The 121,896-nt window shown below is 35.4% G+C and overlaps 8 protein-coding genes and 4 pseudogenes across 9 annotated transcripts; 1 reads left to right on the forward strand and 11 right to left on the reverse strand.

Annotated features, from left to right (window-relative positions):
• Nucleotides 1-8,170: 8,170 nt before the first annotated feature.
• LOC123839394 (MICOS complex subunit MIC19-like) lies at nt 8,171-14,510 on the reverse strand (annotated as a pseudogene).
• Nucleotides 14,511-16,126: 1,616 nt separating this feature from the next.
• On the reverse strand, nt 16,127-17,098 carry LOC123839399 (olfactory receptor 6C2-like). The gene has a single exon (XM_045868854.1). The coding sequence runs from the start codon at nt 17,096-17,098 to the stop codon at nt 16,127-16,129; it is 972 nt and encodes a 323-aa protein (XP_045724810.1).
• A 14,268-nt stretch (nt 17,099-31,366) lies between these two features.
• On the reverse strand, nt 31,367-32,305 carry LOC123838651 (olfactory receptor 6C2-like). Its single transcript, XM_045867591.1, has one exon. It carries the CDS (start codon nt 32,303-32,305, stop codon nt 31,367-31,369), a length of 939 nt encoding a protein of 312 aa, XP_045723547.1.
• A 13,302-nt stretch (nt 32,306-45,607) lies between these two features.
• LOC123838655 (olfactory receptor 6C76-like) lies at nt 45,608-46,988 on the reverse strand. 2 transcript variants are annotated; one of them, XM_045867605.2, is made up of 2 exons: nt 46,093-46,988; nt 45,608-45,665 (listed from the first exon to the last, which is right to left on the reverse strand). In XM_045867605.2, exons 1-2 carry the CDS (start codon nt 46,986-46,988, stop codon nt 45,608-45,610), a joined length of 954 nt encoding a protein of 317 aa, XP_045723561.2. The 2 variants fall into 2 exon arrangements, with proteins under 2 accessions (XP_045723561.2, XP_045723569.2); XM_045867613.2 differs by lacking the exon at nt 45,608-45,665 and having other exon boundaries at nt 46,053-46,988.
• Nucleotides 46,989-61,199: 14,211 nt separating this feature from the next.
• Nucleotides 61,200-62,138, reverse strand: LOC123838665 (olfactory receptor 6C75). The gene has a single exon (XM_045867624.1). The coding sequence runs from the start codon at nt 62,136-62,138 to the stop codon at nt 61,200-61,202; it is 939 nt and encodes a 312-aa protein (XP_045723580.1).
• Nucleotides 62,139-72,121: 9,983 nt separating this feature from the next.
• LOC123839404 (large ribosomal subunit protein uL1-like) lies at nt 72,122-75,994 on the forward strand (annotated as a pseudogene).
• Nucleotides 75,995-78,722: 2,728 nt separating this feature from the next.
• Nucleotides 78,723-79,661, reverse strand: LOC123838671 (olfactory receptor 6C3-like). Its single transcript, XM_045867637.1, has one exon. It carries the CDS (start codon nt 79,659-79,661, stop codon nt 78,723-78,725), a length of 939 nt encoding a protein of 312 aa, XP_045723593.1.
• Nucleotides 79,662-85,220: 5,559 nt separating this feature from the next.
• LOC123838678 (olfactory receptor 6C1-like) lies at nt 85,221-86,159 on the reverse strand. Its single transcript, XM_045867650.1, has one exon. The coding sequence runs from the start codon at nt 86,157-86,159 to the stop codon at nt 85,221-85,223; it is 939 nt and encodes a 312-aa protein (XP_045723606.1).
• Nucleotides 86,160-94,461: 8,302 nt separating this feature from the next.
• On the reverse strand, nt 94,462-95,397 carry LOC123838684 (olfactory receptor 6C3). Its single transcript, XM_045867663.1, has one exon. It carries the CDS (start codon nt 95,395-95,397, stop codon nt 94,462-94,464), a length of 936 nt encoding a protein of 311 aa, XP_045723619.1.
• Nucleotides 95,398-105,827: 10,430 nt separating this feature from the next.
• On the reverse strand, nt 105,828-108,064 carry LOC123839408 (olfactory receptor 6C3-like; annotated as a pseudogene).
• Nucleotides 108,065-108,873: 809 nt separating this feature from the next.
• LOC123838691 (olfactory receptor 6C1-like) lies at nt 108,874-109,806 on the reverse strand (annotated as a pseudogene).
• Nucleotides 109,807-113,421: 3,615 nt separating this feature from the next.
• LOC123842887 (olfactory receptor 6C3-like) lies at nt 113,422-114,360 on the reverse strand. The gene has a single exon (XM_045872062.2). It carries the CDS (start codon nt 114,358-114,360, stop codon nt 113,422-113,424), a length of 939 nt encoding a protein of 312 aa, XP_045728018.2.
• Nucleotides 114,361-121,896: the final 7,536 nt, after the last annotated feature.

Here is a 121,896-nt window from a genome sequence, read left to right on the forward strand (position 1 = left end):
ATTTCTGGTTCTCTGTGTGATTAGCAATTTTTTACTGTATTCTTGATATTTTGGATACTTTATTATAATATTCTGAATCTTATGTAATATATATATATATATATATATATATATATATTTTTAGCAGCCGGTCTCTTTGTTGAGGCGAGCACAAGGCCAAGTGAGTGTGTATTTCCAGTCTCTTGCTCAGCCCTGCCAACACCATCCTGGCAAAAGTGGAACAGTCTACCCATGCTGCCCCATTGCAGATGGGTGGGGTGCAAGTGCAGCTTCCTTCTCGGCCCTGATGACACCTTCACACTGAAATTAAGGCACTGATTCACGCTGTCTTTTTGCCTTTTAGTGAGGGTGTACACTCAGCAGGGAAGGGCATGCCGAGATCTGACGCACCCTACTTTGTTGCTGCAGCATCGGGCTTCCCAGTTCTCTGCTAGTCTTTGCTGGCCAGGGGACGTGGGTGAGCAGGGGCCAACTGGCCCACCTCACTCCACATCCTACCACATCATGCTGACAGGTAGAGGTGGAGGGTCAGCTTTCCACTGGGGCCCGCTCACACAGGGAAGGGGGAAATGGAATACAGATTACCTTTACCTCACACGGCATCATTCTGCCTTGTTAATGCCAGATGGGAGTGGAGGGTCGGCTCTCCACTGCCCCACGTATACTGCAGGGGACCAGAGTGTAGACCAGCCCTATTTTTCACTGCCTCATTCAGTCTTGTTGCTTCCAGGTGGGTGTGGAGTTTTAGTTCCCCATTGGACCCCAGGACAGTAAGGATGGAAGAAGGTAGAATGTAGCTCCAAACAACACCACCTCCACGTGGGAGTGGAGGCTGGCTCACCACTGGATCTTGCTGGTCCTACCCTACAGGAGGATTTGAAGCATTGACTGTTTCCACTGGATGAGAATGAAAGATCAGCTCCCCACTCAGCTCACTGATGCTACCCTGGCTGGCAGATCAGAGAATGAGCTGCTTTCATGGAGCAGGGAATGGAAGATCTGCTCCCCTCTTGACCCTGCTGACACCACTCGGTGGGGGAATTAGAGAGCCACCTGCTACAACCAGCTATCTTCTCAGGTCTGGCAACACTGCTTCGTGGGGGGAAATCAGTGCAGTGCACTTACTTATGCAGAGTGGGAAGGTAGAGTCAAAGATAAGCTCCCTGTCTGGTTCCCCTAAGCTGCAGAGGATGGGGTGTGCATTTTTTTTCTGTTGATGTTTGGCTGGAGTAAAGCAGCTATTACCCAAAGGTTCTCCACTGTTAGGCCACCTATTTTCTAGTGCTTTGATTAGGAGATCTTTTTTGGAGTTTATATATTTTTTGTGCCTGTTGGTGGTTCTGGATTGAGAGTTTCTGAATTTCCCTGTCTGGGATACATGGGAGGTAATAGAAAAACCAGGGGTCTCACTGTCATGTTGTTCCTCCATTCTCGAGGTCCCTAGGTAGTCTTCCTTTTCTTTCACCTTTCAGAGTCTTCTTATGCTTGTTTGTTGTGTTATCTCCAGGTATTTTTAGTTGTAAGATCTGCAATGAATCCTTTTCCTTCATCTTTGCTGGAAACAGAAGCAAACTTTAGTTTCTAAGGATACCTTCATTGAGTATAGATTCTAAGGTGGCAGTTTATTTATTTATTCATTTTTGTGTACTTATTTATTTATTTATTTATTTATTTATTTATTTATTTATACTGAGGTATGATGGACATACAAAAATGCCGTATGTATTTAATGTATTCATCTTGATGAATCTGAAGTATACACTCACGAAAATGTCATCAAAAACCATGCCATAAAATTAACTCTCACCTCTAAAAGTATCCTCTTTCCCTCTTTTTCCCCCTTGTGATAAGAATATTTAACATAAGATCTACTGTCTTAACAAATTTTTAAGTATGGTTAACTATAGGTAGTGCACTCTGCAGTAGATCTCTAGGACTTATTCATCTTCCATAACTGAAACCATGTACCGTTTGACAAACACTCCCCCAATTCTCCTTCCTCCCAGCCCCTGGAAAACACCATTCCACTTCCTGTGTCTATGAATTCAGTTTTTTTAGATTCCACATATAAATGAGATCAAACAGTATTTGTCTTTCTCTGTGTGACTTAACATATATTATATATTTATATAAATACATATACCAATACCCAAATCAGTGATCATTTATTATAGCATTACTTCACAGTAATTGCATAAAGACATTACTTTCAGGAGGATTTAGTATTTTCCCACTTAAAGAACTACCCCTTGCCATATCCAATTTATAAAGGTATATATTAACATCTACAAAAGCTCTTGTTGGAAGCTCGTCAAGGCACAGTGCTAGAAAATTCCTAAATTTAATGAATGATGCCAAGCATGCTTAGCCTAGAATAATTTGCCAAAAACATTTTTTGGCTTTTGTTCTACATAAAAATGGTCTCTTATACTCCGCACAAGTTGAACATTTGCCCACAATTTGCTGTATCAAATGTTGTGTTGTTTAATTTTCATCTGAGATTTTTTTTTTTCTGTCAGAAATAAATCCTTTATTAATGCCGGTAATCTGGGCCTTCAGGTTGCAAAGTATTTATTTTTTGTCTGACAAGTCTTTGTTTTGCTTTCATTCCTTTGCTTTTAAAATACACTTTTAAATTTAAATTTATTTTTCTTTTATTATGTTATGTTAATCACCATACATTACATCATTAGTTTTTTTTTATTATGTTATGTTAATCACCATACATTACATCATTAGTTTTAGATGTAGTGTTCCATGATTCAGTGTGTGCGTATAGCACCCAGTGCTCCATGCAGAACGTGCCCTCTTTAATACCCATCACCAGGCTAACCCCATCCTTCCACCCCCCTCCCCTCTAGAACCCTCAGTTTGTTTCTCAGAGTTCATAGTCTCTCGTGGTTCGTCTCCCACTCTGATTTCCGCCCCCTTCATTCTTCCCTTCCTGCTATCTTCTTCTTTTTTTTTTAACTTATAATGTATTATTTGTTTCAGAGGTACAGATCTGTGATTCAACAGTCTTGCACAATTCACAGCACTCACCATAGCACATACCCTCCCCAATGTCTATCACCCAGCCATCCCATCCCTCCCACCCCCCACCACTCCAGCAACCCTCAGTTTGTTTCCTGAGATTAAGAATTCCTCATATCAGTGAGGTCATATGATACATGCCTTTCTCTGATTGACTTATTTTGCTTAGCATAACACCCTCCAGTTCCATCCATGTCATTGCAAATGTCAAGATTTCATTCCTTTTGATGGCTGCATAATATTCCATTGCATATATACACCACATCTTCTTTGGCGGGGGTTCTTTGATTTTGGGCGGGGGTTCTCTGTGCCTCCTGGATTTTGATGCCTGTTTCCTTCCCCAAATTAGGGAAGTTCTCTGTTATAATTTACTCCAATATACCTTCTGCCCCTCTCTCTCTTCTTCTTCTAGGATCCTAATTATTCTAATATTGTTTTGTCTTATGGTATCACTTATCTCTCGATTTCTGCCCTCATGATCCAGTAGTTGTTTATCTCTCTTTTCCTCAGCTTCTTTATTTTCCATCATTTGTTGTTCTATATCACTAATTCTCTCTCTGCCTAATTTATCCTAGCAGTTAGAGCTTCCATTTTTGATTGCACCTCATTAATAGCCTTTTTGATTTCAACTTGGTTAGATTTTAGTTCTTTTATTTCTCCAGAAAGGGTTTCTCTAATATTTTCCATGCTTTTTTCAAGCCCAGCTAGTATCTTTAAAATCATCATTCTGAACTCTAGTTCCAACATCTTACTAATATCCGTATTGATTAGGTCCCTGGCAGTCGGTACTGCCTCTTGTTCTTTTTTTTTGAGGTGATTTTTTCCATCTTGTCATTTTGTTCAGAGGAGAATAGATGAATGAAAGAACAAAATGCTAACAGGTAACAACGACCCCAGAAAATGTACACTAAACAAATCAGAAGGGACCTGAAACTGGGGAAAAAGAAAAGGGAAAGAAAGAAAAAAGAGAAAAAAAAGAAAAAGAAAAAGATAAAAACAAACAAACAAACAAAAACCAGAATATGATCAAATATGATCAGGCTGGTGCATAGATCAGTGCCACACACTAGATTTTGGATGTATTTTGGTCTGTTAGAAGAAAGTGCCTCCCAAAATTTTAAAGAAAGAAAAGCTTATATATGTACAAAAATAAGGGTAAATATGATGAAGGGATGGAATATGACTGTAAAGATGAAAATTAGAAAAGATTTTATAAAAGGAATTGATAAGGGGCGCCTGGGTGGCTCAGTTGGTTAAGCGACTGCCTTCGGCTCAGGTCATGATCCTGGAGTCCCTGGATCGAGTCCCGCATCGGGCTCCCTGCTCGGCAGGGAGCCTGCTTCTCCCTCTGACCCTCCCCCCTCTCATGTGCTCTCTCTCTCTCTCATTCTCTCTGTCTCAAATAAATAAATAAAATCTTTAAAAAAAAAGGAATTGATAAGAAGTTGGTTGAAAAAAGAAAGAAGAGGATTTAAGAAAAAAAAAAAGGGAGAGAATGTGATCAGGCAGGAGACTAGAACAAAGCCATACAGTAGAGATTTAGGGTATATTTTGGTCTGTTAGAAGAAACTGTATCCCAAAATTTTAAAGAGAGAACAACTTATATATATATATACATATATATACACCAAAAATAAGGTTAACTACTATGAAGGGATAGAATATGACTCTAAAAATGAAAAATAAGAAAGATTTTTTTTTTAAAGATTTTATTTATTTATTTGAGAGAGAGAGAATGAGAGACAGAGAGCATGAGAGGGAGGAGGGTCAGAGGGAGAAGCAGACTCCCCGCCGAGCAGGGAGCCCGATGCGGGACTCGATCCCGGGACTCCAGGATCATGACCTGAGCCGAAGGCAGTTGCTTAACCAACTGAGCCACCCAGGCGCCCAGAAAGATTTTTAAAAAAGGGATTGATAAGATGTTGGTTGAAAAAGGGAAAAAGAAAAATTCAAAAAAAAAAAGAAAAAAAATTAAAAAAAATTAACTTGAAAGACTAAAGAATTATGGGAAATAAGCCATGAATTCTATGTGCAGTATTCCCCTAGCGCTGGAGTTCTGCCATTCTCATTGATCGGTAAACTTGGTCTTGGCTGGCTGTTCTTGCTGATCTTCTGGGGGAGGGGCCTGTTGCCGTGGTTCTCAAATGTCTTTGCTGGAGGCGGAATTGCCCCACCCTTGCTGGGGGCAGGCTAAGTAATCTGCTGGGGTTTGCTCTCGGGAGCTTCTGTTCCCTGCAAGTTTTCCGTAGGGCTTTGGAAGACGAGAGTTAAAATGGGGGCCTCCCAATCTTCCCCTGGAGGAGCTGAGAACTTGGGGCCCCACTCTTCAGTGCGCCCCCAGAGAAAAGCAGTCATTCCTGTCTCCCGGGTCTCCGGCCGCACTCCGTGCTCACCTGGCCTGTGACTGAGCTTTTCTATCTCTGGCACACAACCCAGTGTGGAGTCTCCAAACCCAGCAGATCCCTACAGTGTGCTCCCGAGCTGCTCCTCCCAGGGGAGGAAGGGGAATCTCCCTGGATCTGCAGCTTGTTGGGTCCTTTCTGGAAGAGCAATGGCCCGACAGTGCTGTGGATCACAGTTTATGGCAACCCGGAGCTGAGAGCCCACTCCTCGGCTCCGTCTCTGCAGCCGGCTTCCCCGCTCCGAAACCTGGGAACTCTGCCGCACTCAGGCACCCCCGGTCTTTCTGTGACCCTGAGGGTCCTGAGACCACACTGTCCCAGCGAGGGTTCCACCCCCTGCTTAGCCACTGGAGCGACTTCCCTCAGCGGAGCCGACTTCTAAAAGTTCTGATTTTGTGCTCTGCTGCTTTTATCACTTGCCGGTATGGGCTGACGGAGGCCCCCTCCCCCGCCGTCTATCCTCCCAAATATAGCCTCGGATTCACTTCTCCGCACGTCCTACCTTCCAGAAAGTGGTCACTTTTCTGTTCAGAGAGTTGTTGCTATTCTTTTCTTCAATCTCCTGTTGAGTTCATTGGTGTTTAGAATGGTTTGATCCCTATCTAGCTGAATTCCTGGGACCAGATGAAATTTAGGTCTCCTACTCCTCCGCCATCTTGCTCCTCCCCCTAGATTAATATTTCTGATGAACATAGATGCAAAAAACCTTGACAAAATACTAGCATGCCAAATTCAACAATGCGTTAAAGGAAGCATAGCCATGACCAAGTGGGATTTATCCCTGGGATGCAAGAATGGGCTTAACATATGAAAGTCAATATGTGTGATACATCACATTAACAGAATGAAGGATACAAATCACACGATCACCTCATTAGATGCAGAAAATGCATTTGACAAATTCAAACCCTTTTATGATTAAAATCATTCAACAGATTGTCTATAGAAAGAAGTTATCTCGGGGCGCCTGGGTGGCTCAGTGGTTAAGCGTCTGCCTTTGGCTCGGGTCATGGTCCCAGGGTCCTGGGATCGAGCCCCGCATTGGGCTCCCTGCTCGGTGGGAAGCCTGCTTCTCCCTCTCCCACTCCCCCTGCTTGTGTTCCCTCTCTCGCTGTGTCTCTCTCTGTTAAATAAATAAAATCTTTAAAAAAAAAAAGAAGTTATCTCACATAATAAAGGCAATATATGTGAAGCCATATAGTTAATATTATCCTCAGTGGTAAAGAATGGAACAAGACAAAGATTCCTACTCTTGCCATTTCTTTTGTTCTCTTGCCTTAGGAGATATATCTAAATATTGAATGGCTGATATCAGAGATTACTGCCTGTGTTCTGTTCTAGGATTTTCATGGTTTCAGGTCTTACATTTAGGTCTTTAATTCATTTTGAGTTTATTTTTTGTGTATGGTGTAATAAATTGGTCCAGTTTCATTCTTTTGCATGTAGCTGTTTAGTTTTCCCAACACCATTTGTTGAAGACACTGTCTTTTTCCCATTGCATATTCTTGTCTCATTCATTGTGAAGTAATTGAAATGATATAACTGTGGGCTTATTTCTGAACTCTGTAATTTGTTCTATTGACCTATGTGTCTGTTTTTATACCAGTACTATACTGATTTGATTACTACAGCTTTGTAGTGTATTTTGAAATCTGGGATTGTGATGACTCCAATTTTATTCTTTTTCAATATTGCTTTGGATATTCGGGGTTTTGTGGTTCTATACAAATTTTAGGATTATTTGCTCTAGTTCTGTGAAAAATGCTGTTGGTATTTTGGTAGGAATTACAGTAAATCTGTAGATTGCTTTAAGTAGTATGGACACAAACAATATTTATTCTCCCAATCCATGGAAGTGGAATATGTTTCCATTTGTTTGTGTCATCTTTAATTTCTTTCATCAGTGTTTTATAGTTTTCAGAGTACAGGTCTTTCACCTCCTTGGTTAAGTTTATTCCTTTCCTTTTTTCCTTTTTTAAGTTTATTCCTAGGTATTTTATTATTTTGGTGCAATTGTAAATGAAATTGTTTTCCTTTTTCTTTTTTTCTGTCAGAAAATATATTTATTATTGATAGTGAGTGAAGTAAAGATGTAAGTATTCACAATCGAGAAGAGGTTGTAAAGGCCAAGGTTGCCTTTATGTGGATAAAACATGCCTTATTTCACTTATAATCATAAACATTATTCCAGTAAAAGAGGTACATTTCTCTCTCCTTTTTGTCTTACTTGCGTGATCACCATAATAAGTTAAAATAAAATAGCTCTTATATCATCAAGGGAGAAAAGAAAAAGAGTGAAAACCAACATGCCACAGCCTAGACATTCCACCCAGCACTGCTGAGCCAAGATCGAGGTTTGGTGCCCTAGCCTCTCCCCACTCCAATTACTTTAGCTCTCAATTCCAAACCCAGCTTTGGCAGATTGAAGGTTCACCAAATGATGGAGCTTGCTTAGAAGAGAAAGTTGAATAGAAAGTTAAAAAGGTAGAGAGGACTGCTTTTCTCTTTTAATCATCATAAATGGGGTTCACTAATACTGCCATGTGTCCTTGCTGGCTGATACCTGATCTAGGCCTCAGCTTTTCAAATTGTGATCTTCTTTGGTTGAATCTGCCCTCTGGTGCTTTTCTTTAATTGTCTTCTCTTTGAATGGGTTACTTTCTTACCTATGGGGGAAAAAAATGTTCTGCCTCTGGAATTAACATTGAGGAGTTTGATTGTTCTAAAAGTTGACTTTATCCTCCATTTTCAAGAAGGCCCTGTTTAGCCTGATAGACACAGTGCATGTACTGGTTGGCCAGAGGGCAGCAGCTGAGGGTCTGCTGGATGTTCTGGCAGTAACACCGGAGAACTGTGGCCTGCGGATCAGCCCAGACAAGATGAAACTCATATTGCTTGAACTTTGCTTCCCCGTCTTCAGCAGCTTTCTGATAATGTTCAACGGTAACTTTGTAGAATTCTGAGCTCCTCTCCTCTAGCCAGTTACTCTTTATAGAATGCATCCTGCCTCTGTGACTTGATTTTTCTCTTTTCAGTTGCTTAGCCAAGTGCTTTGCCTTGGTTCGTTCTTCTTCACTTGAAATCCTGTCTTGAAGAATTGCTCTGGTTAACTGCTCATTGGCAAAAGTCCTCTCTCAGTTTGGTTCTTTGCCTTGCTTTAGTTGTTTCTGATTTCCAGACTCTTTCTTGGTTTGCTCCAATGCCTGCTCCTCACACTCTTCTTTTCAATTCTTCTTTTCCTCAAAACTGAGGAACCATAAGCACCAGAATACTGCTGAGATTTCGAACCAGATGGGAAAGTTTCCTTCATACAATCAGATTTTCCAAAAGCAGGATGCCCCTCACCATGGTGATGTTCTCATTCTCCTTCATCTGGAAGGTGACCCTGTGGGTGCTGGTGATCTACCCATGGCTCATGCTTCTGCACCTGCAGAGACAGTGTGGACCCAAGAGCACTTAAGGCCCCACCAGCACAAATGTGCATTGACATGTCCAAACTCTTTGCAGGGAGGGAGCAGGACCAAGACCCCAAGAAGAAGCAAGGAGAAGGTGCCTGTCCTTAGGAGTTTTCTTAAATTCTCTTTCTGCTACTTCATTATTGTATAGAAATGCAATGGATTTCTATACATTGATTTTGTAACCCGTGACTACTGAATTCATATATCAGTTCTAGTAGTTTTTTGGTGGAGTCTTTAGGGTTTTCTGTGTATAGTATTATGTCATTTGCAAACAGTTAAAGTTTTACTTCTTCCTTACCAATTTGGATGCCTTTTATTTTTTTCTTGTCTAATTGCTGTGGCTAGAACTTCCAGTATTATGTTGAATAAAAGTTGTGAGAGTGGACATCCTTGTCTTGTTCCTGATATTAGGGGGAAAGTTCTCAGTTTTTCACCACTGAGTATGATTTTAGCTGTGGATTTTTCATATACAGCCTTTATTGTGTTGAGGTATGTTCCCTCTAAACCTACTTTGTTGAGGGTTTTTATCATGAAAGGATATTGTACTTTGTCAAATGCTTTTTCTTGATCTATTGAAATGGTCATATGGTTTTTGTCCTTTCTCTTATTAATGTGATGTATCACATTGATTGATTTGCAAATATTGAACCACCCTTGCATCCTGGGAATAAATCCCACTTGATCATGGTGAATGACTTTTTTAAGTGTATTGTTTGATTCAGTGTGCTAATATTTTGTTGAGGATTTGTGCATCTATGTGCATCAGATATATTGGCCTATAGTTCTTTTTTTCTGTGGCATCTTTATCTGGTTTTGGTATCAGGGTAATTCTGGCCTCATAGAATGAATTTGGAAGCTTTCTTTCATCTTCTATTTTTTGGAGTAGTTTGAGAAGAATAGGTATTTAAATGTTCTTTAAATATTTGTTATTTAAATCTGTTCCTTAAATATTTGGTAGAATTCACCTCTGAAGCCAACTGGCCCTGGACTTTTGTTTGTTGGGAGTTTTTTGATTACTGATTCAATTTCATTGCTGGTAATTGGTCTGTTCAAATTTTCTACTTCTTCTTGATACAGTTTTGGGAGGTTATGTTTCTAGGAATTTATGCCCTTCTTCTAGGTTGTCCAATTTGTTGGCATATAATTTTTCTACTATTCTCTTAAAATTATTTGCATTTCTGTGGTGTTGGTTGTTGTTTCTCCTTTTTCATTTTTTTTTAAAAGATTTTATTTATTTATTTGAGAGAGAGAGAGAGAGAACACATGAGTGGAATGAGGGGCAGAGAGAGAAGTCTCAAGCAGACTCTGAGCTGAGCATGGAGCCCAACACAGGGGTTGATCCCATGACCCTGAGATCATGACCTGAGCTGAAATCAAGAGTCAGATACTTAACGGACTGGGTCACCCAGGCACCCCTGCTTCTTACTTTTTAAAAATTCCTGCTTATTATCTTTCCTTTTCATTTAAAGAATCCCCTTTCACATTTCTTGTAAGGCTGGTTTCATTGTGATGAATTCCTTTAAGTTTTGTTTGTTGGGAAACTCTATCTCTTCTTGTATTCTGAAAGATAGCCTTGTTGGATAGAGTATTCTTGGTTGCAGGGTTTTTTTCTTTTCCCTTACAGCACTTTGACTATATCATGTCACTCCCTTCTAATCTGCAAAGTTTCAGCTGATAGCCTTATGAGATTTCCCTTGTAAGTAACTGTTTTCTCTTGTTGCTTTTAAAATTCTTTCTTTATTGCTACTTTTTGCAATAATTTTACTTAGTACTTGTCTTTGTGTGAACTTTTTGTTGATTTTACTGGGGGCTCTCTCTGTCTCCTGGATCTGGATTTCTGTTTCCTTTCCCAGATATGGGAAGTTTTCATCTTTTATTCTTCAAAGAATTTTTTGCCCCCTTTTATCTCCCTTTTCCTTCTGGGATCCTTATAATGAGAATGTTGTTATGCTTGATGGTGTTACTGAGTTCCCTTAATCTATTCTCATTTTTTATTATTCTTATTTCTTTCACTTGTTCAAGTTGATTATTTTCCATTCCTTGGTCTTCTAGGTTGCTGATTCATTCTTCCGCTTCCTCTAGTTTACTATTTATTCCTCTAGTGTATTTTTTAATTTCAGTTATTGAGTTCTTCATCTCTGCTTGGTTCTTTTTAATATTTTCTATCTCTTTGTTGAGGGTCTCACTGAGGTCCTTCACTCTTTTCTCAAGTCCAGTGAGTATCCTTATGACCATTACTTTAAATTCTCTATCAGTATATTGTTTATCTCCATTTCATTTAGCTCTCTTGCTGTGATTTTGTACTGTTCTTTCCTTTGGGACATATTCTTCAGTCTCCTCATATGTCTAACTCTCTGTTCTTCTGTGTTAGGAAAGTCAGCTGCATCTCCTGCTCATGAAAGTAGTGGCCATATGAAGAAGAGGTCCTATAATGCGCTGTAGTGCAGTGTTCCTTGTTCATCCAGAATCTGGTGCTTCAGGGCGTCTCCTATGAGTACTGTGTGCACCTTATTGTTGTGGCTGAGCCATGTTTGCCTTCAGTTTAGTCATCTGCAATGGCTCACTTTGTCTGTTGTGGGCAGGGTTTGGTTCCTGTGTTGTTAATGTGCCAGTCTGTGGCTTCCTTGGGCTTTAGTTGGGTCAAACCAGGCATTTGCCAGAGCTGTGGTCACACTAAACTGCAGGGTTTCCTCCCTGTCTTATCCATGAGAGGCCTTCATTTGTCGGTTTGGCCTGCAGTCAGACCAGATGTCTGCCCCTAGCCCCATGCTGGGGCCACAGTTGGACTGGTGTGTGTGGTTGTCTTCCCCTTGCCCCTGGATAGGAGTCACTTTAGAGTGGTGATGGCCACTGTTGGGGCTGCTTGCACAGTGTCACAACTTGTGGTCCTGCTTTGGATGGACTCCTGCTGAGGGCTGGTCTACAGGAGAACATGAGGGTGGGGTGCATGGTGTTAGCAAGGTTTGTGCCAGTCTGCTGTGGGACCTGGATCTGCTTTGTTGAGCTCTTGTCAAGGTCAGGTTGGAGGGGGCAGGTTGCAGGAAAACTTGGGGGTGAAGCACACTGTTAGCAAACTAGGTAGAGAGTGTTTGCACTGGTTTCTGCAGGTGTCTGTGGGGGGTGGCAGAGGGAAATGGTGCCCGCCCATGCTTTGTTCTTGGAGAAGACTCCTAAAGATCCCTGCCCCTCCAGCACATGTTCTGAGATTAGTAATTAAATCTCCTTCCCATATTATCTGCATTTTTCAAATGCTGCTTTTATGTTGTATCTCAGTGTTGCTGTTATGCTGTCTCTTTAATGGCAGGGACTCAGTTTCCTTTGCCCAGTTGCTCTCCCAGAGCCAAGCCTGCTGATTTTTAAAGTTCCAGGTGTTAAGCCCCATTGATTATAAAAACTCATAAAATTATGCCCCTCTTGTTTTCAAAGCCAAATGTTATGGGGATTTATCTTTCCAGTGTGGGTCTCCCATGCCTGGGATGCCTGGTGTGGGGTCTGCCCTGTCCTTTTTATAAGCTTGCATGTCTCTCCCTCCTGCAGACAGTCTTGTGGTCAGTTTTATTACTTACTGAGTGGCCACCCTTCCTGCCATTTTTGATGTGGCCTCCTCTCTACTATTAGCTGTGGAGAGTCTGCTCTGCCAGTCTTCAGGTCATTTTCTGGGTTATTTACACTGATGTGGCTGTTATCTAAGTGTGTCCATGGGGTGAGGTGAGCTTAGGATCCTCTCCCTGGAAGTCTCTGAATTGCATTTTAAGAGATGTTTGCCTCTTCCTTATTATTATATATTAGACTATTAGCGTTTCTTTATTTAATTACGTATTTTAAAATTATACATTTTTGCGGGCGCCTGGGTGGCTCAGATGGTTAAGTGTCTGCCTTCGGCTCAGGTCATGATCCCAGGGTCCTGGAATCAAGCCCTGTATCAGGCTGCCTGCTCCGTGGGAAGCCTGCTTCTCCCTCTGACCCTCTCCCCTCTCATGCTGTTTCTCTCTTACTCACTCTCTAAAAAATAAATAAAATCTTAAAAAAAAATAAAATAAAATTATACATTTTTGCAAGATAATACAATGTGACATTTCAATAAGTAATTGTAATTTTTAACATCATAAATGATCTATCAAATGATGATATTTTGATTTTGATTAATCTATGCAATTATAAAATTATCAACTGATATTCGTTTAGATTTTATTCCACTTTCTTGATATAAACATTGGGTGTTTTAGATAAAATAAAATTTCTTAAGATGTTCCTTGATGTAATTTTGATGATTATGTGTGCAATCCTGAAGAGGCAGTGCCATATCCAGAAATTACAGACCTAGAATAACATGAAACAGGACTGAACCCTGGCTCCAACACTTATTAACATTACTTAATATGCTCACATCTCAGTTTACCAATGCATGAAACAAAGATTAAAAACCAATTCCAGTGCTCTTTGGAAGATTATCCATTAAAAAAATATATGTGTGTTTGTGTGTGTATTAAAGTAAATTCATAGGTAGATAATATTGTAGCTTATGTAAAGTTAGCCTAAATTGATCTCCCAGTAAATAACAACTTTTGTTAATTTTTTTCATATCTTAAAATAGAAATCAAATGTAGTAGGGTAGTTAAATCTTGATGTAAAGTTCTTTAAAAATATATAGCATATTTTATCCATTTTTCCATTTGATTCTTTTATGAATTTTCTTGACAGAAATTAGCACTTTTCTTTAATAAGTAATTTTTTTTTCAGTAGTTGTGAGGATTTTTCACTAGTATATTTGAAGCTAACATATTTAATATCATTTATTTACTAGGTTTTATATATATAGTAAAGTATGCATAAAAAGTAAAGTGCTTGACTTTCTAGAAGATTTTAGATACACAATGTAAACAAAATTTTAGTGAAATTGGTACTAAAGAACAGAAAGTTTAGGTCAAAACAGCAGGTGGGATAAACAGTTTCTCCAGATTTAGTTTGTATGTTTGTGTGGTGGGAGAGGAAGTAACAGCCTGTAGGTGGATGACATTTACATTGAGACTTAAGCGAAAAATAGAGAAAATGGAATGAAAGAATGAGGGAAAGAGTCTTTTTTTTTAAAGATTTTATTTATTGGGCGCCTGGGTGGCTCAAGTTGGTTAAGCGACTGCCTTAGGCTCAGGTCATGATCCTGGAGTCCCAGGATCGAGTCCCATATCGGGCTCCCTGCTCGGCAGGGAGTCTGCTTCTCCCTCTGCCCTCCCCCCTCTCATGTGCTCTCTCTCATTCTCTCTCTCTCAAATAAATAAATAAAATCTTTAAAAAAAAACAAAACAAAAAAAAAGATTTTATTTATTTATTTGACAGAGAGAGACACAGCAAGAGAGGGAACACAAGCAGGGGGAGTGGGAGAGGAAGAAGCAGGCTTCCTCCCGAGCAGGGAGCCTGATGTGGGGCTCGAACCCAGGACCCTGGGATCATGACTTGAGCTGAAGGCAGACACTTAACAACTGAACCACCTAGGCACCCCCCCCTTTTCTTTTTAACAGAGTCAACTGTAAGTGCCATATCCTAGAGATACCAGGAGAGAGTCCAAAAGGATGGCGATTAGGCATGGATGCCAGAAAGCCAGGAGAAAACTTACCAACATGATAATTTACTTAGTAGTTTTATGAGCTCTTTTAAGAAAAATTGATGTATATTTTGTGGTCTTCTAATCTATATGCCATTTACTTCATGAAAAAATTTAACTATTACTTTAATTATAACTTTTCATTTGGAATTCCTTTTAGACTTCCATGTATATTGATGGTTTGTTTTCTAGATATCTTTTGAAATTCTCTTTTCGTGATATACAAAAATTTATTGGTTAATTTAGCAATATTTTGAATTAAGATATTCATATTGTATTTAAACAATTGAATATTTTTCATAATTTTAACAACTTCTTTACTTCCTCAATAGCAATTAACATTTTGGCACTGAACTTATAATATCATATCCTTTTAGAAAACAGCTTTTCCTCACATTTAAAATATGATGTATTTTATAGAGTCTGTGAATCTTTTACTTTTAAAATTTCAGCATTTTATATGTGTGTGTGTGTGTGTGTGTATTTACAAATAAATACACTCCAGGATCCTAGATATCAAATTCTACTTCCATTTAAGACACATTTATTTGGATATGTATTTACTTTTATTTTCTTTACTTTTCAATTATATCATATTACTCTTTGCCAATGGTGCTTTTTTTTTCTTTTTCAAATTTTTATTTAAATTCCAGTTAGTTAACATACAGTGTAATATTAGTCTCAGGTGTAGAACTTAGTGATTCATCACTTACATATAACACCCAGTGCTTATCACAAGTGCCCTCTTTAATACCCGTCACCCATTTAACCCTTTCCCCTGCCCACCTCTTCCCAATGGTGCTTTTAAAAAAATTTAGTAATACAGGATTATTAGTGAGCTAAGTATAATCAGGGATATTACTAATTAAAAATTTGTGCCTAGAGCAGTGCCTGGGTGGCTTAGTTGGTTAAGCCCCCGACTCTTTTTTTTTTTTTAAAGATTTATTTATTTATTTGAGAGAGCGAGAATGAGAGAGAGTACATGAGAGGGGGGAGGGTCAGAGGGAGAAGCAGGCTCCTCGCTGAGCAGGGAGCCCGATGCGGGACTCGATCCTGGGACTCCAGGATCATGACCCGAGCCGAAGGCAGTTGCTTTAACCAACTGAGCCACCCAGGCGCCCCATGCCCCCGACTCTTGATCTCAGTTCAGGTCTTGATCGCAAGATCGAGTTCAAACCCTGTGTTGGGTTCCACATTGCGCATGGTGCCTATTTTGCTTAGAACTTGACCTGCCAGGACTAGGTACTCAATACATTTTAATTTAATCAATTAACATTCAGCAACATTTAGATTAGAAGATTAGAAGAGCACTTTAAATCCATTATTTTTTTGCAAGTCCAAGAAAATATAAGATAAGCTATTTATTTCCTTGTTTGGTTCTCATTTGTTTTATTTTTCTGCATTTCAGTTTTGTTTGTGAGATCAGAAGTAAAATCGGGCTTACGTTTAATAGAAAATTATTACCATGTCCTCTGATTGGGATCTTGGGTTTGTTTGCAGGGTGGGAGGTTAAAGGAGTGAATTCATGTGGTGAAGGGTATTCATTCTGGATGCAATAAATGTTTGAGAAAGTTAACCTAAATAGAGATCAGATTAAAAAGAGACAAACAGATTTAGAGCTTCATGGTTTATGCTTAGCTTGTTATTTTATTTCTGGACTTGAGCATTCTCTTACTTTTTTGATACCAATGCAGTTTTTTGAAGAACTCACTGAAGGCTTGTCTCGCTTGTTTGTTTCTCAGAGTGTAAATGAATGGGTTCAACATGGGAGCTATGGATGACATTAGCACTGCCACACCCTTATTAATAGTCACTGATTCCTTTGCTGAAGGTTTCACATAGATGAAAATACAGCTTCCGTAGGTGATGGAAACAACAGTCATGTGAGAAGAACAAGTAGAAAAGGCTCTTTTCCTTTGTTGGGCAGAGGGGAATCGTAGAATGGTCTTGATGATGTGAATGTAAGACAGAAGAACACACACAAGGGTCAGAATGAAGGTCAGCACAGCACAGACCACAACCAACTGCTCTATGAGCCATGTGTCCGAGCATGAAATCTTCAAGATTGGAGATGCATCACAGAAAAAATAATCAATCACATTTGAATCACAGAATTTCAAATTTAGGAACAGAGTAAGTGGTGGGAATATGATCAACAAGCCAGCCATCCAACAGCAGAGGACAAGCCTCTTGCAGACTCTGCTGTTCATGATGGTCACATAATGCAGGGGTTTGCAGATGGCCACATAGCGGTCATAGGACATTGTAGCCAAGAGAAAAAATTCTGTTACTCCAAAGACGTCGATAAAAAACATTTGAATAACACAAATATTAAATGCAATTGACCTGTCACCTGTTGCTATGTTGTACAAATATCTAGGGATACATGCAGATGTGAATGAAATTTCTAATAAAGCAAAATTCTGTAGGAAGAAGTACATTGGTGTTTTAAGATGAGAGTCAACTAAAGTGAGGGATATGATGGTCAGGTTCCCAGTTATACTCAACACGTAAGTAAGAAATAGAAACATAAAAATTGGAATCTGAAGTTGAGGGTCATCTGTCAGTCCCAATAAGATGAAGGTTGTTACTGTGTGGTTTTTCATCACTGACTACTGAATTTTATTCAATTTCACATAAAATTTAGAGATATTTTATTTGAATAGAGTGGTGTCAAAGCTAGATGGGAATAAACAGTGACTACCAGAGACAGCATACAAAGGAACATGTGGTTTCTTCTATAAATTAATGATTGATATTGCCAATACTCTGGCTACTCAATTGTTTATTTTATTTTATTCTTTTGGCAGTTTTGTGAGAGATGTTTAAACTTTTTTTTTTTTTTTTAGTGAGTGGCTACTACTATTTTTTTTATTATGTTATATTAATCACCATACATTACATCATTAGTTTTTGATGTAGTGTTCCATGATTCATTGTTTGCGTATAACACCCAGTGCTCCATGCAGAACGTGCCCTCTTTAATACCCATCACCAGGCTAACCCATCCCCCCACCCCCTCCCCTCTAGAATATTAAACATATTTTTAAAAATGTTCTACCATCTCATTTTCCTCTTTTCTTTCACAGTTTTAATCTATACCCAAGAATGGATTTTCTCATGTGATTAGATATGACCTACATTGTGTGTGATTCAACAAAATTATAATTTCTTCTTATATCTAACATTTCTTCTTTCTTTCTTTTTTTTTTTAAGATTTTATTTATTTATTTGAGAGAGAGAATAAGACAGAGAGCATGAGAGAGGGGAGGGTCAGAGGGAGAAGCAGACTCCCCGCTGAGCAGGGAGCCCGATGTGGGACTCGATCCAGGGACTCCAGGATCATGACCTGAGCCGAAGGCAGCCGCTTAAACGACTGAGCCACCCAGACGCCCTCTTCTTTATTTCAAAAGTGAATATCTCGATTTAATTTGTTTTATGTCTTTTCTTGAAGATGTGGTCATGATAAAATATAAATATATAAAAATGATCTGGGCTCCATCAGGCTCTGCTGATCCATCTGTGACCTGCATTTTGCATCATGCCACGGTGACCAAGCATGTATTTATGTTTTGTTTCGTGTTTTAACATGCAACTTCCACATTGTTGGATCACTCCTCTGACTCTCATGTTTCTCTGGTAGTATGTAATTTATGCTCAGTGTCCACTGGATACATGTTACAGAGAGTATTTTAATGCACAATTTATCTGCTACATATGAAGAAATGTTGGGATCACTGATACACAGCTGGAAAAAAACCCACATATTTCAGTCTGTTTAGTTAAGAATGGAAAACACTGTAATACCTCATTATCACTAAACTCAAAATCAAATTAAAAATACTAAATATACTCTCCACACACCTGTCTTTACTCTCTTTCTCACTCTAAGTTGCAGTGGCAGCATCATGCTGATTAAGAGCATACCTTCTATAGCGAGATCTCCATCTCACTATACCTGGCTTTCCTGCCCACCTCTGTATGACCTTGGGCAAGTTTCCCAACCTCTCGGCCTTCAGTTTTTTAATCTATAAAATGGAGATAATAAGAGTATCTACCATATACAGTTAAAATAATTAGATGAGGTAATACATTTATAATAAAAGCTGATGCATAGTATATGCTTCATATGTATCAGCTAGTATTATCTGGACTCCTATAGGTAATTCATGTGACGTGAACTCAAAACCACAAAATCCTGAGTGGGATTTATGCTCTGTGTAAGTCATATCTTCTTTCAATTCCACATTTCTTATAGTAAGAGGACTAGATTATATTTACTGAAAATTTACCATGTGATAGGTAAAAAAAAAAAAAAAAAAATCCCCCCCTCAATCTCTCTCTCTGTCCTTCCACACTGCATCTTTACTTCCCAGTCTCCAAAACTACCCAGGTAAATCTACTTATTTGTGATTTTCACATGGAACATCACTTCTGTTGAGAAGTCTTCTAAACTCTATGTGTTGACTGGTCCTTATTTGTGCTCTCATAACAAATAATTGTTACTGCCATCTTAGCACTTTCAGTGAGAAAGTAAGTTTGTTGAAAATAACGACTCTTGTCTTTTTTACTGGGATAGCTCTAAAACTAACAATCCTAGACTTATAGTCAATGGTAAGACACTGTTGTATAGGGGCGCCTGGGTGGCTCAGTCGTTAAGCGTCTGCCTTCGGCTCAGGTCATGGTCCCAGCGTCCTGGGATCGAGCCCCGCATCGGGCTCCCTGCTCAGCGGGAAACCTGCTTCTCCCTCTCCCACTCCCCCTGCTTCTGTTCCCTCTCTCGCTGTCTCTCTCTTTCTGTCAAATAAATAAAAAAGAAAAAGACAAAAAAAAAAAAAAGACATATTGTTGTATATATACATACACATATGTATCTTATTCATTTGCCTACATATTCAAAGCTATCTTCTGTCCTATTTGGGTTTCATCTTGAAACTGCTTTCTGGGGCACCTGGGTGGTGCAGTCAGTTGAGTGTCCAACTCTTGGTTTTGGTTCAGGTCTGATCTTGGGGTTGTGGGATCAAGCACCGCGTTGGGCTGTGCACTCAGTGGGGGAGTCTGCTTGAGATTCTCTTTCTTTCCCTCTCCCTCTGGCCCCACCCCCCCGCTCTCTCGCTCTCAAATAAATAAATAAATAAATAAAATCTTAAAAAAAAAAAAAGAAAGGACATATTTCCCTTTAAAAAAAAAAACAAAACTTTGTTCCTATCATGGTTTCCTTCAACTCACTGTGGGACTTTAATTGTATCCATGCTGAAATTACTACAATGTATCATGTACCTTTTTTCAAGATTACTGACACATATTTTATAAAGGCCAGTGCCATTGGGTGTTAATTCACACAATTTCACCATGAAATATTCATCTGTTCAGTTTACTTTCATTCTTGTCTTCTGCAGAGAAAGATTTTTTCCCTCTTAAATTTCCATTTATGTCTCTTCAATGCATATTTTCATATTTTAAAACTGGAGTTTAAGAACTCTCTATAATTTTTGCATTGGCTTGATAGTTGTTCTGTAGTTTTTCCTCAGCTATCACACTTAGTTTTACTAACATACTCAAAAGCTTTTTTAGTTTTGAACTAGTATCTCCAGGATTTGAGGGTCTCATATAAATGAATAGAAGGCAATGTGCTTTTCAATTTCCTGGCAAAAATTAATTAGCTTGTGCTGTGATTGGCTGTCATTTGTTCCATAAAATACTCACTTTCTCCAGAGATGAGGGCAGGATCATCTCTCACTGTATGCCCAGTTACTACAATTAAAGCCCAAGGTTTACTGTCACCTTCATTGGACAGGAGAGATGACAATGATTTTTTTTGAAGAATTTTGACATTCCTAGGAATTAAAGGGGCACACCATAATAACTATAATAGATAATTTTAATGAAGTGGAAAGATACTCTTTTCAGCCTGCCTAACTTCCTCAATCCATTATTTCTCATTCCAGTGGCTCCTAGAGTTTTACATGGTAATGTGCTCTTTCCTGTACCCTCTAGGTGGTGGCCCTCGTTCCAAAATATTTTTCATTTATTCCATTCATCAATGCTGTTTTTAAGAGACAAGGTTTAAGATGAAAGAAAAGTTACCATTACAGCCCACATCTCAAGAAATTACTAGAGCATAAACAATAGTTTTTTTTCCCCAAGTGCACAGGATTAATCCAAGGAAATAATATGAAAATGAAAAGCAGTAATGAAAGCCCAAACCAGGTGTTTATTGTGTAAATATAATATGTAGCTTGATGTGAAAACTATATATGATAATATGCACAATTAAGTATATTGTAAAAAGAAAATACATATTTACATGAGTTTAAAAAAGCTATGGGATGCCTGGCTGGCATATATATATATATAAAATGTTTTAAGTTTCTAAGTTTTATATATATATACACATATATATTGTTTTAACTTTCTCTCTCCCTCTATACATATATATATATATAATGTTTTAAGTTTCTAAGTTTTTTTTAAAGATTTTATTTGAGAGGGAGAGAGAGAGTGAAGAGAGAGAGAGCAGGAGTGGGGAGAGAGGCAGAGGGAGAGGGAGAAGCAGGCTCCAAACTGAGTAGGGAGCCCGACGTGGTGCTGGATCCCAGGACCCTGGGATCATGACCTGAGCCCGAGGCAGTTGCTTAACTGACTGAGCCACCCAGGCATCCCCAAAGAGTTTTATCTTTTAAAAAAGATCTAGGATAACTAACTTTGCCAATATTATGTAAATTGTCATATCAGTGATTTTTAATGTAGGTAGACATTTTCTCTTTAAAGAGGAAAATGAGTGTGTGGCTAAGATAACTTCTCACTGCATATAACTCCACATTATCTTTATGTAAACTATAAAAAGCAGCATTCAAAAAATACATCTCAGAAATATCTGTGCATCTTTATATAATAATTCAAATATTACTTAATCTGATTTTGGTAAATCTTGTCAAATTTGCTTCTCAGAGAAAAATTGACACGTAGATTTACCAAAGATGAAAATAAATGAAATGGTCTCATCTTCTGAGAGTTAATTTTAGCCTCAGTTGATTATTTAACAATGAGCCCTAAAAGCTAATGTGATGAAGAGGATCTATTAGAAAAGGTTTGTGTGGCATTTACTTGGTCTCAGTTTATGACTTTACTTACCCTGACTGATGCTCTGGGAGAGCCTAGAACTCCTTGTATTTTTCATCTTCAACACACTGAGAAGATTTTCAGAATTTCAGATTTTCAGATTTTCAGACATTTCAGAAGAATTTCAAGAATTTTGGTCCTTTTTATGTCTAGGAAGTATTTTCTAGCTCTCTCTTGGTTGAAAGTAAAATATAGTTAAAGTATTTTCTCCTCTTGTTTTGAAGTCACTGTTTTGAATGCTCTGGAAAGGATAAGAGGCTTTTACATTATTAAGATTTATATTTGATTTATTTGCTAAATTTCAAACTAAATAATAAACAACTAAGTCCTTGGTGACCCAGGTTCAAACATCACTAATTAGCCTTTGTAATGAATCTGGGAAAAATCCTAAAAGATGCAGCAGTGGGGCAGTGTCCTTAGAGACACAAAGATAAACAATAGCATCAGGCACAGGTCAAGATGCAACAGTAAAAAAACAGATGGTCAAGAAGTAGTCTGCGTTTCCTGCCTTTCTTCCCTAAAATATATGGAAGCTGAAAGATCACAACTCTATTCCATTAATCATTTTTTCTCAATCATTAAAAAGGATAAAATAGGAAAATATTAGAAAACTCAAAGCAACTAAATCGTTTTAATATTTTAAGGAAATGTATGAATATATATGAATATTTAAAAAAATAAAAATGCTTTTTCCATCTTCCCCTTTCAGCACTTCTTAAGATTGGTCATATATAGATTCATATAAAGATAGTTTTTTTTTTTTTTGTTAAAGATTTTATTTATTTGTCAGAGAAAGAGAGAGAGCACAAGCAGGGGGAGTTGCAGGCAGAAGGAGAAGCAGGTTCCCTGCCGAGCAAGGAGCCCAATGCGGGACTCGATCCCAGGACCCCTGGGATCATGACCTTAGCCGATGGCAGACGCTTAACTGACTGAGCCACCCAGGCATCCCATAAAGATAGTTTTTTTAAACTCATGTAAATATATATTTTCTTTTTACAATATACTTAATTGTGCATATTATCATGTATAGTTTTCATATCAAGCTACTATATTTACACAATAAACACCTGGTTTGGGCATTCACTGCTGCTTTTCATTTTCATATTATTTCCTTGGATTAATCCTGTGCACTCGGGAAAAAAAACTGTAGTTTATGCTCTAGTAATTTCTTGAGATGTGGGTTGTAATGGTAACTTTTCTTTCATCTGACAATAATATATAACATATCAAAATGTGTGCAATATAGCAGCACATTGTTTAGAGGGAAATTTTTACTTAAAATGTAATATATTGAAAAAGCAGTGACCTAAGGTTCATTTTAAGAGATACAAGAACAAGCTAAAGCAGAATAAATGGAAGGAAGAATAATAAAAGTAGAAATCAGTTATATAGAGAATAAATATAAGATTAAAGAAATAAATGCAACTATTAAATGATTTCTTTAAAAAAGGAAAACTTGTAGGTATAGTCAAGAAGAAGCAAAAGAGAAAAAATAAGAAATTATCCAAAATGAAATTATCCAAATGAAAAACAGGAGGATCAATGCAGATGCAACAAATATTAAAATAATAATAAAGCACATCATAAAGAACATTAGGCCAATAAAATAGTTTACATAATATATTAGTTTATGTTAAAAACACAACTAAAAAAAAGAAAAAGAAAATATAAATATTCCAATGTAAGTCAAAATTACTGAATCCATAATTACTAATATTCTCACAAAGAAAATTCAGGGCCAGATAGCTTCACTAGTAAATTATTCCAAATATTTAAAGAAAAAATTATACTAATTTTATGTAAACCAACCCAGAGAAGAGTAAAAGGAAGAATAATTCTCAACTTGGTTATGGGGGCAGTATAACTTCCATGTCAAAATTGGAAATGATTTTGCAAGAAGTTAAGTTACAGGTTGATTTTTGTCATAATAATCATAAAAATCCTTATATACGAATTATCAAGTTAAATAGAGAAAAGGATATGTGTAACCATAAAGAGAGGTTTATTACAGAAATTCTACGTTGGTTTAACCTTTGAAAATCAGTAAATGTAATCCACCACATTAGTAGAATGAAGGGAAAAAAATATCATCTCAATAATGCAGAAAAAAGCATTTTGTAACTACAATTCCCACTCATTATTAAACATTCTCAGCAAATTAGGAATAGAAGCAAAGTTTGTTAGTCTGATGAAGGGAATCTAGAAAATATGTTATTTATTTTTTTAGTGAAGATTGTCATTCAATATCCTATTATTTTCAGGTGTATATTACAGTGAATCAATATTTTTATACATACAAAATGATCCCCACGATAAGTCTAGCTACCATGTGACACTGTACAAAATAATTACAATATTTTTGGCTATATTCCCTGTGTTGTACATTACATCCCCATGATTTATTTTATCATTGGAAATTTGTACCTCTTAATTTTCTTCACCTATTTCACCTGCCACCCAACCCCTAGCTCCTCTGGAAACCAGCAGTTTCCTCTATCTGTGAGTCTGTTTCTGTTTTGTTTTGTTTTTTAAGATTTATTTATTTACTTTAGAGAGAGAGCATAGGGGGCAGGGGCAGAGAGAGCAGGAGAGAGAGTCTCAAGCAGACTCTGTGCTGAGCCCCAAAGTGGGGCTTGATCTCACGATCCTGAGATCACAACCTGAGCCTAAACCAAGAGTCAGACACTCAACCGACTGTGCCACCTTGGCACTCCCTGTTTTGTTTTTTTGCTCTTTTGTTTTAGATTCCACATGTAAGTGAAATTATATGGTATTTGTCCTCCTCTGTCTTTCTTATTTCATGTAGTGTAGTACCCTCTAGGTCCATTCATGTTGTCACAAATGGCAAGATTTCATTATTTTTTATGGCTGGGTAATATTCCATTACATATATTTATTATATAATATATAATCATATAAATATATTTTATTAAACTATATAAAATGTATTAAATATGTATATAATATATATTATAAATAACATATCATTGTATATATTATATATATCCTATCTTCTTTATCCATTCATCTATGAATGAACACATAGGTTGCTTCCATATCTTGGCTATTGTAAATAATGCTGCAATGAACATAGGGGTGCAGTATTTGTCTCTTCAAATTGGTGTTTTTTGTTTTCTTCAGGTAAATACCCAGAAGTAGAATTGTTTAATCATATGGTAGTTCTATTTTTAATTTTTTGAGGAACCTGCGTACTGTTTTCCAAAATGGCTGGACCAATTTAAATTTCCACCAAGAGTTCCCTTTTCTCTATATCCTCACAAATGGTTGTTACTTTTTGTCTTTTTGATGATAACCAATCTGACTGGTGTGAGGTAATATATGTTGTGATTTTGGTTTGCATTTCCTCGATGATCCGTGAAGTTGAGCATGTGCCTGTTGACCATCTGTATATCTTTGGAAAAATGTCCTTTCAAGTTCTCTGTCCATTTTTTTTTAAAGATTTTATTTATTTATTTGTCAGAGGGAGAGACAGTTTCTCTGTCCATTTTTTGACGGGGTTGTTTATTTTTTTGATATTCAGTGTACTTTTTTTACATAGTTTGATTATCAACCCCTAACAGATGTATGATTTGCAAATATCTTCCCCCATCCAGTAGGTTACCTTTTTGTTTTGTTGATGGTTTCCTTCACTGTGCAGAAGCTTTTCAGTTTGATGTAATCTCATTTGTTTATTTTAACTTTTGTTGCCCTTGATTGAGGAGACTGGTCCAAAAAAAAAAAAAAATGCTGCTGAGACCAGTGTCAAAGAGCTTACTGCTTTTGTTTTCTTCTAAGAGTTTCATGATTTTAGGTCTTACATTCAAGTCTTAAATCCATTTTGCATTTATTTTTGTATATGGTGTAAGATAGTGGTCCAATTTCATTTTTTTTAAACATAGCTGTCCAGCTTTCCCAGCACCATTAATGAAGAGATTATCTTTTCCCCATTGTATATTCTTGCCTCCTTAGTCATAGGTTGATTAACCATGTGTGTGGGTTTATTTCTGAGCTTTCTGTTGTATTCCGCTGATCTTCGTGTCTGTTTTCATGCCAGTACCACCATCCTATTTTGATTACTGTAACTTTGTAATATAATTTGAAATCAGGGCATGTGATACTTCCAGCTTGGGTTTTTTTTTTTTTGTCAAATTGCTTTGGCTATTTGGGGGCTTTTGTGGTTCCATACAAATTTTAGGATTCTTTGTTATAGTTCTGTGAAAAATGCTATTGGTATCTTAATGGGGATTGCATCAAATCTGTAGATTGCTTTGGGTAGTATGGACATTTTAACAATATTAATTATTCCAATCCATGAGCATAGATTATCTTTCCATTTATTTGTATCTTCCATTTATTTCATCAGTGTTTTATAGTTTTCAGAGTACAGATCTTTCACCTCCTTGGTTACATTTCTTCCTAGGTATTTTATTTTGAATATTGAAATCTTTTCTCTTTAGTTGAGGAATATGACAGGATGTCCACTCCCACCATTTCTATTTATCATTGTATTGGGGGGCCTAGACAGAGCAATAAAGAAAAGAAAAATAAATATAATAGCCTGTCATTATTTGCATATTATTTGATTGTGTTTTGACATATTTAAAAGACACTACAGGTAAATCACTAGAATTAATTACTAAATTTAATAACTAGTAATTATTAAATTTGGGAAGGTTGATAGACCAAAATCAATATTCAAAAACAATAGTACCTCTAAAACTAGCAACAATTAGAAAATAAAAATTTAAAAAATCCATATAAAATAGCAACATATTATCAAAGGCTGAGTAATGAATCCATCAAAATACCAGTAATGTGTCTATCAATATTGTGCAAGGCCTCTATACACTTAAAATTGAAATATTTTTGAAAGTAATTAAAGACACAAATGGGACTGTTTTAACGGATTAGAATTCTCAATGTTATAATAACATGAATTTCCCCCAAAGTGGCCTGTTGGTTTAAATGCAATCTTAACTTAAAATCACTGAAGAGAATTTTTTTCCTTGTAGAAATTGCCAAGGTTTTTAAGGTTTTATGAAAAACAAACGGCTGATAAGAAAAAAGTAAACTTGAGGAAGTAGAAGACAGTTGTTTGGATTATACTACCCAATATGAAAACTTATTATAAAGCTACTATAAACAGAATAGTATAGCATTAGTTCAGAGATAAGCATAACAATGGAATTAAATAATGAGCCCTGAAAAAGATTCACTCACACAACAGCAATTGATTATGACAAAATTGCCACTGAATTCAAGGAGAAAGGGGAAATTTTTTCAAGAAATGATTCTGAGTTATTTCAATATTCACATGGAAAAAAAGAACATAGTTCCCTATTTCAAACCATAGAAAAAGTCAATTCCAGATGGGCCATTAACCTTAATTTGTAAGAACTGTGAGTGAAACTTATAGAATAGAACGTAATTACCTACCTTCATAATGTTGAGTTAACAAAAATTTCTGAAACAAACAAAACCCCCAAAACAAAACAAAAAACAAAGAGCCCTGTAGACAGCAGAAATGAAATGATGGATTGGACTTCATTAAAGTTAAGAACTTTTGTTTTTCAAATTTAACATAAACAACATGAACAGGCAAGACATAGATAAGGGATAAATAACTTCAGTATATACCACTGACAAAGGACTGATATATAGAAAATTTATAAAACTCCTAAAAATAAATTCAAATTGAAAGAAATCTAATAGAAAGGACAAATTATTTGAATAGGCACTTCACAAAATAGGATGTCTTATATCCAAAAAACCTATAACAGGGTATTCCACATCATCAGTCATAACATGGCTAAAATTAATAGGTCTGACAAAGTTTCATGTTGGCAAGAATATGGAGCAATTATAACCCATATACATTGCTGATAAGAAGATAAATTGGTACACTATTTTTAATGTTGTTTGACAATGTCAACTAAGCTAAACATACGGCTACCATATAGCCTATCAATTCCACTTCTAATTCTATATTCTACAGATATGAATGTATATGTCTGCCAAAAAACATGTACAAGAATATTCTTTGACCTTTATTTATAATAGTTATACATAGGAAACAACAAAATATTTATTAATAGGAGATGGCTAAATTAATTGTGCTATATTTCTATAATTGACTACAACTTATAAATTAAAAGAATTGAGTACTGATAACATAAGAACTTGGACAACTGTCACAGACATAATGTCAAGCAAATGAAACTAGACCCCAAAGAGTACATTCTGTGTATTCCTATTTGTATGATGGTCATGATTATACAAAACTGATCTTTGGCATTGAGTCAGCATAGCAGATACATTTGGGAGGATACTGTTATAGAGTGGCATGAAAGAGATGTCTGGGATGCTGAAAATGTGCTGTATCTGGACCTGTGTGATGGTTACATGAGTATCAATGCTTATGAAAACTCATCAAGCTGTGCACAGTGAATTATGTTCTATATTATATATTATCATCAATGTTTAAAAAGTATTTATATTTTTGGAGAGTCATACCAAAGTGTATATGAAATAAAATATGTATCTGTTTCAAATAATCAACCAGGGGTTGGAAGGAATGGACCTGTTTGTAGATGAAACAAGTTGGCTATAAATCGATACTTGTTGATATGATCAATACAGCACTGTGCATTAGGAAATTTTCTCTATGTAAGTTTTAAAGAAATGAGGTGCTTAACACACAGCTTGGGGTAGAATAAACACTCAAAAATATTTGTTGTTGATATTAAGATGTTTTTAACATTTTGGACATTTTAAGGAATTTAGGAGACTAGTTGTAATTACTCCTGGGCTGAAAAAGGCAGGCATCTTAGAACAAGACTTGGAGGACTATAATTTCTCAGTCTGGGCCCTCAGGTAAGCTATTATTAGTGGGCCTGAGGAGTAAGGACTTTTATTCCTATAATGCAGGCCTCGTGTAGCTCCTTGTTTCAAGACAGGCGAGGGTTATTATTGCAATCTAAATTTCCAGAAACTGACAGTTTCTAATAACTTAGTAGTCATTAAGTCCACTCATCTCTGGAAACACCCAGTGTTTGTCAGATCAGGGGTTCAGGACAAGGAGAATATAATTTTTAAAAGTATTGTCTATCTGGGAGTGAGGGCATCGACTAGACCAGCGAAGGACATGGGAGAAGGTCAGGCAAAGGTGAAAAAATGACGTGGAAAAAATGAATCCACCAGAGAGTCAGAGCTTTTGCATGAACTGGAGTTAATGCTGTAGGACAGTTGACACAGTGAGTTGCCAAAAAGCTCTGCCTGCATTAGAAAGAGCTTCCCAAGGCTCCTGAACTCATTGCACTCAGCCGTCCTTCCTACCTACTTGATGCCAAGGAGTATTGTTCTAAAAAAATCACATGGCTTACATATTCAGGTTCCCATTATTTATATTAATTTGTGTATGTATATATATTTTAAGATTTTTAATTTATTTATTTGACAGAGACAGACACAGCGAGAGAGGGAACACAAGCAGGGGGAGTGGGAGAGGGAGAAGCAGGCTTCCCGCGGAGCAGGGAGCCCAACGCGGGGCTCGATCCCCAGGACCCTGGGATCATGACCTGAGCCAAAGGCAGACGCTTAATGACTGAGCCACCAGGTGCCCCTAATTTGTATATATTTAAAAGTTCAACTCTTTTTAAAAGAAAATTAGAGTTATGCTAGTGGTCACTACATTTATATTTTCATTCAAAAGTTCTTTTCATTTTTAACCACAGATTAATTTGTGCATTATCTTATATTAAAAACATGTACTGCATTTTATAGGTTAAGCCTATGTGAGCAGTTTTTAATATTAGGGTTAATATTTTTAAATATTACTTATACTGATTTCGTTACATGTAGGTTTTGCTTTAGGAGTCTCTTGAAAATATCTTTTTGCTGAAAGTGTTTCTTTGGTGAGGCTTCCTTAAGTCAAATACAGAATTTTGGGTCTAATAAACAGAAGTTAAATTCTGAGTCCACTACTAACCAGCACTGCTTAAATATCTGAAGCATTCCAATAGAAAGGTGATGTGAGCAACATATTTAATTCAGACTTCTATAGCCATATTATAAATTAAAAATAAATCAGTTTAAATGGTATATTTTATGTAATCAAATATATCAAAATATTATTTCAACCTGTAATCAATATAAAATTGTTTTTGAGATATATCTCAATCAAGGTCCCTGAAATGTCATAATTTTGTTTTACTTCCTTGTTTCTCAAGGTGTCAATGAAGGGGTTCAGGAAGAAGTTCTGCACATAGGAAGCATGGAGCTCCGTCACGCCCTTAGTAATAGCCACGAGGTACATGGCTGATTGTGTAATATAGATGAAAGTACTGCTTCTATAGGTTTCCTTTGAGTTGTAGTCATTTCTGTGCCTAATTTAGGTGCATTTCATGTTTTTACTTGTTTACACTTTTTTACATGTTTTCACAATCTTCCTAATCATTTTAGTTTCTCAACAGCCAATGCATATAGTTATAGATAAAGGTATAGAAACAAATACAGATGCAGATATATAACCATTATCTTTAGGAATTTACTCATCTTTTAAGAAGAATTGGCACTTTTACTTCAAATTAACTGCTAGTCTGTGATTTTTTGAGTATTCATAATTATACGAGCCTACATTTTATAATTCAGCTTCTGCATTAAGATGCAACCATTTGTCATAGCTTCCTTTTTTTTTTTAAAGATATTTTTGTTGTTTGTAATTGTGAAAGGTGAAATAAAATGGAATCATTTATGTGAAGGGGTTTAAAAATGAATCTGGGAGGCAACTAAGGATGTGGGCTGTATGCATGTCCTCACCAGGTAGAACCATGAATTTCTGAACTGCGCCAAACCCCAAATACCTCAAGGACTCTGCAAGAACATTTGCAACTTGCTACAGTAATGGACTTTTGCTTAGTGATGGCCTTAGCAGCCAGTTATGTGCCAAGATTAGTTTTCTGCCGCCAACACCAATCAAAATTTTTGTAGACAACTTACATGAGCATTCCCTTTTTTGTCTTTAAAACCTCCTGATTTTGCTCCCTAGTGGAACACTATTTGGGTTGCTGCCCAAATCTGTGTACCTGAATTGTAATTCTTTGATCCCAAATACACACTTTTGCTTGACTGTTGCCTCCTGACAATTATAGGTTGACAGTGATGTTTATATTTTATTTAATGCACTAGTCACATATCCTTTCTAAAGTGTAAGGCATTTAAGAGCAAGAAATCTGCAGGGTTTCTATTCTATCTCCAGTGCCTAAAATGGTGCCTGGCATCAAAAATGCTCTTGAAAGCTAGAATTGGAAAAGGCAATAAACACAATTAATCTATCCAAAATATATAATTAACTTGCTGGTTCTGCTTCTTTTGTCATTTTGTTTGCAGTTTTGTAAAGGCTTGTTAAGACATGAAGTCATTTTTTTGTTTCCTAGAAATGTATCACATTTTCTTTTTAAGAGAGCTTCACCTGGGTGGCTTAGTCAGTTGGGGGTCTGCCTTTGGCTCAGGTCATGATCCCGAGGTCCTGAGATCAACCCCCTAGTCAGTCTCCCTGCTCAGCTCTGCCGCTCCCCGACCCGCCTTGTGCTCTCTCTCTCAAATAAATAAATAGAATCTTTTTTTTTTTTTAAAGAATGCTTCCTGAAATAACTTCCTTGCTAGAAAGGAATGACTTAAAAATCTAAAGATATATACTTAAGAACTAATGATATTTTTAGGAAAATGTGATTCCTCTACTTCAGCAAATTCCATTACTTCTTTGAGAATAATGCAGTTCTTTTGATTGAGTCTTTGACAGCTTGTTTTACTTGCTTGTTTCTCAAGGTGTAAATGAAGGGGTTCAGCATAGGAGCAATGGATGTAGTAAGGACTGCCACACCCTTATAAATGGCCACTGATTTCTTTGCTGAAGGCTTAACATAGATGAAAATACAGCTTCCGTAGGTAATGGAGACTACAATCATGTGGGAAGAACATGTAGAAAATGCCTTTTTTCTTTGCTGGGCAGAAGAGAATCGTAGAATGGCCTTGATGATGTATATGTAGGATAGAACTATGCATATGAGGGTCATAATAAAGGTCAACACAGAACAGACTATGGCCATCTGCTCTATAAGCCATGTTTCTGAGCATGATATCTTTAGGAGGGGGGATGCATCACAGAAAAAATGGTCATTAAGGTTAGAGTCACAGAATTCCAGATTTAGGCCCAGGCTGAGTGGCGGGAGTATGATCAAGAAGCCAGCTGTCCAGCGTCCAAGGATGACTCTTCTACAGACCCTCTTGTTCATGATGGTCACATAATGCAGGGGTTTGCAGATGGCAACATATCGATCATAGGACATGGTGGCTAGGAGAAAAAATTCTGTTACACCAAAAAGATCAGTAAAAAGAATTTGAATGGCACAATTGTCATATGTGATTGTCTTGTCACCTGTTGATATGTTGTACAAATATCTGGGAATACAAGCAGAGGTAAATGAGATTTCTAAGAAGGAGAAATTTTGTAGGAAAAAGTACATGGCATTCTGAAGATGAGAATCTAAGAAGGTAAGGGAGATGACTGTCAGGTTCCCAGTTATACTCAACATATAGGTGAGAAATAGAAAGATGAAAATCATAAACTTCAGTTGTGGATCATCAGTCAGTCCCAGCAGGATAAAAGTTGTTATTGTGTGGTTTCTCATCATTGACTTCTGACTTCAATTCAATCTGCATTTAGAATTCAGATATATTTGATATGCACCCAGTGGTAATTAATGGGAGAAAAACTATTCAAAGAATCACATGCATTTCAAAAATTTTTGCTTACAAAAAATCTATTTAATTTTAGTCCACTGTATTAATATAACAGAATTTAAACCAAAATTTGTCATTGTTGTAAATGTATGCTGCTTCCAAAGTTTCACCATTGTAAAATATCACTCTATGGATAATTATGCTGTTTCCAGTTACCTTAAATCATTTTACCTTCTTTCATATTTTTTATCATTATAAAAAATTTTACAATGATAAAAAATTGTGAAAATATGTATTTTTAAAGATTTTATTTATTTATTTGACAGAGAGATAGAGAGCACAAGTAGGCAAAGTGGCAGGCAGAGGGAGAGGGAGAAGCAGGCTCTCCGCTGAGCAGGGAGCCCGAAGGGGGCTCGATCCCAGGACCCGGAGCTGAAGGCAGGTCCTTAACCAACTGGGCCACCCAGGTGTTCCATGAAAATATTTTTTGTACATTGTCAGATAATTGATAGAACTGAACTTTCTTCATAATATTGATCTATTTCTAACTGCATTTTAATTAATAATTTTATTAATAATATTTATCTTGCACCCCAACATGCTTCTGGTAGGTCCTAATAAGAGACTCACTCTGCAGATGAGGAACCTGAGGTACACAGTGGTTATGTAACTTGCCCAAGGTCATATAAACAGTGTATGTAGATAGGTTAGCATCCATGTCTGTCTTTGACTGCATCATTCCTAGTGCTTAACACAAATTCTGATTCAATTTTGTTTGATGAATTAAAGAACACATTAATGGTTGAATAATGTATATGAATGCCTCAAAAATCCAGGGATTTCTTTGGCTGTATGGGTTTAGCTCTGCATTCATGCATCAATTATTCTGAACTAGTCAATCCTGACAGATAAACAGACCAGTAACAGTGTGTGTCAACAAAATGGGAACTTCAGGTAATGAGAGTTTTAGAATCCCAGTCAGGTAGATACTTAATATCATGAAATATATTTACCTATGTTGTTCGTCATGGTGTGCTTCTACCAGTACAGCAGGCTTCCCTTATGCATGGTTTTGTTTTCCAGTTTCAGTTACCCACCTTCAACTGCAGTCTGGAAGCAGACGGCCCTCCTTCTGACCTGTCATCAGAAGGTCATTAGTAGGGCCACCTGGGTGGCTCAGTCGGTTAAGCATCTGCCTTCAGCTTGGGTCATGATCCCGGGGTCCTGAGATCAAGCCCCCATATTGGGCTCCCTGCTCATCGGGAAGTCTGCTTCTCCCTCTGCTCCTGCTTGTGCACTCTCTCTCTCTGTCAAATAAATAAATAAAATCTTAAAAAAAAGAAAAAAAGGTTAGTAGTAGCCTAATGCTACATCTCATGGGTATCTTCACCTCACTTCATCTCATCATGTAAGCATTTTATTATTTCACCTCATCAAGAAAAGAAGGGTGAATATAATACAATAAGATATTTTGAGAGAGAGATACCATACTCACATATTTTTAACAGTACATTGTTATAATTGTTTTATTTTATTTAGGTTATTGATGACTTACGGTGCCTAATTTATAAATTAAACTTTATCATAGGTGTGTATATATGTATGGGAAAAAACAGTCTGTATAGGGTTCAGTACTATTCATAGTTTCAGGCATCCACTGGGGATCTTGGAACATATCCCCCACAAATGGGGGGGTTCTGTGCTAGAAAGAGAGAAACCAGATTGGCAATAATGGAGTATACTATGAGGATAGTCTAATTTAATAACAGAATCAAAGTGTGAGGTGTTAGGAATGTGCAGATGAGAATAACATGGGGTTATCCTGCAGCTGGTATGACTATAGGTGGTCATACAAGATTAGGTCTGGCTAAAAAAAAATGCTACCTGACTTCTTCCTACACAAGTGTGATACATTTATGAACTCAGCTGTGACAAATTTAGGAAGCTATAGGAAGAAAAAATAATGCAAGAATTAACGAAATACTTTTATGACACATTTCAAAGAGAGTAATTGTTAGAGTTCTATGATTTATAAAGATAAATTAATAATGTCGATTAAGAGGAAACATACTTTATGATAGTCCTTGATGGATCCAAGTCATAGTTTAAATTTAGATATTTTTCTGATTATGTGTAATAAAAGAAGCACAATGTTTTGGATAGAAAAGTGTTCCTTCATTTTTATATTTTATAAACTTAATTCACATTTGTGCACTCACTATTTAAAATTTAAAGATTTTGGGCGCCTGGGTGGCTCAGTTGGTTAAGTGACTGCCTTCGGCTCGGGTCATGATCCTGGAGTCCCGGGATCGAGTCCCGCATTGGGCTCCCTGCTCAGCAGGGAATCTGCTTCTCCCTCTGACCTTCCTCCTTCTCATGCTCTCTGTCTCTCATTCTTTCTCCCTCAAATAAATAAATAAAATCTTTATAAAAAAAATAAAATAAAATTTAAAGATTTTGTTCAGATTTCCTTTTGTTATAAACCATACATGTCTCAATAAAATACCCAATCTGTGAGGATGAGAAAAATCTAATGAGCATACTTTCAAAAATATTTTGTTTTGGAATTTAAATGTCATGTGTTTCATGATTTTTCTGATACTGCTTAGTGATATTGGTTTTCCAGGAAACTTTTCTCCAAAAGAAGCAAGACACATTTTATGTGTTTTTGAATATATACCATTATTGGAGAGTTTGTTTGTGGGAAACCTAACAGAAACCTCTCTGGAGACAGAAAAACTGATGCATATAAAATGTAATTAATTTTGGCAATACTTTTTAATTGGGTTCCCTTGGGAGCCATTATATATTGGAGGAATATAGAATTCTACCTATAATATTAGACTTTGCATGAAGTAAAAGGAAATACTGATGAAAAAATTATCTCTTTCTTGATTATTTCTTAAATTATCCTTCTGATTATTATTTTAAAAGAAAAGATATTCTCATTGATGCTTTTGTTAATTTCAATGAAAAAACATGAATTATGAAGTCTAAATTTAATTGAGTCCTAGAAAAAAAAGGTGATTTTTATCAACATAGGTGATTCTACAGTACAAACAAAGATGAAGTATTTTTTTTAGTACAGTTGAGGTTCCCTTTGGAGAAGACCATGCATTTTTAGTTGGTGAATTAGCAGATTATTAGATTTTTTAAAATATATTTGATACTTGGATTCCAATGGAATAGATAAAATGTGGGACCCAATATTGGGTATTTTAGTTTAATTTTAAGTCATTAGCAAATGGATTCCAGGCTTTGATTAATGGTGTCATGGGAATGTCAGACCATGTGGTCTGTGCTCTACTCTGAAACAATAGTTGTTACTTTGCATAATAGGGAGCATTTGTAAAACTGGAAGTAATGATTATGGTAAACAGTGTCTCATATCAATAATGGTAAAGACAATATAAAACTTAAAAGGCTATCTTGAGATTTTATCTCACTTTTATGCCAATATCAACCAGGAGAACCCTGACCTTTGAGGAGTGGATATACTCAGTCATACTCAACTGAATTTGAATTTTTTTTTGCTTTCTTTTTTTTTTTAATTGAGTTACATCTAAAAAAACAGGGCACAAAACTGAATGTCTGAAAAAAATCCACTTGGAAAGAATACTTTTGTCCATTATCTTAAAGTCTTCATGAATTATTCATACAAGAAAAACACAAAAACATAGGGAAAAAATCCTTGACATTGGTCTTGACAATGATTTTTTGAATATGACACCAAAAGCATAAGCAACAAAACCAAACTAAACAAATGGGACTATATCAAATTAAAAAACTTTTGCACAACAAAAGAAGCAATCATCAAAATGAAAAGGCAACCTGTGGAATAGGAGAAAATATTTGCAAACCATATATCTGATAAGGAGTTAATATCCAAAATAAATAAAGAACACCTACAACTATATAGCAAACAAACAAACAATCCAATTAAAAATAGGAGGAGGAACTGAATAGATATTTTTCAAAAGAAGAACTACAAATAACCAACAGGTACATGAAAAGGTGCTCAACAGTACCAATCACAGGAAAATGCAAATAAAAACTGCAATGAGATAACCTCATATTTGTTAGAATAGCTATTTTCAAAAATACAAGAAATAACACATAGTGGAGAGGATGTAGAGAAGAGGGAACACTTGTGTACTATTGGTAGGAATGTAAATTGGTGCAGCCACTATGGAAAACCATATGGAGGGTCTTCAATAAACTAAAAATAGAACTACCATATGATCCAGCAATTCTACTTTTTGGTATTTATCTGGAGAAAATAAAAACATTAACTTGAATAGATGTCTGCACTCCCATGTTTATTGCAGCACTATTTATAATAACCAAGACATAGTAACAACCTAAGTGTCCATGGATGGATGAATGGATAAAGAAAATGTGATATATACATGAAATGGAATATTACCCACTATAATAAAGAAATCTTGGCATTTGCAACAATATGAATGGACCTTGAGGACACCGTGCTAAGTAATATGTCAGACAGAGAAAGACAAATACAGTATGATCTCACTTATATGTGGGAATCTAAACTACAAAACAAAACAAAACAAACTCATAGATCTAGAGAGCAGATTGATGATTGCCAGTGACAAGGGATGGAAATGTGGGTAATGGGTGAAGGAGGTGAAAAAGTGCAAACTCCCAGTTATAAGATAAATACGTCCTGGGAATATAATGTATAGCATAGTGACTATGGTGGCTGAGCCACACAACCATTGTAGGGAATGGTTTTATCCTCTGTCACAGTGGTAACAAAGAATCTGAAATGCCAGACTTGAATTATACTTTTAGAAATGAGAAATTCTGAGAGAAGAAATACATTGAAGTCTGCAGAAGATCTGAAAGGGTGAGTGTAATAATGACCAGGTTCCCAGTCACACTTAGCACACTTAGCATGTAGGTAACAAGAAGAAATATGAGAAGTACAATTTGTCACTCTGGGTGATTTGTCACCTCAGGAAGAATAAACTGTTACTTCTGTGTAATTTCTTATTATTTTCCTTCTTTATTAATGTATTCTTTATTTTAGTTATAAATTAGGTGAAGAAATAAGAAAGCTATGACACCAGTAAACAAAATATACACACACTTAAAAAAAAATCATTGTTTTTTCCTCTTAGAGAAAAATGATTTTATGGTATATAGAAACTAAATATTTTTTTAAACTATACTATTTATTATATCATATATGAATTCACTATTCCTACATTAATTCATCATATTCTCATATATTTCAGTATAAACCTCTTCTGAAAATTCAATATCTACCCTGAAAAGGAGAAATAATAATATACAATGGAATATTACTCAGCCACAAAAAAATGAAATCTTGCCATTTGTGACAACATGGATGGACCTGGGGGTATTATGACAAGTGAATTAAATCAGACAAATGAGAAAGACAAATATCATATGTGTGGAAACTCATAAGTGAAATCTAACAACAACAACAACAAGTGAATAAATAAACAAAAAACAGAATCAGATCTATAAGTATGGAGAACAAACTGATGGTTGGCAGAGAGGGCGGGGTGGAGAGTTGGGCTAAATGGGTGAAGGGGAGAAGGAGAGACAGGCTTTCAGTTATGGAAGGAATAAGTCATGGGAATAAAAAGCACAGCAGAAGGAATGCAGTTAATGATATTTTAATAGCGATGTAATGGGACAGATTGTAGCTACACTTGTGGTTAACATAGCATAATGTGTAAACTTGTCACATCAGTAAGTCGTATAGGTGAAGTTAATGTAACATTGTGTGTCAAATATACTCAAATAAAAAATTTGATAAATCAATTATCAAAACAAAAAATATAGAAATAAAAAATACTGGATATAATTTATAACACATTTAAAAATCTCTTTCTGACTTGTATGTCGTACCTATTTGACTTTTTCTTCTGTAGTAAACAAACAATACACCTTAGCACATGCTAACAGCTTCTTTCACAAACATAATTAGGGTCTTATAAAAATATTTTCCCTTAGGATAGTTCTATTCTCACACACCTCTGCTTTGAAGGATGCGAGTAATGTTAATTCTCTGGTGGAAACAAGTTTTCCAAACACTGTGAAAGGAAATTTTATCATCTATTATCTCTATCTATCTATCTATCTATCTATCTATCTATCTATCTATCTATCTACCTACCTATCTATCTATCTATCATCTATCATCATCATCTATCTATCTATATCTATCACCTATCATCTATCTATATCTATCATCTCTCTCTTTCTCTATCATCTATCGATCATCTATTGATCATCTATCATCTATCATCTGTCTATCATCTATCTATCTATCATCATCATCTATCATCTATCATCTATCATCATCTATCTATCTATCATCTATCTATTATCTATCTGTCTTCTATCATCTATCATCTATCTCTCTCTCTATCATCTATCATCTATCTATCTATATCTATCATCTCTCTCTCTTTCTCTATCACCTATTGATCATCTATTGATCATCTATCTATCATCTATCATCTATCTATCATCTATCTATCATCATCATCATCATCTATCATCTATCATCTATCATCATCTATTATCTATCATCTATCTGTCTTCTATCATCTATCATCTATCATCATCTATCTATTATCCATCTATCATTTATCTATCATAATCTATCATCTATCTATCTATCTATCTATCTATCATCTATCTATCTATATCTATCATCATCTATCTATCATCTATCTATCGTCTATCATCTACCTATATATGTTATGGGAAAGAAATAATCCTAAGGAGAGAAATGCTCAAAATTTATTCGATAAAACACCAACAAGAAAATTCAAGAGACCATTATTCTATCCAAGTTTTTATTTAAATTCCAGTTAGTTAACATACAGTATAATATTAGTTTCAGGTGTAGAATTTAGTGATTCATCACTTACATATAACACCTGGTGCTCATCACCAGTGCCCTCCCTAATCCCCATCACCTATTTAACCCAACCTCCCACCCACCTCCCCTCCAGTAACCATCAGTTTGTTCTCTATAGTTAAGTCTGTTTCTTGGTTTGCCTCTCTTTCTCTCCCCACCATGTTCACTTGTTTTGTTTCTTAAATTCCACATGGGTGAAATCATATGGTGTCTTTCTCTGACTGAGTTATTTTGCAAAGCATAATACTCCCTAGCTCCATCCACATCATTGCAAATGGCAAGATTTCATTCTTTTTGATGGCTGAGGAAAATTCCATTGTATATCTATACCACTCTTTATCCATTCATCAGTTGATGGACATTTCGGCTCTCTCCATAATTTGGCTATTGTTGATAATGCTGCAGTAAACATTGAGGTGCACGTAATCTCTTTGAATTAATATTTTTGTATCCTTAAGAAACCATTATTCTAGATTTATGGAAAAGCTAGAAAAAAGAGTATACATCATATTTATAGATTTTTTCTATAATCTGACTTCTCTGTGCTAGTATATATTAAAAGTAATTATAACCCCAAAAGACAGAATAGTTTAGTAGCTAACACAATGTGGTTTTGAGTCCTGCCTCAGCTACCTGAAAACTGATTCTTTAAGATATGTGTGAGACAGTTTCACTGTTGGCTTCACAATAGAAGTATTCCTCAGGGGCTAACTTGATATAATTATACTTGACTCTATAAGATAGAGAATTATTGAATAGTGCCCTTCAAAATGTTGTTAAAACCTGTGAGCTGGTCAGAAATAAAGTAACTATGATGTCCATGTAATTTAAATTCTTTCTCATCAATAAGGAATTAACAGACATATCTGAATAAGAGGGAGATGGTGTAGCCGTAGCATGTATCATTTTATGAGGTTGCTCATGGCTAGTAGGATGGTTTCTTGCATTTAGGAAGATGGGATTAGATATAGGATTTAAAAATATCTTCATTTTGCAATAATTTTAGATTAGGAAACTTGCAAAAATATTACAAAGTTTGTTTATATATTTTGCTCAGCTTCCTCTAAGTGCAATATCTTATTCAACCATAGAATATTATCAAAACTAAGAAACTAGCTTTGGTACCATACAAATAATTAAAGGACAGACTTTATTTGGGTTCTCATAAATTTTTCTGTCCACGTTCTTTACTTGCTGAGGATCAAATCCTGAATCTTCATTGTATTAGAGATCATGTTCCTTAGTTTTCTCCAATGCGTGAAAGTTCCTAAGTCTTTCCCTGTTTTTCATGACCTTAATGTATTTGAAGAGTACTGATCAGGTATTTTATAGAATGCCTCCGAATTTTGTTTGTCTACTGTTTTCTCATGATTATATCGAGGTTATACATTTTTGTGGAGAATGTCACAGAGGTGGTATGCCCTTTTCAGTGTATTGTATCAGGGAGTATATGATATCTACATCTTATTACTGATGTTAACTTTGTTAACTTGGTTAATGGGTGTCTTCCAGGTCTCTCCATCATAAAGTTCCCCTTTGAAATTATCAAGTATTTTGGTGGAGATACTTTGAATATATGTTGGTATAGTTGTAAATTGTGGCAGAGGGATAGCATTCTATCTTATGATTAAATCTCAGTCTTAGTAAGCCTGTGTTCCTAGGCCTTCATAAGTGTTTCTGGTAAAATCTTTTCCCTTGGAGTGTAGGCATTTGTGTGAAGAATATTCAGGGATTTTTTTCAGAATGGTTACTCTTCCCTGTCCTTGCCTGAGTCAAGAGAAGATCTTTCTTGATTCTTCAGCTTGAGGAACTGGTGGGACTAGTGGAGGCAAAATCTAGTATTACAACAATCCTCAGTATCTTCTCATTCTCATGGTAAACACTCCGTGTCCAGGAATTTGCCAAAATTACTATTAGTGTTCCCACCTATATATAGTTCCTGTGACTTATGCTCTGTGAAATTAAATATCAACTAGGACTCTGGATTTTCCTGTGTCTCTAGATTTCAGGGTGCCATTTCTCTTCAATTTCACTTCTACCATGGGTTCAAGTAAAGTTATTGACCTGTATAAGGCAGAAGTGATGACTTTCAAACTCTAAAGGATGGAGCTAAAAGATGGAGCTGAAACAGGAAGTCAATAGGATTTTCTATAAAGGTGCTTATGTTGTCTGCCTAAATAAAATCAGTTTTGCTTCTTTTTAGTATGAATGCTTTTTCCCTTTTTTTACTTTATTATATAAATTAGAATCTACCATACAATATAAAATTTTTTAAAGATTTACTTACTTATTTTCGAGAGAGAGCATGGGGTGGAGGGGCAGAGGGAGAGAGTGAGAGACTCTCAAGAAGACCCCCGGCTGAGTGTGGAGCCTGATGCAAGGCTTGGTCTCACGACCTTGAGATCATGACCTGAGCCAAAACCAAGAGTCTGATGCTTAACTGACTGAGCCACCCAGGCATGCTAGAATCTACTGTACGATATTAAGTAGATGTAGCAAAAGTGACCATCCTGGCCTTAGTCTTTTCCTTAGGATCAGATTGTTCAGACTTTCACAATGAAGTAAGATGTTAGCTGTAGTTTAATTATTTTTTCTTTTTTCTTTTTTTTTAAACTATATTTTGGATGTCCTTTGGTATTTGCCATTTATTAGATCTACTCACTGAGAGTTTTTTGTTTTTGTTTCTTTTACAGTGTCATATTAGTTTCAGGTGTACAATTTAGTGATCCAACATTTACATACAACACCCAGTGCTCATCACAAGTGCACTCTGAGAGTTTTTATTAGATATGCACGTTGTACATTTTTCTGCAACTATTAAGAAAAACTCCACTTGACCAAAACTAATAAAACTTTTTATATATTTCTAGATTTATTTGCCATTTATTTTAAATATTTGCAGCTTATTCATGAGTGAGATTTGTTACCATATTTTCCTAATAATGTCTATTTCCTGATTTTGCTCTCAGGATAATTCTATTCTCATAGGGTAAGTTGGAAAGTATTCCCTATTCTAATATATTCTGGGACAGTTATGTACAATTGTTAGTATTGCTTCCTTAAATATTTTGTAGCAATCACTGGAATGTAGAATTTCCTTTGTGAGGTATTTCTTAATTATAAGTTCAATTTCTACACTAGATATAGACCTATCATCTATTCCTTTCTTGAATAGGATTTTATTGTTTTTTTTTTTGAATGAGATTTTGTTGTTTTTCCATTTCATTACATTTTAAATTAATTGACATAAAGTTGTTCAAAAATCTCCATATTATTTGTTCAATAACTGTAGAATATCTGTCAGATGACTTTAATCTTCTCTAATAATGGTAATTTGTATCTTCTCTGTATTTTTCCTCATCAATCTGGCTATAAATTTATCAATTTTGATATTTTCAAGAAATCAGATTTGGTTTTATTGGTATTTTCTTATTTTTCTGTTTTCTATTTCACTGATTTCCACATTGGTCTTCATTATTCCCTTTCATCTGGTTACTCTGAGTTTAATTTGCTTTACTATTTTGATAGTTGATTAAGGTGGAAGCTGAGGTCATTGATCTGAGGATTTGCTTCTTTTTTAATTTTAGAGTATCTTAAGTTTCTTTTTAAGTAATGCTTTAGCTGCATCCCACAAATTTTGTTATGTTGTAATTTTATGTTTATTTTGTTCACAAGGCATTTTAATTTTTCTTTGATTTCGTTTCAACCCAGGGATTATATATATGTTAGTTTCCAAATGTTAGTGGATTTTCCAGATATCTTTCCATAATTGATTTCTAATTACATAGTGCTCAGTAAACATATTAGGCATGACTTGAATGTTGTAAACTTATTGAGACTCTTTTGTCACTCAGGTTATGATCTAGTATGATAATGTTTTGTGTAATACTGGAAAGAATGAGTATTCTGTTGCTGTTGGATGGAATGTTCTGAAAATCTCAATTAGGTCAATTTGGTTGATAAGATTGTTCGAGTCTTCCACATCCTTACTGTTTTTTTTTTTTTCAACCTTTTATATTAATTATTGAGTGCATTGAAACTTCTGACTATAATTGTGCATTTGAGTGCTGCAGTGTTAAATTCAACTGCATTTCTCAAATTGTGGTTGATATGCAAACAGATTAGTTATGGAGATGAGTTTGGTAAAAATCAGTGAACAATGAATCATGGAACACTACATCAAAAACTAATGATTGCTGTGAACTGTGCAAGACTGTTGAATCACAGATCTGTACCTCTGAAACAAATAATACATTATATGTTAAAAAAAAGAGAAGAAGAAGAAGATAGCAGGAGGGGAAGAATGAAGGGGGGAAATCAGAGCGGGAGATGAACCATGAGAGACTATGGACTCTGAAAAACAAACTGAGGGATCTAGAGGGGAGGGGGGTGGGGGGATGGGTTAGCCTGGGGATGGGTATTAAGGAGGGCACGTTCTGCATGGAGCACTGGGTGTTATACGCAAACAATGAATCATGGAACACTACATCAAAAACTAATGATGTAATGTATGGTGATTAACATAACATAATAAAATAAAATTTAAAAAAATCAGTGAAATCATTCTGTGAAAATCAATTTGGTACATAGAATTTCCAATTAAGTTTGTTGAATGTTTTATTATTATTTGTAAATTATATTAGTAAAATTTATGTCTGTGTATTGTTTTCTGATAATTGGTTTTAAACAGTAGCACACTAGTTCTGTCTGCCCATGTACTTTGAAGCATCAGGACTTTATTGAACACCACACTGTTTGAGCTGTGCCTGCATCAGTAGATGCAAAGCAAGTATTTAGATTTACATAGAATCTCCAAAGCACCAACTGGATAAAAGAAAATCTTTGTAAAAGCAAAGAAAGAAATAAGAACCTAATTCTGTAGTAGGTGGAAAATTCACATCTATGATGCCTAAGAAGAGTGTTCACTGTACTTCCCAATTCTAACTAAAGTTACTATCAAATTGACTAAAGCATTTTTTATAAGCAGATGTAGTAAATATTTTTGCTGAGACACAATTGTAAATATCACAGATGTTTTAGACATTCATGCTCTCAGAATTTAATTTTCACCTGTTTTGATTATGTGTTACCCTGTTTCTGTAAACACTTATTAGAAGAACTCTTTCTTTTTATGGTGAGAAAAGAAAACCAAAGCACTGAGAATTCAAATAAATATTAAGGAAAAATGTTCTGATGGTAAGTTAAATGATTTCATGTGTTCATGCATTGCTTGTGGGAGAAGACAGGAAAGAAGCAAATAGACAAATACTAAATTAAGTTTTATTCTTGTAAGTGTAAAGCAATGATTAAGAACTTGTTATAGGAAAGATTTATGTCAAGTTTTGGATAGTGCAAACATGCTTAAATCCATACCCTCCAATGTCCATAAAAATTCTGAAAGACATATTTTTCATATTTAAGATAATGAAACCATATGAACACTGGAAAACATTTTAGGGTACCATCAATGTGCCAGAAATTTTTAAAACTATCTGGGAGATAGAAAGCATGTGGTTTTAATTTCCAAAATAAAATAAATGAAATAAAAAAAGAGGAAATTGGATCATAGGAAACCAGGTTCTTTCCAGGGGAGCATCAGATAAGCTCCAGGCTCAGCATCAGCAAATTAAAAGAAAGTAATGGGCTACGGAATAATCATCAGTGTAGTTCACTCAGAATGTTTGTGGTGAAAATATTGGGATTTCACAGAAATGGCAATGCCATACTTGTAGTAACTTTGGAATTTAGTCCAAAAAAGACATTAAACAAGATAAGTTATAATATTAAAGGATAAAATTCACAATGAAGATATAATGTCTATGTCCCAAATAGCATAGATCAACATTTATGTATAAAAACCCTAGGAGATACAAGGACAAATAAAAGCACACTAGAGGTAGGAGATTTTACCTCACAGATGAAATTACTTTAATACTCAATGCTTATGCACCGGGAGAAATAACTTTTTAGAATTACTTAGAATTTTATCTAGCTTTTGATTAGTGTGCGAAGAGAAAGTTCTTTCAGTGATTGTTAAAACTAAATTCTGGCATTCTTTTATTTTTTATTTATTTTTTATTTTTTATTTTTTTTAAAGATTTTATTTATTTATTTGAGAGAGAGAGAGAATGAGAGACAGCACGAGAGGGAAGAGGGCAGAGGGAGAAGCAGACCCCCTGCTGAGCAGGGAGCCCGATGCAGGACTCAATCCCGGGACTCCAGGATCATGACCTGAGCCGAAGTCAGTCGCTTAACCAACTGAGCCACCCAGGCGCCCCAGGAAGAGGACCATTTTAAAAAAATAAGCTTTAGAGGTATGCTTTACATACTATTCATCAGTTTTTTTTTTTTTAAAGATTTTATTTATTTGAGAGAATGAGATAGAGCATGAGAGGGGGGAGGGTCAGAGGGAGAAGCAGGCTTCCCGCCGGGCAGGGAGCCCGACGTGGGGCTCGATCCCAGGACCCTGGGATCACGACCTGAGCCGAAGGCAGACGCTTAACGACTGAGCCACCCAGGCGCCCTAAATTCTGGCATTCTTGTTAAGTGTTCTCCTCATTTACATGACATCACATCACTCATGCTTAGAAAATTTTCAGAGCATATAAATGTAAAAAGATAGTTGAACTAAATGAGGCCAAAATAGAATAAATGGAGACTAAGAGCTGAAGGAAAGGAAGTTGAGAATCATAGTGGCTGGAGAAATATAACAATGTTAACATTGTTTTAGACATAGGTTCCATTTAAAATTGAGGTCATGAATTTCTTTATGATTACAATTTATTTGAGAAGCATTTGTTGGCTAAGTTCTTAAAGGACTGCTTTACCTGCTGGTTCCTTAGGGAGTAAATAAAAGGATTTAGCATTGGGGCAACAGAGGTATTGAGCACAGCTATACCCTTGGTCAAAGCCACACCTTCTTTTGCTGAAGTTTTGACATACATGAAAATGCAACTTCCATAAGAAGTAGAGAAAACAATCATGTGCGAAGAACAAGTGGAAAAGGCCTTTTTCTTTTGCTCAGCAGAGGGGATTCTCAGAATTGTTTTAAGGATGAATACATAAGAAAGAACCACTAACATTAAGGTTACCATGAGCGTGAATACTGCCAGGAAGCATCCCATGAGCTCTAGGAATGCTGTGTCTGTGCAGGAGATCAGTAGCATAGGAGAAAAGTCACAAGTGAAGTGGTCAATGATGTTGGAGTCACAGAAATCCAGTTGAAGTCCCATGATCACAGGTGGAAAGATAATGAGAAATCCAGCCAGCCAAGAGCTAATTACAAGCTGGTTGCAGACTCTGCTATTCATTATTGTTGTGTAATGCAATGGCTTACAGATAGCTACGTACCGATCATAAGACATAGCAGTCAAAAGAAAAAATTCTGTTGAACCAAGGAGTATGAAGAAAAACACCCGCGCAATGCAAGAATTATAGGAAATGGTCATATCTCCTGTTATAATGCTGACCAGAAATCTAGGAATACAAACTGTTGTGAATGAGATTTCTAGAAAAGAGAAATTCCTAAGGAAGAAATACATGGGAGTTTTAAGGTGAGGATCTATCAGAGTGAGGGTAATAATTGTCAGGTTTCCAGTTATACTCAGTATATATGTGAAAAATAGAAATAGAAAAATCAAAATATTTAGTTCTGGGTCATTTGTTAATCCCAGAAGAATGAACTCTTTCACAGATGTTTGATTTTTCATTTCTTATTGTTGACTTCTTCCAGGTCTATAAATGCAGACAAGAAACAATGATTTTGTGAGTCCAGGATTATTTTTTTTATCACTTCTGCTGGTTAAAAAATATATAAGACATATAATGGATCAATAAATTAGCCACCAAATTGTACTGAATTCTGAAAATATGTATGAGCCAGGACAAAGAAACTTATACCCAGTATCTTCCTTGTAGACCACTAGCGATTTAACATTGAGTGAGTCACTTGATAGGTCTGATAAACACATCTGTATATGAAAAATATACTTATCAAATGTGTTTTACTTTCTTTTAAAATTGATCATATGTGTATGAAAATTATAAATGTAAGATATTATTTTATTTCTATTTAAATATTTTACTAATGACCACATGTTCTAATGAGTTTTCTTAAAATAAAACATTTGAAGTTTGCTTTTTAAAATAGTTTCTACAAATTTTCAAGATGTTTCATGTCAGTCTTGCCTAAATAGAGAATTAATAACTTAAAAAAAGAATCAGAGCTATAAAATCTGAAATTTATATAATCCTAAACAAACTAAGAATTAAAACTTTTCCTTTCTGAATCAAATAATAATCTATTACTTTTTGGAAGATATTCAAACAGACAAATTTAAGTGATTTAAGTTACAAATTGATTAGAAAATGGAAAAAAATATATAAGGTAAGAAATTTAAAAATATACTTACAGTTATATATAATCCTATGTGGTAACAATTTGACTTCTCAAATCCAAATGTTCTGTTGCCTTACTTTAAATGAGTGTCAGTGTTTGAGGCTTTACTTTACTTTTGGAGCATTTTATAGACTTCACAATTTGTTTCTGCTTTTAATTTCACTATGCAAGAACATATTTCTGTAGTGTGTAGGTGGAATTTGGCAGGATGATCCTGGTCACATAGAGAAAGATGAAATACACTGAAGAATAAGTTTAGGAGAAAGTTTATTCCAGAAGTTGGGGAGACCCTGATAGAAAGTTGACACAGCCCCAGTTGCTCATAGAAAGTGGCAGAAAAGTATCCAAGAGGTTCTGTAACTGGTGATCCAGGAAAGAGTTGGTGACACAGTGGAAACAGGTTTGTGGATTGTTCCATGTAGTCAATCCATGTTTAGTCTGAAAGGCTGAGACTCAAGTGGTCTTGCAAAAGTTTTTCATTGGGTAACAGTATCTCTGGCACTAGCCTGTTGTTTAGGAGTAAAGCTAGAAGTGTGGAGAGGGGAGGCCAGAAGCAAAATGGACTTCTGCCCTAAATTTTTACCCAGTAAGACGGCAGAACTAAAGACTGAACTCTCCTGGAATGTGGGTAAGACTCTCAAAATAAATAAAAAGTAAAAGAAAGAGAAAAATGTGGGATCGGGCAGTAGTTACAGCGAAATAGGCAAATAGAGGTGACAAAGTTGTGTATTTTGCTGGTTAATTAAGTGAAGTTCTTAGTTCAAAAGGAGAGGCTCAAGCCATGAGTGAGAATCAAGAAATAACAGCTATAGGAAAGAGGTGAGCTGCATAGGAATGAACAAAAATTTGCGAGAGAGAAAATCCTTGAAATGTAAGGAACCATTCCAAGTTGCACAATCAAAGAGCAGGCATTTAGTATTTCTCATTTTCCAAAATTTCCATAAAAATAACAGTATCCTAACCCTAGATGCTAGGAAGACCTACTAATATAACATTTTACCTGGCTCCCAGTAAATTTTGTAAGATAAAGATGGGTTGTAATTTTTTAAGAAAAAAACTTTTTCTTACCTTCCAGTGGGAAAGTTGGTTTTCTAACTATTGTTACCAAAACAAACAGACGGTTTTTTTTTTTCCCCCTCAAGATAGTCACAGGAGATTCTTGCAGGAAAACAATTAAAATGTCTCTAGAGAGAGATGTTCCTGAGGAGTATATTCTAAAGTTTAGTTGGATAATTTTAATTAGGTAGCCTTGGAAAATGATTTTTTAAAAAAATATTAAATGTCAGAGAGGTGTATAAGTGCAGAGGATAGCAGTGAGGAAAAAGCAGTCTTAGAATTTTCATATTGTCAATGTTATATTATTTTTACCTGAGATAAATATCTGCCGAGGCACTATAATCAAATTACATGTAAACTTGTGAAGCAGAAAACAGCAAGAAGAAAGGACACAAGGATATAAAGTGTGCTATTCAAATATTTTGTTAATAAAAATATGTTGACAATAAACAAATAAACAATCTATTGGGACTACACCAAAATAAAAACCTTTTTCCACAGTGAGGGAAACCATTAACAAAATGAAAAGGCAACTGAATGGGAGAAGATATTTACAAATGATATATCCAATAAGGAGTTAATATCCAAATATATAAAGAAATTATAACAACTCAACATCAAAAAAACCAAATAACCTGAATAAAAACTGGGCAGAGAATCTGAATAAGTGATTTTCCCAAAGAAGATTTACAAATGGCCAACAGACACATGAAATGTGCTCAACATCATTAATCATCAGGAAAATACAAATCAAAACCACCATGAGATATCACCTTACAACTGTCAGAATGGCTAGAATCAACAAGGCAAGAAAAAATAAGTGTTGGTAAGAATGTGGAGGAAAAGAGAACCCTCTCATGCTCTTTGGTGGGAATGTAAATTGTGGCAGCCACTGTGGAAAAAAGCATGGAGGTTCCTCAAAGAATTAAAAATAAAAATACCATTTGATTCAGTAGCCTAACTACTGGGTGCTTACCCAAAGAAAAGAGAAACACTAATTCAGAAAGATATATGCATCTCTACACTTACTGCAGCATTATTCACAATAGCTAAGATATGGAAGCAACCCAGTGTCCACTGATAGATGAATGGGTAAAGAAGATGTGATATGTATACAATGGAATACTACTCAGCCAAAAAAAAAAAAAAAAAAAAAAAAGGAAAGAAAAAGAAAAAAATGAGATCTTGCCATCTGCAACAACATAGATGGACCTAGAGGGTATTTATGCTAAGTGAAATAAGTCAGAGAAAGACAAATACCACTTACATGTGCAATCTAAAAAACAAAACAAAGGAATAAACAAATAAAAAAACAGACTTTTAACTACAGGGAACAAACTAGTGGTTGCCACGGGGGGAGATGGGTGGAGGATGGGTGAAATAGGTAAAGGGGATTAAGAGGTCCAAATTTCCAGTTATAAAATAAATGAGTCATGGAGATGAAAAGCACAGCATAGGGAATATAGTCAATAATATTGTGATAATATATAGTATAGTACTTATTGTGGTGAACACTGAGTAATGTATAGAATTGTTGGATCAATATGTTGTACACCTGAAACTAATGTAATATTGTATGTTAATTATGTTTCAATAAAAAAATAAGTAAACCAATTCTTTGTGATGGAGAATTTAAAAAATCAGCATATAACTAAACAGAAAGTTATGAAATCATCATATTTTAGAAGGCTCAATATTTTTAAGGTTTCAATATTTAACAAATGTATTGATAGATTCAACAAAATTCTAATCAATATATCACCAAGGTTCTTTTTTGAAAAAATTTTTTATTTAGAACAGTTTTAGAACTATGGAAAAATGTGAAGGTAGAGTTACTATATGTCCCCAACATAGTTTCTTCTATTATTAACATGTTAATATGGTAGCTTCATTGCACTTAATGAACTGATGACACATTTATTGGTACTTCTGACTTATATCCAATACTAATTTATTTTGTTGCTAAATTTTTCTAGCTTTGGCCATTGCGAAGCCTTTCAGTTGGCTACTCTTCCATTTGACATCCAACCATCATAGTGTGTTTTTTAAAAATCACTTCCTTATTTTCTGGTACTATAAGATGCTTCAGGATCATCTTATATATTCCTTACCAGAGCCCTCTAATCAGACATTCCTGCAATAATACCTGGTTACTTTTATTGGAGAATGGTATTAGAAACCAAGATCTGTGGCTCTAGGTGTGTTCATTGCTACCATGGTGTTATTGCTTCTAGACCCTATAACAGGACAGAGCCAGGAAATAAATATGATCCTAATAATATATAAATACATAAGTATTACTATATGCAACCTTCCTCCCCTTCTTCTCTGTAACCACCCACTCCAAAAGTGAGAATCCTGGCCCCACCAACCACCATCCATTTACTTATTGTTGAAGTTTTATAGTAGGTCTATGATTCATTTTGAGTTAATTTTTGTGAAAGGTCTGTGTCTAGATTTATTTTTTGTATGGATGTCCAATTCTACATTTGTGGAAAAGATTTTCTTTGTTGAATTACATTTGCTCCTTTGTCAAAGATCAACTAACTGTATGTATGTTGTTCTACATATGGGATTTCTATTCTGTTTCATTGATCTTTATGTATATTCTATTGTCAATACCATGCTGTCCTCATTAAATCATCTTTATAGTGAGTGTATTGTATTTTACCTTCAATTATTTCTTCTTCAGTGTTCATCTTTACTTTGTGTAGGTAGAATAAGGTTTCTTTTTTATTTTATTGTATTATGTTATGTTAATCACCGTACATTACATCATTGGTTTGTGATGTAGTGTTCCATGATTCATTGTTTGTGTATAACACCCAGTGATCCATTCAGTATGTGCCCTCTTTAATACCCATCACCAGGCTAACCCATCCCCCCACACCCCTCCTCGCTAGAATCCTGTTTGTTTCTCAGAGTCCATAGTCTCTCATGGTTCGTCTCCCCTTCCGTTTCCCCCCCTTCATTTTTCCCTTCCTACTGTCTTCTTCTTTGTCTTCTTTTTTTTAAACATATAATGTATTATTTGTTTCAGAGGTACAGGTCTGTGATTCATCAGTCTTACACAATTCACAGCACTCACCATAGCACATTCCCTCCCCAATGTCTATCACCCAGCCACCCCAACCCTCCCACTCCCCACCACTCCAGCAACCCTCAGTTTGTTTCCTGAGATTAAGAATTCCTCATATTAGTGAGATCATATGATACTTGTCTTTTTCTGATTGACTTATTTCGCTTAGCATAATACCCTCTAGTTCCATCCATGTCGTTGCAAATGGCAAAATTTCATTTTTTGATGGCTGCATAATATTCCATTGTTTATATATACCACATCTTCTTTATCCATTCATCTGTCGATGGACATCTTGACTCTTTCCATAGTTTGGCTCTTGTGGACATTACTGCTATAAACACTGGGGTGCATGTACCCCTTCAGATCACTACATTTGTATCTTTGTGGCAAATACCCAGTAGTGCAATTGCTGGTCGTAGGGTAGCTATTTTCAACTTTTTGAGGAACCTCCATACTGTTTTCCATAGTGGCTGCACCAGCTTGCATTCCCACCAACAGCATAGGAGGGTTCCCCCTTTCTCCGCATCCTCACCAACATCTGCCATTTCCTGACTTGTTAATTTTAGCCATTCTGACTGGTGTGAGGTGATATCTCATTGAGGTTTTGATTTGGATTTTCCTGATGCCGAGTGATGTTGAGCACATTTTCATGTGTCTGTTGGCCATTTGGATGTCTTCTTTGGAAAAATGTCTGTTCATGTCTTCTGCCCATTTCTTGATTGGATCATTTGTTCTTTGGGTGTTGAGTTTGATAAGTTCTTTATAGATTTTGGATACTAGTCCTTTATCTGATATGTCATTTGCAAATATCTTCTCCCATTCTGTCGGTTGTCTTTTGGTTTTGTTGACTGTTTTTTTTTGCTGTGCAAAAGCTTTTTATCTTGCTGAAGTCCCAAGAGTTCATTTTTGCCCTTGCTTCCCTTGCCTTTGGCGATGTTTCTAGGAAGAAGTTGCTTCGGCTGAGGTCAAAGAGGTTGCTGCCTGTGTTCTCCTCAAGGATTTTGATGGACTCCTGTGTCACATTGAGGTCTTTCAACCATTTTGAGTCTATTTTTGTGTGTTGTGTAAGGAAATGGTCCAGTTTCATTCTTCTGCATGTGGCTATCCAATTTTCCCAACACCATTTGTTGAAGAGACTGTCTTCCTTCCATTGGACATTCTTTCCTGCTTTGTCAAATATTAATTGACCATAGAGTTGAGGGACCATTTCTGGGCTCTCTATTCTGTTCCATTGATCTATGTCTCTCTTTTTGTGCCAGTACCATACTATCTTGATGATAACAGCTTTGTAATAGAGCTTGAAGTCCAGAATTGTGATGCCGCCAGCTTTGCTTTTCTTTTTCAAGATTCCTTTGGCTATTCAGGGTCTTTTCTGGTTCCATACAAATTTTAGGATTATTTGTTCCATTTCTTTGAAAAAAGTGGGTGGTACTTTGATAGGGATTGCATTGAGTGTGTAGATTGCACTAGGTACAATTGACATCTTCACAATATTTGTTCTTCCAATCCATGAGCATGGAACGTTTTTCTATTTCTTTGTGTTTTCCTCAATTTCTTTCATGAGTATTTTATAGTTTTCTGAGTACAGATTCTTTGCCTCTTTGGTTAGATTTATTCCTAGGTATCTTATGGTTTTGGGTGCAGTTGTAAATGGGATCAACTCCTTAATTTCTCTTTCTTCTGTCTTGTTGTTGGTGTATAGGAATGCCACTGATTTCTGTGATTTGATTTTATAACCTGCCACTTTACTGAATTCCTGTATGAGTTCTAGCAGTTTTGGGATGGAGTCTTTTGGGTTTTCCACATAAAGTATCATGTCCTCTGCAAAGAGTGAGAGTTTGACTTCTTAGCTGATTCTTCTTAGCCTTTTATTTCTTTTTGTTGTCTGATTGCTGTGCCTGGACTTCTAATACTATGTTGAAAAGCAGTGGTGATAGTGAACATCCCTGCCGTGTTCCTGACCTTAGGGGGAAAGCTCTCAGTTTTTCCCCATTGAGAATGATATTTGCTGTGGGTTTTTCATAGATGGCTTTTATGATATTGAGGTATGTACCTCTATGCCTATACTCTGAAGAGTTTTGATCAAGAAAGGATGCTGTACTTTGTCAAATGCTTTTTCTGCATCTATTGAGAGGATCCTATGGTTCTTGCTCTTTCTTTTATTAATGTATTGTATCACGTTGATTGATTTGCAGATGTTGAACCAACCTTGCAGCCCAGGGATAAATCCCACTTGGTCGTGGTGAATAATCCTCTTAATGTACTGTTGGATCCTCTTGGCTAGTATTTTGGTGAGAATTTTTGCATCCATGTTCATCAGGGATATTGGTCTGTAATTCTCCTTTTTGATGGGGTCTTTGTCTGGTTTTGGGATCAAGGTAATGGTGGTCTCATAAAACGAGTTTGGAGGTTTTCCTTCCATTTCTATGTTTTGGAACAGTTTCAGAAGAATAAGTATTAATTCTTCTTTAAATGTTTGGTAGAATTCCCCTGGGAAGTCGTCTGGCCCTGGGCTTTTGTTTGTTGGGAGATTTTTGATGACTGCTTCAATTTCCTTAGTGGTTATAGGTCTGTTCAGGTTTTCTATTTCTTCCTGGTTAGTTTTGGTAGTTCATAATCTCTAGGAATGCATCCATTTCTTCCAGATTATCTAATTTGCTGGCATATAGTTGCTCATAATATGTTCTTATAATTGTTTGCATTTCTGTGGTGTTGGTTGTGAATTCTCCTCTTTCATTCATGATTTTATTTATTTGGGTCCTTTCTCTTTTCTTTTTGATAAGTCTGGCCAGGGGTTTATCAATCTTGTTAATTCTTTCAAAGAACAAGCTCATAGTTTCATTGATCTGTTCTACTGTTCTTTTGGTTTCTATTTCATTGATTTCTGCTCTGATCTTTATTATTTCTCTTCTCCTGCTGGGTTTAGGCTTTATTTGCTGTTCTTTCTCCAGCTCCTTTAGGTGTAGGGTTAGTTTGTGTATTTGAGACCTTTTTTGTTTCTCGAGAAAGGCTTATATTGCTATATACTTTCCTCTTAGGACTGCCTTTGCTGCATCCTAAAGACTTTGAACAGTTGTGTTTTCATTTTCATTGGTTTCCATGAAGTTTTAAAATTCTTCTTTAATTTCCTGGTTGACCCATTCATTCTTTAGTAGGATGCTCTTTAGCCTCCATGTATTTGAGTTCTTTCTGACTTTCCTCTTGTGATTGAGTTCTAGTTTCAAAGCACTGTGGTCTGAAAATAGGCAGGGAATGATCCCAACCTTTTGGTACTGGTTTGAGACCTGATTTGTGACCTAGGATGTGATCTATTCTGGAGAATGTTCCATGGGCACTAGAGAAGAATGTGTATTCTGTTGCTTTGGGATGGAATGTTCTGAATATATCTGTGAAGTCCATTTGGTTCAGTGTGTCACTTAAAGTCTATTTCCTTGTTGATCTTTTGCTTAGATGATCTGTCCATTGCAGTGAGTGGGGTGTTAAAGTCCCCCACTATTATTGGTATTGTTGTCGATGTGTTTCTTTGCTTTTGTTATTAATTGGCTTATATAATTGGCTGCTCCCATGTTAGTGGCATAGATATTTACAGTTGTTAGATCTTCTTGTTGGGTAGACCCTTTAAGTAGGATATAGTGTCCTTCCTCATGTCTAATTACAGTCTTTGGCTTAAAATCTAATTTGTCTCATATAAGGATTGCCACCCCAGCTTTCTTTTGGTGTCCATTAGCATGGTAAATGGTTTTCCACCCCCTCACTTTCAATCTGGGGGTGTCTTTGGGTCTAAAATGAGTCTCTTGCAGACAGCTTATTGATGGGTCTTGTTTTTTTATCCAATCCGATAACCTGTGTCTTTTGATTGGGGCATTGAGCCCATTTACATTCAGGGTAACTATTGAAAGATATGAATTTAGTGCCATTGTATTGCCTGTAAGGTGACTGTTACCGTATATTGTCTGTGTTCCTTTCTGGTCTATGTTGCTTTTAGGCTCTCTCTTTGCTTAGAAGACCCCTTTCAAGATTTCCTGTAGGGCTGGTTTCGTGTTTGCAAATTCCTTTAGTTTTTGTTTGTCCTGGAAGCTTTTTATCTCTCCTTCTATTTTCAGTGACAACCTAGCTTGATATAGTATCCTTGGCTGCAAATTTTTGTCATTTAGTGCTCTGAATATATCATGCCAGTCCTTTCTGGCCTGCCAGGTCTCTGTGGATAGGTCTGTTGTCAATCTAATGTTTCTACCATTGTAGGTTAGAGATCTCTTGTCCTGAGCTCCTTTCAGGATTTTCTCTTTGTCTCTGAGACTCATAAGTTTTATTATTAGATGTTGGGCTGTTGACCTATTTTTATTGATTTTGAGGGGGGTTCTCTGTGCCTCCTGGAGTTTGATGCCTGTTTCCTTCCCCAAATTAGGGAAGTTCTCTGCTATAATTTGCTCCATTATACCTTCTGCCCCTCTCTCTCTTTCTCCTTCTTCTCGGGTCCCAATTATTCTAATATTGTTTCATCTTATGGTATCACTTATCTTTTGAATTCTGCCCTTGTGATCCAGTAGTTGTTTATCTCTCTTTTTCTCAGCTTCTTTATTTTCCATCATTTGGTCTTCTATATCACTAATTCTCTCTTCTGCCTCATTTATCCTAGCAGTTAGCACCTCCATTTTTTATTGCATCTCATTAATAGTCTTTTTGATTTCAACTTGGTTAGATTTTAGTTCTTTTATTTCTCCAGAAAGGGTTTCTCTAATATATTCCATGCTTTTTTAAAGCCCAGGTAGTATCTTTAAAATTGTCATTCTGAACTCTAGTTCTGACCTCTTACTAATGTCCATATTGATTAGGTCCCTGGCAGTCGGTACTCCCTCTTGTTCTTTTTTTTGAGGTGATTTTTTTTCCTTGTCATTTTGTCCAGAGAAGAATAGATGAATGAGAGAACAAAATGCTAATGGGGTAACAATGTCCCCAGAAAAATATACACTAAACAAATCAGAAGAGACCTGAAACTGGGGGAAAAGAAAGGGAAAGAAAGAAAAAAGAAAAATAAAATGATAAAAACAAACAAACAAACAAATACCAGAATATGATCAAATATGATCAGGCTGGTGCATAGATCTGTGCCACACACTAGATTTTGGGCGTATTTTGGTCTCTTAGAAGAAAGTGCCTCTCAAAATTTTAAAGAAAGAAAAACTTATATATGTTCAGAAGTAAGGGTAAATATGATGAAGGGATGGAATATGAGTGTAAAGATGAAAATTATAAAAGATTTTACAAAAGGAATTGATAAGAAGTTGGTTGAAAAAAGAAAGAGGATTTAAAAAAAATGGGAGAGAATGTGATCAAGCAGGATACTAGAACAAAACCATACACTAGAGATTTAGGGTATATTTTGGTCTGTTATAAGAAAGTGTATCCCAAAATTTTAAAGACAGAACAACTTATATATATCTATACCAAAAATAAGGTTAACTACTATGAAGGGATAGAATATGACTCTAAAATGAAAAATAAAAAAGATTTTTTAGAAAAGGGATTGATAAGATGTTGGTTTAAAAAGGGAAAAAAGAGTGCCTGGGTGGCTCAGTTGGTTAAGCGACTGCCTTCAGCTCAGGTCATGATCCTGGAGTCCCTGGATCGAGTCCCACATCGGCCTCCCTGCTCAACGGGGGGTCTGCTTCTCCCTCTGATCCTCTCCCCTCTCGTGCTCTCTGTCTCTCACCCTCTCTCTCTCAAATAATAAATAAATAAATAAAATCTTTAAAAAAAAAAATAAAAAGGGAAAAAAAATGAAAAAGAAAGTTAAAAAAATAATTAACTTTGAAAGACTAAAGAATCATGGGAAAAAAGCCATGAATTCTATGTGCAGTATTCCCCTAGCGATGGAGTTCTGCCGTTCTCATTGATCGGTAAACTTGGTCTTGGATGGCTGTTCTTGCTGATCTTCTGGGGGAGGGGCCCTTTGCTGTGGTTCCCAAATGTCTTTGCCAGAGGGGGAATTGCCCCACCCTTGCTGGTCTGGGCCAAGTAATCTGCTTGGGTTTGCTCTCGGGAGCTTTTGTTCCCTGCAAGTTTTCCCTACACCTTTGGAGGACGAGAGTGAAAATGGCGGCCTCCCAATCTCCAACCCCGGAGGAGCTGAGAACTCAGGGTTCTGCTCCTCAGTGAGCCCCCAGAGAAAAGCAGTCAATCACTCCTGTCTCCCGGCTGCACTCTGTGCTCACCCGGCCTGTGACCGAGTGTTTCTATCTCTGGCACACGACCCCGTGTGGAGTCTCCAAACCCAGCAGATCCCTGTGGTGTCCTCCCGCGCTGCTCCTCCTGGGGGATCCTCCCTGGATCTGCTGCTTGTTGGGTCCCTGCTGGTTGAGCAGTGGCCTGACTGTGCTGCGGTTCATGGTTTATGGCAACCCCGAGCTGAGAGCCCACTCCTCGGCTCCGTCTCTGCAGCCGGCTTCCCTGCTCTGATATCTGGGAGCTCTGCTGCACTCAGGTGCCCCCAGTCTTTCTGTCACCCCAAAGGTCCTGAGACCACACTGTCCCAGCGAGGGTTCCACCCCCTGCTTAACCACTGGAGCGACATCTGTCAGCGGAGTGGGCTTCTAAAAGTTCCAATTTTGTGTTCCGCTGCTCTATTACTTACCAGTAGTGGCTGACAGAGGCCTCCTCCCCTGCCGTCTATCTTCCTGAATATCACCTCGGATTCACTTCTCCGCATGTCCTACCTTCCAGAAAGTTGTCTCTTTTCTGTTCAGAGAGTTGTTGCTATTCTTTTCTTTGATCTCCTGTTGAGTTCGTAGGTGTTCAGAATGGTTTGATCCCTATCTAGCTGAATTCCTGGGATAAGACGACATCCAGGTCTCCTACTCCTCCACCATTTTGCTCCTCCCCCGCCATTTGATTTTTAAAAGGATTATGGCACAGGTGTGCTCTGTGTGGTCATTACATACATGTAATTTTCCCTATTGTTAAAGGAAAAGCATTTTAGAAATATTAGTGTGAACAATAATATGAATTTAAATACTTTTGAAAGCCTCCAAAAACATGACCTCCAACATATATCTGATACATTTCTCACCAACCATCACATTTGCAACAAAAATTTCATTATCACAATAGTTTATAATTGTATTTCAACTTATACTTACTAACAAGGTGAATATTAGAAACCACATCTTCAGAGAAGTTTCTGTCAATCAAGAAAATCAACCTTCCCTTATGCCTTATTTTCCTTCCTTTCTCTCTTTACCTCTCTCTCTGTCTACCTATATACCTATCTATTATATATGCCATATATATAGTATATATTCATTTACTTAACATTTTTTTGGTATACCCTCCTAATTTTTACTTTTGCGTTTCTGCTTACTTGTTACATTCTTACAAAAGCAAACTTATATAATTTCATTTCTTTACAAATTGCCCAATTAAGAATTTAAATTGCTGGGTGCCTGGGTGGCTCAGTTGGTTAAGCAACTGCCTTTGGCTCAGGTCATGATCCTGGAGTCCTGGGATCAAGTCCTGCATTGGGCTCCCTGCTCAGCGGGGAGTCTGTTTCTCCCTCTGACCCTCCCCCCTCTCATGCTCTATCTCATTCTCTCTCTCAAATAAATAAATAAAATCTTTAAAAAAAAGAATTTAAATTGAATAAATTGTCATTTAATTTTCATTTTGTGGTAGTATTATGTTAAATCTGTTTACAAAAATGTAACTCATTCCATGAAAGGACAAAGGTAAGAAGGAGTGCTCATGGACACTCTTGTCTGTCTATGAGAAATAAGAAAAGGTTTTCTATTTTGGACTTACAAACTATGTAGAACTCTTTACATTAACCTATGTGTCAGGCCAAGCTGGAAATCAAGAAACTGAAGTCAAATCCACTTACCTGGTATTGAGTTAGATTCATAACTACTGTCGCAAGACCACCAATTTTCTTAGGGATACGTCGGCATCAAGGGGCTCATTAACTATAGGAACCAGGCTTGGGCACATTTTTTTACATTCTCAGATACCTGCAAGAGTCGTTTTCTTGGATTTGGGTGAGGGAGGTAGAACCTGCTGTGAAAGAGGCACTGGAAAGATAAAGACTGTATGTAGATTTGCTAATAAAGGAAAACTGAGGCATAAGATACTCATGTATCATCATTTCCAAGATACTCTCTGGAGTCTGCCTCTTACACCATTCTAGATTCCGAATTTGTTGTTTTCATGTCAGTAGGAAAGACCATCTTAGAATTAGTTGAAAGAGTCTGAATATAAATATGAAATCTATCAAGATAGTTTAATTTACTTTTATAGACCATTATCATCCCTCTCAAATATGCTTATCAGAAATAGGGAAATCTTCAGTTAACCTAATTTTTTTTAGAACATATTATCAATGGAAGAAAAAGGTAAATTTCATCTTTTCTCTTGCTTGAAACTATTTTTTCTAAAAAACCTAATACAAAATGGATACAACCTCATTCAAATGGCAAAGATAAGTCTGACATCAGATTTTGTCTTAAATTTCTATTTAATTTTTCAACATTTTAATTACATTTTATTGATGAATTCATGGAGACATTTTAATAATGATTTTAATTTAATTTAATTTAATTTAATTTAATTTAATTTATTTTATTTTATTTTATTTTATTTTATTTTTATTTATTTGCGAGAGAGAGAATGAGAGACAGAGAGCATGAGAGGGAAGAGGGTCAGAGGGAGAAGCAGACTCCCTGCCGAGCAGGGAGCCCGATACGGGACTCGATCCCGGGACTCCAGGATCATGACCTGAGCCGAAGGCAGTCGCTTAACCAACTGAGCCACCCAGGCGCCCAATGATTTTAATTTTAAACATGTTTTCTTGGAACGCCTGTGTGGCTCAGTCGGTTAAGGGTCTGCCTTCAGCTCAGGTCATGATTCCAGGGTCCTGGGATAGAGTCCCGCATTGGGCTCCTTGCTCAGCGGGGAGCCTGCTTCTCCCTCTGCCTGCCACTCCCCGTGCTTGTGTTCTCTCTCTCTGACAAATAAATAAATAAAATCTGTAAACATATTTTCTTGGTGACACAGAAGAAGAAATTTGAGAAATATTAATTGATACATATTTTTATTTCACATAAAATACATTCCATATTTGCATGTGGTTTTTAGTAGCTTCTTACAGTATAACAACCTGCATCTTTTCTATGAATGTATAAGCTGCTTTGCTTTGATGTGAGAAACAGTGGAGATCATTGACATCTGAGATTTAGTTACACAGGATAAGACTGTTTCCTATATAGAAAACCAGTTAGGACCTGAAGAGGCATTGATGATATATATATGTCTATCTGAAAGAATGAATTGAGGTATTTGAAGAATTTACATAAAGAGTTCTTTGTTTTTAGGGGTTTACTTTTTTCATAATCACATTCATTTATTTGAAGAAAAGGCCATTCTCTGGACCATGTTTTTGAAGGCTTGCTTCACCTGCTGGTTTCTTAGTGTATATATGAAAGGATTCAAGAGAGGAGCCACTGAGGTATTGAGCACAGCTACTCCTTTGTTTAAAGTCACCCTTTCCCTTGCAGAAGGCTTAATGTACATGAAAATGCAGCTGCCATAAGAGAGGGAGACCACTATCATGTGGGAGGAACAAGTGGAAAAGGCTTTTTTCCTTCGACTCCGGGAAGAAATTCTCAGAATTGTCTGGATGATGTATGTGTAAGAGAGAATAACTAGTGTTAAGGTGACCATAAGTGTTACCACTGCTAAGAAAAATGCCATGAGTTCTAGGAAGTGAGTGTTTGTGCAAGAAAGCTGTAGAACTGGAGAAGAGTCACAGATAAAATGATCGATTATATTGGAGGCACAGAAATCCAACTGCAGCAGCAGGATTATTGGTGGAAAGATGACCAGGAATCCTGCAAGCCATGAGCTAAAGACAAGAAGGATGCAGACTCTGCTGCTCATGATGGTCATGTAATGTAAAGGTTTGCAGATGGCCACGTAGCGGTCATAGGACATGGCAGCCAGAAGGTAAAATTCTGTCACCCCCAAGAAGATGAAGAAAAATAGCTGAGTCACACAACCGTTGTAGGTAATGGTTCTGTCCCTCGTCATGATAGTGACAAGGAATCTGGGAATGCAGACAGACGTGAATGATATTTCTAGGAATGAGAAGTTTCGAAGGAAGAAATACATTGGAGTCTGCAGGTGGGGATCTGAAAGGGTGAGGGTGATAATAATCAGGTTCCCAGTCACACTGAGCATGTAGGTAACAAGAAGAAATATGAAAAGTACAACCTGCCACTGTGGGTCATTTGTTAATCCAAGAAGAATAAACTCTCTTACTGCTGTGTGATTTCTCATTATTTTCCTTCTTTGTTTTAGCTGAAAAATAGATGAAAAAATAAGAAAGTTATGACACCAGAAAGAAAAACACACACACACACACATAGACACACTTAAAAAAAAATATCATTGCTGCCTTATGTTTTTAGAGAAAAATGATTTTGTGGTATGTAGAAACAAAATACATATTAAAGCTGACATTTATTATGTAATATATTAATTATTCCTATATTTCTTTCATTGTATTCTCACATATCTCAGTATAAATCCCTGTCTTCTAAATGTTTTGATATGTTCCTGAAAACAAGAAAAAAAAGAGATTAAAACCTCTGAGATGAAAATCTAAAACCCAAGCTTACTCCCAGCATATTGCAAAATTTTGAAGGTATTTTTTTGTTGCTTTCTTCTTCATATATTTTTTAACATTTCTATTTTGAATAAACATTTCTGTTTCCTTCTCCCATTCAACCTTTTACAGTCTACAGAGACCATTTGCCCATCTGGTAGAGTAATGTGTACCTGATAATAGTATGCAGACATATTTATTTATTTATTTAATTCCAATGTCTCTTCCATAATTTTAATTTTAATTACGAATCTGTCATAATGGTCTTTTCTAAGATTGTGAATACATTTTTCTTGGGGCACCTGAGTGACCCAGTAGTTGAGTGTCTGACTCTTGGTTTTGGCTCAGGTCATGGTCTCAGGGTTGTGAAGAATGCTCAGTGAGGTGTCTGTTTAAGACTGTCTTCCTCTCCCTCTGACCTTCCCCTCCCCCATGCTCTCTCTCTCTCTAAAATAAATAAACAAATCTTTTTATATATATATATATATTCTTCTTAAATATATTTGTATTTACTATCTACCTATCATGAATCTGCTCTCTGATACATAAAGCAATACTTTTTCTTGAGTCCTAATTTTATTTTTGTAAACTGTAAGTGTTCTTACTTAGTTCTAAAATGATTTAGCGCTTTTCCTTAATATTGCCTATTCTTTTCTTGAGGGAGACAAAAGGAATAGTTCAACATTCAAGGTAAGCTTTTGGGAGGCAAAGAGTATTTCTTATTACTCTTCTTTTTAATTTTTGGCTTTAATGCAACTCTTGATGCTTTATAGGATTTGTTTAATTTTTTTCCTGTTTGAAGTTCTTACTTTCCATAAAAGCTTTAGAAGTGCTGTCCTCTAAGATCATTTTAAGAAATGCTTAACTGTCCAGACAGCCTGGCTAAGCCTGTAATGTCTCACTTGTTTTCTACATCTTTCAGAGGTTTCAGAGCTTTCAAAAGGAATAATATTTACTCATAATTAGCTAATTAACTTACTATATTAATGAACTTATTAAATTCTTTACCTACAAAATTGCTGGAAGGGAATTATTCCTACTTTCCATCATCTGTTCTCTTTGTGGTCATAAGATATGCATTTTTTTTGGCTTCTGCCTTTATATGATGGATACTAACCTTCACTCTCTGAAATTCACATTGGGCAAAATTGAAGCATAAAGTAGATCTGCTCAGTGTTAAGACACATGAAATAAATTATTTTAAGTCTTACGCAAAAATGATTACATGTGTCCTAATATTGACTATATTAAAAATAATTATTAAAAGATATTTAGATAAGAACACAAAACCATCATGCGGTCCTAACAATCACAAATATTTATGTTATAATGAACAAAAATGTTGCATGAAACTCTTACTAAATTGTAGCAGTTTAAAAAATGTCTTCATTTATATATTTCATATAAATTGTGTGGCTTAATTTTATTCACATATAGTATTGTGCATAATTGAGATTACTTGCATGAAGCATAAATTTACTCTATTAAAGCAAAATTATATTCCTGAGACTATTAAAGACATACTTACTTTTATGGTATATATGACTGGTTTAGACAATGTCATTTCTAATGGCTTCTTTAATTTGTTTAAACACAAGTGCTTTGAGATTTTTCAAAAGTCTTTGCAATCTTTCTTCTCTGCCATCTTATATTTGTAACCAAATACTCAAAATATTGATAATAAAGAAGAATTCCAGGAGCTCCTCTACAATTTTTCATAAAGGGCATACATCAACCCAAATTTCTCTAAGGATCTGAAGTCCCAAGATATCCTACCTATTCCTACTTAATATTTGAAATGAAATGTTATAGTTGAAATGAAGGCAAATATAATATCTTCCCAAGTTTGGTGGGCAAGATGATATGATCATAGTAATGTTATTCAGGCTAGCCATAATATTATCTGCTCCATTCACAATGGACTCAGGGGGATTATTTGAATGAATAAACAAAATGTATCATGGAGATTGGTGTTCTCAAGACACCAGCATTAAACTGTAGTCCAAATTAGTATACCATTTAGAATAGAATGTTTTGGTGATAGTGACCTGAAATCAGAGCAGAAAAATACATGTGAGGGTTTAAATTTTTATAATAATCCATAACTTTACAAGGAGAAGAAACTTAATGGAGTAAGAGATTAGCAATTTCTCAATGGCAATAGATTTAAGTTGTGAACAGTGGGTTTTTTTCCAATCTTAGGGAAAATATTAAGAATTCACTGTGATGATTTAGATTGGGACTGAGGTCTCTGTCATTCTATACCATAAGAAATGTCAGGCTTGTCTTTAAGGTTTTATATCTTTCCACTGAATGATGACATAGAAAACTTGACCACGATTAGAATCATTACCATTTATTCATTCAATAATTATTTTTTAGATGCTTATTATGTGTTGGGCTCAAGCCTAGGTTCTGAGCACACAGATGCTAAAGACAGCTGTGTGCCTAATTTTCACTTCTTACAGCAAAGGGTGACAATTCTACGTTATTTTAGATATCTCAGATTCCTTTTCTCATGTCCAATACAAGCAATATTTCCCTCATCCCATGCATCATTTTATTCCTCCCTGTATTGATCCGGAAATACATCTATAATATACCATTTACATTCATCATTTGAGACCTATATTTAGTTGCTATTTAATCCCAGAGTTCCATAAGTCATATAAATAGTTTAAATTCAGTGGAAATTGGGATTATTTGATGATCTTAAAATGCGAGGCACTTTCTGAAGAAAGATTTTAAGATATTGTTTTTTTTTTGAGATATGAAGTTATTCAAGATATATGACTAAGGAATACTGAGTGCACACTGAAGAAGGTGACTGTTAAAGCAGGGCAGCTATTTTAAACTCAAAGTATATTAACCTATTCATGATAAAAGTCAAGAACTTGAATAATGTGTCATAAATATGCTCATGTTTCATTACAAACATTGTTGCAATAATATTTATATGATGTTTATGTGTGGGCCAAAATATTATTTAAAATTATACATCATGGGTAAACTGTTATTACATCCAGAGACCTGGAAAATTGCTTTAATGTATATGACCTCATCTTCATTTGATTATGTAGGGGTGGAAAGAGAACTTCCTCCTACTCTTTTAGATTCTTGGCTGAGACCACGTGGTAATAAAAGACAGATTGACAGGAGAAAAATAAACAGAAGTTTAATAGTTGTATACCTCCTGTACACATGGGAGAGATCCAGGAAAACTGAGTAACACCCCAAAATGGCCTAAGGCCACCACCTTAAATAATATCTTCAGCTAAAGCCAAAGGAAGATGTTGTAGGGTGAGATAGCTAGTTATAGGAAGTTATCAGACAAAGCACAGTGAATGAGGGTATGGTTGTTATGCAGATGAGTCCCCGCCTTCTCCTTTAAGAGTTTCTGAAATTTGATCATCCTCCACTTCCCAGTACAGAGAATGAGACACCCTTACAAATGGAGCTTCCTTATATAAATTGTTTAAAAAAAGGAACTTCTCAGTTTTCAGAGCTTTTCCTTTGTTATTTTTAAAGAATAACCAGCTTAAAATAACCCTATGCCAAAAAGGCATATTTTGGGGTGTTATTCTGCTCCTCTTCAGTTACCTCTGCAAAGACCCTATTTCCAAATAAGGTCATGTCTATAGATTCCAGTTAGACATGAATCTTGAAGGGCACTATGCACTTTGCATAGTGCAAAGCAGTACAGTACCCAGATACTTCTTTTTTTTTTTAAGATTTTATTTTTTTATTTCAGAAAAAGGGAGAGTACAAGCTGGGGGTAGGGCAGAGGGAGAGAGGGAAGTAGGCTCCCCGCTGAGCAAGGATCCCAGTGCAGGGCTCAATCCCATGACCCTGAGATCACGACCTGAGCTGAAGGCAGAGGCTTAGCCAACTGAGCCACCCAGGTGCCCCCAAACTGATACTTCTAGTAACAATTTTAAACAATAACATATCTCCAGTGAGCATAGCAACTTACTTACTTTCAAACTTTTTAGCAGAATCTGCTTTTATATAATTATTTTCAATACTAGATTATAGGAACATGTGTAAAGATTGACAGAATATAAGTAATAAATCTGTTAAATTAAGAATAACCATATAAATAAAGAAATAATCTTTTATGCATTAAAGAAAAATCCATCAAATATTGAACATTGTGTTAAGCCTATGGTACACCATATCAGTTTACTCATGTTAAGACTTGTTTGTATTTTAGCTTAAATTCACACCTGAGACCATATTTTCCCCCCCAGTGATTGAAGTGGTACTATTCATCAGTTAGTTATCCAGTATGCACAGTTAAAAAAATATGACTATCTAGTATTTGCTTTCACTTTATAAAGTTGAGAAAATGAAATAAAAAAATGAATAAATGAAAATGAATAAAACGAATATATATAAAATTATAAATAAGCAAAAGACAGATGAAAAAAGGTGAGTCAAATTTATAGATGGCATATTAATAAACTCCTTTCTGCTTGTGTGGCTCACCTAGTTCATTTTATCTTCTGTTGTAAACAAAGCAATGCTTCTTAGCACATCCTAAGGGTTTCTCCATAAATCAGAAAAAAAAGGATATCTTAAATGATATTCCTAATTTTACATTATATAGTGATCTTGCTACAGAATTATTATTGTGGTTTTGTTACTTGAAACTGGGTTTACTTCTTGGTGGTTGTTGAGCCAAAAAAACACAAGCAAGTTAAAGAATATGAAAGAAAGGGCTTTACTTGGAATCAGTAAAGGGAACACCTGGGGTATTTCCTAAAGCAGTGACTCCTTCAACAACAAACTGGGGAAGTTTTAAACTAAGGGTGTATACATATTTATCCAGGGGCTTGCACAATGGGAAATTCAGCATGGAATTGGGGCAAAAGTCATCTTAAAGTGACTTTGTTGATTGAAATCCCAAGGACTGGCAATGGTCAGCATCGTTGTTTCTCTGGCTTTAGTTGGTCTGATATCTGAGTGCTCAAAGGGGTTTAAATCCTGCAAAGATAACTCAAGAATATGCATCAGGTCAATCTTTGAAAATCATGGAAAACATGAGCCAACAGCACTAGCTCTGTAGAGTTTAACATTTCCTAACAATGGGTAAGGACCATAAATTTCTTTGGCTGTCAGCCTTCCAACAATACTGTCATTAAGCCTTTTTTTTTTTAATCTATTTCATCTCATGAATCTACAAATGTACCTGCTTTCCATCTTTTCCATAGCTCCATCATGCAGTAAAGATGCTACCTTAGCACTTTCAGGAGAGGCCTCACAAACAGAGCAACAGACTTTTTCTTCCTTTTTCTTAATGTACTATGTTGTTGATTTGTTAATATCAAGCCAACAGCCTATAACTCATGCGTGGCCCAAACTTGCCCAACAGGTATTTTCTCTATAAGTCACATCACAGCATTCCTGCTCTCAGGACACTTAGTGCTTTAGTACTGTGCTTGGGGGGCCATTAGAAGCAGTGAAATTACTAATTAAAACAAAAAAATGCGGCATTATATAGGCCATGAAAAGGACTTTGATTAAGGTATGAGAGCTGAAACAAGCAGGCAGAGCATCACCTTGTTTAACTCAAACTCTTTGCTGCTCTGCCCATGTCCTGGACTGGCTGCAAAAGTGCCCCCTGGATTGATTTCAGGGTTAAAAATACATGCTAGAGAGTAGGCAAATGTGCAAATAAGGACTCCATGAATAATGAAGAATAACTTTATATAAAATGAACATTAGTTCACACTTTCAATTTCAGTCCTCCAGTCCAGAGTTCATTTTTGTAAAATGGTGAGATTGATTTGTCACAGAATGTGTTCCTTTTGAGTTCCACCAACATCCTGGATGATTATTTGTAATTTGCATTTAGAAAACTCACATACTATGGGTTGTTTACTGTTATATGGGTGTTTATATTGCATGGAGTCTTGTGTCCACCCCATAGAAATACATAGTAAGGGTACATCATCTCATAAAACCCCTCATGTTGCCCCTTGCTTGTCAACCCTTTGTCTCTCTCAACCCTGGCAACGACTGATGTATTTTCTGTCCTGATATATTTGCCATTCCAGAACATCACACAAATAGAACCATATAATGTGCAACTTTTGGATTGGGATTCTTTCACTTAGTAAAATGAAGTTATGTTTCACCCATGTTGATTGGTAAATGAGTATGTGGTTCCTGTCTAGTCTAAGTGGTGTTCCTTTAGGTGCCTACACCACAGTTAGTGTATTCATTCACATACTGAAGAACATGTGGGTGGTCTCCAATTTATGATGATAATGAATAAAGATGTTTTGTGTGGAGAGATTTCACTTCACTTGAGTAAAATAATTAGAAGAGGGATAGATTTTCAAAAATGATATGTTTTACATAAGTGACTACTAAACTGCTTTCTAAAGTGGCTGCAGCATTTTGTATCACATTAGCAATTTGTGAAAGTTTCTGTAGTTTTGCCTCAAATACTTGATATTGTCTTTTAAAAAATTATTTTATTCATTCTGATAGATATATAACAGTATCCCATTGGGGTTTTATTCATTCATTCATTCATTCATTCACTCATTCATTTATTTATTTTAGTCATCTCTACACCCAATGTGGGGATCAAACTTAGACCCTGTGATCAAAAGTCCCATGCTGTACAAACTGAGCCAGGCAGGTGTCCATTGGGTTTTTAATTAATTTTTCTGATGACCAGTGATATTAAGCATCCTTGACTATGCTTACTTGACATTTGTATATTAACTTTGATAACATTTGTGTTCAGGTATTTATCCAACGTTTAAATTTTGTTTTCTTATTGTATTTTGGGACTTCTTTATATACTCTCAATACATATCCTTTATCTATTACATATTCTGCATACATATATATATATTTTTTTCTTCGGTCAGCACTATTGGCTATCGGTATGGTGACCTAAACCTCATTTCTGAGAAATCAAAATGTTTGCCTACATGAATGCTTGCTGTATCTCTCATGTATGTTCCATTTTAATTTACCACTTAAATGGTGATGCTAGTCAGATCCCTGGGGATACTTGGCACCTAGACATTTCCCACAAACCCCAGTTACTGGGTTAATACTTATATTTCTCATGAGTGATCAAAATTTATCATCATAGCTATTTTGTGTTTGTCATTTCTGGATGATACAGGACCTAGTAAGATATATCAGTGTCGTCGCCTCACTTCTTTTACTTTCGAATGAGTTCCATTTCAGAACCAGTTTTATTTAGGTCATTGTGACTCAGGATAAAATAATTAGTACCCTGCAGATGGTATTGTGGGAAGAAGCCTTGTGGGAAGCAAAGGCAAATACGTATTCAGAAAAAGTTTTTCTTCCAGTGCGTACAAATTGTAGCCCCCTCAATGAAGAAAGGGATGTAAACTTATCAATTTTCTGTCAGGTAGCTGGTTGTTTCCTCTAGCATATGAGCAATATCAAAAGTGCAACATGATCTTGGGTACTAGCAAGTTTGACATCCAGGTAACTTATACATAAATTTAATCATTGCCTTCATGGCCATATTTTTCATTAACTTAGTAATCAAATATTGAAGTAAATGGTTCAGGAAAAGTGAATGGCTTTCATAAAATGGATCATCTTATCCTCTTGATTATTATAAATTTCTTTTTCAGATGAATATTTGTTGAACTGTCACATGGCACACAAACACCTAAATATTCTGGTTCCATTATGAGAGTCTCATTCAAGTACCAATTTCTTAACTCTCTTTGTTATTGATACTCCAATATTTCTTTCTAAGCCTCTTGCTACCCAACATATCATTAACTAATGTTCATGAAACAGTATAAAATCTTACATCTGACTAGCTGTAAGCTTCTTGGAAATGATTCTACTGGAAAAAACATTCTATCCTAACTATGATTTAGGGCCATTCCTGAATGGGACTCAGTAGATTATTTATTGCAATTATATTATATGATGCAGAATTATCTGTCAACCAAGTTCAGTTTTTTTCTTCCTCTGATAACTAGCCATTGTAAATTAACCATGAATTTCATTGCATGTATGTTGTGAACCTGCAGGGTCTTTCTTAACTTGTAACAGAACACTTTCTACTTCACAAAAGATGCTTTCTGGAAATTCATTCAAATCTGCATTGGATGAAAGTTCATGATTAATCATGATAATTCAAGTCAGGCTTTCATAATAAGACATTATGATTATTGTGGTTGCTGCTGTTGTTGTTATTGAATAAGAATTACCTCAGTGGGCTGGCCATTTATTTCTGTCCTAGACTTTCATGATGAATTTCCTATAGCAAGGTCAATTTTTGTCAATTATCATTTTTATTACCAATCTAGACATGCTTGGATGTTGTATAATAACTTGCTTTCATCATTTGAAGACTTAAGGGAGACATTAGTGGGGATGCTCAATGGATCTTTCATTAACAGTACCTCCCACTTTAGTCATTATCCCCTCTCCCATTTTTCCTTGTTTTTTTAAAAGATCTTATTTATTTTAGAGAGGAAGAGAGAGAGAGCACTAGCAGGGGAGGGGTAGAGGGAGAGGAAAAGAATCCTCAAGCAGATTCCCCGCTGAGTGTGGAGCCTGACAGGGGGCTTGATCTCACAACCCTGAGATCATGACCAGAGCTGAAATCAAGATTCAAATGCTCAACTGACTGAGCCACCCAGGTGTTCCTTTCCTCAGTTTTTTAAAAAAGAAAAAGTCATTGTATTTGTTTCAACTCTTGGTGTCTTAGGGAATAGAGTTTGGAGGCCAATGAATAGCTTAAACATGCTGAATGTTTTCCAAACTATCTATATCATCAGTCTATTGTTTGTAAACTTTATATTAAGGAATTTATGGCATTTCAACTTCTTTGTTATAAGTTAACTTGGAATCATCAGTTCAGTAATCACCTGAGAATCCATTGGAACTTCTATCTATTCAAGGTGGCTTAGCAAACCCAGAATTTCTTTTTTTTTTTAATTTTTATTTTATTTATGTGTTTTTTATTATTTTTATTTATTTATTTTTTATTATGTTATGTTAATCAGCATACATTACATCATTAGTTTTTGATGTAGTGTTCCCTGATTCATTGTTTGCATATAACACCCAGTGCTCCATGCAGTACATGCCCTCTTTAATACCCATCACCAAGCTAACCCATCCCCCCATGCTCCTCCCCTCTAGAACCCTCAGTTTGTTTCTCAGAGTCCACAGTCTCTCATGGTTCGTCTCCCCCTCTGATTTCCCCCTCTTCATTTTCCCCTTCCTACTATCTTCTTCTTCTTCTTTTTTTAACATATAATGTATTATTTCAAACCCAGATTTTCTGAGAGATGCACTCAATTCAATAAATTCAGCATAATGTAAAATTGTTTCTTCTCTCTTGGACGTGTGCCATAAGAATCCATCCAAACATAGGTTCCCATATTTATGTTAAGATAAATTATCAAAAACAGGTAAAATTTTTCAATGTAATCCTGCCTTTTCCTGAGTTTGTACTTGCTTACCATCTCCTGGTAAGGCTAGATTCTGATACAGAATACAGGTCAGGAAATAGTTTAGGAATGGTGACTGTACAAATAAGGAAAAATTTAAAGCTAATTCCTTCATGCATGGTAACTATAGAGGTTCTAAAAGATACATGGTCAGTTTCATGAATCAGAGCAAGATAAAGATGGTTCCTTCTGTTGACAAGGGAGTCTACGTGGTGCTTTCACATTCAGGTACTCTGAGTCTTCTGAATCTACAGAGATGCCTCCATTCTTATGATCAGTTTCCATTTTTTCCCAATCAGTGTCCTAGCATTCACATAAGACATGTGAAGAGGTTGTGAATTAAATCAGCTTGATAATTAAGGAACCTGTAGGATAAGGATCTAATATTGGCTATTTCATCTCTTCAGTTATGACATAATTGAAACTTTAAAGTTACATTTTCTTTTTTTAAGCTGTCTAAAGCATTTGGAAGCAGCCAGCTCCTACATAAGCCTTGTATTCATTGTTCAGTTTTATTCAGCCTTGCTTTTAGTAGGCATTTAATTCTAGATGAACTCTGCCTTATAAATGTGTCCATGTAGACTACCAGTGTTTCATTGTCTAATGGAATCGTTGCTGATTTCAGACCAAACCAGACTCCTTTGAGAGTCTGTTACTGGGATATGCTCTACATTTCAACTGCAGTTGCAGAGAGCAGGATTTATGGTAGCTAATAAAAAAAAAATCTGTTTAGTATTAAGTAATTGTTGGTTTAAGGAATTATCAAGAGAGCTGAAGGGAGGTTTTTTTTTTAAAAAGATTTTATTTATTTATTTGTCTGAGAGAGAGAGAGTGCTCAAGCAGGGGAAGCAGCAGGCAGAGGGGGAAGCAGGTTCCCCCCTGAGCAAGGAGCATGATGCGGGACTTGATCCCAGGACCATGGGATAATGACCTGAGCCAAAAGCAGATGTTTAACTGACTGAGCCACCCAGGCATCCCTGAAGGCAGATTTTAGGATGAGCTTCCTGGAATGATCTCAAAGCTGCTTCACAAAATTAAATCCCCATAGAACTCCTCCTCAGGAATCTAGTGCTGTTGCTACAAAATTTAGGGTCATTTGAATCTGCTATGATTTATACCAGCAATAAAGATGCTTAACTATAACAGTGTTTAAAGTTTGTATCTTTTAATTGAATGTATCTGATTGGCAGAACTGAAACTACGTTTAGAATCCTAGCTTCAAGGACAACTGAAAATGTAGCCTGCGAAGCCCTTGCATATAGACAGACATATTTGATGGAACTTGGAAGATGCAAAATGTGTAAGTTCATAATAAAACACCAGTAATGATATGCAAAAGAAGTCTAAATTACTCACATCAATAAATCAAATGAACATTATTGTCATCCCCAATTTACAGATGGAGTACCACATAATGTACCCTACAAGGACAGTTGTCCTATAGACACTGTTGTGGTGCATAAAGCCAAATTATTTTTGAGTAAATTGCGTGTGGCTGGCTGTATGATATTTAATTAAAAATGACATTATTTAAGATAATAGTAATAGTTTTAATTTATTAAGCCCTGGAAGGTACCAGGCAGGTACCAGGCATGTTTGTTAGCCTTGTCTAAATAATATTTACAAATACCCTCTGAGGAAATTCCTATTATTGTCCTTAATTTTTATGTCAGGAAGTGACTCATTGAGAGTTTAGCTAATTTTTCCAAGGTTGCACAAATGGGGATTTAGTAGAGTGAACAATGGAGTATATGAGCTGCTACAGAGACCTGAAGGGATCCGTGTCAAGAAAGCCATTAATATGTGTTAAGTAAATAATACTGTTGAGCACCATTATGATTTTTTACTATTGTCTATATGAAAACATCTCTAGTTAAGAAAACATTAAAAGTGTGATACCCATGGGAGTCTAATCATAGGGTTCCATCTGGTACCTTACTGATTAAAAGATAGAATTTTGCCCTATATGTGTCCACAGTGGAGATCCTGGGAGGTAGACCTAAAAAGAAAAGAGAGTTTCTGTCTGTTGAGTAAGGAGTTTGAGAGGTGCTGCTATTGTTGAAGGGGGTATAGCGATTTCTGTCCATGGTTCTGAAAAACAAAGCGTCCTAGAAAACCCAGTCATAGAAAATTATTCAAACGAGATATCAGAGCAGAGCAATGATAATTTCAAGGCAGGAGATATTAATAGTTTAGATAGGAATAGGCTTTTTGAGACCTCCATCCTTTTGTTGATTAATTTAACAAATATTTTTGTAAATGACTGCACTATAAGAAGCCCTTTGGTAGACAATAATGAACAAAGTATTCCCTTTGCTAGCAAAATGCTCATAATCTGTTAATATAGTCAAGAAAGATGACATTCCAGTATATTGTGATAACTTCTAATCACATTGATAAGCATACTGTACCATGAGGCTCATGTGATCCTATATGACTGTAAATTATAGCAAAATTACATAGATGGAGCAAAAAAGGGCAATGTGAGTTTGAGGACTTTAGCATTGGAGATCTACTATCAGAGACAGAGGTAGGGCCTGATGAACACCAAAGAGCTCTGTTTAAGAATACAAAGGCTTACTGTGACTCAAATCAGAAATGACTAAATATTATCTATCAGTGAGAGAATCAATTGCCAATCCCATATTCTATGGTTATGGCTGCGGTTATTGTTGCTGTGGATAACTCAGTGCTCAATCCAGAAATGACAGAGACTCTTGCCAATGAGAGATGATATTATCATACAGCTATATGTTATATCTGAGATAACCAGTGGAAGAGTTTGGGATTCTGAGTTTCTCTAGTGAAAGTAATTTTCTGCATTTAAGTTTGGGATTTAAGTTTAATTCCAAAGGAATAGTTGTCTTCTGAATTTTTAATTTTCTGAGATATGTTATTTTGGAGAGAAATCCCCGTAAGCCAAGCCTGGCATTTTAGATGGGCTTATTTCATACTCTTGTGAAAAAAGTAATTTTTTGAAAGAAATAACATCCTATTCTGAAATGCTAAGATTTCCTTATATGTGCTTATATTGCAGCATTTCTCACCTCCCCCAGTAATTGGTACAGTGGCTTCTTTGGGGGGCATAGTTTTGATCTGAATCACTGTTCCAATGTATATTGGCCATATATACATTATTTGTTTCCTATGAATATCTGTCTCATTCTTTAAAAGGAGGAGAAAAGCATACCCACTTAAATGGATTGTTAATATCTTAGGGGCATAAGTGAAATGTTTAACACATGCACAAAACACACACACACACACACAAAATTACACCAAAAAAAATGTTTAACACAGTTTAAATCATATAATATTGCTCTTTTATCTGGTTATTGAGGCATTGCTCTTTTATCTGGTTATTGAGCATGAGGCACCATGAGCAGCAAAATCTTCAAGTGACACCCTGTCCTGGTAGTGTGGGAGGTCCTGATCGGGAACCAGTGCCAGTGTCAGAAGTTTTTGGAGACGGTGGAGCTGCAGATCAGCTTGAAGAACTATGACCCTTAGAAGAACAAATGCTTCTCAGGCACCATCAGGCTTAAGTCCACTCCCTGCCCCAAGTTTTCGGGGACAAGCAGCACTGTGATGAGGCCAAGATTGTGGATATTCCCCACATGGACACTGACACACTGAAGAAAACTCAACAAGAATAAAAAATTAGTCAAGAAGCTGGCCAAGAAGTGTGGTGCCTTTTTGGCTTCAGAATCTCTGATCAAGCAGATCCCACAAGTTTTGGGTCCAGGCCTGAATAAGGCTGGCAAGTTCCTTTCCATGCTGACCCACAATGAGGACATGGGGGCCAAAGTGGATGAAGTGAAATCCACGATCCAATTGCAAATGAAGAAGGTGCTCTGTCTGGCAGTGGCCGTTGGCCAGATGAAGGTTAAGACACTTAATATATATGTGATAATTAAAAAGATGATGAGCTTGTGTACAACATCCTCTTAGCTGTCAATTTCCAGGTGGTGTTGTTCAAGGAGAATTGGCAGGAGGAGGTCTGGGCTTTATACATCAAAAGCCTTGTGGGCAAGCCCCAGCACCTGTATTAAGGCACACCTTGATAAAACCTGGGGCTACCATTAAAAAAATATATAATATTCACATGAGGAACATGAGTATTGGTTTTATAGCATAATTTTTTCTGGGCATAATAAATTGAATCAATAAAATTGGCTTTTCATGGAAAGCATAAAAGAGAAGTAATGGCTACTTGTTTTCCGTTTCTATCCACAGGTTTCACCATTCACTTCTCTCACTTTTATTTTTTATTTTTTATTTAAAGATTTTATTTATTTATTTGACAGAGAGAGAGATAGCGAGAGCAGGAACACAAGCAGGGGGAGTAGGAGAGGGAGAAGCAGGCTTCCTGCCGGACAGGGAGCCCGATGTGGGACTTGATCCCAGGACCCTGGGATCATGACCTGAGCTGAAGGCAGACGCTTAACGACTGAGCCACCCAGGTGCCCACTTCTCTCACTTTTACAACTGTGTTATTTGCAATCATTAATCTCTTTGCCCAGAATATCCATTTAATTATATTTCTTCTTTTTACGTGGGATTCTTACTGCATTACTGCAAATGTTGTGAGCAATCCCAGATTTTATATTCATATGGCCCTGGGTATATGTTTTTATAAAAGATTAATTGCATATCTAAATGACTACCTTTTTAATCTGTTGCTTGAAATCTTATAAGGTGGAGATGGTCTATTCTATTATTCAAATGGCTAGCACATGCCTGCAATGTAGATGCTTTGAAAGTCTTTTTAGAAATAACATTTGAATGATTTTCACTATAAAAATTAGGAAGAAATTATATTTGTGAGTTTCCTATTCTGCTTCTAGTAAGCAGTTAATATCCACATATAGGTATTAAGTATTGTTATTGGCTTTTCTTTTAGTTTGCCTTGTTAGTGCATGGATTTAATTTGACAAATATATCTCAGAGTTTCCTAATGTAAAGTGATAAATGCCTGAGAAATCTAGATTGTGGTCATTGATATAAATTCTTTCAAATAGATCTGAGAGAGTAATAGATATGGAGTGGGAACAGGTTAAACTGAGTGTAAGATGAATGCATGATTCACAATGCAGTTTGAGGGTAAAGGGAGTCTTGCCGGAGAGTCTTGGAGAATATCATAATCCTATTCCCAAAAACCCTTTTTACTGAAGAAATAATGTAACTTTTTTTAAACATATATGATAATGATCAAGAAATAAAATACAAGTGAAAACTAAGATGACAGCCAAAGCAGACAAGGTTTGTCTTATGCATGTGACTTTAGGGTTTAAAAGAACCAATTTTAGCAATTATTGTGAAACTGACCATAATTGTGCTAAGAGAAAAGGCAGGAAAACTGACATTTTCTTTGACAATGATAACATTATACCGGGCCAATAGGCTACTCATGCCTAATTCATTGCACTTATCAAATTAAATTTTAATTACATGTTGTTTTTCTCCCCACTAGAATCTGAGATAATTTAGAGCAAGAATCCTCCTTTTTCATCAGTATAACCCCAAAGCCTGCCATAAGTAAGAAAAGCCTAAATGAGTTCATTACACATTAGAAAGTCCTTTAATGTAACAGTTCTAATATTGAACATGAGCTTTTATTCATAAATTGTTACAAATGAAAGTCAGTGTGAAGATGAAAGTAACCCAACTAGTCTGGGTTTTGAGGTTAAAGGAAAGTGATTAAATTCCCAGTTCTGAAAGCTGCAATCTCTGTACATTGAACTTTCAACCTCAGTTTCACTGTGTTCATTCACCTATAAATTAGAAGTAATAATGTTCACTTTCTAAGAGGTTTTGTAAAATAAATACTGCATGTGATTTGCTTAATACAAAGTAGAGTGTGTGGAATATTATCAGTAGATATTATTTCTCTTTCATATTTCCTAAAACCCTAAAGTCAGTTCCAGATGCCACAAATTTAAAGCTCAGTTCTCCAGAAAGGTGAACTTCCACTGGTTTATCATAGTTTTATCCATTTTATCCATTTGATATATTTTACATTGTCTGTTCTCTATTTTTTAATTTTTGGAGGTATTTTATCTACCTAAAGAAAAATACCTCTGACAAAGAGAGATTAGTAAATAATAGCACCCCATAAAAAATAGCACCCCATAAAGTTGCTGGCAGGATTAAATGAGTCAATACAAAGGAAACAATAGATCTAGAATGTAGGAATTGCTGAAAAATTTTATGTTATCTTCTACCCCCTTCTACCTTCTTTCTCTTCCTCCTCATTAGCATCATAATTATTATGAATAGTATAAATATTTTTAATATGTATGAGTTTCTAATCTTTTAATATATTTAAGTAGATATTTGTATTTTATTCCCAGTCCTCTGGTGATTGTGATTATTTAATTTCATGGAAATGACAAATAGAATCAAAATTTTCTAATAACATTCATTTCTATTACTGGGTAAGAATGAAAAGTTCAGAAATCCGCACCTATCCTGACACTCTTTCCATCAAACTAAATGCCCAGTGTCTCTTCAAAGGCAAACCACTACCATTCAAAATCATAATCATTAACCCAATTGTATTACTTCATCCAAATACATTTGAATAAAACACTTGAATTTACAGAAAATTCTGAAACAATATTCAGTTGATCAAATTTATTGAGTTCAATGATTGGGAAACTTTAATATGGGAATGGAAAGAAAGGGGAAAATATAACTCTAGTAAAGGAAAGGGAGGTTTAAGAAAGTGTGAATAATAGTATTTACAAGAACTTCATTCTTTTAATGCTACTCATACTTTCATTTACTGGAGAAAAATATAAGCTTTTGGATGGTATTCTTAAAGGCTTGCTTTACTTGCTCGTTCCTCAGGGTATATATAAATGGATTCATCATAGGAGCAACAGAAGTATTTAAAATAGCCACTCCTTTGGTCAATGATGCCTTTTCTTTTGCAGACGGGTTGGCATACATGAATATGCAGCTTCCGTAAGAGATGGAAATGACAATCATGTGTGAGGAACATGTAGAAAATGCCTTTTTTCTCTGACTGGCAGAGGGCAGTTTCAGAATTGTTCTAATGATGAACATGTAGGACAGAATTATTAATGCCAAAGTGAAAAGCAGAATCACTATTGCAGAGTAAAAACCAATCACTTCTAGGAGCCATGTGTCTGAGCAAGATAATTGCAAGAGGGGAAAATAGTCACAAGTAAAGTGATCAATGACATTGGAACCACAGTAATCTAACTGGAGAAAAAGAATAACTGGTGGGAAGATATTTAAGAATCCTGCCAGCCAAGCACAAAAGACAAGTAAAATGCAGACTCTTTTGTTCATGATGGTTGTATAGTGCAAGGGTTTACAGATGGCCACGTAGCGGTCATAGGACATGGCAGTTAGAAGATAAAATTCAGTTATACCCATGAAGATGAAGAAAAACAACTGAGCTGTACAATTATTGTATGAAATCGCTTTGTCTCTGGTGATAATTGTGACCAGAAATCTAGGAATACCGACAGTTGTAAAAGATATTTCTAATACAGAGAAGTTCCTGAGGAAGAAATACATAGGGGTCTGCAGATGGGAGTCAACCAAGGTGAGAGTGATGATGGTCAAATTACCAGTGACACTTAATATATATGTGATAATTAAAAAGAGAAAAATCAGAATCTGAAGCTCTGGGTCATCTGATAGCCCTAGAAGAATGAATTCTGTGGGTACTGTGTGGTTTTTCATTGCCGATCCTTTCTTCCCCCCTTTAGAATGGAAAATGTATGTTCCCCTATAGGACATAAAAAAGTTAAAACAGGATTGAGGTTAGGGTATAGAATCTTAAAAATATCCATGGTGATGAATAATCTATGAAATCCAAAAACAAACGTTTTCTTTCAGCAACTCTGTCCAATTTCTACTGGGCCTCACATTCAAGTAATACATATTATTTGAAATTAAATCTTGATTTCTTTTTGTTGAAAATACACTGTCGTGGGCCATGGATAAAAAAAATCTTGCGCTGACTTTAAGCAGAAGCTATTTATTCTAATTTTTTAAAATAAGATTCTAATTATTCTTTAAAATATTTAGCTCCTTTTATAAAAAACATGAAAATATTCTAGTTGATATTTTTCTTTTCCTCAGTATTATAAAAAGTAGTCTGGATTATGGATAATCTAAATAGAGTGTTTGAAATCTCACAGGGGTTATTTAGGCCTACCTCCACATTTTATATTTTGAGGCCCACATAGTTTAGGAAACTTTCACAAGATTAAACAATTAGTCAGCACAGTAATCATCTTGGTGTAGAACGTGCATGTTTATCCATGGGAATGTTTTGTTGGCATTCTCTCATAAATTACTTTCTCAAGGTTTGGTTCATGCTATCACCCTCTTATCATATATATATATATATTTTTTTTTGCTTTACTAATAAAAAGGCAGAAGGACAAGAAGGTAACCTATTACTAAATTAAATAATTGTCTAGAAATAGTTTAATTCATACAATGCGTAATCCTTTTCTTTTCTTTTTTTTACAATACAGCTATGGAAAATGAAGAAGTAGATGGTCAAAATAATATTAACTGGGAAGCAGATATTCTTTCTAATAGGGAATTTTCAAAATAACTCTGTTTTATAACAGAACACAATTTCAAATTAGAAAAAAAATGAACAATCCAAGATTGATTTCTGTGTTCCTGCTTTAGGATTTCATTAATAGTCTCTTGGTAGTAAGTAATTATTTAATTTTTAGTATTGAAAGAGTTGTAAATCCTTAAACATACATACAAACACAATTTCTTAAAACATTTGAGTAAAATGAAGATATGTATATTGAAGAATAAAAAATTTACTTACTTCCTGATTCTTCTTGATGATTTAGTCTCAAATTTTATCATCTGATTTGCTTAAACATTTACACAATTTCAGAGCTGGTAAATCGAGTTAACAAAATATTTGGTTTCTATTGTTCTTTCAAAACAAGTGTGTTGATTTAACTTTTTCATGGTTCTTAGGAAGTATAATTCTCTTTGACTCTCAATGCCCTTCATTCCTGATACTACAAAATGCTGACAACATTTTATTATAATACAACTCATTCTTGCTTTTCATCTCTCACTCAAACTCCATGTACAAATTCAGCTACACCTGGGTTGACTAGTACTCTTCCATTTGCCTCTTTTCATATAATACAAAACACTTATTTATTAAATCATTTTTCTTTCCATTCATGCAATCATTTAAAATCAGTATTTTGTAATTCTTTGATTATACATCTATAAAATGTAAGTAGTATTTTCCTTAGGTTCAGGGACTGCTATATTTTCCTGCAAACGCTGCTTTGAAAGATAGAAAATATGGAATGTTCTTCTCTACCTATGCCATAGAAATGGAACTGGACTTATTTTATCTGTGTCTTTTTGTGGCCCAGGGGAATTCATTAAGTAAATAGAGTGCCAAGGAGAAGAATCATTTAAGATACAGGTGAATCATTTTTATAAATATTGATTAAAAAGTATATGTAAAGCAAAATGATTGAAGTAAATAGGCAAATATAGAAACAACGTGATACTGAGTGTGTGAATGCTTGATTTAGAATTTAACTCTTCTCCTTAATACCCATTACCCAAAATTTCACCACGACCCAAGCAAAATGTACCTACGAAAAAATCCAGTGGTTGAAAGCTACCACAGATACACCATCAAAGCCAAGATAATCAAAAACATAAAAAAGAGAGATAAAAGAGAAAAAAAAAAGAATTTCACTCCTCTATGATTGTACAAGGAATTCACATTTTTCTCCCAGAAACTGGACTTGCCTTCAGTAGAATTAGTATGCTTATATCCTTTGAATTTTGGCAACTTAGAGAAGAATTCTTTACCAGAATGAAATGGTGGAAAACACTGCTATGGATTTCTAGTATGACTTGATTGTCTTCTGAAATGGACAATCTATTAAAGGCCGATGAGAAGGTTTATACCTACATTGGCCCTTTGAATTTAGGGAAACCCTTCTGATAGCCCCTCCCTAATGTGGCTTTTATTGCCTTTTGACTATTTTCTTCACTGTGTTATTTACTTGCATTAAACAGTTGTTTATATTTGTGCATATGACATCTTCTCATATTGAGAATATTTATGAATCAATAAAATAAATAAATAAAAATCAATAAATAAATACCAACCTGGCATTGGATATTTTGAATTTGTTTATTTCCACATTTCCTTCAATGAGAGATGTCATTTTTATTACTAGAAGAATAGTATGGTATAGAAATATATAAGAATGCCATATGTACACGTATATGTAATATAATTTTATATTTAACAATTTATCTTTATTTTCTTCACAGTTATAAATGTGGACATAAAAACATACATGCATTTAATGCCAGCAGTGTAGATTATTATTATTTTTTTTAGTGCAGATTGTTTATGATTGAACTAAATCACTAACTCACACATAGGAAAATACATAAACACTGAGATGTATTGAATTTATAAGTGATACACATTGAAATAGGCACTGAAAATATTTATTCAAGATATTTCAGTAGAGATAGTGAAACTCATTTTCTACTTATGAAAATTCGTTTCCTTTGCCTTCAGTTTTGTATCCAAATAGTGAATGTTTTCATATTTTATTCAGAGCTTTTATTGATTACCAGGCACTGACCATAAAATTATCTCATTTTTTCAAACAAGCAGACAATACAAAACCCTCTGAGGTCAGTGCTATTATTATTCAGGTAAAGAAAGAGTCTGAAGCAGAAAGAAGTTAAAGTGTCTGGTGTCCACCACTTGTGTATTTGTGAGCAACGCAATTTTTAGTGACTTACAGGAAAAGGAAATGAATTTCTATCTCACAAAGCACTGCACTTCATGAAATATCCTATTAGACATGTTTCTTCTTCATATCTTTTCTCAAATTCCTAGATGCTGGATTGTCTCTCTCTTTCCTCCTTGAGCACTCTCTCACTCTCTTTCTACCTTTACTGTTTTATTCCTAGTTCCAAATTGCTCTCTAGCTTTTCTTTAGGCCTCCTAATAATTTACTTTTAATGAACACTGATTACACTTGTTACCTTCCTATCCACAAGCTAGTAGGACATCTGCTTTTTACTAACGTGTCAATTACCTCCATGTATTCTGAGGTTGATGAGTGACTATGTTTTAGGTCAATGAAACATCGTTCAAGCTACCAGGTTTCCCTCTCCTCAGAGAGTGGAGGATGGATTTTAATTACAAATAATGGTTTGCTGTAACATGTTCAAAATCAAAAAATAAAAGTTGTTAAATCAAATGGTTAAGGGATCCAAATGTTTTAAGACTTTCTCTAAGACCTGAACTGGCATCAGATTACCGAATAATTCCAGTATGTATTACTAATTATTTTCAGTGATATATTATCATCTTTTATAAGTAAGCCCCTCCACAAGATGTCTGGTTGGCTTCCCATTAACTGACTACCATCATTCAACTGAGCTATTTTTCTCTTAGTTGAATTTTTAATCTCAGAAGTGTATTGACTGACAGATGATGTTGGACCTCATATATTACTAGGTGTAACCCAAATAGTTATAAGAATTTTTTTGTGTGAAAAAAAAATAAGGGTTTGCATCATGGGAATTCCTACCATTAGAAAGCTCCATATGCAAACCTTAGCAAGAAGTGTCCTCATTAACTTCACAAAAATCAATACACATCAAATAAATTGATTTTTACATAGTTGTCAAAGGCCTAATGTAAAATAAAAGAGGAAAATGAACACCAAATGCCTTAGAAAATATTCAATTAGTTATTTCTTTGTCATACAAAATGTCTAGTTATGATAAAATGCACATTTTATTTGAACACTGTTTTAAAAGCTAACTCAGTGTTATGTACCTTATTATACGTGTTTAAGTTGGGTAAAATATTTAGTTAGTGCTCTGATTGCTAGGACACTGGAACCATTCTAAATTATTCAAACATATTTATTTATTCAAAAAATATTTATCGAATACCCACTACATGGCAGATGCAGGTTCTAAATGAGGAGGAGAGTGACTTCTGGTCAATGTCTAACAACTGCCTCTCAGGGGGTGGAGGTGAGGGCTGCAATGTAGAGTTGATCCTGTTCTAAGATGTGAAGTCCCTCCCATGGCAGGTTGCAAGCTACAGATGTGGGCTTTCTGAACGCAGAATTGAGAAGACACAAGCACAGCTGGCTCTTGGGAAGCGTATAGGCAGGCCCTGCACCCTGCTGCTGGGACCACAGCATTTGTCTGCAGAGGAGACAGAGATCCCTGCTCTCCTGGGGTGAGGGATGCTAGAGAATACAGACACTGAGCAATAAGCATGATTGATTTGTAAGCTATAAGGTCTTTTATAAATTAATAACTATTTTGTAAAGGAAGAGAAAACTGAAAAACCTTGGAAGTGTGGAGCTACTATAATTTTCTGTAGTGTCATCGGGGGAGGCCTTATTGAGGTGACATGTGGATATCTGGGAGAGGAGTGTGTCTGGTTTAAGAACCACCTAGTGTAAATGCACTAAGGCCTTAGCAGGAAAATCATGTTATTTGCAAAGAAAGACTTATTTGTTTCTTCCTTTCCAATGCTCCTAAATGTATTTGTGTTTGTTTTACTAGTGCCCTGGATAGAACCTCCAGTATAGTACTGAATAAACACAATGATAGCGAGCTTGTAACTGATTTTTGTTAAAATGATTTTTCAATGAACAAAGTGTATTATGAAACAAATAAGGTTTTGCATCATTTGCACTGAAATGAATTGTATGTGTAAGCTATTATATCAAAATTGCCAGAAAAAGTAAGAGAGTGTTATAACTCTTAGCCATGACTATATTTATGGTCTTTGTATAGTAAATTAAAAATGTTAAACATGACTTAATATTTTCTGAATTTCTAGAAAGTGTGTTTCCTGATGAAGTCATAAAACAGTTTCTCTCTTATGCTTTTGTTCTGTCTTTTTCTGTCTCTTAATTTTATAAGAATCATTGTGGAAAAATTGGAATTTAAAAATATTTAAAAGAAGGAAATGAGGTCAGTCTCATAGTTACAGAGTGGAAAGACTAGCTAAAGGAAGGGCAATGCATGAGAAAGGGATTGGAATTTAAATGGAAAAAAAAATATATATATTCAAATATCCTCAGTATACTGCTGGCAATAGAAATATAAGCAATGAAATAAAACTCTAGTGAGACTATGTGGATATTCATAGACTTTCGAGGGGCCCTGGTTTTTGTTTACTTGTTCTTCATTATGCCTCTAATTTATGACAAAACTTTTATTTTTTCATTTGTTTGAGAAAAATACAATCTTCCTTGCCCTGTCCATGAAGGCTCGCTTGACTTGCTGGTTCCTTAGGCTGTAAATAAAGGGGTTCAGCATGGGGGCTACTGAGGTGTTTAGCACAGCAACTCCCTTGCTCAGAGACACTCTGTCTTTTGCTGCTGGGTTAATGTACATGAAAATGCAGCTGCCATAGGAGATGGAGATGACAATCATGTGGGATGAACAGGTGGAAAAGGCCTTTGTCCTCCGACTAGCAGAAGGAATCCTCAAAATTGTTCTGATGATATATATGTAGGACAGGATTATTAATGCCAAAGTGAACATTAAAGTAAACACAGCACAGGAAAAGCCCACTATCTCTAGGAATTTTGTGTCTGAGCAAGAAAGTTGCAGCAGGGGAAAATAATCACAGGTGAAATGGTCTATAACATTGGACTTACAGTAATCAAGCTGTATGAACAGCATGAGTAATGGGAATATGATTAAGAATGAAGCCAACCAAGAAACAAGGACAAGGAGTATGCAGACTCTGGGATTCATGATGGTCATGTAATGCAGAGGTTTGCAGATGGCAATGTAACGGTCATAGGACATGGTGGTGAGAAGGCAAAATTCAGTGACTCCCAAGAGGATGAAAAAAAAGAACTGAGCCATGCAGTCATTAAAGGAAATGATTTTATCTCCTGTAATCAAGGTGCCCAGGAACTTGGGTATGCTGACAGTTGTGAATGAAACCTCTAGCAAGGAGAAGTTTCTGAGGAAGAAATACATGGGAGTCTGGAGGTGGGAATCCAGCAGGGTAAGGGTGATAATGGTCAGATTCCCAGTGATGCTGAGCATGTAGGTGATGAGCAGAAAAACAAAGATCACCCCCTGAAGCTGTGGGTCATCTGATAATCCCAGGAGGATAAACTCTGTTATTTCTGTGTAGTTTCTCATTTTTTTTTTCTCTTGTGTAAACTAGAGGAGAAAACACAAATGGAAGGATTAGAGAAAGGGGATTACATATGGGTAGTGCTGGAATTTATCTCTGGAAGTAAACTAATTTAATTTAATTTAATTTAATTTAATTAATTTGTGAGATCTTTAAGACAACTTAATAAAAGTAGGTAACATGTTTAAAGTAAATTTTTACCATGTGCTACACTCTGTGTTTTACATAGAATGTTTCTTCATAAAATCCTTATTTCTCATTTTGGGAACTGAATCTAAAAATATTTTTAAAAATCTTATCCACATTACGTACCCTCAATGAGAAGAACAGGAATTTTAACCTAGGTTTTTCTGAATGTTTGATAACTGGAATAGAAATGCTGCCTGTTGACTCTTAAGAGTAATTCCCTGAAGGGTTCCCTTCCCATTGGGAAAATCTTTGTCCTTCTTCCAACTAGAAATTGTCTCATTTCCTCATTTCTGTCACATAATTCCCTGTATTATTATTTAGTAGTATAACATAGAAAAGACGATGTGTTTGGAGAAAGGTCACTCAAATGGGGATGTGACCAAAATTTGAGTCACTGAAGTTCAATTTTCAACATTATGACAAAAATTCCCAAGTTTTCTCTCTGGTTCACACTCTTCTTTTCCAACCTCCTATGCCTCACCTGAAGCCACAGTTAATGAATTCTTTGACACAATGTCCTCAGACTTTAAAGAGTACAGAGTTGAGAGAAGGCAGGGTAGAAATTTAGTAGACTGCATCTACATATTCATGGGCTAAGGAAACCAATGTATTTATATCTAAAATTATTTTACCAAACATTTTTTCCTTCAGAGTTTCTTCTATCTAAATGTTGTTAGTATTACTCTTTTTTTTTTTAAGATTTCATTTATTTATTTGAGAGAGAGAGAATGGGAGACAGAGAGCATGAGAGGGGGAGGATCAGAGGGAGAAGCAGACTCCCCCCTGAGCAGGGAGCCCGATGTGGGACTCGATCCTGGGACTCCAGGATCATGACCTGAGCCGAAGGCAGCTGCTCAACCAACTGAGCCACCTAGGCACCCAGTATTACTCTTTATATATGAATTCTGCTTTCAATCCCATATTATAGTTTTATATTTTTCCTTTTATCTACATGAGCATTCAGTTATAGAAGCTTTATTTTGTCAACACCTTGGAGTATATGATGAAACAGTACATGAAATCCCTTTATATTTTTTCCTGAATAATAACAATAATAATATAATGTATTTTAAAGTGAAGCTGAATTTTCCTCAATAAATCAAACCAGTCCATTATCATATCCCTCATTCTGTGCATTCTCATTAAATAGTAAAGTGTTCAATTTAGTATCATGAGAGAAGTTTTGCAATAGGATATTTAGTTTCAAGATGTAGAATTGTTGATTATTGGTATATAATGCATCATAATACTGTGAAATTTCTTGCTCTTTTTTCCCCTTACTTGCCTGAGTTCTCTTTTCACTTCACTGTTTAGCAAAAAATATTGCTGTTGATTATTTAAGGCAAATTCCAGCTGAGATGGATAGTGCCTACTGGGAAAGCATGTGAGAGTCACAAGAAATGAACATTTCTTTTGCTATTTCTCAAGGACTGGAGGAAACAGGCTGAAGAGCACTTATAAGAGAAACAGACATCATAATGACATAGTTTGTAAACAAACTTATGGCAATTCAAGTGTATGATGGATATTTCAATCATAAAAGTCATTGTTCTCAATGAACAATCCTCTATAATTAACACTGTGTGTACACTCTTTGATCTGTAAATTATTTCTGTGATGTTTTTGGTAGAGTGATGAAAAATATATCCAAGACTCTAAAACATCATTTCAAGCTTTCCTTCCTAACTACCTATCCACGTTTCCTTTACCTAGTCACATGTAACTTATGTTCACAAGCTTTGTAGTCCCATTTGTCCTTTTCTTTTCAATGAATTCTACTCTGTCATGGATATCTAATTGTTGAATCACGTGTGTCATTCATTGAAAGTAAAAATTAACATATTCTATAAAGAGGTACTTACTATTGTGTTAAATAAAATAACTGGAAATGATTTTTAGGACTCTTCTGCCATTCCATATGAATTTTGAAAAAAGAACAATATCATTCCCCAGATTGTCTAATTTAAAGAAACAACAATTTTTAGAGGCCTACTAAAGATGAAGAGATTGTTTTCCTTATTTTTGTAATAATTAGAAGAAGCAGTAAAAAGCCCCATGGTTCAACAATATAATTGGAAACTAACATTATCATTCTGCATTCTCTCTTCTTAATTTAAAGAGAGAGAATTCTTTAATTCTGTGTGCTAAATTCTCTCTTCTTAAAACTCCTTAAAGAACACATATATTCGAGGAAATTTGCACCTATAAATTAGTACACAGTTTTCCAATTCTCTATCTTTCTCTCTCACTTGACACTCTTTTTCTTGGTTTCTAGGTTTATATGTTAGGCTAATTTGTCAAAGAAGAGAACAGAATATTGGTTTAATGTGATATTTTGAATAACAGTTCGGTTTTGTAAGAGCCACTAATTTTTTTTCTGGAATGATTCACTCCATTCCTGACTATGTTTGTTGACAACTAATGTCATGCAAGAACTTCATGGTGACTGAATACAAAAAAATCTCATGAAGAACCAATTTAGGTTTTTTTTTCAGATTATTACTTTAGTAATGCCTCAGAGTGTTTCTAAAATTGGTTCAGAATCTTGTTTCCCTGAGTCCCTGGAAAAAAAAATTACCTTGTTTTTTTCCTAATAAAAAGGGGGAGTTTGAATTCCAAGTCAGATCAAAGCACCAACCAGTAAGAATAGGAATAATGAAGGAAAAGCAGTAATCATGTAAATTACTCTCAAAATCTGTAGGTTTTCATAGAGATATTCTACTTATATCCTGATTATCTCAGTTTGTAAACTAGGTATCTATATTTGAGGATAATTTTTAACTTAAAAAGGAAAGGAATTCTTAAAAAACATATGACATCAGGACTTAATATTTATTTATAATGAATGATATTGGGGCAACTTGTGGGCTTTGCTTTCAAAGAGAAATGGATTAAAAATGCAACTCAGTCACATTATAGTATTGTGACTTTGGACAAGTTACTTACTGTCTCTGAATTTTAGCTTTTCTTTCATTTAAAAAATGGGAATAATATTTCATGGAATAATCATGAGTGTTAATTAAAAAAAAAGTAAAATTAAATTATACAAAATTTGTATAAAATGTACTGCCAGACAGTGGTTTTTATTATCTTTATTTTCCCCCAAATAAAATCAATGAACACGTTTGAGGAATACAGCCCCACTTTAAGCACCAAAAACCATTTTTGAGGGCACTCATTTAAGAGACAAAGAAAGACTGTACGCACTTATCTCATTTACTCGGTATGAGTTATCTATGTTAATATGAAGAAACTGACAATGAAAGAGATTATCATAAACTAGATCAGACATCATAAGTTAGTTCGTAGTAGAATTGGAATTCCTAACTCTTTCTGCCTGAAACCAGAGCATGTACTACTTATTAAACCTGTATTCAATGAGGAAGATCAAATTCAGAGACAATAATTTTCTGAAAATTAATAGAGGAATAAATTATTATGACAAACAGGAAATGTAACATGCTCATTTTTCATAATCCTTGATAAATACAGATAACATAACAAAACCAGATTATTCTATGTATTCCGATGAAAAGTTGAGTTAAGCATTAATGAGTGCTAAGATTTTTCATTGGCTTCAACTTTACAATCTTACCTCTATTTGTCACACAAATGACTGCATCAGCTGGTTGAGATGATAAGAAAAAGCAAATTGACAACTATTTCAGTTTTAGGTGAAGAGATTCAGTATTTTTAAAATCAGTCTTTCCCAATACATTGCAGTTACTTTATTTCTGTAGCTAATATTCTTTTACACATTTTCCTTTGCAGCTATGGGAGCCAAAATAGTGAAGAGAAGTTAGATTTGGAGTTACTTTGGGCCTTTCTGGACAAAGATTCTATATAGATTTTCCCCTGCATAAAGCATATGTTTTATTTACCATACATGCCCATGTCTCACAGCACATACTCCAGTGAATCAAATGTACCAACAAGGGCCTTGAGGAAAATACACTAAGGATTATAAATGTTATCCACAGTTGCACCAATATTGGAATGAGAAACTTTTGGGATAATGCCCAAAGAGATAGAAAGGGCATAAGAAGTAAGCCAAAAGCATATGGAATATTTTGCATATGATCTAAATGAGAAAATAACTAAATATGCAAAGTTTTTGGGAGAGGTTTCCTGAATTTCCTGTCAGGATTTCTCTCAAGAATAGAGGCTCCCACTTCTTCTTTTGCTGAGTAAAATACTGGGACAACTTAATCTTATATGAAAACATTATATTTTTATCATATACTAAAATGTCTCCATAAAAGTGGCTCTCCAAGCTGGTAGGTATCAAATACATTATTCAAAAACACTGAATATAGAACAATAAAAAGAATGGGATAGAGTTCAGTGCTCAGTGATTTCCCATTGAAAGGCAAGAAAAACTATGGATTAAATATTCATTGAACTATTCAAACTTTTCCAAGAATCACTTGAAGTCATTCTCCTATCATACTAATGGTGTTAATTCTGGAGAAGCATCTACTACCCAGAAAGTCCCCTTTCCATTTGAAAGATGTGCTAAGTTTAACCCCATAATGAATGGAAACATAAATTCTAGGAACTTGGCAGGATTTTACAATTCTGATTTCTTTCTGTTTCATTTCAGAAATGACAAAAAAAGCAGTCTGTTGAATCAATCACTATTTTTTTCCTTCAACAAGTATCTTTCGAGGATCTGCTATCTTTAACTAGTATACAAAGACTGTGGATAAAATGGAATCAAAATAGATAAGATTTCCATTGCTACACGATTACAAAAAATCAAGGTCAAGCAAATGAGAGAAAATATGCTGAAAGTTATAAATAAAGTAACCTGTCTCTCAGTTCAGAACTTTTTTTAGTACACCAAGCCATTTTTTAATCAGCAAATTTACTCCATTATACCAAGTAATATAGACTATTGATCCATTATTTTTTAGTCATTTTTCGAATATGAAATTATACAAAAGTGTACTTTCAACTTTTTCTGACTTTTCTGTTAAGTCACATATTCACCAAAAGCTGCCCCCAAATGGTGATTCTTTGTTTGTTAAATATTCTAAATTATTCTGATTCAACCACAGCATTTAATAAATTATGTGATCAAAGTAATTTGAGGGTGATGATCTAATTGTTCATATCACAGCTAATCAGTATAACCAGCATATCTATAAAAAGAGATATTTTAACAGATATCTTTAATTTCTATTAAAATTTTCATATATGCATAAGTTTGTTACTTTCAGGGCTTTAAAACATCCAAAAAATATTTTTAGTTTGATACATAAGTGCCTATAATATACAAGAATATCAATGGGAGGCAGTATACAGCAAGGATTTTTTTTAATGGAGTTTTAGATCCAAGAGGGATAGGTTTAAATTCAAGCTTTGTTATCTATTCACGTTGTCAGATTAGAAAATTGTTAAAGGCCTTTCTTTCTTCATTCCTAAAATGGGTTTAACAATGCAAATTTTTAACAAATTAAATAAAACATAATATGTGGAACTCTCTGTTTCTGTAAGAAGGAGTAGCTTGAGACAGATCAATATTAATGCAATGAACATATAGAAATGTGAGATTAAACAGAAAAATAATGTGTTCTAAGACATATGACACCTTCAGTTTGCAGTTCTTCATATAAGAAGTCGCAAGTCACCACTTGGGTCTAACAATAAGAAAAAAGATGAACAGCCTGAAAAATCAACTGTTTTAGATCCTTAGAGCAGGCAAATCCCTGCCCTCAAGATTGAAAATCAGACAGATAAACCCAAGAAGTGAAGGTTTCAGGGAGCAGAGGCTCATGAGCAGAAACTGCCATAGGGTTCAGTGCTAGAGTAGGAAAACCTGAAGTATAACTGACTATTTGTGGAGGCTCAGTGAGGAAACTCACAGAATTAAAAGCTCTGGGGGGACCAAGATATATGAGACCTCCACCATATTGTGAGATTTACTTCCAAGAGCTCAACCAGATTCAGATGGGCAATGTCAGAAAAATCACCTTGTGCTTCAGGGGAAGAGGAAAGGGACCATTTTGAAATCCATGAGAGTGCTGTGTTCTTAAGAGAGCCAGCCCTCACGGAAATATAGCTGACCAGAGCCTAATCTGCTGGGACACTATAGAGCTTAACTGACCCCGGACAAGGCAATACCCAGCTAGACTACCCTCTAGCCTTCCATGTGGGAGAAGGGAAATACCCAACTCCAGCCCACTCTAAACTTCCTTCTACTTAAGTGGGGAGAAAAAGCTGAGAAACATACATGAAGTTCGCAGCCCAGAGGCCTCGGCTCACTAAGAGACTGAGCCTTAACCATAGGACTATAGAAAGCTTCCCTCTCCCTATGCCTGACCATCACATTTCTCAAGGTCTACTTGCTCTGGTTCTTCTTACCCAGTGCATCCTGTCTGGGTGTCAAGAAAACAGTATAAGCAAAACAAAGGCAAAACATTTTTTTTGAAGAGGCAGAGAATGATTTAGAACCAGACATGGCAGAGGTGTTAGAATGATAAGACTGGAAATTTGAAACAACTCTGATTAATATGATAAGGGCTCTAGTGGATAAAGTAGATGGAATGCAAGAACAGAAGGGAAAGATAAGCAGAGAGTTGACAATAAAAAAAAATAAAGAATTCTTTGGACAAACAGAAATTAAATATATGTGTTGTCAGTATCAAGGCTTGAAGGAATTGTTAAAAGAAATGCTTTAAAAAGGAGGAAAATAATATAGTTCACAAAGTCAGATCTACATAAAGTAACGAAGAGCATTACAGAAGGAATAGTGAAGGTAAAATAAAAACATTTGTTTGTTATCTTAAGGCACTTGACATATTCTAGGTCTAGATTGTAGGCTGCTGAGAACAAAAAGGATCTGGATGGCAAGATGTTACCTCAAGGACCTGAGTTAACACAGACAGAAACAGAGCGAGCAAGAGATTACAAACTCCATCAAAATAAGAAAGTGGGCAAAATCTTCTAATTGGGAATATCCCCATGGAAGTCTGAGAAGACACATCCTTGGAAAAGGTTTGAGAGGCCCCCAAAATTTTGTGGACTGAAGCTGGATTGAAGGGTGATGGTCTTCCTCTGCACAAACCCAGGTTTACAAGACTGTGAGAGACGGTTGTTTTTCAAATGTGTACCTATCAGCAAAAGGTACAAGGAACATGAAGAAACAGAGAAAAATGCTCCAATCAAGAAACAAAATCCTTCTTAGCAGTCTAGAGAAATATAGGCACATCTGACAAATTTTCAAAATAACTGTAATAAGATGCTCAATGAATCAGGCAAGTGGCATGTGTTTTAGTTTTATTGTATTTGTTTCAAATCTTTAACAAGTATAAACATATTTTTTAAAGATTTATTTATTTGACAGAGAGAGTGACAGAGAGAGAGAGCCCAAGTAGGCAGAGCGGTAGTCAGAGGGAGAGGGATAAGCAGGCTCTCTGCTGAGCAGGGAACCCGATGCGGGACTTGATCCCAGGGCCTGGGATCATGACCTGAACCAAAGGCAGACGCTTAACTGACTGAGTCACCCAGGCACCCCAAATATAAATATTTTTTAAAGAAATGATAGAGAACATGGAAATTCTATAAATAGTACTCAGTATCATGATCAATATTTATCTTGTAATATGCACTAAATTTCACAAAATATAAAGCTCTACATTTAAAGTGCAAATCGCAACTGCTTATTATTTCTAAGAACTGAATTTAATATACAATAATATAGGAAGTGTAGATTTTTAAAATATTAAGAGGTCACCAATGAACCTTTTGAAAACACACAAGAAATCACACACTAATTTGAAACTATATGTACCTTTTAGGGAATTTATTATCAGAATTAAAAGTATTTTCCACATTGTGCTATAGAGTATGTCTTATAGAAATACATTCCATTTCCACAAAATTTTGTAGGAGAAATAAAGTTTACCACATTTTAAAATAAGTCAATTAACAAAACATTGGAGAAACTTGGGTATAGAATTGGAAGAAATGAGCAGGGAAAATATTTAATTAACTATAATGTGGCATATAAGAGACTATAAGAAGAAGCATACCGATACAGATATTTAGGAATTTCAGGATTTTACTTAGTTACTCTTTACAGTGTCCTTCATCCCCCCGCCCAGAAGAAATATTTCATTTACTTGAAGAAAATACTACTTTATGGACCACATCTTTGAAGGCTTGTTTTACTCGCTGGTTTCTCAGAGTGTAAATGAAGGGGTTGAGCATGGGGGCAACAGAGGTATTGAGAATAGCTACTCCTTTTGTCAATGATGCCCTTTCTTTTGCAGAGGGATTAGCATACATAAATATACAGCTTCCATAAGAAATGGAAATGACAATCATATGAGAGGAACATGTGGAGAAAGCCTTTTTTCTCTGACAGGCAGATGGGATTCTCAAAATCGTTCTGATAATATACATATAAGATAAAATCACCAATGCCAAAGTGAATAGCAAAACAACCAAAGCAAAGTAAAAGCCAATTACTTCTAGGAGCCATGTATCCGAACACGACAGTTGTAGAAGGGGAAAATAGTCACATGCAAAGTGATCGATGACATTGGAAGCACAGTAATCCAGCTGGAGCAGAAGCATAAGGGGTGGGAAAATGGTCAGGAACCCACCCAGCCACGCGCAGAGCACAAGCAGGGTGCAGAGCTTCCTGTTCATGATGGTGGTGTAATGAAGGGGCTTGCAGATGGCAACGTAGCGGTCATAAGACATGGCAGTTAGAATGTAAAATTCTGTCACCCCCAGGAAAATAAAGAAAAAGAGTTGGGCTGCACAGTTGTTATAGGCAATAGTCTTATCCCTGGTGATAATTGCCCCCAGAAATCTAGGAATACACACAGTTGTAAATGAGATTTCTAAGAAAGAGAAGTTTTGGAGGAAGAAATACATTGGTGTCTGTAGATGAGGGTCCACCAAGATTAGGATGATGATCGTCAGGTTTCCAGTGACACTTAATAAGTATGTGATAAATAAGAAGAGGAAAATCACAATCTGAAGATCAGGATCATCAGAAAGGCCTAGCAGGACAAACTTTGTGATCGCTGTGTGGTTCATTTCTCTCTCTCCTTTTCTTCTTTTAAAGGTATTTAGGTGGCGAGAGAATTAAAGGGAGGACATGAAAGGTGTAATTCATGATGATCAATATCACCATCATTGATACAATTCTAAAATATATTCTATAGTCCATGCTGATCTTATTTTCCTTTAATCCTCTTGTTTGCATTTGGTTGTAGTACATATTTGTGAGCTTTGCTTTATTTACCAGTTTTCTTATTTGAAATGTAGCAGGAAAAGTTTGTTAATCTTCATACAATAACTCACATTATTGAGAAATGATAAAGTCAGTACTTCTTGCTCTGTCCAACTTATGTAAATCATTACATAATGTTTGAAAAATTTTAAAAATGTGCCTTTTTCTTTCTTTTGTTAAGTATTTACTAGTTATACCACCACCTAAAAACAGAAATGAATGCTTTTAATTCCATCACAAGGTAAAAGTGAAAGACAGCTAAAGTAACAACTTTTATACATCTTATGACATAAGAAATCAATTAATGATTTTCTTAGCAAATAAATTACTATCTATTTATTAATTTTATTTTATACATTAATATTTTGGGGCGTAGTTTTAAAATAGTATGAGAATGTTATATACATATTATATAGTAGTATATTACGTATATATTTACTGTATGAGAGAGTTAATAGCCTTATTATTTTTTTAATAGAGAACATATTCACTTACTCGCTTATTGTTTTTTCTTGTAATTCCATCAAAATCATTAATGTTTGATATCTCCTGTGACTTGCTAGAAATGTACATACAAAAATATTTTTATTTTTGAGCTTAAAGGGACATGCATCTTTTTTTTTATTTTACACTGAAGCACAAATTGGGAAAGTAGCTACTTGCCTCAGATATTAGCAGCTGGGTCACCCAGATTGTTGTCCAGTGCATTTTCCATTTGAACATTCTTCTTTCTGAGCTATTAGCTTTATGAAAAAAAAATTGGTTCTCCTGTAATTCTGCCTCACACTTATCTTTTATATGAGAATAGTGATCCATAAGGACATTTCAGAAACATACAAGAAAATGTCGTCTATTTGTACTAACATATTCAGGTAATTCCCAGCTGTGCTGGATATCCTGTGCTGTAGATTTTTTTTTCCCCTTTTTCTTTTTTCTTTTTTATTCTTATGTTAATCCCCATACATTACATCATTAGTTCTAGATGAAGTGTTCCATGATTCATTGTTTGTGCATAACACCCAGTGCTCCAGGCAGAATGTGCCCTCCTCAATACCCACCACCAGGCTAACCCATCCTCCCACCCCCCTCCCCTCTAGAACCCTCAGTTTGTTTTTCAGAGTCCATCGTCTCTCATGGTTCGTCCACCCCTCCGATATCCCCCGCTTCATTCTTCCCCTCCCGCTACCTTCTTCTTCTTCTTTTTTTTTTTTCTTAACATATATTGGCATTATTTGTTTCAGAGGTACAGATCTGAGATTCAACAGTCTTGCACAATTCACAGCGCTTACCAGATCCTGTGCCGTAGATTTTGATTGTTAAATTTATGACAGTTACCTTGTTTATATTTTAAAACAGTCAAATTTGCGCTGTGAAGAATAGAATGCAAATCATCGCTTCTCTGCCAGGCTCCAGCAAAGTTCACTCTAATCAAATTCTATTTGATTAGATTAGGTTTCCTTTGATGACTCAAAGGAAAACAGTTCAGGAAATAAAAATGAAATGCCAGAAAACTTAAAAAATGTGGAAATAATATGGTAGTCCTATTCAATAATGTTGATCTAAAAATTTAAGAAAGCACTATTTAGAGAGAGGACTGAGAGGGATATAACATCATTGGGGTATGAGTGCAGATTCTTAAACTAGAATGGCTTTCCTCTGCTTGGGCTTATAGCTGAAATTTTCCAAGTCTACTTGTTTTGACCTCAAAAGAAAGTTGTTCATTGATCTCCTGGGAACAAGGCCAAGTCCAGGCCCGATCTGTGCTATATTACAGACCATGAGGGATTTCTGGAAGCCATCCTTGCATTTCTCAGTAGCCTTTTAACTCTTCTCTATAGTGAATCTCCCTTGAAAATGGTTGTGTTCATCTTTGTATCCCACAGAGGACCTAAAATGTTGACTTCTACAAGATGATTACTTCCATTAATCATAATTCCTTAATATTTTATGAGTAATAAAAAACTATTGTGAAACCTACTTTCTTACAAAAATAAACTCACAATCTAATTTATATTTAATCATCTGGAAATATAAATTTTTCTAAATATATCCTTTTTATTTATCCTTAAGCTTTGTTGGTGTTGAAGCATTGAGAAGCAAGGTTATTTCATAATTCTGAGTTAATAATAACTATTACAAAGCACATATTGTGGTCACATTTAAAAAAAATACCAATACACACGTTAATTTAACCCTCATTACAATAGCAATATTTAATTGCATTGTCAATTTGCCCATCTTATTTTTCAACTTGGCCTTTATATTTATTTGTCATTATCTTTAATATTCTAATGAGAAATATCACCAAATACTAATATTTTGTTTATTTGAAATTCTGGATAGTGAATTATTATTATTTTTTAATGTAATTCTTTATGTTTCCCAAATATTTTGATAATAAAAATTATATTATATGTAATCAGTTAAAATAAGGCTTTTTGTTATGTAATTTGTTATTTGTTATATAATTATATAAACTAATAATACATATTATATCATAACTAGTTAATATTAAATAAGTGTTATATATCTAAATAAAATAACAAGATATACATTTAACATAAAAAATACAATTGTCAGTTTGTGTAATCAGATAATGACATAGTTACCAATACAGAAGTAAATCACAATTGGAATGCAAGATTTTTTGGAAATTACTTACTGGAAGAGGGGAATTAGAATAGAGTGGGGAGAAAAATGGAAGAAACTCAAATTTATGACAGTATATACTGTGTTTATTTAACCTAGTAAAGGAACACTCAGTAGAGGAACATTTTGACTGATGTGGCTCTATATTATAGGGAGTGATACCCTTGTCCACTTCATTTATATTTTTTTCAGCTTTATTGAGATATAATTGACATATAACATTGTGTAAATTTGAAGAGATATAACATCATTGGGGTATGAGTGCAGATTGATTTTATACACTTGTGTATTGTGAAATGATTACCATGATAGGGTTAGTTAACACATCTATCACTTATATATTTACCCTTTCTTTTTTGTAGTGAGAACATTTAAGATTTACCCTCTCAGCAATTTTAAGTATATAATATGGTAGTCTTGTAGATCAGTTTCATTGCAAGAATTAAATGGTGTCATGTTTTTACCCTAAAAGCCCAATTAATAGGCAATAAGAAACTCTCTTATATTCATGGAGGGCACGTGTGCAGTAATGCTCACTTGACTGCATGCTCATTCCCATGATTTCCTGTAATTGTTGTTTAGATTCAGGGCTTAATCCACGTTTATGTTTGGGAACTTTTTTTGCAAAAATTTAAGTTTGGGAATTTTTTTGCAACTTTCAATAGGAGATACGTGTTTAGTTGTTTTCCATTTTTATTCTTCACTACCATTGTTGATCAATGGCTGGATCCTTTAATTCATTATGTGCTGTTCTTAATCTGTCATTTACCATTTGCCTATTCATTGTTACAGTTTATACGAAAAAGCGCAGATGAACGCCTACTTTATTTTTATTCAGTAGTCAGAGTTGGTTCTCTAGTATATTTTTGTTGGTATCTTTAGGAATACATAGCTCTATAAATTATATATTTGTTGTAGGTCACATTAGTGATTGACATAATATTTCAAAAGAGATTGAAATTGGCATCACTCTCTCTTTGGAGTGCTTTAGCTCTGGGGTAGACCCTTCTCTCTTGGACTGTACACTTTTCCTCTTGATTGTTTCCTTCCCATCTTGTAGGACAAGGGTTTCCAGGCTCATGCTACACTTTTCTGTATTAGAACTGGACTGAGTCATTTCTCCAAAGAAGCCTTCTTACATTGGTTAGGAAATGGTGAATCAAGGTAAGAAACTGGGCACTAGCTGTGATAAATACTATGAGTTTGATCATCCTTTCTAGGTATTTTCAGTGGACAGGACCAGCAAACACATATTTTTTTTTTTTCAAGTAAAATGTCTATGAGTGCAATTTCAATGTATCATTCAAATTTGGGACTACAGTATTTTTATGAAACCCCCTTTACCTTTTATACATTTATATTTTCTTTATCTCATGATGAGAGCCCTGACTATGAATAGAATTAGATAAGATTGTAATATAACATTAATCCTCATTTGCTTCTTTTCCTCACACTGCACATACAACAGCATTAGAGTAACAGTGACAGCAATACCATCCATGATATTCCTACCTAGGAACAATTAAAAAATTTTTAAGCTATTCTTTTTGCCCTTAGGTTAAATTTCACTTGGATGTACCATTCAATTACAGCATTTAAGATCTCAGAATAATTCTGCTTCATTTGGTTATCTCACCAACTAAATATATATTTAATTATATTTATTCCAGTTCAGTGTAATGGCTTATGCTACTAAGATACACATTTCCTTCCACTCCTTTCAAACAATTAATTCTGACTTGCCTTCTAAGGATTCCTGAGACAGATTCACCGAGTCATTTAAAATTGAAATTAAAAAATAATACTGAACAGTGGCTAAATAAGAAAGCCAGAGGGTGCCTGGGTGGCTCAGTTGGTTAAGCGACTGCCTTCGGCTCAGGTCATGATCCTGGAGTCCCTGGATCGAGTCCCACATCGGGCTCCCTGCTTGGCAGGGAGTCTGCCTCTCCCTCTGACCCTCCCCCCTCTCCTGCTCTCTCTCTCTCTCAAATAAATAAATAAAATCTTAAAAAAAAATAAATAAAAAAATAAGAAAGCCAGAAAACATCTTCAGGGCTTTTGTTTTTAAAACATGTTGATGTCCTACCCTTCTAAAATCTTTACTATCAAGTAAATATTAACAGTGATCTTCTGATAAACTAGTCATTGGAAATTTCACTGATGCTCGAGGTTAGAAAAAGGACTCTATTTAAAAAAGTATATAGGCTCTGTTCCTTTGACAATCTGAGAGGGGACCTTTTGACTGTTCCATTTCATTTCAGGTGTTTTAAATTTAAAAAAATTTAAAATAATGATAGATATCATTTTGCTGGGTGGAAGTCTCCCTTAGTAATGCATTGATTTTGAAAGTCTAGTTTTTTAATCTTATTTATTTACTGATTTAGCTATTCTTTGGTTAAACCTTATTAAAAGTCATTTAAAAAATATGTTCAGAGAGTATCTCCAAAGCAATTTGCTTTCTGATCATGTTACCCTGTTTCTTTTTCCTTTATTAAAATGTTTAGTAAAGTTACTCATGCTTAATATATTAGAGAAAAGGAAAATAATTTAATTAATGTTATGGGCAACATCTAGCTCAGTTTCATAATTGCATTGAAATACACTTCAGGCACTGCTTATTCATTCTTGACAAATTAACTAGAGCTTGTGTGAAACTTTCCCTCTGCTTGCATGAGACAAAATCTCCAAGGTTGATCCCACTGAGTGGTTGGAAGAATTGTTTTTTTTGGAATTGTCTTTTACTCTTCTTCATAATTATTTTAGATGACTATTTACCTGAATCAATCTGAATTTTTTATATTTCTTCATTTCAACGAAGATAAGCAGATTCAGTTTTTTGAAATTCATACAATTGCATATAGAAACAAATCAAGGAAAAAAGAGATCACCAAATCACATTTAATAGTATTTTCAGAAATAGTAACACACATATATGTAGGGGTTTATGCTGAATATCAACTGTCAAAACCTCATGCTCTATAATTTATGTGGCACTTACTTGGACATACGAATAGCTGTTTTATTTATTTTACTTTTCTTTTAGTTGGAATTAATTCCTAACTTTGGGAAGGATGTTCACTGTTGTTGTGGTTTAACAAAATCATTATTTATTTCAGTAATATTTAAGGACTTTTTATTTATCTCATTTAGTTCTTATAACAGAGTTAGTAGACTTTATCTTTGCTCCCAAATGAAGAACTGAGGCTCAGAGCGGCTATGTACCTTACATAAATTCATATAGCTAGCAAGTGTCAAATATAATGTGAAATTAAAGTCTGTTCTCTTAAACAGAATACCACATAGCCTATTGGAAACACACAGATAGAGACATAGTTACTTTCTCTCTTTAACTGCAAATGACTATATTGATATAATAAAAAAAATACTATCCTATTTTTATACTTTTTGATATAAACAGTTGCAAATTATAACCCCAATACATTCCATTTAAGGTGATTAAAAGTTGAGCTAAATAATGAACCAATGATAAGGTTTGAGAGACTTTGAATACCTTCTATATGCCTAACTTCATTCTGCTTTTCATAAAGGTTCGCAAACACAGAATGGCTGGAATAGTAAAATATTAGCAAATTCCATCGTTGTCATCTAGAGGAGCCAGCATTTCTGATAACCTTCCTTTGCCATTGAACAAGTATATATTCTATTATTGACATTTTGTCTTATCTTTCCCATTTTTTTCCCATGGGGAATATAGTTATTTAACTGTAGAGAGTAAGAAAGAACCAACTATATAAAAGAGAGAAAAATATCAGAAAGTGTTTTAAAATTCTTTGGCATGGTTTCTACACAGATTTAACTTGTACAAGTACTTAATACTATGTCTATACTCTCTGCCACTCACTCAAGGGGATTAATTCAGTGAATCAAAATTGTCAGAATAGGAATATACATAAACTACTAACATATAAAACAGCGACATAAGGAAATCCTGGGGGCAGTGTCCAGTGTGACATGAAAAAAAACCTCCAACAAGGAAACAACCACACTAAGTGTGAAGTTTGTTTTCCTTGACATTATTTTTCAGACAGAGATGAGCAACCTCAAATCTTATTTCCTAATGTAGATCTTGACTAAATGCATCTCTACACCGTGACATTTTTTAAAACTGGTAATCTACCACATTGTACTAAGTCCATTCCTTGATTCCATTATTATTAATCTGCCTCCTAGTGAGAAAATTTTGGTACCATAATACTGTTAGTACATTACACATAATACTGTTTTTCCTGTTTACTCTATTGCTTACCAGCAATGGCAGTTGAAGAGTTTCTTGTTTTGATTGATTAAAGTTCTAATTTATATGCCAAGTATTATATTAAGAGTTAGTACCCTTCTTGACTAGACTATAATAATATAACTATGTGCAGCTAAGATAAGGTGAGTAAAAACACCAGTAAAATTGTTCTTATTATAGTAAAAGCTATGCAAAATTTGCAAGTCCTTACAGAATTTCAAATATATATTTGACCTCAGCCGCAGCAACTTCTTCCTAGAAACATCGCCAAAGGCAAGGAAAGCAAGGGCGAAAATGAACTATTGGGACTTCATCAAGATAAAAAGCTTTTGCAAAGCAAAGGAAACAGTCAACAAAACCAAAAGACAATCGACAGAATGGGAGAAGATATTTGCAAATGACATATCAGATAAAGGGCTAGTATCCAAAATCTATAAAGAACTTATCAAACTCAACACCCAAAGAACAAATAATCCAGTCAAGAAATGGGGAGAGAAGACATGAACAGACATCTCTGCAAAGAAGACATCCAAATGGCCAATAGACACATGAAAAAATGCTCAACATCACTCGGCATCAGGGAAATACAAATCAAAACCACAATGAGATACCACCTCACACCAGTCAGAATGGCTAAAATTAACAAGTCAGGAAATGACAAATGGTGAGGATTCTCAGAAAGGGGAACCCTCCTACGCTATTGGTAGGAATGCAAGCTGGTGCAGCCACTCTGGAAAACAGTATGGAGGTTCCTCAAAAAGTTGAAATACAGCTACCCTATGACCCAACAATTGCACTACTAGGTATTTACCCCAAAGATACAAAGGTAGTGATCCAAAGGGGCACCTGCACCCCAATGTTTATAGCAGCAATGTCCACAATAGCCAAACTATGGAAAGAGCCTAGATATCCATCAACAGATGAATGGATAAAGAAGATGTGGTGTGTGCATATATATATGCATATACATATATATATATATAATGGAATATTAAGCAGCCATCAAAAATGAAATCTTGCCATTTTCAATGACGTGGATGGAACTAGAAATAAGTCAATCAGAGAAAGACAAGTATCATATGATCTCACTGATATGAAGAATTTGAGAAACAAGACAGAGGATCATAGGGGAAGGGAGGGGAAAATGAAACAACATGAAACCGGAGAGGGAGACAAATCGTAAGAGACTCTCAAACTGAGGGATGCTGGAGTGGAGGGAGGTGGGAGGGATGGGGTGGCTGGGTGATGGACATTGGGGAGGGTAGGTGCTATGGTGAGCGCTGTGAATTGTGTAAGACTGATGAATCACAGACCTGTACCCCTGAAACAAATAATACATTATATGTTAATAAAATAAATAAAAATAAATAAATAAAAGAGAGCAAGCACAAGTTTTTCTTTGTTTTGTTTTGTTTTTCAAATTAGGCTATTATATTGGCTGTTACAGCTCAAGACCTTAGGCAAATCATTCAACATTTCTAAGCATCAATTTATACACTGGTAAAAAGGGATAATCATGTCTAATTGTCATATAGCTTTAAGGTTAATTATGATATGGTATAGAACATACCTTGTTTTGCATATGACACAAAATATATGCTCTCTATATAAGAGTTATTATTTATGAAATTCCTATCAAACTTTTAGGTGGCATAAGAGTAAGTGGCTACCTTGGGGTGCCTGGGTGGCTCAGTTGGTTAAGTGGCCAACTCTTGATTTTGGCTTGGGTCATGATCTCAGAGTCGTGAGATCAAGCCCTGTGTCAGGCTCGGTGCCCAGAGCAGAGTCTGCTTGTCCCTCTCCCTCTGCTCCTCCCCCCACCCTCATGCGCCCTCTCTCTCTGTCTCTAAAATAAATAAATAAATAAATAAATAAATAAATAAATAAATAAATAAAATCTTTAAAATCTTTATGTTACATATTTTTATAAAAAATAATGCAGAAAATAAGAAGAGTTTATACAGGGCGCCTGGGTGGCTCAGTTGGTTAAGCGACTGCCTTCGGCTCAGGTCATGATCCTGGAGTCCCGGGATCGAGTCCCGCATCGGGCTCCCTGCTCGGCAGGGAGTCTGCTTCTCCCTCTGACCCTCCCCCCTCTCATGCTCTCTCTATCTCATTCTCTCTCTCAAATAAATAAATAAAAAATCTTTAAAAAAAAACAATTAAAAAAAAGAAGAGTTTATACAACAAGACATAACACATGACTTCATATCTAGAAAACGTAGGATACATGACCTTCAAATAGTTTGTAAGTGGTAACATATGCACCCAAGTTTATTAACTGAATGGGAAGAATTGGACAGACACTACAGATAGTACACAAAAACAATGGTGCTATAGATATTTATTTCATGATTCAGGTAACTATTAAAAGGAAAAATAATTTTATATCAATAAGAGAAAAGAGATATTTAAAATAAGTTGATTGAAACAGTATTGACTTTAAGTCATTACAGTATAAAACGTTTTTTACTGAAGTTTAGTTGACACATAGTGTTACATTAGTTTCAGTTGTACAACGTAGCATTTCAAGATGTCCATACATTATGCTGTGCTCACTGCAAGGGCAGTTGCCATCTGTCACCATCCAGAACTATTACAATAGCATTGACTATATTCCTTACAATTTACCTTCTATTCATGTGATTTATTTATTCCATAATTGAAAGTCTGTACATTCCACTCCCCTTCACACATTTTGCCCATCTCCCCACCCCTTCCTTCTGGCAACCATCAGTTTGTTTTATGTATTTATGGATCTGTCTCTGTTTTGTTTGCTTATTCATTGCTTTGTTTTGTTTTGAGATTCCAAATATAAGTGAAATCATATGGTATCTGTCTTTCTTTGTCTGACTTATTTCATTTAGCAAAACACCCTCTAGGTCAATCCATATTGTTGCTAATGGCAGGATTTTATCCTTTTTTTATGGCTGACTAATATTCCATTATATATATGTATCTCACAACATTTTTATCCTTTCATCTATCAATGTACACTTGGATTGCTTCCATATCTTAGCTATTGTGAACAATGTGGGTTCATATATCTTTTGGAATTAGTGTTTTTGATCGAACATTTTGATTAATCAGAATAGTCAGCAAAATGATTTATCCTCCATAATGACAGGTTTTATATTCACAATCATAAATCACGGACATGGAACTTACAGATAGTTTTAAAGGAAGACACAACTCAGCCACATCCATGTTATCAAGAGTGTTTAGCAAATGAGCTCAGCATTTCTTGTAGCTGGGACATGGATATAGGAAGATAGTACAAATTAGTTTAAATTTCATTTTCTTTTATTGAATCTTCATGATAACATTCATTCATTTTGATTTGTTTGTATGAAACAGTATTTCAAGGACCACATCTTTGAAGGTTTGTGTCCTTTCTGATCCCTTAGGGTATACATAAAAGTGTTTAGCATGAGGGCAACAGAATTATTGAGAATAGCTACTTCTTTTGTAAATGATTTTTTTTTGCAAAAGAATTAGCATATATGAAAATAGAAATGGCAGCCATGTGAGTAGAACAAGTAGAGAAAAAAAATTTTTTTTTCTTCTGACTAGGAGATGTGATGTATACATAGGGCAAAATCACCAATGCCAAAGTAAATAGCAAAATAACCAAAACAAAGAAAAAGCCAATTACTACTAGGAGCCATGTATCTGAATGAGACCATTGCAAAAAGGAAAGATAGCCACATGCAAAGTGTTCAGTGACATTGGAAACACAGTAATCTAGCTGGGTGAGGAGTATAAGGGGTGGGAAAATGGTCAGAAACATGCCCAGCAGTGCACATAGCATAAACAGGTTATGGAGTTTCTTGTTCATGATGGTTGGATAATGAAGGGGCTTGCAAATGGCAACATAATGACCAAAGGACATGGCAATTAGAATTTGAAATTCATACCCCCATGAAAATAAAGAAAAGTTGGGCTGCACAACTGTTATAGGAAATGATATTATCCCTGGTGATAATTAACCCCAGAAATCAAAGACTACATATAATTGTAAATGAGATTTCTAATAAAGAGAAGTTCTAACTAAGAAATATGTAGGTGTCTGTAGATGAAAGCCCACCCAAGTTAGGGTGATGATAATCAGGTTTCCATTGCCACATAACATGTATGTGATAAATAGGAAGAGTAAAATCACAATTAGAAGTCAGGATCATCAGAAAGGCTCAGCAGGACAAACTCTGATCATTATGTGGTTGTTTATTTCTTTCTCTTCCATTTTTATTTCTTTTAAAGATATGAGACAACATTGATGAATCTGGAGGACATTACCCTAAGTGAAACAAGTGGAAAGACAAAAAAATGCATGATTCCACTTATGTGAGATGTTAAAAGAAGTCTATCTCATGGAAATGGAGAGTAGAATGGTGGCTGTCTTGGGATGGAGCAAGGTGGGCAATGGGGAGTTGCTGTTAGCTGGTACAAAGTTCAGTTCTGTAAGATGAGTAACTTCTCAAGATGTTGAAGATGAATATTATTGAAGAACATTGCTGTACTACATTTGCCTACAGTTAACAATACTATATTGTGCCCTTAAAAATACAAGTGGGTAGATCTCGAGTTAGGTGTTCTCACCACTTTATAAATATACTTTGTACTTATTCACAATTATTGCAGTTACGTATAGAGACCAATATTAATAATAATCACTACTATTTATTGATAGCTAATTATGCTATGGGCTTGACAGATTCATTTTCATCCCTATGGTATGTTATATATGCCAGATATATCTGACACCTGATTTACCAGTGGGGAGGTATATGTTGAGAGGTTATAGAAACCCTAACTTTGTCAACTATTTGCCTTCTTTCACATACAGATTATACTTCAGATTGGATGAAATTGAGAAATCATTCACAAGTTTTCTCTTACATTTTGAGTCCCTTTCAATTTTCTATTACTTATTTTTTTCTCATCAATTCCTGTGCTATATTTCTCAGTTGAATATATTGCATAGAAATCATTAGGAATGTTGCACCACTAATAGGGTTATAGTATATTTCTATTACTAAAAAATGGTTTATATTATTTAGAATACTTTATCGTATCCATATTCTTCTTTCATTTTCTCTCTCTCACACACACACATACATACACGTACATCTTTCCAAAATACTTTAGGCACTTAATACCTTAAGTAGAATGAGTGGAAGAGTATTTTAACCTATGTAATTCTAATTTTATATGAAATGGAAAATTTTACTCTGTTTTGAAGCTTTTATTTTCTACAAAACTTAAATGATTTTACTGTTTAGGCATCAAATATTTTAGACACATGCCCAGTTTCAAACTACTCCAAAACTAGGAAAGGAGCTATACATAAATATTTCAGCATAGTCAGAAAGTGGAGCTTACATTCCATGGAATTAGAGAAATTGAACTTATTCTACATATCGAAGACACTATTTCATCACTACTTTCTAAGGTATGTGTATACATATGTATGTATGTATGCATTTACTTGTATACCTACCTATGCCATACCTATACCTAGTGAGTCGTAGCTGGATTTGGAAAGATGGAGATGTATTTAGCACCATGCCTACAAAAGCATGTATGTTAAATATCTACGCTTTTTATTTTATTATTTTTTTAATCCTTTTTTTGTTTTAGATTTTTATTTATTTAACAGAGATAGAGAGAGAGCACAAGTAGGCAGAGCGGCAGACAGAGGGAGAGGGAGAAGCAGGCTCTCTGCTGAGCAGGGAGCCCGATGCAGGGCTCGATCCCAGGACCCTGGGATCATGACCTGAGCCAAAGGCAACCGCTTAACCGACTGAGCTACCCAGGCGCCCCATTATATCTACGCTTTTTAAACCATTAGATAAATTATATGAACACACCTTATCTAGTGAGCAATGTTTCTTGGTTTTTAAATGAAAGCATTCACATCTTTCAAAAAATCATATGGCATTTGAAGAATTTTTTTTCCTAGAGAAATTGCAAGATGGTGAAGGGATTTCTGACAAAGATCAATGAAAATCACAAAATTATATTTTCTGTATAGAGTAAGGAAAATATCATATCAATATTTACAGTATATCCTCCATTCTGGGGGATAACTGTTTTCCTAAACAAGACTCAAAGTACAACTTTCTGAATTACGATAATTATTGTTCAAGAAGTTGCAACTAACAATGGGTTCAGAAGAACAGGAACCAGAAGGGCATATGAAGTTATTTCAATTGAATGGGAAATACATTAAATGTGCTTATAAGCTGTTAGAAAGATGTAATGAATAAGGTTGACAGGAAGGCCACTGCGATTTGAAGAAATTGCTCAAATTTCATGTTTGTATATTTTAAATTGCCCTGCATTATGAGTGTCTAATTCGTGACACCTCAGCATTTCATTTGCTTGAGAAAAATAGAATCTTCCTTGCCCTGTCCATGAAGGCTCGCTTGACTTGCTGGTTCCTTAGGCTGTAAATAAAGGGGTTCAGCATGGGGGCTACTGAGGTGTTTAGCACAGCAACTCCCTTGCTCAGAGACACTCTGTCTTTTGCTGAGGGTTTAATATACATGAAAATGCAGCTGCCATAGGAGATGGAGATGACAATCATGTGGGATGAACAGGTGGAAAAGGCCTTTGTCCTCTGACTAGCAGCAGGAATCTTCAAAATTGTTCTGATGATATATATATAGGACAGAATTATGATTACCAAAGTGAACATTAAAGTAAACAGAGACCAGGAAAACCCCATTATCTCTAGGAATTTTGTGTCTGAACAAGAAAGTTGCAGCAGGGGAAAATAATCACAGGTGAAATGGTCAATAATATTAGATCTACAGTAATTAAGGTTTAAGAGCAACATGAGTGCAGGGAATACGATTAAGAATGAAATCAGCCATGAAGAGAAGACAAGGAGTATGTAGACTCTGGGATTCATGATGGTCATGTAATGCAGAGGTTTGCAGATGGCAATGTAATGGTCATAGGACATGGCAACCAGGAGGTAAAATTCAGTGACTCCCAACAGAATGAAAAAAAAAAAAAAAGAACTGAGCAATGCAATCATTAAAAGAAATAGTTTTATCTCCTGTAATCAGGGTGCCCAGGAACCTGGGTATGCTGACAGTCGTGAATGAAACCTCTAGCAAGGAGAAGTTTCTGGGGAAGAAAGGAGGTGAGGATCCAGCAGGGTAAGGGCGATAATGGTCAGATTTCCAGTGATGCTGAGCATGTAGGTGATGAGCAGAAAGACAAAGATCACCCCCGGAAGCTGTGGGTCATCTGACAATCCCAGGAGGATAAACTCTGTTAGTTCTGTGTGGTTTCTCATTCTTCAGTCACTTATTTGTTGTTCTCCTACCAGACCTCTAGGAGAAAACACAAGGAACAAACTCGAAGAGTGAATTAGCAAAGGTCGAAGTGTGGAGCCAGAATTTGGCTGAAATACTATGTGTTTTCATCTCTAGGCGAGATTTTATGAATCTTCAACAGATTCTTCCTGGCCCACCACACATCTGTGCTGAAATCTCCTGTGAACTACTCCATTACATTGTGTGTGTGTGAAAGTTAGGACAGAGTCTGAACCTCAAAGCCTTTGCAACACAGTCCAGTGCCTGGAAGTGTCATAAGAGGCTTAAAACAAACACTTGTCTAATTAATTAATTAGTCATGCTGAGCTTGTTCTTGCATCACAAACACCCATCACCTGACGTTCTCTATTGTATGCCCAATTCCTGGCTGCATATTATGTAGGTTGTGTCTTTGTTTTACAAGATGTGTTTTCCTACTTTATCTACTTTTCAATATGTATTTATTTGCTGGGCCTAAATACTCCATATGGAGTAAATTTATAAGAAAGGACATGTAAAAGAAGCCCAAAGTTTTCTGATACATAATTTTAAAAAAACTTCATAAAACATTATTTCAAAATCGGTTTCATTAAATTTCTTTAGAATGCATTTAATTAACTTTACTCCTGCTCAGTAACAATACTGTGTCTTCATCAGGGTTTGCTTTTCCTAGGAAACAGTTTTTCATAACACCTGGAAGCCTCAATATGCATTCTCATCAAATAGACAATATTTGGTTTCATTTGAATTGAATTTCAATTCAATCCCCAAATTGAAACTTTTGCACTAAATTTACTGGCTTAGGAGATCCTGGTTTAAAAGGGTATATTGTTACTCTTCCATAGGTTGTGTCAATGCACTGCATTTTTAACCTTATTTCAACTTTTTTTGCATATCCCTTATTTTCTTAACTTTCCTACCAATTTTAACACTTTCTGAAAAATAATAACTTGACTGAATTACACATTTTGGCTACTGATTAAACCTTTGAGGAAATGTATGAAGAGCTATGAAGGAAGATATTAATATATATAGAAAGGTTCATGTGAGCATCACTGAAAAGGAGTACTTAAAGGCCAATTTTCAAGGATCGGTGAATACAAGCCTAAAGAAAGTCTACCAAGAGATGATCCAATATCACAGACTTGGGGGAGGTATACTACACTATTTATGTAAACATGTTAATGAAAATCAATGAACTGTATTCATTTACCAACATCAGCTAAGCCTGATGGATGCTATTCATTCATTCATTCATTCAGCAGCTTTCGGGGAGAAAAAACCTCAGTGTTTAACAAGGTGCATATGATTCCTCAAGCCTGAAGCCATCCCAAGGATGTACTCATGCAGAGTATGAAGGATATCTCTAAGCATTTAGCCCACCTTTTTATTTCTGAATGCAGGTCCATATTTCCCCTGCAAGAACATGGTTTGGGTTTACCTTAAATTATCTTCCATTCATTTTGTCAAAATCAAGAATCCCTTCTAAGAACCCCTGAGATAGAAACACGGCATAGAGATGGTAATTTCCTGCTTTTCATTTAATGGAGAATGAATAAATTGATATAATAAAACAAAATATACTAACATCCCTTTACATTTTTAGAAATAAATCCAGTTGGAAACTGAAATTCTAATATATCCTGTTTAATCTGATTAAAAGTTGAGCTGATAAGTAATGAAGCAATGATACAGTTTGGGAGACTCCATTGCCTTCCGTATGTCTGACGTACCTCTGATTTTCATGCAGGCTGACTAACATGTAGAGTGGCCATAACATAAAATGTATTAGCAGTTGCCATTGTTGTAATGCAGGGAAAGCAGCGTTCCTGAACACATTTCCTCTTAATGAACCCCTTCGCTTTCTACTGTTAATGTTTTTGTCCTAAATTTCCCATTATTTCTTGAGTACAGAGAGTGAGACAGGAGCAAATGTATGAAAGAGAGAAAATATCAGAAGGTGTTTTAAAACTGTCTAATATGGTTTCTACACAGATTTTATGTAGCATGAGCTTTGTAATGTTTTATCTGTTCTCTCTGCCCATGGCTCACGGGGAATAATTCAGTGAATCAAAATTGCCAGAACAGGACTGCACACAAAACACTAAGGAATATAAAACATAATACACACTAGAACTGAAAGTTGACAAGGAAGCTTGGGGGACAGTGTCCAGTGAGACAGAAAAAATAACAACGAGCAAACAACCACTCTAAGTGTGATTTGTTTCTCTTGAGAAACAAACAGACCAACAGAGATTATTTTTCAGACAGAGTTACCAACTAAATATCTCAATTCATACTTCAAAACTCTACCAAAGTTGTCTTTACGCCATGTCATTTTTAAAAACTGGTAATCTACCACATTGTACTAAGTCATGCATTGTCTCCATTAACTTTAATCTGCCTTCCAAGAAGAATGTTTGGTACTATAGTACTGCTAGTACTTTATGCTTCTTTTCCTTCTCCCTCTGTTGCTCACCAGCAATGGCATTTGAAGAGGTTCTTGTTTTGATTGATTAACGTCCCAGTGTATATTCCAAGTATAATATTAGGAATTGGCACCTTCCCTGACTAGACTGTAATAATGCAGTCATGCCCAAATGATATAATGTGAGTGTAAAATACCAATGAAATTGTGCAAATCCTTAGTAAAAGCTAAGCAAAATATGCTGGTCCTTAAGAGTTTGGAAAATGTATAAAATAGGGCAAACAAGTTTTTAGTCATTTTTTTGTTTCATTTTTCAAATCAGGTTATCATATTAGCTGTTATAGCTCAAGACTTCGGGCAAATTACTCAACCTTTCAATTTACACATTTATAAAAAAGAGATAATCAGTCTAATTTGCCATATAGTTGTGAAAACTAAATACGATATGATTTAGGACATACCTAGTTAGGTATATGGCATAGAATAAATGCTTTATACAGAAGAGATATTATTATTTGTGAAATTCCTATTAGACTTCCAGTTGGCATGAGTGTAATGGTGACTGCCTAAATATTCGTCTATATCATATTTTTAAATATAATACAGATAAACAAGGAGAGTATATAAAATAAGACATAACATATACCTTAAGCCTAACTATAAAAGAGAAGACACATGACCTTCAAATAATTTACAAGCAGTAAAATAAACAAACCTATAGCTGAGAGGGAGGACTTGGACAAATACTGCAGATACTATGCAAAAAATATGGTTATTACAGATAATATATTTCACTTCTTATAACTTTAAGAAAGAAACTGTGATATCAGTGACAAAATAAAATTTAAGAGTAAGTTGATTAAAACTGTTTACTCCTTTTGCTGTTACCATTTACAATATCTTTATTATTCAGAACAATCAGTAAAATGATGTATGCTTTATAGCCACTGGCTTTCTATTTAGACTTGTAAGTCAATGAGGAAATGGAATCTATAGATGGTTTGAAAGAAAGACACAACAGAGTTACTTTCGGTTTAAAAGAAAAATTGAAGTGCTCAGCCTTGCAAGTATCTGTGAGATGGATATTGGAAGAAACTCTAGAAGTTGAAATTTTATTTGTCCTTTATTGGATCTTCACACTGACATCCATTCATGTTAATACATCCTTTCATTTGTTTCTAGAAAACAGTACTTTCTGAAGCAAGTTTTTGAAAGCTTGTTTTACTTGCTGGTTCCTCAGGGTATAAATAAAAGGGTTCAACATGGGCGCAATCGACGTGTTGAGAATAGCTACTCCTTTGGTCAGTGATGCTCTTTCTTTTGCTGAAGGCTTGACATACATGAATATACAGCTCCCATAAGAGATGGAAATGACAATCAAGTGAGAGGAACACGTGGAGAAAGCCTTTTTCCTCTGACTAGCGGATGGGATTCTCAGGATGGTGCTAAGGATGCACAGGTAGGAAAGAATCACTAATGCCAAAGTGAAGAGCAGAGTAACAAAAGCAAAGTAAAAACCAATCATCTCTAAAAGCCCTGTATCTGAGCATGAGAGTTGTAAAATGGGGAAATAGTCACAAGAGAAATGATCAATTACATTGGAAGCACAGAAATCTAGCTGGAGGATGAGCATGAGTGGTGGGAAAATGGTAAGAAATCCTCCTAGCCAGGACCCAAAGACAAGCAGGGTGCAGATTTTGTTGTTCATGATGGTGGTGTAATGAAGAGGCTTGCAGATGGCAACATAACGATCAAAAGACATGGCAGTGAGAAGAAAAAATTCAGAAACTCCCACGAAGATGAAGAAAAATAGTTGAGCTAAGCAATTGTTATAGGAAATGGTCTTGACATTCGTAATGATTGCCCTCAAAAATCTGGGAATAGAGACACTGGTAAATGTAATTTCTAAGAAGGAGAAATTCTGCAGGAAGTAATACATAGGAGTCTTGAGATGACAGTCTATCCAGGTGAGGATGATGATGGTTAGGTTTCCAGTGACACTCAACACATAAGCCATAAGTAAAAAGATAAAGATTGCAACCTGAAGCTGTGGGTCGTCTGAGATGCCCAAGAGAACAAACTCTGTAATCATTGTATGGTTTCTCATACTGCTTTTTATTTTCTTTAAGCAAAATCTGTTGAGAAACAAAACAGAAAGAAAGAGTATGTGAATAGTAAAGGAATTGAAAATTTAAAGATTTAAATGTTCATATTATTATCTCCATTGAAATGAAACATGGAACTTTTTTCCTGTGTACAATTTTGGCACAAATATTTCACACATTCTCTCTTAAAAAGGAAAACCCATACTCACAGGTCTCTGTTAAAAGTCCCCTCATGAGTGACTTTATATAACTCCTGTAGGCGTTATATAAATTGTCTATATATGAAATATATTTCTTAATTTTTACTTATTTATTTTTATTTCATTTTAATTCCAGTATTGGTAACACACATTGTTATATTCATTTCAGTTGTACAATATAGTGATTCAACAATTGCATACATCACCCAGTGCTCATCAGGACATGTGCACTCCTTAATTCCCATCCCCTATTTCCCCCATTCTCCCACCCACCTCCCCTCTGGTAATCATCAGTTTGTTCTCTATAGCTAAGAGTTTGTTTCTTGGTTCCATAAAGGAGGAGAGAATATCCAATGGGAAAAAGACAGTCTCTTCAACAAATGGTGTTGGGTAAACTGGTCAGCTATATGTAGAAGAATGAAACTACACTGCTCTCTTACACCATACACAAAACTAAACTCAAAATGGATTAAAGACCTACCTGTGAAACCTGAATGCATAAAAATCCTAGAAGAGAGCACAGGCAGTAATTTCTCTGAAACTGGACATAACAAAATTTTTCTAGATATGTCTCTAGAGGCAAGGGAAATTCATTTCTGCTATAATAGTTATCACATCTGTAGTTTAGATATTGAGACATTGTTTTCCAGTTTCCAAGATTGTGTGCCCTTAGGACTGAAATGCCTAATTCTGAGTTTTAACTTTGATGCCATTTACAAACTTCATTGTCTTCTTTTTTTTTTTCAAACTTCATTGTCTTCTAAGATTTTGGTGGAAGCTGATGACCCAGTCACAATTCCTGAACTTATTAAGAGCTACGATTATTGTTATTCTTAATATATATTCTTTTAAATGTGACCAGAAGAAATAAATGTGTTTCCTATCTTAGAAATATAAAACTAGAATTGCCTTGGTTGTAGATGAGAGTAAAGTTTTTTATTTGTGGGAAATAAAACAGAAGCCAGAGATATAATTTAACACATAGATGAAGCCATATAAATAACATACTTTTTACAACATACTGATCCAGTTATATCATCTTCATGTTCCTTATTAAATTAACAATTGACTTAGTTTCCTGGTTCTTTTTTCTTTTCAAACTATGTTCACTTTGTCTTTTTACTCTCAAATTTGAGGACAAGAGGAGTGCATAAGGGAATTTTTTGATCACAAAATATCTCATTGTCTTCTTTCCAGAAGACTAAATAAGTAGAATCAATAAAATTTTCTGTAAAATTTACTTTATAGAAACCACAAATTATTAAAATGTAATCTTTGTGGCTAACTGAACGTAATAATAAAAAAATTAAAAATTGTAAAAAAAATGAAGCTCATTCTGTTTCAATTAAAAAAAAACAGTTAACTAAAATAAATAGGTTTCTTTTTTAGTAAATTCAGTGAATTTGGTTTTGGAGAAATTTTCAATGCCGAAAGATATAAAATATTTTTGTGATTAAAAAAATGTAATCTATATGACTTTTATCCATCATGTTCTGTCTTTATTCTTAGCAACCAGATTTAATCTCTGCTATAAGTTCTCAATAATATTTGCTGTATTATTTTCTTCCTGTGGGGATAAGTGTCAAGCTTACATTGTGCCTTTTCTTCTTTTATTTTTTCCTGACAATCAATATTCTCTTCTTTTAGGAATAGACACATATTTATTATAACATACCAGCAAAATTGGCAGATCAAAATTCAGAGATTGTTACTGTATTTTGAACAATGACTGAAATATTAAATTATAAAATTAGTAATTGTAAATATACTAGTGTGATAACTTGGGGATCCCTGCAATTTATTTCAACAAAATAACCTCTGGAATGAGAGATAAACACATTCATTGACAAGAATGGAACATACTTACTTTTTGATATGTCTAATGATTCAAGTCATAAATATAACCCCAGATTTTCTTAATTTACTTAAAATGTGAGAGGCAGTGCATTCATAATCTACTTCAGGAGGCTTTTGTCATGAGTTTACCCTTGTTTTTGTAATGTAAAAGCCTCTCACACTGAGAAAATGCAGGATTGCATGCAAGCTTTCTATAGCCTCTGCTCTAAGTAAAGGAATTTCTTTTTATCACTTTTATCTTTCTGTATAACCATAAACATTGTTTTGACCTGAACTTCAAGAAGTACTCTTGTAAACCTGTGAGTTCTTTAAGAGATTTCCAGGGAATAACGAAGGTAAAATATTTCACAGCTCCCTGGATAAAATGAAGATTAAATGAATACTATCCAAAACCAAAACAATTTTACCTTGTCTGGTCATTGTATAAATCCCTGAGAGACCAGAGTGAAGAAAGGAAAAGGTGCAAAGAGATAAACTCAAGAAGTACAGTGATGCCATGACATGCATCTTCCCAGAAAGCTAGCAAAATAGTGACATAAAAGCAAAAGTGTACCTACCAGCAACCCAATCAACCTGGTTTCCCTTTGTCTGTACTTAGTTTTCCTGATATGCCCATGGAACTCAATCTACACTCAGGAGATAATTTATTCCCAGTACCTTTGGGACTGGTTAAATACAGGACTGAGCTGCACAGTAGTGGACCCTTCAGTGAAGGTAGCACCAGGCTTTTTTAATTTATACATCTCCAGCTTTATAAAATAGAATGAATAAACAATTTATTTTTGTTGTGTATTTTTATTATTAACTTTAAAGTGAAAATAGAGCTTTGAAATGAAAATGTCCCAGTTACCAAATTTGTTGTAAAAAAAAAAAAAAAGAACAAAAAACTAAAAAAACATTTTCCGACTTCAGTGTTAAGCTATTGTCCACCTTCTTCCAAAAACCATTCAGGATTAAATCCTCTGCCAGATCTAAAAGTCTCTCTAGAAATCCTTTATCTTGTCAGCCCTCAGCCCCAACCTACTTACTTACTCCATGGGACCAATTCTGGATCTCATTATTCCCTTGAAAATGCCTGCTCTGTGCTCAACAAACTTACCTATGTTTTCTTTTTAAAGTTATTAATTTTTTAAAAAAATGTGAGTATAGTTGACACACAATGTCATGTTCATTTCAGGTGTACAACTTAGCGATTTGACAAGTTTATACATTATGCTCTGTTTACCACAAGTGTAGCTGCCATCTGTCCCATTACACAGGTATTACAATATTGATTGGGTATCTTCTTTTGTGTGTTTTACTGCCATGACTTACTCATTCCATAACTGAAAGCCTGTCTCCCGCTCCCCTTCACCCATTTTACCCAACTCCCCACCCACCTCTCCTCTGGCAACCATCAGTTTGTTCTCCATATTTACAGGTTTGATTCTGCTGTTTGTTTGTTTGTTTATCGGAACATTTTATTTATTTATTTGAGAGAGAGAGAAAGATAGCAGGAGAGAGCATGAGCAGGGACAGGGGAGAGGGAGAAGCAGGCTCCCCGCTGAGCAGGGAGCCCCATGCCAGGCTTGATCCCAGGACCCCAAGATCCTGACTGGAGCCAAAGGCAGACACCTAACTGACCGAGCCACTCAGGCACCCTGTTTATTCATTTTTTTTTAAAGAAGTCTTTATGAGGAGAATCATATGGTATTTGTCTTTCTCAGTCTGAGCTATTTCACTTATGATAATACCCTCTATGTCCATCCATGTTGTCTCAAATGCAGGATCTCACCCTTTTATATGGCTGCATATTTTTTTTTTTTAAGATTTTATTTTTATTTATTCATGAGAGACAGAGAGAGAGAGAGAGGCAGAGGGAGAAGCAGGCTCCCAAGGAGCAGAGAGCCTGATGCGGGACTTGATCCCAGGACCCTGGGATCATGACCTGAGCCGAAGGCAGACGCTTAACCATCTGAGCCACCCAGGCGCCCCTGGCTGCATATTATTCCATTATATACATTATATATATATACACAGACACAGACACACAATATACACACACTATATATATCACCTCATTTTATACACACACACACACACAATGATAATATATATCACCTCTTCCATATCCATTTATCTATTGACAGACACTTAGGTTGTCCCATATCTTGGCTATTATAAATAATGTTGCAATAAACATAGGGGTGTGTATATTATTGAAATTGGTGTTTTTTTGTGGGGTGATAAATACCCAATAATAAAATCATTGGGTCATAAGGTATTTCTATTCTTAATTTTCCGAGGAACCTCCATAATGTTTCCCACAGTGGGTATAACAATTTACATTCTCACCAACAGTGCAAGGGGGGTCCTTTTTCTCCACATCTTCTCAATGTGTTACTTTTTGTCATTTTGATTTTAGCCATTCTAACTGGTGTAAGGTAACATCTCAGTGTGGTTTTGATTTGCATTTCCCTGTTGATTCATGACGTTGAGCTTCTTTTCGTGTGACTGTTGGCTATCTATATGTCTTTGGGGAAATGTCTATTCAGGTCCTCTGACCATTTTTTAAAACAGATTATTTGCTTTTGGTGTACAGTTGCATAAGTTCTTTAAGTATTTTGGAATTAACCCCTTATCAGATATATCGTTTGCAAGTATTTTTTCCCATTCAGTAGGTAGACTTATTGTTTTGTTGATGGTTTCATTTGTTGTGCAACAACTTTTTATTTTGCTGCAGTCCCAATAGTTTATTTTTGCTTTTGTTTCCCTTGCCTGAGGGGACAGATCTAGAAAAGTGTTGCTGCAGTTGATGTCAGAGAAATTACTGCCTGTGATTTCTTCTAGGATTATTTATGGTTCCAGGTCTCACATTTAGGTTTTTTTATCCATTTTGAGTTTATTTTTTTGAGGTTTTTTTTTTTTTCAATTTGAGTACATGGTGTTGGAAAGTGGCCAGTTTCATTCTTTTACATGTAACTTCCAGCACTGTTTATTGAAAATACTGTTCTTTCCCCATTGTATTTTCTTATCTCCATTGTCATGGATTAATTGACAATATGATCATAGGTTTATTTCTTGGGTCTGTAGTCTGTTGTATTGACCTATTGATCTATGTGTCTACTTTTGTACCACACTGTTTTGATTACTATACCTTTGTAGTATATATGGAAATCTGGGATGGGATACCTCCAGCTTTGTTCTTTCTCAGGATTGCCTTGGCTATTAGGGTATTCTGTGAGTCCCTACACATTTTAGGATTATCTGTTCTTGTGAAAAATGCTATTGGTATTTTGATAGGGATTGCTCACTGAGGTCTCAGGCCACTGGACACGGATCCTAGTCCAGTATGGGCTTTTAGGGTAGATGGGATGGGAGACATTGTCCCTGTAGCTCTTTGGTTTTTTTTAAACTACAGCTTTTTTTTTTTTTTTCCTGCCCAAGGACAGAGGAATCTATTTCTAGTCCCTCAGTACCATCCCTCCCACTTATGTTCCCGGTAAGGGGGTGGGGGCTCCCTTTGTTACTGTGTCTCCCTGTTTATTTTGTGCTCTTGCCTTTGTCTTTGTCTTCGGGCATTCAGAAGCTATTCAGTCAGCCCTCAGTTCTTCTTCAGGAGGAATTGTACTACTATTAGGCGTAATTTGGTGTGTTCTGTGGAGGAGGTGTGTTCAGGGTCTTCCACCACGCCATGCCATCTTCTCCCTTCAAAGAAGCATTTTAATACCTTGAAAACTCAGAAGAGTGTTTGGAACTTTAACTTTTCATTTTTAAATATAAGAGTAAATTGCATAGAATACCAGAGAAGACTTGCATATAATTTAGCAGTTTCATTGTTGGTTAAGTTTTAGGAAATCAGGTTGCTACCAGTATCACTTCATTAGCTACAATGTTAAGTCTATTTGTGTGCTTTCTTTTTCATATATACAAGTACTGGTAGAACATACATTTGAGTACTAAAATTTGATAGATATTTCAAAATTTCCCTCCCACAGACTAGAATAAACACCATTGCAAGCTAAGCATCACAGATATTAGAAATCATTTACACATTGTACAAATGGAAAGACGAAATGAAGCCACAATACACTAAATAATGACAGTCATGTAAAGAGCAGATCGCAGTGCCCAGATGTTGAGGTTAAAGAGACCCAATATCTTTGCAAACTTGCAAAACTTATTTAACCTTTCTATTTTTTTTTTTAAGATTTTATTTATTTATTTGACAGAGACAGAGATAGCGAGAGCAGGAACACAGCAGGGGGAGTGGGAGAGGGAAAAGCAAGCCTCCCCCTGAGGAGGGAGCCCGATGTGGGACTCGATCCCAGGAGCCTGGGATCATGACCTGAGCCGAAGGCAGACGCTTAACGACTGAGCCACCCAGGCGCCCTTATTTAACCTTTCTGAGCATCAATTATTCTACTCATAAAATGAGAAGACTAATAGTCTTAACTACTAGGATAACCTAAAGATTAAAGGAGATAATTAGTGAAAGTGCTACAGACTAGTTAGGATACAGGAAGTACTCAGTAGATAAATGTTTACTCTTTTAATTTTATATTCCCCAATTATTAGAGAGGTTGAACTTTTTTTTTTTTTTTAAAGATTTTATGAGGCAGAGATAGTGAGAGAGAGCACCAGCGGGGAAGAGAGGGAGAAGCAGACTCCTACTGAGCGGGGAGCTGAACGTGGAGATCTATCCCAGGACCCTGGGATCATGACCTGAGCTGAAAGCAGACACTTAACTGACTGATCCACCCAAGCACCCGTGAGGTTGAACATTTTTTTGTACCTAATAGTTTTAGTGAGTGAAGCATGGGGCTATTCCATATGTTCCTACATATATGTTTACAAACACATACATTTTAATGAAAGAAGATTTTTCTTGAAAGATGGATCAAACATAGTGTCATTTCAATGAATTAAGCATAAGGCAATCTCCATATGCTTCTACACTTAAGTCTACAGACACTTATATCTTAATGAAGGACATATTACTTGAAAGAATGATTATATACAGTGTAGTTTCAATGACTCAAACACAGGGCTATTCCCATATGTGTCTACACTTAAGTTTATAGACACTTAGAGTGTAATAAAAAGAAGATGTTGCTTGAAAGAAAGATTATAAACAGTGGAGTTTCAATGACTAAAGTACAGCAAAATTTCTGTATATTTCTATACTTACTTTTATAATCACTTACATCTTTTTTTTAACTTTCTATTTAAATTCCAGTTAGTTAACATACAGTGTAGCGTTAGTTTCAGTTGTACACTATAGTGACTAAAAACTTCCCTACAACACCTGGTGCTCATTCCAAGGACTATTCTCCTTCATCTGCATTACCTATTTCACCCATTCTCTGACACACTTCTCCTTTAGTAACTCTCAGTTTGTTCTCTATAGTTTAAGAGTCTCTTTCTTGGTTTGTCTCTCTCTCTTTTGCTTCCTTTTGCACATTTGTTTTGTTTCTTAAATTTCACTTATGGGTTGAAATC

The sequence above is a fragment of the Mirounga angustirostris genome, unplaced genomic scaffold (genome assembly GCF_029215605.1).
Source record: "Mirounga angustirostris isolate CCGP_5_RB_7025 unplaced genomic scaffold, mMirAng1.0.hap1 SCAF_5, whole genome shotgun sequence".
Classification (NCBI taxonomy): domain Eukaryota; kingdom Metazoa; phylum Chordata; class Mammalia; order Carnivora; family Phocidae; genus Mirounga; species Mirounga angustirostris.

Coding starts and splice junctions, on each gene's coding strand:
- LOC123839399 (XM_045868854.1), bottom strand. CDS start 17,098: ATGAAAAACCACACAGTAACAACCTTCATCTTATTGGGACTGACAGAT.
- LOC123838651 (XM_045867591.1), bottom strand. CDS start 32,305: ATGATGAGAAACCACACAATAACAACTTTTATCCTGCTGGGACTGACT.
- LOC123838655 (XM_045867605.2), bottom strand. CDS start 46,988: ATGAAAAATCAAACATCTGTGAAAGAGTTCATTCTTCTGGGATTAACA. Junction 45,666..46,092: donor CAGCAGGTAAAGCAGTCCTT/TAAGAACTTAGC, acceptor CCCCCTCTCATG/CTCTATCTCATTCTCTCAAA.
- LOC123838665 (XM_045867624.1), bottom strand. CDS start 62,138: ATGAGAAATCACACAGCAGTAAGAGAGTTTATTCTTCTTGGATTAACA.
- LOC123838671 (XM_045867637.1), bottom strand. CDS start 79,661: ATGAAAAACCACACAGTACCCACAGAATTCATTCTTCTAGGGCTATCA.
- LOC123838678 (XM_045867650.1), bottom strand. CDS start 86,159: ATGAGAAACTACACAGAAATAACAGAGTTTATCCTCCTGGGATTATCA.
- LOC123838684 (XM_045867663.1), bottom strand. CDS start 95,397: ATGAACCACACAGCGATCACAAAGTTTGTCCTGCTAGGCCTTTCTGAT.
- LOC123842887 (XM_045872062.2), bottom strand. CDS start 114,360: ATGAGAAACCATACAATGATTACAGAGTTTGTTCTCTTGGGCATCTCA.